General features: G+C 41.5%; 6 protein-coding genes across 22 annotated transcripts; 3 read left to right on the top strand and 3 right to left on the bottom strand.

Annotated features, from left to right (window-relative positions):
- Nucleotides 1-5,968: 5,968 nt before the first annotated feature.
- LOC143420375 (uncharacterized) lies at nucleotides 5,969-15,632 on the bottom strand. Of its 3 annotated transcripts, none has more exons than XM_076888422.1 (4): nucleotides 15,280-15,632; nucleotides 13,839-13,944; nucleotides 9,135-9,731; nucleotides 5,969-8,582 (listed from the first exon to the last, which is right to left on the bottom strand). In XM_076888422.1, the coding sequence occupies exons 2-4, from the start codon at nucleotides 13,854-13,856 to the stop codon at nucleotides 8,004-8,006; spliced, it is 1,194 nt and encodes a 397-aa protein (XP_076744537.1). In that variant the 5' UTR covers nucleotides 13,857-13,944; nucleotides 15,280-15,632; the 3' UTR covers nucleotides 5,969-8,003. The 3 variants fall into 3 exon arrangements, with proteins under 3 accessions (XP_076744537.1, XP_076744538.1, XP_076744536.1); XM_076888423.1 differs by lacking the exon at nucleotides 15,280-15,632 and adding an exon at nucleotides 14,838-14,922; XM_076888421.1 differs by lacking the exon at nucleotides 15,280-15,632 and having other exon boundaries at nucleotides 13,839-14,427.
- Nucleotides 15,633-26,134: 10,502 nt separating this feature from the next.
- LOC143420374 (uncharacterized) lies at nucleotides 26,135-35,024 on the bottom strand. 3 transcript variants are annotated; one of them, XM_076888419.1, is made up of 4 exons: nucleotides 34,771-35,024; nucleotides 31,167-31,272; nucleotides 29,018-29,446; nucleotides 26,135-27,400 (listed from the first exon to the last, which is right to left on the bottom strand). In XM_076888419.1, the coding sequence occupies exons 2-4, from the start codon at nucleotides 31,182-31,184 to the stop codon at nucleotides 26,822-26,824; spliced, it is 1,026 nt and encodes a 341-aa protein (XP_076744534.1). In that variant the 5' UTR covers nucleotides 31,185-31,272; nucleotides 34,771-35,024; the 3' UTR covers nucleotides 26,135-26,821. The 3 variants fall into 3 exon arrangements, with proteins under 3 accessions (XP_076744534.1, XP_076744533.1, XP_076744535.1); XM_076888418.1 differs by lacking the exon at nucleotides 34,771-35,024 and having other exon boundaries at nucleotides 31,167-31,621; XM_076888420.1 differs by lacking the exon at nucleotides 34,771-35,024 and having other exon boundaries at nucleotides 26,135-27,397; nucleotides 31,167-31,621.
- A 25,227-nt stretch (nucleotides 35,025-60,251) lies between these two features.
- Nucleotides 60,252-70,992, top strand: LOC143420373 (CD276 antigen-like). 2 transcript variants are annotated; one of them, XM_076888417.1, is made up of 6 exons: nucleotides 60,252-60,598; nucleotides 65,608-65,922; nucleotides 65,997-66,263; nucleotides 66,604-66,900; nucleotides 67,927-68,027; nucleotides 68,639-70,992. In XM_076888417.1, the coding sequence occupies exons 1-6, from the start codon at nucleotides 60,541-60,543 to the stop codon at nucleotides 68,717-68,719; spliced, it is 1,119 nt and encodes a 372-aa protein (XP_076744532.1). In that variant the 5' UTR covers nucleotides 60,252-60,540; the 3' UTR covers nucleotides 68,720-70,992. The 2 variants fall into 2 exon arrangements, with proteins under 2 accessions (XP_076744532.1, XP_076744531.1); XM_076888416.1 differs by having other exon boundaries at nucleotides 68,591-70,992.
- Nucleotides 70,993-71,855: 863 nt separating this feature from the next.
- LOC143420370 (uncharacterized) lies at nucleotides 71,856-127,644 on the top strand. 10 transcript variants are annotated; one of them, XM_076888404.1, is made up of 6 exons: nucleotides 71,856-72,138; nucleotides 74,654-74,759; nucleotides 120,813-120,899; nucleotides 122,743-123,339; nucleotides 124,974-125,567; nucleotides 127,123-127,644. In XM_076888404.1, the coding sequence occupies exons 2-6, from the start codon at nucleotides 74,742-74,744 to the stop codon at nucleotides 127,642-127,644; spliced, it is 1,818 nt and encodes a 605-aa protein (XP_076744519.1). In that variant the 5' UTR covers nucleotides 71,856-72,138; nucleotides 74,654-74,741. The 10 variants fall into 10 exon arrangements, with proteins under 10 accessions (XP_076744519.1, XP_076744518.1, XP_076744517.1 ...); XM_076888403.1 differs by having other exon boundaries at nucleotides 71,856-72,743; XM_076888402.1 differs by lacking the exons at nucleotides 71,856-72,138; nucleotides 74,654-74,759 and adding exons at nucleotides 110,487-110,764; nucleotides 113,472-113,577.
- LOC143420371 (uncharacterized) lies at nucleotides 92,889-106,309 on the top strand. Of its 2 annotated transcripts, XM_076888413.1 has the most exons (4): nucleotides 92,889-93,121; nucleotides 94,811-94,916; nucleotides 103,504-104,100; nucleotides 104,420-106,309. In XM_076888413.1, exons 2-4 carry the CDS (start codon nucleotides 94,899-94,901, stop codon nucleotides 105,083-105,085), a joined length of 1,281 nt encoding a protein of 426 aa, XP_076744528.1. In that variant the 5' UTR covers nucleotides 92,889-93,121; nucleotides 94,811-94,898; the 3' UTR covers nucleotides 105,086-106,309. The 2 variants fall into 2 exon arrangements, with proteins under 2 accessions (XP_076744528.1, XP_076744526.1); XM_076888411.1 differs by lacking the exon at nucleotides 92,889-93,121 and having other exon boundaries at nucleotides 93,837-94,916.
- Nucleotides 127,645-127,819: 175 nt separating the features above from the next.
- On the bottom strand, nucleotides 127,820-141,459 carry LOC143420372 (uncharacterized). Of its 2 annotated transcripts, XM_076888415.1 has the most exons (6): nucleotides 141,173-141,459; nucleotides 139,520-139,625; nucleotides 135,900-136,496; nucleotides 135,308-135,578; nucleotides 131,477-131,672; nucleotides 127,820-127,950 (listed from the first exon to the last, which is right to left on the bottom strand). In XM_076888415.1, the coding sequence occupies exons 2-5, from the start codon at nucleotides 139,535-139,537 to the stop codon at nucleotides 131,608-131,610; spliced, it is 951 nt and encodes a 316-aa protein (XP_076744530.1). In that variant the 5' UTR covers nucleotides 139,538-139,625; nucleotides 141,173-141,459; the 3' UTR covers nucleotides 127,820-127,950; nucleotides 131,477-131,607. The 2 variants fall into 2 exon arrangements, with proteins under 2 accessions (XP_076744530.1, XP_076744529.1); XM_076888414.1 differs by lacking the exons at nucleotides 127,820-127,950; nucleotides 131,477-131,672 and having other exon boundaries at nucleotides 133,822-135,578.
- Between the last annotated feature and the right edge of the window lie 1,180 nt (nucleotides 141,460-142,639).

The following is a 142,639-nucleotide window of genomic DNA, read 5'->3' as shown; positions in this document are numbered from 1 at the left end:
GAACAGCTAGGATGCACAGGACCCTCAAGCCCCCAGGCCTCTTTTAGAGGACCTGAGCTTGAATGATAAACCACCTGCATGGGCAAGAGGGGAATTTATCATCTTTCTGTCTGGTTGTTTTTTTTTAACATCTATTTTTTATTATTTGTTAAGAGTGAGTACAAGAAAAAAATTATTATAATATGATGTGTTAAACTTGTTTAGATTATAGGAATAAGGAAGGATTTGTCTGTGTTTTAGTTTGGCTTAGCTGTAGCCTGAGAGTGTGTAATTGTTTAGAGAGAAAGGAATGTATGGACACTGGGGGTCTGCTGTCATAAATGGAGGCAGGAAGCTACAGTGTGGGGTTGCTGATGCTGATGCTTGTACCTTTAATAAAAACTCATAATTGTTATAAGTTAGAAGTAGGTTTGAAGGAGACTCTCCACATGCTTATCTGTAAATGTAAGACAACAAGAGGCCACTGGCCCAGTGGATGCAGAGTGGGGGTCTCAGTGTTTGTAATATGTTAACTCTGTTTTGTGTGTTGTCTAAAGTAATCTGATGTAGCTTGGTGAGGAGATTACTTTTGACCGGAAGGAAGTCACAGAGACACACACACACAGTGCTTTAACTGTTACGCAGTGAAAGAGTGAATTCTGGTCCACACTAGTTAGTGGTGGCAATGCCCCACCTCCTTATTTGCAAACCACGAAAAAAAAGTGAGCATGCACCAGGAGAGGAAGACTGTGTCCAAATTCAGGGGATTGATACTTCAAATGCCGTATTTGTAGGCAATTATGTCACAGTGATGCGATGAAGGCTTTTCAAAGTCGAAGAGTCCTCCAAATGTGGTGACGAACGTATCCTACTTTTCCACAGATTTCAAGGATTGGTTGGGTGTGGGGCGGAAGGGGCTTGAGCACCCGTCCCTTTCCTGATGGGAGCCCAAAGTGCCCGTTTGTTGAGGCATTTTTTTTATGTGTGTGTACTTGTGGAGTCCTGTCTGTGCCCCTCAAAAATAATATTTAACTATCAATCCTAGTTTTTGCTAAATAAAAGGAAATGACTTGCATCAGTCACATGATCGCCATTAACCAATGGGTATTTTTGAAAATGCAGATTTTTCTATGTGTTTGGACCTTTCGTCCACACGAAAACGGCGTTTTTGGTCACTGAAAACGGAGATTTTTAAAAACTCCGGCCAGAGTGGATATTTTTGAAAACTCAGTTTTTGCATTTACGTGTGGACGAGAAAAACGGAGAAAACGCAGCGTCAAAGGTGTGCGCCTTTTTTGACGTCACACTGTGCGCCACGTTATTTTTTCGGTGAAATGAATTTCTACAATACTGTTACTGTTAATTGTACTCTCTGCAGTGTTTAAATGCTTACATATACACACAGTTACTGTCCCTCCACACATACGACTCGGTTCTGCTTCTATGCCCCAGCTTTGTTTACTTTTTCCCACTGAGGCTTCCAGACTTCTGATTGGCCAACATTTCTGCACGGTTAGGAATATTTTTGCACTGTTGCTTTGGCATGTTCATAGCAGCGTTTTCCTTCATTTCTGCCTTTACGTCTGGACGGGATTATTTTTTAAAACGAAAATGGAAAATCTCCGTTTTCAAAAATACCCGTATACGTGTGGACGTAGCCACAGACTGATGCGACAAAACCAGTAAGTAGGTGTACAGTGCACACTGTAGTCTACAGCACACAGTATTAGCTTATTACGTACACGTTGGTAAGTTGTCTTGTGGCAACTGACGAATTGAAACAATTGAGCGTGCTGTGTGTGCAACAGCGCGACACACATTACCTGTCCTTTTATTAACTGTACAAGTAGTGCTGGTCATAGCTGCTGGCTAACTGGGTAAGGCTGTCATGGGTCTGTAGCTCTGTCACCGTTTTATGGAACATATTTAGTTTTAAAGTAAGTTACAGGGCTTCTCCTGCCTTTCCGCGAGGGCTTGTATTTCACTAAAAGCTATCTAATATTCATGTCCACATAATTATGGATGATTATAATTAATATTATATATAATTAATATTTAAAAATCACACGCTGTATTTTAAAGAACATACATTAAGAAGCAGATCATATTAGATTTATATTTTAAATAAGACAAAATGCTGATTTTACAGCAGTAAAATGATTGTATCTCTACAGTTTAAACATGTAATAAGCTTTCTGCCTGCACAGAGTGAATAGTGAAACGAATACATCATGAATACAATATTTCATATTTATTACTTTCCCCTCCTCATTGCCTTATTATTGTAGCTCTAGTAATAAATAATAAGGGAAGGATTCTGGATCAGCACCATGATGCCCAAAGTATATCCAGTATTCTGAAGAAGGTCTAAAATGTCACTGTGTGTGTTTTATGTATATAGATTTTTAAAATTATTATTCATGATATAACATTGTCCAGACATGGCTGGTAAGGACATGGGGAGGAAACAGAGCTGTGTGAGGCTACTAAAGGCAGAGGATTCCTCAGCAGCTGGATTACAAAGAGCACAGGTAACATTAACACATGGACCAGTTGTTGGAGAGGTATTCCAGTATAAGAATAATAATAAGCACAATTGGAATGTTTTGCTGCTGTCACAATTTTTATTATAGATTAAGTGCAGGAGTTGTTAGGTGTGGATAATTACATAATAGTTTATTGCAATAGCAAGTTGTGCCTTGTTCTCAGATGGACACCAAGTGGAGAGTGATAGATGAGATGAGGGGATGTCATATACTGGCATGAATTCAAAATTCTGCTCCTCACATACAAGGTCTTAAATAATCAGGCTCCATCTTATCTTAATGACCTTGTAGTACCATATCACCTTATTAGAGCACTTCGCTCTCGCACTGCAGGCTTACTTGTTGTTCCTAGAGTATTTAAAAGTAGAATGGGAGGGAGAGCCTTCAGTTTTCAGGTCCCTCTTCTGTGGAACCAGCTTCCAGGTTGGATTTGGGAGACAGACACTATCTCTACTTTCAGTTCTGTTCTAGGATGCCCTCTGGACCTAGAGGTGGTGAGTGACAGGAGAATGGTGGCTAAGCTGTCATCCCTGTTGGACAACATCTCCCACCCCATGCAGGAGACTCTGACAGCTCTGAGCAGCTCCTTCAGTGGCTGCGGCACCTATGATGTGGGACGGAGAGATTTCGCAGGTCTTTCCTCCCCACTGCCATCAGACTCCACAGCACAAGAAAGACTTCAACTGACTAAGCACACACATCCACACATGTGCAATACTCTTTCTGGCATCGTTGTATTATACTCAATTCTATATAGCATTTGTAGTCTATTTTATTCGATTGTATGTAGTATTTTATTTCATTCTATTCTGATCCGTGTTAAGGACAGAATGAATGGGGCCATGTATCGTGAGATTTTGAGCCAAAACCTCCTTCCATCAGTGAGAACTTTGAAGATGAAACGCGGCTGGGTCTTCCAACATGACAATGATCCAAAACACACCGCCCGGGCAACAAAGGAGTGGCTCCGTAAGAAGCATTTGAAAGTCCTGGAGTGGCCTAGCCAGTCTCCAGACCTCAACCCCATAGAAAATCTGTGGCGGGAGTTGAAAGTCCGTGTTGCTCGGCGACAGCCCCAAAACATCACTGCTCTCGAGAAGATCTGCATGGAGGAATGGGCCAAAATACCAGCTACTGTGTGTGCAAACCTGGTAAAGACCTATAGTAAACATTTGACCTCTGTTATTGCCAACAAAGGTTATGTTACAAAGTATTGAGTTGTATTTTTGTTATTGACCAAATACTTATTTTCCACCCTGATTTACGAATAAATTCTTTACAAATCCTACCATGTGGATTCATGGTTTTTTTTTTCACATTCTGTCTCTCACAGTTGAAGTGTACCTCTGGTGCAAATTACTGACCTCTGTCATCATTTTAAGTGGGGGTACCTGCACAATCGGTGGCTGACTAAATACTTTTTTGCCCCACTGTATTATTCCAGTGTTTTTTCTCAAAATTTTCTATGCAACTTTGCACTGTCTATTACTGTAACAAAAATTTCCCACACGAAGGATTAATAAAGGTTATCTTTTTTTATGCAACCAAGACTACATATCTCCCGTACTGGCATCCTTACAGTGGCTGCCAGTTAGGTTTTGAATTAATTTTAACGTTTTATTATGTGTTTTTAAGGCGTTGCATGGGTTAGCACCCTCAAACCTTTCTGATCTTTTAAATTGGTTCGCTCCTGTAAGATCACTGAAGTCTGTGGATCAGATGCTCTTAGCTGTCCCAAGGTCCAGATTAAACACAGAGGATAAGAAAGGTCTGGCCTCTCTTATCTGGAAACAAAATTAACAAAATTCATTGAAAAACCTGTGGCAAAAATTCCTTTTAGTTTTGTTTTGTGAAGCTACAAACTGATGAACTAGATTACTGGTAGAATGATGTATAGAATGATGTTTTTTTCTACAGTTGACAGGCTAACAAACCCTCCTGTGTCAGTGGCAGCTGAACTTCATTCGACCATGACCTGCAATGACTTTGCCAAATTCTTCACAGAAAAAATCCAAAAAATTAGACAAGCAATTGGTACATCAACAGCAGATCCAGGATATGTACTGTGTCCACCAAAAAACTGTTTAAACACCATGAAACAGTTTCACCCGATTAACAGCAAAGACCTGGAGGACATCTTAGGTCAACTGAACTCCTCCTCTTGCTGTTTAGATGTCCTGCCAACAGGTTTTTTCAAAAAGGTCTCAAAGACTTTAGAGTCAGACCTGTTACAGATCGTCAACTTTTTTTTAATATCAGGTGTGTTTCCAGAACCACTAAAAACTGCTGTAATCAAACCTATACTAAAAAAGGACAATCTTGACAAGACACAAATGAACAACTACAGCCCGATCTCAAATCTCCCATTTTTAAGTAAGATCATTGAAAAGCAGTTTCTCAACAGCTCAATTACTTCTTAAAACAGAATAACTGCTATGATGCCTTCCAGTCAGGTTTTAGACAGAACCACAGCACTGAAACTGCTCTGACCAAAGTGTTCAATGACATATGTCTGAATACAGACAGTGGAAAAATGTCAGTCTTAGTTTTACTGGATCTCAGTGCAGCATTTGATACAGTTGACCACAACATATTACTCAAACGACTGGAGAACTGGACAGGTCTTTCAGGAACTGTACTAAACTGGTTCAAAACATACGTAGAAAACAGGAAATACTTTGTATCAATAGGTAACTTCACATCTGAGCAGACAAGTATCACATGTGGAGTTCCCCAAGGTTCCATCTTGGGACCCCTTCTGTTTAACATTTACATGCTCCCACTGGCACAGATTATAAAGCACAACAAAATAAACTATCATAGCTATGCAGATGACACACAAATATATATCACAATGTCACCAGGAGACCGAGGCCCTGTACAGGCTCTTGGCAAATGCATTGAGGAAATTAATGACTGGTTGTGCCACAATTTTCTCCAGCTAAACAGAAACAAAACTGAAGTAATAGTCTTTGGTGCCAAAGAAAAATGATTACAGGTCACCAGAGAACTTCAATCTATACACCTAAAAACCACCAACCAGGCGAGAAATTTGGGTGTAGTGATGGATGCAGACCTACACTTAGAAAAACACATTAAGACAATAACAAAGTCAGCTTACTATCACCTCAAGAATATTTCAAGGATAAAAGATCTGATGTCTCAATAGGACCTGGAAAAACTAGTCCATGCATTCATCTTTAGTAGGCTTGATTACTGTAACAGCATCTTTACAGGTCTACCTAAAAAATCAGTCAGACAACTACAGCTCATTCAGAACTCTGCTGCTCGAGTCCTCACTAAGACCAAAAAAGTGGACCACATCAGTCCAGCTCTGAGGTCCTTACACTGGCTGCCTGTCCGTCAGAGGATAGACTTTAAAGTCCTGATGCTGGTCTATAAAGCTCTGAATGGTTTAGTACCAAAATACATCAGTGACCCAGTATGAACCTTCCAGATCCCTCAGGTCATCTGGATCCATTTTTCTTTAAATCAGTTCCCAGAGTCAGAACCAGACACGGAGAAGCTGCATTCAGCTTTTATGCTCCTTATATCTGGAACAAACTCCCAGAAAGCCTCAGATCAGCTGAAACACTCAGTTTATTTAAATCCAGGTTGAAGACTCACCTGTTCTCAGCTGCATTTGAATAAAGCACCAAATCCACACTTTTAAGCTTAAATTTCAAAACTTACATTTTAACTACTGATTTTATCGACTGTTTTTTAATCAATTTTAAATCGTGCTTTTTATTTGTTTTTGTTTTTGAATGTCTCTGTAAAGCACTTTGAATGACCTTGTTGTGGAATTGGGCTATATAAATAAACTTGCCTTGCCTATAAATGAAACATGGTTTGCCCTCTTATGCATATTGTAAAGATGTATCATGACTAGTAATGTGGGATACCACTGATTTCATTTCTGATTCGATACCAAGTAAAATTCAGGCTGGTATCGATGATACTGAACCGATACTGATACTTTGTACAAAAAATTATTTTATTTATTGTATCTTTTATTGTATCTCCAATTTTAGCGTCATCATGATTACAGGATATCAGACTACTTGTTCTTATCACTTAATAATGCAGAAGTCATCATATAATAAAAAAACTGAAGTGGTGCGCTATTTGAACACCTTGCTGGTTATAACAGAGGTAGGTACGGGGTTATTTAAGGTCAAGGGTAATTCTGTCCAGGTGTTGCTGATGAGAAGGGGCAAACCATTTCCTACTGTGCTTAGCCTAGTTACTTGTTGTCTGTGTTTAAATGGAAATTTAAATGGACGTTGCAAAGGAAATAAATGCACCTTTAAGCCCCCTCCTTGATTCAGAGTCTTTCCCTTGTCATGTAAATGGTCTCCTTGACTCTGGTCTCAAACAGGCGTTCCTCCCTGTCCAGGATGTGTACCTGTGTTCCTGGAGGACAGGCGGGTCCATGGACCAGTCCACAGCTGAACACCGTACTTGGGTTCAACTTCCAGTGAAACTGAGGCCACAGCTTAGGACAATAGAAGATTGAAAAATGCTGCCTGGTCTAATGGGTCTCAATCTCTGCAACGTTCAGCTTTCAGAATTTGTCTTAAACAGCATAAAAGCATGGATCCATCCCACCTTGTATCAGGAAAACATTGATGAACTCTGAGCAAATGAAACCACAACTTTAAAAAATCAATTCCCAAAATTAATTGTTTCGACATCTTAAACACAAAATCATAAGTTTTAATACCTACAGCAAGTTTAAGGAAAAATAAAAGATTTTAAAGATCTTTCAACCTTTTCTTCTCAAATATAAAACAGCAGATGGAACTTACATGCATCTTTTATGGAATTGTCTAAAAATATCTAAATTCTGGCTCTGCATCAACAAGGAAATGAACTTGATACTAAACTGTAAGATCTGTAAAGATCCGGGTCAATTCTTACCACAGTTGCTGCCTCTGAATAAAAATCTGGACAAAAAGAGATCCACATTATTAAATAAGCTTATGTTTAATGTCAGGAGATGTGTTATTGAACAGGATTACGGAGCAGCCCCCTACTGTAACTCAGTGTTACAAGGAAATTTTTCATAACTTTCAGGTCAGATTTTTAATAAGCTGCAGGAACCCTGTTCAGTGTGAGTGGAGAGCAGCCAAGTCTCCTCCTCTGATAAACCTCCATCTGTGCCACTGAAAACAGTTCATCTGACTGACTGTAAACATGTTTCCATTTGTCACTTCAGCCTTTACTCTGAAATACAGGAAATGAAATCACAGCTCAAAATTCTTCATCCAACTGCTGGAACAAAGCGAACCACTCGACATGAACACTGAAGCAGAACAGTTTAGAAAGCTTAAAATGAGACTAGAGAACCATTTTCATTCATAGTTGCCTCATCAGATCTTTACAGGAGATTCACTCTGAACTCTGTGGAGCCTGATCTCAAGGGTTTTGAGTCTGACCCTGAAAGCAGAAGAGGATCTTTCTGTCTCTTCAGATTTACTGTGATGGGAGTGATTCCAGCCCCGAGTGATGACACTGATGTTTGCACAGAGCAGATAATTTAGTGAATGTTTGGGCACATTGGTAACAGTGAAACAGTTTATTAGTAACGTGGGATCGTTTGTGTCTGGAGTATGAACTGAGATTCCTGAAGCTCTTGTCACACTGGTCACAGCTGTAGTTTCCTTCCATGTGTGCACGTTCATGATAGTTACGATTAGCTGATTGTGAGAAGCTTTTGTCACAGTGTCTGCACTTGTATGGTTTCTCTCCTGTGTGGACTCGTTTGTGTGTTTTAAGCCCACCTGCAGCAATGAAAGATGACCCACACTGATCACAGATGTGCTTTTTTGTCCCGCTGTGAATGAGTTCATGTCGTTTTAATCCATTTGATGTGCTGAAGCTTCTCCCACATTCATTGCAGTATTTCAGTTTGTCTCCAGTGTGTTTACGTTGATGTATTTTCAGGGTTTCTTGCCGACTGAAAGCTTTGTGACAAAGGTCACAATGAAAGTCTTTCCCACCACCACAGTGATGACAGGGTTGAGAACTGGATCCATCTGTGTCGCTCTGCTTCTAAACAAAGACACAACGACAGTGTAAGTCAGTCCTTCAACATTTTTATCCTGAACGTCGCCTGAAATAAAGAGCAAATAAAAAACAAACAAAAATCATAACTGAAATGAAAATCTGAATAATCACTCAGAGCTGCTTTTTCATGCAGTAGAATTGCCGAAACATCAGAATCAGTGAGCTGCAAGCTTTCAGCCCCGACCATGTCCGTGCCGTCAGGGGAGAAAGGCGACATCTCACTGATTCTGATCTGCGAGTCGGCGCTTTGTGTTTACGTCTTTGTGCAGAATCCGTGTTCCTGCTCTCATTTACTGTTTGGTGGTTGTCGAAATTGTATGAGGTTTTACCAGAGATTCGGGCGTTTCGGGAAAAAATAAAATTATAATAAAAAATCGATTCAGGATTTTAATGAATCGATATCACGTTATCCATGCCAGACTCGATTTTAATCAGTAAATCGATTATCAAAACCCAACCCTAGCTAAGACAGTTTAATGAGCAGAGTTGTTCCAAACAGTCAGGCTAAAATGACAAGATAAAAATATAAATACATACCTCACAGTAACTGCACTTGGAGAGTCTCTTTCTGGTGTGGATCTTTTGGTGTAGTCTCAGGTCATGTGGAGATTTAAAAGTCTTCTCACACAGGTCACATTTATAAGGTCTCTCCTCAGAGTGGGTAAACATGTGTTGTTGGAACTGCGTGTTGGTTGTAAACTGTTTGCCACACTTTTCACAGCAGTACACATCATGTCCGGTGTGAATGCGTAGGTGTATATTTCGGTACCCTATCTGACTGAAGGTTTTCCCACAAATGTCACAGCTGTATGCCTTAATTCCAGAGTGGGTAACTAGATGCCTCTGTAAGCTGCTACTGTGAGTAAAAGCTCTGCCACACTGATCACAGCTGTACGCTTTAACTCCACTGTGGATGACTTGGTGCTGTTTCAGAGCATCCTTCCAGGAAAAAGTCTTTCCACACAAGTCACAGCTGTACGGTCTCTCTCCAGTGTGGATGACCTGATGATGTTTTAGTGAACCCTTCCCAGTAAAATCCTTCCCACACTCGTCACAGGTGTATGTTTTCTCTCTCTTTCTTCTGTGAGGTTTGTCGGCCTCCTGAGAGTGCTGACTTCTCGCTCCATGTTGGTCCTGCAGTGACAGAGATACAAACAGAGGCAGTGAGTGAAATGCAGTCGTAGAACAAACTCAACCTTCAAACTCCCTCCATTAACACTAGTTTTAAACCTGAAGGTGGAGTGTGGCACCAAACACCTTAAAGGTCTCTTATCCCCACCTGCTGGTAGTTCTAACACATTACATCCAACCTGGTGTTAAAAATAATTCATGACTGTTCAAACACTCTAAAATCATTTTTCCTTATTTTCCTTACTTTTACTCCCCACATTAAAAAAAGGACTTTCTACTCATTACATTTTCAAAACAGACTTTTTACTTTTGGTTTGAGGAATTTGAGGGGAGTTATTTCATCACTAAGGGCATCAAACTGATTTGAGCCTGAAAAGTAACACATGAAAGACAATCCTGATCGTGTACTAATCACCAGGGTTTGAAACATAAAAAGAAATGAAAGAGGCAAAACTGTGAGTCATAGTCAGGAGTTAAAGTGAGACGTTGTTCTTCTTTCTTTTTTGCACAGCACCTGAACAAACAGGTAATTTCAAATGCAGCGTTTCTATCAACAAACATCAGCAAACACACAAACCGTTTGTGTGCAGTTTGTCTCACAGTGTGTTGCTGGCTAAAGGTCCAGCTGCTGTACATCACAGGGAGAGAAAAGAAAGAGAGCTAACTTCACTCAGAGATGGAGAAAGATAAGACACACAGGACAGGAGAGGAAGAAGAGAGGTTAGATTTAATCAATCAATCAAAGCTTTATTCACCACATGCAGGTTGCCTTGCAGTGAAATGGGACCCCCCCCGACCTTACACACACAACACAGACATTACATGGGGTTACAAGTTGGAGATCGGTAGCGTTACAGAAAAACACTTAAATGTACACTACAATGGGAAAGTACAAGAGGAAAAAAAGAGACCTCTACTCGTGCTGTGCTTCCATGGTAGGACAGCATGAGAACAGGAAACAAAAAACTTCTCTGTACAAAAAGCACATAAATGTCCACAGCACAACTTTGTGAAAGACATGACAAGCCACAGGATTGGGTGAGGAGTGAGGAGTAATCCGAAGCGAACACAGCAGCCGCCCTGCACAGCGCTACCATTCCAGCACACAGACCCGCCGTGTTCCCCCGCAGGAAGCAGGAAACAGGAAACAAGCATCGAAGGCGTTTGGAAAGGGAGGGGGATGAGTGTGTGCTTATCAGTGTAAGTGTATGTGTGTGTTCAGCTGAGACAGTGTCCTCCGCCCTATCAGGCTAAGTAAACAGTCTTCCAGCTAACCCAGGTGGCCTTGCATGGAATGGGAAGGAACAGACTAAACACAGTCGTTATCAGGGTGTTTTGTTCGGCTCCAGCCTTGAGGCCGCAGCTGGCGCCGAAGGGGTAGCCGCATGAAGTGATGATGGTTTTTACTTTAGTGCGAACAACTCATATGTATTTCAAAGCTGTTCCAACGCTGGTCTCTCAATCTCCCGTTGGAGAGCCGTGAGCTTCTCCATGATGTTATCCAAACTTACGCTCCGTGATGTTGTCATTCTTGTGGTCAAAGAGCAGGTTCTGAGAACTCACGACCGCAGTGCACTTCCCAAGATTTGATCCAATTTGCGCTCAAAGGTGTTATTGGAGCTAGCCCCTCCAGATGTAATCCAGTTTTTCACTCAGAGGTCTTGTTCTGAGTATTCACGGCAGCCATGCGTTCTCCAAGATCTTCTCCGTGCTGCACTCAATGAGCCCATTTTGAGAAACTCACGCCTCGTCCCATCATTTCAATCCCAGCGGGCAGCCTTGTGGGGGTTTGAACAGTCAGTTCCACTTCCTTAATTCTGCGATAAGCCAGGGCCAAGCCAGCTCCGATCAGCAAGAACCCTGTTATCATGGTTCCGAATAGGTAGATATCTTAAGCACTCAGGCTCACCCGAGCCCAGACTTCTTGTTGAGAAGGGGTGTCAATTGCATTCACAGACCAGTTGATCAAATCCATAATTCCTCAAAGGGAAGGACTGCTCAGTCGGATTTGATCAACTGGACATTAAAGCTTACATGTAAGTCCTCATGTGTTGAAATCAGATATTGGGTCTGTACATGTGACATTGTGTTTTTTCAGGTTGTGAAAGATGCTGCAAAACAATCTGAGGCAGATTAACTGTGTTATTTAAAGACTGCATGAAGATCCTCTGCAGGTTAGTGCAGGATAAACAGGTTCGTTTGCTGAACTGTGATGGATTTAAAGTAAAGGACAGTGTGTGACTGGTGCACAGTGACTGTGGTGCTCATGTCACAGTTAGATTACATCAAGTGTAGCAGAGATTCATTTAAACTGAAGCTCATGATGCTGACATTCATTCACTGAGTTCCACCTTCATACCAACAGTATAGTGTCTAATATAAAGACAGTGTACTGTCAGTGTAGAGGATGGAAATCAGCCAGGACAGCTCATGAAACATCTGCTGACATCTGGTTGAATTCAGTTGTGTACATCCACAGAGAGCAGCAGGTCAGCTGATCACAGCCTGTAATTTAAGAAAATCTACTGGAGCTCTCAACAGAAATTATTGTGAGCTGTGATTCTTTTCCCCACGCTGAGCCACTACAGCTGATTTTAGGGTTCCCACCTGCTCAATCCCACTTTAACCTCTTCCCTGCTCATGTTCCTGTTTAGAGGCAAAGTCACCCTCTACAGTGTAGGTAACAGAAAATACACATATGTTTTATTTTCCTTCATTTTCTAATTAACTGATTCAAACATCCATCCATCCATTCGCTTCCGCTTATCCTTTTCAGGGTCGCGGGGGGCGCTGGAGCCTATCCCAGCTGTCATAGGGCGAGAGGCGGGGTACACCCTGGACAGGTCGCCAGTCTGTCGCAGGGCCAACACACAGGGACAGACAACCATTCACTCGCACATTCACACCTGATTCAAACAGAGAACCTTTATTAGAAATAAATAGTTTTTACTTCATTTACTAATCTTATTTTATTATTACATTAACAAAGCACAAGGTTCAGTTAACTTTGGATAAAAACATGTGGTTAAAATGTTCTTCAAGGAGCTACTTTTACTTGTTTACTCTGATTACATTTCAGAGCCTGTACTTTTTCACTGGTACTTAAATAAAGAAGGTGAATGAATACTTTTACTGAAGTATTTATAACACTAATATCTGTACTTCCACTTAAGTATAGAGTAAATGTACTTTTGCCTCCTCTGATCATTTCTATAATATTATTTATATCAGTGATGGCCAAATGAAGCTTTCTGAAACACTGAAGCTTGTATTGAAAAAGGTTCATTACTCAAAGCTTTTCAACACAGTCCTCTTTGGTGACATCTGCTGGCCAAAAATGTGAAGAGCAGCTTGAATCTACAAATTATAATATAGAGCTTCATTATAATTGCCCACTCTACAGAGCTCAGCTGACAGCTTCTGTCTGATATCGGGCTGCTGTTGTGGTGCTTTGAACGTGTATTTTTTGGGGTCATGAAAAAACTGTTAGGTTTAATGTATGTGTTGTAGGTTGCCATTTAAAAAGCTACACAATGCCATTTAGAAAGCTAGAATGCTTCTGTTTGCTATCTAGGTAACCTACGCATATGACTACATGCATGACATTGATAAGGGGAACAAGCAGCCTTGAGAAGAACAGATTCTACCAACAACAATCTGGGACAGCTGCACTCTCATCATATAACCACACACAATGTATAATCACACTTGCACAGCACAATCACTTTATAACCAGTTATAGTAGTTTCTCATAGGTAATACAGCAACAAGCTTTATGCTTCATGTGTGTAACCAATAAAAACAGCCTGCAGGGGGAAAGCAAGTTGAAGTGGGTTGGAGACAACTGCTTCCCCCTCGCGAGTGAAAACTTGAGCTCTGTGTGACCTCGTTCCTGAGTGAGTTTCTGTTTATCCAGCAGTATCAGGGGTAAAACTCTGACAAATGTCCATTTGATTATTAATAATGTTGATGAATAAACCTTCTTGATTTTAACATGTGCTGTGGTCTCTAAAAAACAACATAATATACAACACAGTGACATAACAGTTTGGGAGGATGAGAGTTTTAGACGTGACTGAGTATTTGGTGAAACTGTGATATTTTCCTCACCTCCTGTGTTGAGCTCATTGTTTCCTCTGTAGTGACTCAGCTGAGTCCAGATGGCTGAAAATGTTCCTCTGCTGCTCCGTCAGACTCTTCTCCTCCTGCTGATCAGCTGGGACACAAAACAGATCTTTGTTAGGCTCCACACTGCACTGAAGAGTCAAAGTGTCTCATATGTTCATCTGACAACACAAAGTACAAATTTCACTCTGATTGCTTGTAGAAATCTTGTGAGACGTGTTGTGCTGCAAAGTGAGGAAACTCTCTCACTCACTTATACTTCAGGAGGAACTTTGTGACATTGGCTCTAATATTCTAAGCAGCCCTTTACTATGACAGGGCCAGAAAGTCCTATTTGAAGGTTTGGGAGAAGGACCATGTTAAAGGTGGATTGGGGTTTATACACTTTGTTATGATACAGGTAAGGCTGTAAGAGCCTGAGAAGGTGTCCTGAATGAACCTCTAAAACCAGTTTTCAGCTAACGACTCTGCTTCAGTCTGGAAAACAGCAACTACAAGTTTAAAGACTCCATCAACAATTCACACCCAGCAACAGCCTGAACAGCTCCTCCTGTGGTTTCCACAAACAGGGACAGACCTGTCACTCCCCCACCCCACACTTTCAACTGCTTCAGCCCCCCAGTCCCACCACCTCCACCACTCCTAAAAGTTTGATTCTGTGCAGCCATTCCCCAACTCTCTGAACGGTACTGTCCTGATTCTTTGATGTTGGGCTGAGAACAAAAAAACATTACTCAGATCTTGTCCAGTCAACAACAATTATTTATTAAGCACATATGTGGGAGATGTACACGACACCACCCTCAGCGTAGTCCAGTAGATCTCAAAGAGGAAGCACTTCGATACACAGTTTTACATGTCAGGGTTCACGCCCCTTCATGCCTAAGCAGATAACATAACATGCGCCAGTGAGTTACAGTTGTCTGCAACTCCTTTTATAGTATTGGTGTTTGTTCCTCACTAACGGTTTCAGCACTCTCTCACCTCCATCTGTTTCCTGTTTCTCGTTGTGAGGCCCCATGATCGTATATGACACATCCTGAGTCCATCCTGTTCATCCACAGCAGCTGACTAAAGACTAAATAATATTTTTTATGTTCTTGACATATCTGTTAATTCAGTCGAAGCTGGTCTCTATTTTGAAATCAGGTGTCCGCGCATCCTGCCGTAATACTTAGAATACAAAGAAACACAAAGCATGGTGGAGGCTGACTTGACTTTAATTCCCAAACTGGAGGCTGGGTTGACACCAGTAGCATGCTGAGCTAATGATTAGTTGGTGTTTTTCTCCAAACACTCTCTCACTCTTCTCTCAACGTGTTCACAATGAACTGTGAACAGACACCGAGGAGAGCAGCAGAAGACCTCATTCAGGAGCTAAACTCAACATGAACTGAACTCATAGTAAAGTTAGCTCGGTGCTTACCTTTAGATGAGCCCACAAACCGAGAGAAACTCCGCGATGAAGCTGCAATTCTTTCCAAACACAGGAAACAGATCAGGGAGCAGAGACCCACGTGGTTCACGCTGATCTCAGCTACGATCCAGGAGACAAGGGTGGGCAGATCGATGCAGATATCGATCCAAACGGTGGTTTAGTTTGTTTTATCATCCAAATTCACTATTTTACTCACTTTGGATCAAGGGCGTAGATTTGGCATGAACGGAAGGGACATGTCCCCACCAATAATTTGATCTCTTCGAGTAAAGAAAAACAAAACCGATAGAAATTTAAAAAAACAAACAAAAAACGATCTGTCAGCGTCTCGTTTCACTCACCCAGCGGTGCAGAAAGAGTTAAATTACGTTCTTTACTGGAGTCCTACGTCATGTGACAAATATGGCCAATGTGATTGGCTGAGCCTTTCAGGGAGGTCTGTTTAGTTTTAGCAGCGGCAAGCCTGCGCTGTGAGGAGGAGAGGAGGATGGCAGCAAAAAGATCCTGGATATAAGAAAATATTTTTTTAATGATGGGTAGATGAGGCCTCATGAAGCGTTTTAGCACAAACTGTATCCATGCTGTGTCGACACAGTTTTGCTGTTTTGCTCCATGCTGACACCTGCTGGACCTTAAATACCATTGCAGGCAACTTGAGACTCACAACAGACACTGATTCAATGACCTAGTCATACTTATATACACTGTATACACTGTAAGGTATTGTACTTTTCATGGAATCATTTTACATCTATATTACAAATATTGTAGACATCTTTAAAATATATTATGAATGACATTAAGTGAAAATTAAAATGAAAGTATTGTGAATTTGGATCTAATGCACAGCCCACAAAGCAGTCTACCTGCCATGCAGAGCGTGCACAAGTCATTGTTAGTCAAATGGCTGTGAAATTTGCATATTATTTTTAATCACATCGGAACTAGAGAAAAGTTTGAAACCAAGCAATTCATATACACCTTTCCTGTGTTTTTGATAATTGGAGAGTCATGTAAATTTAAATATTTTGTGACACAATTAAAAAGTCACACCAATAACCACCTTATTGAACACACACTGAACTTTTCAGGCAAAACTGCCTGGCGGTTTTATCAGGTGTTGTCTGCGTTCCATCGCTGATCCCTCATCAGTGACACAGAGCCTCAACCTGCACGTCACTAAGTTGGTGATTGGCACACTCTTGTTGGAGGAGGGCGCTTTTTCACCCCTCACTCTCTCGTTCTAACACAGCTGTGGGTTGAAAGGGCAGAGCACGTCGTACACCCTTGTTGTCTTCCTCAGCGTCTTAACGCAGGGATCTTTCTTAACCTTTGCGGTTTTTTCTGTGTGCTCTGGAATCTTCTTGTGATGAGCAGCAGGACCCCAAATGACATGACTCGGGCCCTTGACCGCTGTCTGGGCTGTCGGCTGTGCCTGGACTGGTCCCTGCTTCCCGCTCTCTAAAGATTTCTGATCAGCACCCAGTTTCAGTCTGGAGCTTCCACCCTTGGGATGATTTCTCCCAGCAATACTCTGGATACTGCACCTGTATTTCCTTACTTGAAGGAAAAACTTCTAACCGTTTTGAAAATATATCAATCATCATCAATCAGCATTCCACTTTCTGTTCAGTGAACTTGTAGGTTATCAACAACTTATCTAATAGCACCTGTAGGGGTTTAATACCTGTACATTAACTGTTAGTCACACAAATCATAGAAAAATCACTGAAAATTGTAGAAAACTGTAGAAAAATCACCAGATAGTTATAGAGTAAACCTGAAATCCCTCCTTTTGATACATTGTCCTTCCCATGTGGCAATTTACCATAATTTCTCATGGTTAGCGCTGGCCAACTGTGGGGAAGAAGGACCCAAATGCTGGACTCTTTGATGAGTGCATTTTATATACAGTGGAGCAAATACCAAGAACACAAATCCCTGTGAGCTCACTAGACTCCCATGTCATGTCTTCACCCAAATGTTCGTGCTCTCTGCTCTCGTCTTCCCAAACTCCCTGTGTGTTCTTTCCTTTTTCGTCCCCGCTCCTCCTACAGGGAAACACTAACTCCCGCGGGCATACATGACCAGCATGACACTACACTTAGACACACACTAACTATGGAGTGTAACTCAACGATCCAGCGTCGAGGAGCTCTAAGCTACACTCCTATGTTACTCCCCTGACAAGTCAGATCAGCTGCAGGTGTGTAAGGTCCTTAGTTGTGGCCAAAAAACAAAACAAAAGCAAAAACAAAGAAACCCTGGTGTATTGGCTCCATTTTTTGATAAATAATTGTATATATTTACACAATGTGTGGATAAGTTTTCAAAATACACAATTTATATTTGCATGGCTGTAGGTGGCTGTAGGTTTGCATGTGAGTGGCTGTAGTTCAGGTGGTAGAGCAGGTCATCTACTGATCGGAAGGTTGGTGGTTCGATTCCTGGCTTTCCCCAGTCTGCATGCCAAATATCCTTGTGTGTGAATGTTACTTAGAAAGCAACTAGAACAATGTGCTTGTGCGAATGGGTGTGAATGGGTGAATGCACAAGTTGTGTAAAGTGCTTTGAGTGCTCAGAAGAGTAGAAAAGCACTATATAAGAACCAGTCCATTTACCATTTCAAATTATAAAATAATTTATTTAACATGTCTGTGGTTTTTACAGTAAAAAAATACTACTAGGGTAGTCTTTTGTATGATTTCAGGAATCTTGTGTTAATACAGTGTGTCAATGAAAAAACAAATAAATTCAGACACGTGAGGTTGAGCTACAAACAATGATACCAAACAAGGCAGGAAAAAACAACCTTTCTGATCTTCTAAATTGGTACACTCCTGTAAGATCACTGAGGTCTGTGGATGCTCTCAGCTGTCCCGAGGTCCAGGTTAAACACAGAGGAGACCGGGCCTTTGCTGTGACTGCTCTTAAATTGTGGAACAAACTGTCACACAAAGACCTCTCCAACATTGGACACTTTCAAAACCCGTCTAAAAAATCCACTTATATTCCTTGGCTTTTAAATCAGGATGAGTTTGTACTACTTTTATCTTACTTCTTACTCAAATCTTCTAATTTTATGATTCTTTCATGTCTTCTTATGTTTTATCTCTTTTATCTCTTTTTATGATCTTAAATGTCCATCACCTTGGTCAACAGTTGCTGTTTTCCATGTGCTATATAAATAAATTTGACTTGACTGGACTTGACTATATATTCAGGAGTGTTGCAATGCTATGGAGGAACTGCAGTATTTGCAGGAGTTAATAATGCCAGCTAACATTAAACTTCTGATTCAAACTTTTTCATTTAAACTGAGAGAAAAATAGAGAACAAAGGCAAATGAGATTCTCGAGAAGACTGGCCAAAGAGCATGTTTCCCAGATATTGTTTTAGAAAGAAAGTTTCGGATAACAAATGGAGTTTAAGCTGTGCAAAATGTTTATTCTGTAAACTGAATGGAGGAAAACCCAGCCAACAACAGATGGCAGACCTGCCAGAGGAAAGAGTGGTTCCAGATCTGCAACCTTTCAGAAACGTTGGTCTAGATTATTTTGGTCCACTTGTTGTGAAAAGAGGGCGCAGTATTGTAAAACGGTATGTAGTAGCGTTCACTTGCATAACAAGCAGAGCCGTGCACCTCGAAGGGGATTACTTTTTAGATACTGACTCATGCATTAATGCACCATCAGAAAAGCTATCACAGGACACAAATGACCTCCAAGCATTAACACCGAACCACTTCCTCGTCATGAAGTGAAAACCAGCTCTTAAGGGCCCCTGAATGATTTTCTCCATCTGGAAAGAACAGGCCTGTTGCAACCTGTAATATGTCCTTTTTCTTGGCATCCTTGCAAATGTCTATTTTTCTTGTTCCTCCTCCTCATCTAGCTCTAACCTGCTTGAAAACCTCAGTGTCTTCATCATAATGCATCCATCCTATTTCTATTTTTCTATTTCTCTTCAGAGCATTTCTTTTATGGGTTGTTTGGAAATGTTCTTTTTGCCGTGTGCTACTGCCATCCTCTTCAGATAATTTTCTTTTGGACAGTTTGGATTTCAGCCATTCAAAAAGCGCTGACTTGCGGCTGCTGCCCCTCCGTCTGTAAAATCCAAATACTGCTAGACAATCACCGTATGATGGCAAATTGTTAGGGTCCCTGGGTCGTTGACCCAGTGTTTTGTGTTTTTGGTTCTTTGATGTAGGTTATTTCATTATTTTCTAGCTTTGCTTTATGGGTTTTAGGATCATTCTTAGTTTAGGTTCTCTGGGTGGGGTTTGGTTAGAGTTTTAGTGTTCTGGTTTTCTGTCTGTGTTCCATAGTTGCTGTCTCCCCTGTCTGCTGTATCCCCACATCCAGTCAGTGTCTGTGTCTACCCTAGTCCCACGTCTTTGTTCCCTTTGTTATAGTGCCTGCCTGTGAGTCTGTGTTATGTTTCCTGTTTTACTTTGAAAGTCCATGTCTGATGTTAATGTGTCTGGTTTTGCTTCCCCTTGGCTCGTTAGGCCTGATTTGCCCCAGCTGTGTTTCCCTCCTGTTACCCATTCCCTGATTGCTCCCTTTGTGTATTTAAGCCCCGTGTTTCTTTGTGTCTGTGTCGTGATCTACTCTCATTTATGCTGTGTGTTCCGTTTGCCTGGTCATGTAAGTTTATTTGGATTTTGGATTTCTGTTACTTTTTGCTAGTGATGGCCAAATGAAGCTTTCCGAAGCACTGAAGCTTGTATTGAAAAATGGTTCATTACTCGAAGCTTTTCAACACAGTCCTCTCCGGTGACATCTGGTGGTGAAAATTTTGAAGAGCAGCTTGAATCTGCAAAATAAAACGGACTGCTCAATTATCACTGCTCACTCAAGAGTGGAGTTCTCTCTGATATTGGGCCACCGTTCCGTTGCTTTGAACATGTAATTGGTTTTGTTTTCTCGATTGGGGGGCTGAAAAAAATGTAATGCGTATCTGCGTAATACATTTTGATCAATAAACTTTCCCTATTTAAACATGCACTATGGTGTGGCCTTTCTTTGCTCATAACTCCTTGATGTTGGTAAATACAATAAGTGAGCAATATATATAATATACATATGATAATGCACAGCACATTATGGAGTATGCCCCTGCTGTGAAGTCCTGCCTCCATCTACTTGTCGTTTAATCACTGGACAGCTGGACAGGTTCATACAAAATATTAGATGAGGCCAATTCCTATACATATTTTTGACCTAGGGGTGGGATTGATTGTGAACTGGAAAGGGAAAATGCTTAGGGGGCTGAGTACGGCTGCATCGTCACTGATTTGTAGAATCATTTTGATTCGATACAGGATCCGATTCAATTTGATTGGAATCTGGAAAGTTTTGCCTCAGTCAGAAATATTACAATTCTGATCATTTAACAGTATATATCCATAATTTCGTATCTATTAAAAGAAAGCTGACACATGTGAGACTTAATTAGAGATGTAAACAGAGAGTTATGAAACCTGCAGCTGCAGAAGCCAGCGGGAAAAAAAGAGGCAAACACAGCGCAGACCCAACGACACACCAAAATCTGATTCTGACGCGTCGGGTCCGCGCTCTGTGTTCACGTTTGTATGCAGAATCCGTAAACCTGCTCCCAGTTACTGTTTTAGCTGCATGGTGTTTGACGACATGTTGTGAGGTTTAACCTGAGATGCTGGCGTTTCAGGCATAATAACGTTAATTTACAAATCGACACGGGATTTTAATGAATCAATATCACTTTATTCAATTTAGCATGGATTGTAATCAGAAAAGCGATAATCAAAACCCACCCCTAATCAAGAACTTGCAAAGTAAAAACATGATCTATGTAAGGTAGCCCTTTTGTTATTTACATTTAAAAAGAGGATTAGTGTTACTGTGCGCTGGCTGAGTCTGTTTCTTTTCTTAGAAATAGTTTCTCCTGCCCTGGAGAAAATCCACTTGCATGGAACAGAAGAGGCTGTGGAGTGCAGGAACCACACTGCAAGCTGGTAGATATGCAGGTATTCCTGGGTCCTGCAGACTATCACCTAAAAACAATAAACAAAATGATTTTCTAAACTGTGTAGCAATGTAATGTACGTATAGTGTCAAATACATTTTTGTAGTCTTCATTAGCTTTAATTCACATGGAAGTGTTCCTAAAGTCATATGCTGTAATGATATTTACATTATGAAAACATGATTTTGGACATTTCAAGTTTTTCACTTCGGCAGATAAAATGAATTGAGCAAAATCAACTCAAAATATTCCCACACGCCAGAACGTCCTCTCTTCCTCGCTGGCTCCATATCTGTCAGTGGAATGATCACCTCGTCGCTATCTGTCACCATCAACACACTCCACGAATCCCGTGGATGATTCACTTCCTTATATCCGTTTGAATCAGGTACCGAAGCAGTTACGTGCGTAATGAAGCTTCAGACGTCACTGGTCACGTGACTTTTGCCAAACGAAGCAAGCCTCGACACAGTGCTTCTGAACCAGTGTGTTGTTTTTTTCGACACACGCTCCGGAGCGTCAGCTTCAAGCGGGCCATCACTACTTTTTGCCATCCAGCAATAAAAGCTGAGTTTTGAGCCATTTTCTGCCTCCGAGTGTCTGCACTTTGGGTCCTTCTACTTCCACTCCTACCTGCACACAGCCTTAACCTGACAGAAGATCACGACCAGAACATGGACCCCGCAGACTCTTTAGCTTTTGGATTAAACGCTGAGATGGAGCGGATGATTAAGCTCCTTGACCGCATTGCTCAGGCCAATGATTTGAGGACCATGGCAGTTGGGCTAAGCGCTGTAGATGCCATCATTCGGAGCAACCCTTGGCTTACTCAGCTTTCTATGGACACTGTGCTGGGCAGCTCCATAGCTGCCTGGAGGGAGCAAGTCAGGGCTGGCGAGCTTGCTCTCTCTACCTCCACCTCCACTTCTTTACCGCCGCTCCAGGACAACACACACTCACCACCTGCCTCGTCGCTACCTCAGACTGCCTCTCCTTCCTCACACCAGCCGGGACCTTGTTCGCCTGCCCATTCGCCTGCCTTTTTCCTGGTGGCCATGTGGTCGGAGGATGAGGAGGAGGTCTCCGTTTCTCCGCCAGTTTCAGTTCCCTCCTTCAGAAGGAAACGACGCCACCGTCGCTCCTCTCCTCAATCTTCTGGTCAGCCACCTGTCTCCGCTGGAGGGTCCGAGGGGCCCATTCAGCCTCTTGCCTCGTCAGCTGGGGGTCCGGGAGGACCCAGCCAGCACGTCCCAGTGTCTGCTGATGGTTCTGGCGAGGCCGTTCAGCCACCACCGGCTCCTCCGCCTGGTCCGGCCTCCGAGTCTGCAGCTCCGCCTGGTCCGGTCAAAATGCACGGACAATTCTGCATTCCCATATACAGTGGAAAAATGTTCCACGGGCTTCTCCACATTTAAAACATGTATCTGGAATTCTGTTATTATATTTATTCAATTTCACCGGTGTTACATACAGTGGGGCAAAAAAGTATTTAGTCAGCCACCGATTGTGCAAATTCCCCCACTTAAAATGATGACAGAGGTCAGTAATTTGCACCAGAGGTACACTTCAACTGTGAGAGACAGAATGTGAAAAAAAAATCCATGAATTCACATGGTAGGATTTGTAAAGAACTTATTCGTAAATTAGGGTGGAAAATAAGTATTTGGTCACCTCAAACAAGGAAAATCTCTGGCTCTCACAGACCTGTAACGTCTTCTGTAAGAAGCTTTTCTGTCCCCCACTCGTTACCTGTATGAATGGCACCTGTTTGAACTCATCATCTGTATAAAAGACACCTGTCCACAGCCTCAAACAGTCAGACTCCAAACTCCGCCATGGCCAAGAACAAAGAGCTTTCGAAGGACACCAGGAAAAGTATTGTAGACCTGCACCAGACTGGGAAGAGTGAATCTACAATAGGCAAGCAGCTTGGTGTGAAAAAATCAACTGTGGGAGCAATCATCAGAAAATGGAAGACATACAAGACCACTGATAATCTCCCTCGATCTGGGGCTCCACGCAAGATCTCATCCCGTGGGGTCAAAATGATCATGAGAACGGTGAGCAAAGATCCCAGAACCACACGGGGGGACCTGGTGAATGACCTGCAGAGAGCTGGGACCAAAGTAACAAAGGTCACCATCAGTAACACACTACAACGGCAGGGAATCAAATCCCGCAGTGCCAGACGTGTTCCGCTGCTGAAGCCAGTGCATGTCCAGGCCCGTCTGAAGTTTGCCAGAGAGCACATGGATGATACAGCAGAGGATTGGGAGAATGTCATGTGGTCAGATGAAACCAAAGTAGAACTTTTTGGTATAAACTCAACTCGTCGTGTTTGGAGGAAGAAGAATACTGAGTTGCATCCCAAGAACACCATACCTACTGTGAAGCATGGGGGTGGAAACATCATGCTATGGGGCTGTTTTTCTGCCAAGGGGACAGGACGACTGATCCGTGTTAAGGACAGAATGAAGGTGGCCGTGTATCGTGAGATTTTGAGCCAAAACCTCCTTCCATCAGTGAGAACTTTGAAGATGAAACGAGGCTGGGTCTTCCAACATGACAATGATCCAAAACACACCGCCCGGGCAACAAAGGAGTGGCTCCGTAAGAAGCATTTGAAAGTCCTGGAGTGGCCTAGCCAGTCTCCAGACCTCAACCCCATAGAAAATCTGTGGCGGGAGTTGAAAGTCCGTGTTGCTCGGCGACAGCCCCAAAACATCACTGCTCTCGAGAAGATCTGCATGGAGGAATGGGCCAAAATACCAGCTACTGTGTGTGCAAACCTGGTAAAGACCTATAGTAAACGTTTGACCTCTGTTATTGCCAACAAAGGTTATGTTACAAAGTATTGAGTTGTATTTTTGTTATTGACCAAATACTTATTTTCCACCCTGATTTACCAATAAATTCTTTACAAATCCTACCATGTGGATTCATGGATTTTTTTTTTTATTTATTTATTTTTTTTCACATTCTGTCTCTCACAGTTGAAGTGTACCTCTGGTGCAAATTACTGACCTCTGTCATCATTTTAAGTGGGGGAACTTGCACAATCGGTGGCTGACTAAATACTTTTTTGCCCCACTGTAGATACACAAAAGAAAAGTATTGTACCATGTTGAGAATTTACCGATTTGAGAGAGCAACCCTTCCCACACCCCAGCCTGTGTAAGAACATACAGGCATCCCTTAACCCCAAAACTACTTCCGCCCTCTTCTTGGAACATGTCCACCCTAAACCGAGGAACTATTCACCTGCATTTAGCAACAGTTGTTAAAGTAATTACAATTGATTAAAAGAATTTAACTAAAGAAAAAAAAAGATAATAACAATAGAAATAAATCCACCTTGTCAAGTTTTTACTCTCACACATTTGACACAATAAGTGAAATTACTAGTAACTCTTATTAAGAGAACAAAACAACCAATGTCTAACCCAGCATTGTATAACAACCCTTTGGCAATATAATAAATTGTTCTGTCCATTATGGTTCATAAATACACTTAGTGTATTTACGAGTTAGTGATCTACCATCATATACCTTATCAAACATCTTGTACTTGATTGAGGCTCTTAATGTAGGCGTCCACGTCCGCTGGTGTATCGAATACATGCGTACGTTCCTCGTTGGTCAAAAGCAGCCTCGCTGGATAAATGATCCGATGTTTCCACGATCCAATCTCCCGCAGCTTCTTCCTCATACCATCATACTGACGCTGCTGTCTATATGTCTCTGCAGGCAGGTCCAGCAGGAAGGCTATCTTATTGTCCTTATACGTCAGTTCTTTTGTCGTCCTAGCGGCTTTCATGATGCCTTCTCGATCTCTGTAACTTAAGCACTTAATTATAAAAGTTCTCGATCGGTTTGCAATGGAGCTTTGCCTTGTGATTATCCTGTGCGCTCTCTCCAGGACAGGAGGGGGAATTTTCAAAATGTCCGATATAAACTTCTCCATGAAAGTACGTGGATCTGTACCTTCTTCTTTCTCAGGGATGCCGAGGATTCGGATGTTATTACGCCGACTTCTTCCTTCCAAATCCTCCACCTTTTTAGATAGAAATTTGGCCTGTCTTTCAAGGCATTCCATATCATTTTTCAATAAGGTGATTTCGTCCTCCGCGTTGGAGATTCTTTTTTCAGCCTCGTCAATTCGCCCTCCACATTTTTGTATATCAGCTTGAACAGCTCCTATTGCTGACATAATACCACCCATTTCAGTATGGAACTCTTGCTTGAACAATCGAATAGCGTTTAAAAGGTCCAAGGTAGAAGGCATTTCTGGGTTTGCAGGTTGCTTTTCTTGCTCGTGTTCATGCATAGCGTCCATCTGCCCTTCCTCCACCCCGCTTTCGTCTTGTGCCTCAGACGTAGTTTTTTGTTTGTCCTTGTTCAGTTTTTTAGGCATGTTAGCGTTCTCATATGTTCCCAAACGAACTATGTCAAAACATAAGTTCTATTTTGGATTTACAGAGAGTATTTAACGAAAAAGACAACTGAGCTCGCGAAGCACGGGTCTCCTCACTTTGCCGCCATTACCGGAAGTCAGGTTTTGAATATTTTATTTTTCTTACATTTCAGGTTCTTACATTTCAGATTTTTAATAGGCTGCAGGAACCCTGTTCAGTGTGAGTGGAGAACAGCCAAGTCTCCTCCTCTGATGAACCTCCATCTGTGCCACTGAAAACAGTTCATCTGACTGTGACTGTAAACATGTTTCCATTTGTCACTTCAGTCTTTACTCTGAAAAACAGGAAGCGAAATCACAGCTCAAACTATTTCTTTGTTTAACATTTTAAATGTTTATTTAACATTTTCAAGACTTCACGTTCAAAATACATTCAATAAAAACTTGATAAGGTAAGATTATTTATATAGCACAATTCAACAACAAGGTGATTCAAAGTGCTTTACAGAGACATTAAAAAAATAAAATAAAATGAAAAGCACGATTTAAAATGGATTAAAAAAAACAGTAGATAAAATCAGAACAGTAGATAAAATCAGTAGTTAAAATGTAAGTTTTGAAATTTAAGCTTAAAAGTGTGGATTTGGTGTTTTATTCAAATGCAGCTGAGAACAGGTGAATCTTCAACCTGGATTTAAATAAACTCAGTGTTTCAGCTGATGTGAGGCTTTCTGGGAGTTTGTTCCAGATATATGGAGCATAAAAGCTGAATGCAGCTTCTCCGTGTCTGGTTCTGACTCTGGGAACTGATAAAAGACCGGATCCAGATGACCTGAGGGATCTGGAAGGTTCATACTGGGTCAGGAGGTCACTGATAACATGAAAACAGATTTTTTCATCCAACTGCTGAAGCAAAGCAAACCACTTGACATGAACACTGAAGTAGAACAGTTTAGAAAGCTTAAAATGGAACTAGGGAACCATTTTCATTCATAGTTGCCTCATCAGATCTTTACAGGAGATTCCATCTGAACTCTGTGGAGCCTGATCTCAGGAGTTTTGAGTCTCACCCTGAAAGCAGAAGAGGATCTTTCTGTCTCTGCAGATTCACTGTGATGGGAGCGATTTCAGCCCTGAGTGATCAAGGTGATGTTTGCACAGAGCAGATAATTTAGTGAATGTTTTGGGACATTGGTAACAGTGAAACAGTTTTTTAGTAACGTGGGATCGTTTGTGTGTGGTGTATGAACTGAGATTCCTGAAGCTCTTGTCACACTGGTCACAGCTGTAGTTTCCTTCCATGTGTGTACGTTCATGCTTGTTACAATGACTTGAGCGTGAAAAGCTTTTGTCACAGTGCCTGCACTTGTATGGTTTCTCTCCTGTGTGGACACGTTTGTGTTCTTTAAGGTTGACTGCAGTGGTGAAAGATGACCCACACTGATCACAGAGGTGCTCTTTAACCCCACTGTGAATCAGTTCATGGCGTTTTAATCTACTTGGTGTGGTGAAACTTCTCCCACATTCTTTGCAGTGTTTCAGTTTGTCTCCAGTGTGTTTACGTTGATGTGTTTTTAGGTTTTTTCTATGGCTGAAAGTTTTTCCACAAAGGTCACAGAGGAAGTTTTTCCCACCACCACAGTGATGACAGGGTTGAGAACTGGATCCATCTGTGTCGCTCTGCTTCTAAACAAAGACACAGTGTAAGTTAGTCCTTCATCATTTTTATCCTGAACGTCGCCTGAAATAAAGAGCATCTCTGCAGACGTCCAATTACATTTTACTGTTTCAGTTAACACACTCAGTTTAGTGGGCTGTAAAAACTACAATACTACCATCATAATACTACATTAATACTGTCCATCCATCCATTCACTTCCGCTTATCCTTTTCAGGGTCGCAGGGGGCGCTGGAGCCTATCCCAGCTGTCATAGGGCGAGAGGCGGGGTACACCCTGGACAGGTCGCCAGTCTGTCACAGGGCCAACACACAGGGACAGACAACCATTCGCACTCACTTTCACTCGCACATTCACACCTAGTGGCAATTTGGATTATCCAATTAACCTATCCCCACAAGTTGCATGTCTTTGGACGGTGGGAGGAAGCCGGAGTACCCGGGGGGAACCCACGCAAACACGGGGAGAACATGCCAACTCCACACAGAAAGACCCCGGCCTGATGGTGGAATTGAACTCAGGACCTTCTTGCTGTGCGGCAACAGTGCTAACCACCGTGCCACCGTGCTGCATTAATACTGATACTACTAATATGTTACAATAACATCTGACTTGCACTAAAGTACTACTATCCTAATATCTGCAGGGTACCAACACAGTGCAAAACTACTAATGTAACACTGCAATAATACTAATTTAATGCTGCATTAATAACACTAACTGTGTAGTTATAACACTCAGCTGAATGGGACACAAGAAAAACACTACTACCCCCATGACACTGCAATTATAATATTAAATGAGTATTTTAACACTACTACTATACTAAAATACTATTACGTAACAACACAACTTTGTTAACCATAATAGAAGATTACTGAATGTTTGGTTTTGTACTTATTTTCATTTGTGTTTTATTTTATTCCATGTACTCCTAACAGAGGAATCAGGCTCTGTAAACAAAAGGCCTTTTATGTGGAAATAATAAAAATGTCATTATATACCAGGAAACTGCCTGAACATTAAATAACACCATCATATTAATTTTCAGCACTTTTAGTTTTTCATGATCCTGTAAACAAAAATCACAACTGAAATCACTTCATTACTTAAATCACGCTGCTGTTATTGTGTATATATTTATTTATATTTCTTCATACATTCTTATATAGTTCTATATTGTGTATTTTGTTGTACAGTTATTTTATTTTCAACTTTAATTTATATATTTTATCTTATTCTCCCAGTTAAATTTACCCTTCATTCTAATTTGTGTTGTACAGTTATTTCATTTTTAACCTTAATTTATATTTTATTCCTTCCTAGTTAAATTTACCCTTTTTAATTTTTCATATTTATTTCCTATCTTATTCATAGCCTTTTCCTATTTTGTTTTCTTTAGGTCACGAGCAGTTGTCCAAGCATTTCACTACATATCGTACTGTGTATGACTGTGTACGTGACAAATAAAATTTGAATTAGAATTTTTGAATTTGAAATGAAAATCTGAATAATGACTCAGAGCTGCTTTTCCATGCAGTAGAATTGCTAACATGCTAACACAGTTTAATGAGCAGAGTTGTTCCAAACAGTCAGGCTAAAATGACAACAATATAAATACATACCTCACAGTAACTGCACTTGTAGAGTCTCTTTCTGGTGTGGATCTGTTGGTGTTCTCTCAGGTAACGTGGAGCTTTAAAAGTCTTCTCACACAGGACGCATTTGTAAGGTCTCCCCTCAGTGTGGGTAAACATGTGGCGTTGTAACAATGTGTTGTTTGTAAACTGTTTGCCACACTGATCACAGCAGTACACTTTAACTCCAGTGTGGATGAGTTGGTGTCTTTTTAGAGCACTCTTCCAGGAAAAAGTCTTTCCACACAAGTCACAGCTGAACGGTCTCTCTCCAGTGTGGATGACCTGATGACGTTTTAGTTTAGCCTTCCCAGTAAAACCCATCCCACACTCGTCACAGGTGTGTTTTTTCTCTCCCTTTCTTCTGTGAGGTTTGTCAGCCTCCTGAGAGCGCTGACTTCTCGCTCCATGTTGGTCCTGCAGTGACAGAGATACAAACAGAGGCAGTGAGTGAAATGCAGTCGTGGAACAAACTCAACCTTCAAACTCCCTCCATTAACACTAGTTTTAAACCTGAAGGTGTAGTGTGGCACCAAACACCTTAAAGGTCTCTTATCACCACCTACTGGTAGTTCTAACACATTACATCCAACCTGGTGTTAAAAATAATTCATGACTTTTCAAACACTCTAAAATATTTTTCCTTTTTTTCTTTACTTTTACTCCCCACAGAAAAAAAGACTTTCTACTCATTGTATTTACAAAACAGATTTTTTACTTTTGGTTTGAGAAATTTGAGAGGAGTCATTTCATCACTAAGGGCATCAAACATCAAACCAATTAGAGCCTGAAAAGAAACACATGAAAGACAATCCTGATCGTGTACTAATCACCAGGGTGTGAAATATAAAAAGAGATGAAAGAGGCAAAACTGTGAGTCATAGTCAGGAGTTAAAGTGAGACGTTGTTCTTCTTTCTTTTTTGCACAGCACCTGAACAAACAGGTAATTTCAAATGCAGCGTTTCTATCAACAAACATCAGCAAACACACAAACTGTTTGTGTGCAGTTTGTCTCACAGTGTGTTGTTGGCTAAAGGTCCAGCTGCTGCACATCACAGGGAGAGAAAAGAAAGAGAGCTAACTTCACTCAGAGATGGAGAAAGATAAGACACACAGGACAGGAGAGGAAGAAGAGAGGTTAGATTTAAAGGGAAGGACTGCTCAGTGGGATTTGATCAACTGGAGATTAAAGCTTACATGTAAGTCCTCATGTGTTGACATCAGATATTGGGTCTGTACATGTGACATTATGTTTTTTCAGGTTGTGAAAGATGCTGCAAAACAATCTGAGGCAGATTAACTGTGTTATTTAAAGACTGCATGAAGATCCTCTGCAGGTTAGTGCAGGATAAACAGGTTCGTTTGCTGAACTGTGATTTAAAGTAAAGAACAGTGTGTGACTGGTGCACAGTGACTGTGGTGCTCATGTCACAGTTAGATTAAGTGTAGCAGAGATTCATTTAAACTGAAGCTCATGATGCTGACATTCATTCACTGAGTTCCACCTTCATACCAACAGTATAGTGTCTAATATAACGACAGTGTACTGTCAGTGTAGAGGATGGAAACCAGCCAGGACAGCTCATGAAACATCTGCTGACATCTGGTTGAATTCAGTTGTGTACATCCACAGAGAGGAGCAGGTCAGCTGATCACAGCCTGTACTTTAAGAAAATCTACTGGAGCTCTCAACAGAAATTATTGTGAGCTGTGATTCTTTTCCCCACGCTGAGCCACTACAGCTGATTTTAGGGTTCCCACCTGCTCAATCCCACTTTAACCTCTTCCCTGCTCATGTTCCTGTTTAGAGGCAAAGTCACCCTCTACAATGTAGGCAACAGAAAATACACACATGTTTTATTTTCCTTCATTCGGGCTGCTGTTGTGATGCTTTGAATGTGTATTTTTGGGGTGAAGAACAAAATGTTATGTCCATTTGATTATTAAATAATTTCGATGAATAAGCCTTACACATGTGCTGTGGTGTAGTCTTTCTTTGCTTGTGACTTAATAATGTTTGTAAACATAATAGTCTAAAAAAACAACATAATATGCAACACAGTCATATAACAGGTTTGGAGGATGAGAGTTTTAGACGTGACTGATTATTTGGTGAAACTGTGATACTTTCCTCACCTCCTGTGTTGAGCTCATTGTTTCCTCTGTAGTGACTCAGCTGAGTCCAGATGGCTGAAAATGTTCCTCTGCTGCTCCGTCAGACTCTTCTCCTCCTGCTGATCAGCTGGGACACAAAACAGATCTTTGTTAGGCTCCACACTGCACTGAAGAGTCAAAGTGTCTCATATGTTCATCTGACAACACAAAGTACAAATTTCACTCTGATTGCTTGTAGAAATCTTGTGAGACGTGTTGTGCTGCAAAGTGAGGAAACTCTCTCACTCACTTATACTTCAGGAGGAACTTTGTGACATTGGCTCTAATATTCTAAGCAGCCCTTTACTATGACAGGGCCAGAAAGTCCTATTTGAAGGTTTGGGAGAAGGACCATGTTAAAGGTGGATTGGGGTTTATACACTTTGTTATGATACAGGTAAGGCTGTAAGAGCCTGAGAAAATGAAAAACAACTATTTTTATAGAGCCAAAAAAAGAAAAGATTTCTAAAGGGAACATTCATTTTATTTATTGTTATTTTATTATTATTTTCCTAAAATGTGTCAAATATATATTTTCTCATCTAAATGTCCACTGAGATGTGTGCCAGGGGGCGGTAATGCTCCTTAACATTGGCTGCCAACCAGCCAATGTCACGACCACAACAACCGTGAAAATAGTTGGATTTACACTGCTGCTCAATCACAGCTGCCTGATTAATGGTTTTCATTAGCAATTTAGCAAAGTTGATGGTGGTGGTGTGTCTGTGTGAGTGAAAGACAGAGAGGGAGCGAGCGACAGATTTTCTGTTATAACCTTCATTTTATGGAGGCACAGTGTGAGCACTCGGGTCGCATCAGAGCATCGGGTGAGACCCTGCATCGTGACCTACCAACTTCTAACCCCTGCGAGTCAATCGTGCAGTTTGAAAATCGCACAGTGTATGTCCAGCTTTAGATGTACTGTCGTCCGAGACTTGCACCGCAGTGTTGGCGTTTGTTTCCCTGTTGGCCATGCTTCTTGTTGTGGTCATCTGTTGTCTTCCGGTATTTTCTCCGTAAGCGACCTTTCCTCGACCAATGAGATAAGCGGTAATCTGACTTGTCATACTCGAATTGTCATAAGTGTGCTGTCAGCTCATTGGTCACAAAGCAGGAGAGGGGCTGGGAATTATGTTTTCAAACAAAGCGTTAATTCCATTAAAAGTTATAGACTACTTTTGATTATCACTGTATTACGGGACAAAGTGCGTCCCTTATTAGCTCAATACGGGACGTGTACTTTTGTTTCTAAATACGGGACGTTTTTATTTTTTAAGGGACGGTTGGCAACCCTAGGGGTGAGTAACTCTGCTTTTAGCATGTTAGCACCCTAGCACCACTGAAGGAACAATGGACAGTTATTGAGCATTAATATGCAAATCCTCATGAACATTGAACAACAACCACTGATTAAAGCTCACTGATCAAATGCTGTGATTGCAGCGACTCCCCAACTCTCTGTGAATAGTACTCATGGAAATTGATCAGTGATCTTTGAGTAACGAGTTTTAATCAGCGGTTTCAGTGCTTTCCTTCCTGCTTTGACTGCAGCTGTGTTTGACACAGGAAGACATTTTTACATTCTTCATGATTATACTTTATTCTCTTTGGAGGAAGTGCAGCTTTAAACCTTCACATGATTCAAGTCAACCCAACAAATCAATCTGAACGATCACAGGTGGGAAAAACTTCTGTAGATAAAATAAAACCCAACATTCAATCCACAACATGATTAAAAATATGATTTCTCCAAATCACCAAGAGCTGCACATTAACCACCACAATATATTTTATTCTCTGTGCTTTCAAATATGAACACTGTTTACTTTCATCTCTGTTTCATTAGTTTTTGTTAACATCTTCCTGTGCATCACTTTACAGCAGCCAGACTCATTAAAATGAGACTTTGTAGGAGTTCACTTCCTCTCATGTGTTCATCCACAGCAGCTGGACAATAAAGTTTATTGGCTGTGTCCCAATTCACGCTTGAAGTACGCATTTTAAGTGCGGTTACGTCACCGCCACGCGACGACGGCTGTCCCAATTCGAAGTGTACTTCAAATGCATACTCCAAATGCGCCGTCGATTTCCCCAAATATCAAGCGTGGTCCGGAGCACGCTTCGTGGTCCCATATATCCCACAATTCATAGCGCGGTGGTGAGTGTGGATAATTTTGCCGCAAAATACGGCAGAAGGGAGCGGCCGAAGAGGTTTCTTTTTTATTTCCAAACTTTATTGAAATTATAAAGTGAACAGTCAGTCATTCCATCTCAGTTTGTACAGTAGACATACAAGGCAAATAAGCGTAACAATATACAGTACAATGAAATAGGAAGGATGAATAAATAAAGGACAAAAAAAAAGAAAAAAAGGGGGGGATATGTGACAGACTTCATAACAACTTTGTACTTGAAAGTTGTGACAGCTCATTCGTTAAACATTTCTGAATGAATTTCAATCAATGATAAACCTTTTTTATTGGAAGTTAATTTAAGAGAGTTTAAGTAATATTCAATTTCAATCCAAAACAAATTAAATGATGGGGTTGAGTTTTGAAACTTACATTTATGTATGTGGAATTTCCCTAATAAGATGGAGCGGCCGAAGAGTGAACTGTCAAAAGTACTGAATATGACGTCACTTATTTATGTGCGAATGTTTAATAATTAAAGTCAGTCATATATGCACAAACACAACAAGCTGAAAGTCAGTGATATATATATATATATATATATATATATATATATATATATATATATATATATATATATAATCTGACAATACTATAATATTGGCCATATTATATTTACATTACCGCAGTGAGATGACTTTAGTCTCATGAACAACATTAACTAATTGTTATTTACTAACTAATCTTAAATGACTGTTCAGCACAGAAATGAAGCCCAACAATCATGTTTTACAGTCCCGTGGTCTCAGCCTCAGATACTCAACTAATCAAAGTGATGTCATAACAAAAATGAATGACTAACAAAACATTTTTCTCCTTCATTTCTGTCAAAAAAAAGCTGTATGTAACGTGTCTCGCGGTTAGTATCATGGTTGCTAGGCAACCTGAACAGCGCGACGAAGCGTATACCGTCCCATTTCACAAGCCTCTCACTTCCGCACTTCTCGTACTTATAGTACGCACCGTACGTAGTGCGCGTACTTCAAGCGTGCAGACCCTGAATTGGGACACAGCCATTGTGACAAATACAGGCCATTTCACTTCCTCTCATGTGTTCATCCAGAGCAGCTGGACAAACTTATTGTGACCCTGATACTGCAGCAGATCGCTCTCATCCATTTCCTGTTATCACTTCAAATAGAAACGAGGCTGTAGAGGTTTGGTGCAGGCAGAAAAACAGCTGCAGGGACAATGAAAAGACTTTTCTGCTCCAACTTCTCCCAGCATGCTGAGCTAATGATTAGCTGGTGTTTTTCTCCAAACACTCTCTCACTCTTCTCTCAACGTGTTCACAATAAACTGTGAACAGACACCGAGGAGAGCAGCAGAAGACCTCATTCAGGAGCTAAACTCAACATGAACTGAACTCACAGTAAAGTTAGCTCGGTGCTTACCTTTAGATGAGCCCACAAACCGAGAGAAACTCCGCGATGAAGCTGCAACTCTTTCCAAACACAGGAAACAGATCAGGGAGCAGAGACCCACGTGGTTCACGCTGATCTCAGCCACGATCCAGGAGACAAGGGTGGGCAGATCGATGCAGATATCGATCCAAACGTTGGTACTACTTTATTCTCTTTGAATGGAAAAGCAGCTCTCTGTGCAAACACCTCCTCTCATGGAACATTCTTACTTTGTTTCGCAACCCTTCTTCTTCGTCTTCCTACAAATTGTATTTGTCGTTGTCAAACAACAAAATGGTGAATTACCGCCACCAACTGGTGTGGAGTGTGAACTGGAACGTCGACCAGCAACAATTTACTTTACTTTTAAAAACTGGAATAAGGCCTGATAACTTTCACTTCTTGAGTCCTTTTGCAGTAAATCAATAAGATTCAGTTTCATTTTTATGTTACTGAGGTTTTGGATCAGTTACCTTCTCACAGTGTAATATAACATGCTCTACAGTTTCCTCTTCTCTTTTTTGAATGCTTTGAATGGAGGTTATAATCCACCATCACTGAACTAAAATGAAACTCATATGTCGTGTCCAAATTCATGGGCTGCATCCTCCTGAGGTCGCATTTGTAGACCGATTACGTCACAGCGACGCGCCGAAGGCTGTCCAAATTCGTAGACTCCTCCGAATGCAGCCGACAAATGCGTCCTCCTTTTCCCCGAATTTGAAGGATGGGTCGGGTGTGTCCTTCGTGGCCTGCCATATCCCAGAATTCATAGCGCAGCCCAGCCAAACTCCAGTTTCCAACAATGGCGGCCGCTACTAAGTTTTAAAATTACTCATACTAATCTTTCTGGGTCACAAAATAAACTTTTAACATTTAAAGTAGTTGTGTAAACATCAAATATCTGCTCGGTTTATCAAGATATCGCATATTTGCAAAAGTGCTTCGACGTTTTCGGAGGCTTCTGCTACCCACCAGCTCGATAGCTAGCCGGGAGCTCGAGGGTTACTGATGCGGCCGAGAACGGCACAACTCCCGGCACATCATTTTCAGATCACCGCGGACTTTCGCTGCTCAGGTTAAACGTAATATATAAGTCCCTTAGACAACCTAAAAATGTTATTGTTGGGCTTTTTTCAGTGTTTTGTTTGTTCGTGAGTAAATCGGTGTGGCTGAGATTAAAGTTATTAGATTAGATTAGATAAAATAAATGTATTAATCCCCCTGGGTGGGTTCCTCCTTGGTTTTTACACAGGTGACTAAACGTCAAACAGAAAACTGATTAAACAGAAGTATGAGACAGTCGAGAATTTACGCCAGTGTCTGGTTATATTTTAGATAGCAAGGAGCAGACGGCTGAGTTTATTAAACTCCACCGAGACAGCGGTGACGCTAATCAGAAGGCTAGACCGTTCAATTTCACGGCCATTTACTTCCAGCCTACCCGACCTTCTGAGGACCCGGCCCAAGTATACCGCGAAGGCCGGGTCCTCAGGAGGATGCAGCCCATGAATTTGGACACGACCTTAATAGGAGGTAATTTTTTCTTAATGGATATTGTCATGGTCCGGGGTCCTTAGACCCAGAGTTTTGTGTTTAATATTGGTATCATCTTGTGTTTTGGGTTAATTCTTGTTTTCTTGTTCTTGGGGGTTTTGTGTTTAGTGTTTTCTATACCTACCCATGTCCTCCCCCAGTGCTCTGTTCATGTCCCTGAGTTTGTTTTTGAATTTTTCTGTTTTACTTTGAAGGTCTCAGTCTAGGTTTGTGTTCTTTTCCTGATTACCTTGTGTATTTATAGTGTGTCTATCTCTGCTTGTCGTTGGTTTGTCTGTGTATCGCTGTGTCTCTAACCCCAACATTCTCCGTGCGGTTTTCCCGTGTTCGTATGATTTCAGGTTTGTTTACTACTTTTCCCCAGTTTAGGTTATTTTGTGGTGGACCACTAGAGGGCTCCACTCACACCCAGTGTATAGGAAGCGTCTTCCGTGGGTTTTGCTGGGATTGTGTAGCGCGGTTAAAGAAGACCTCGGGGTTTCCCCGGCTGAACTGGTCCTCGGCCAGCCTCTCCGGGTCCCTGGGGAATTCTTACCTGAGAGCCCTCCCCCATGTTTCGATACCTCTTTGTTGCCTTTTCGCCCCCCAAGAGACTCATTTCCTGTTCCTGGTCCTGTGCACCACTGCCTGCCTGACACTTTTGTTCCGAGTTTGTTGGACTCTGCTCGTTTCGTTTTCGTCAGGCACGATGCCCATAGGACTCCGCTGCGTCCACCATATGACGGGCCATACAGGGTTCTTAAACCAGGCAACAAACATTTCATTTTGGACTTTGGCGGTCGGCAGGAAGTTGTCTCTGTTGACAGACTTAAGCCTGAACATGTTATGCAAGAGGATCAGGTGGTCCCGGCCCAGGCCCCTCGCCGCGGCCGCCCACCTGCCACCGGGCTGATGGATTCTGTTTTTTCCCCCAGGAGTGACCCAAAATCAACGGAGTCCAAGTCGTCTGAAGCTTTTTCTGACCGCCAGTGCCAGCCTCGCTCCTGGGCTGGGTTGCCCTCTGTCAGTTCCCCACCCCCCCAGTTCAGCCGTTCCGGCCGTTTGCTTAAGCCCCGGGTCCTGGACTAGTTCTGCTGGGTGTTCGGGGGGGGGACATGTGTGGTGGACCACTAGAGGGCTCCACTCACACCCAGTGTATAGGAAGTGTGTTCCTGTGTTTTGTGGCGCGATATGCGCAGTTGATGTTGGAGACGAATAAAGAAGGAGTGAGAACTGAGAGCTCTGTGTCGTTGTGTTTACCTCCACAATGTTTCAGTTTTCCTATCCTGCACTAAAACTCACTCGCATCTCTGCGTTGATCTGCATCTTGGGTCTTTCCTTACAACACCACACGACTGCTGCCACAGCCGTGACAATTATATTCATTTCACTTCAATTTTGATTTTATTTTTTATTAATGCATGTATGCATTTCCTTTTATATATAGCACTTATTTACAATAGCAGTTTCCAAGGTGTGTTATTGCAAGGTAAAGGTCATTTTAAACTTTGTAAAAATATTCTACTAATATCTTATATTTTAACAGGAGTGACTGGTTTTAAAAAAGGGATTTTTTACGTCTGTGTAATATTTCTTTAGTCTCTGTTACTCTGTTGTTTCTCTCCATATGTCACGGGGTAGAAAGGGACAAGTCATCTAAGTTTTTCTACTGTGCATGTTTTGCTGCGTTTTACCTTTTTAATATTTTAATATTGTACACTGGTTTATTTTTATGAGTTTTACTGCATGTTTTAATGGTATTTATTTGATGACTTGTCCTGGAAAGACTCCGCCCCTACCTGATAATAAACTGATCACACCTGCGAGAGATCCCAGAGAGGCCAATAAGAGGGCCTGGCAGACCAAAGGAAGGGGTTCGACCGAGAGGCTAGAATGACGGCCAGGAGTAAGTGGTGCCAGGCGGCGGCGGCGCCTGCAAGCCGAAGGGGCTGGTGGAGCTGGGCGTTAGGAGAGAACGGACAGTACCAGCGCACAGGGCACCAGCGCACAGGGCACCAGTGCAGAGAGTGACAGTACCAGCGGGGAGAGCGGAGACAGCACCAGCGGAAGGCACGGGACGGCTGTGTGGTTTTGCAGTTTTTAAGAAGCGGCGGGCGGAGTTGAGAGCTCTGCCCACCCGGGGTAAGTCTTTGACTTATCCCCTTTTATTGAATAAAAACTGCCGGAAGAATAGTGACTGCCGCTCCTCCCTTTCTCTAGCATATCAAGACGCGAATGCGGAAAGGAAGGAGAGGACTCCGCTGCGTTTCCCTTTTACTTCGCTGGATTTCTTAACTCCCTGGGACTTTTATGCTGTGGTGGATTCCACTGGACTTTTAATGTTGTGTTTTATTGATTTTTATTGTGTTATCCCTTGGCCAAGGTTGTTTTAATTTATCTTACATTTTTAACTATTTAAATATAATAAATTATATTTTTAATCTTACAGTTTAAATTGTGTTTCCCTTGGCGGCTCCACTGCTCTGCCCGTTTTTAGGAAGGTCTCCTTCCTTTTAAAAACTCAAAACATCTTGGAAATAAATCAGCCTTTCCGCTCCGTTACACATACTCAACCTTGTTTTTGTTTTTCCCCTATAACACACAGTTATGCATCACATATTATAAATCTGACTTTGATAAATATTTAGATCTTCACACATTTCAGGGTCCAAGTGTGGGTTGACTGAAGTGTTTGCTTTTATCCCCACAACATCCTAAACTTTTACTGTTATGTATGAGCAGAAACGAAAAACCAAAAACAACATGATATATGCAGTACTGTCTTCAGCCTCTAGGCGACATTGTTGTTCAGGAAGTATATTCTCCTCTGAATAGTTGCTAAAAGCGCTTGTCTAACCAAAGACTGTAAACAGAAGACAAAAGTTTATGAACTGTAAAACAGAACAGATACACTGAAGCCACAGTGATATTAAACATACAGCACTGACAGTGATGACAGACAACACAGGGCACTAGAGTGCGAACAATTTGGTCACAAATGCGACCAAATTTTTCAGTGGTGTGACTGTTCGGGTAACAAAAATAAAATAAAAATCTCTGCAACTCTCTGTGTGGTCAGCAACAGACACACATTATGCCCCTATCGTGGACTAAACCAATCAGAGATAGTCAGGGGCGGGACCTCTCTGATTGGCCGTGGTCCAGTTGAAAGTGCAGTTGGAAGAGAGAGGTGAGTAGCTTGAATAAAGCGATATCGATTCATTAAATCCTGAATCGACTTTTAAATATAACTGTGTTTTACCAGAAACACCAGATTCTCAGATTAAAGCTCACAAAACCATTTCAACAACCACCAACCAGCAAATGAGAGCAGGTACACGGATTCCACACAAAGACGTAAACACAGACCCGACGCATCAGAATCAGCTTCGTCTTTCTCGGCTTTCTCACCCGACGGCTCGTAGACGGACACGCTGTCGGAGCTCTGTGTTTACGTCTTTTTGCGCTGATTCTGAGCTGCAGGTTTTGTCTCTCCAACCAAAATTCACCGAGCCAGCAGCAAAAGAAGCAGCAAACTGCGCTTCACATTTGATAAATGTCATCATGAATTCCCTCTGAGCTTTGCTGTTTTGCTTCCACCACGATAAAAATCATACTTCATGCAGAGCTCTCTCTCTCTCTCTCTCTCTCTGTACTTCAAGAACAGTTTCCCGTCTCAAATCTGTTTTCTGCATTTTTCATTCGCTTATTACCCATCAGTCTACCGTTGTTTACAGCGCTGTCTTTTTCTTTTCTTTCTTTTTTTTCACTTAAATGACCTCGGACAAGAAAGCCTATTTTTTCTGCTGTTGTTCAATACAGAAGAAATTAAAACTTTTTAAAATTATGCAGAATATTGCAGAATATTTTTAAGGTTATCTGCTATAAAAAGCCAGACCAGGAAAATCTCTTTCATGTTTTTCTGTGTTTTATTCTCAGTTGCTTTGACACAAAGGCATCTGCTGTGATGTTCACAATTCTGATGAAGTCTCACATGTATCAGTACTGATAAATGATCAGAATTATAATATTTCTGACTGTCTGAGGCTAAATTGAATCGAATCAGGACTTTGAGAACCAGAATCGAATGGATTATAGAAATCAGTGATGATACCCAGCCCTAGTGAGCAGCCTAGGCACGACAGAAGTGGATGTAGCTGTAATAGGAAAAGAACTATTGATAACTTTTCTGTTAAGTTAAGGCCTGATCCTTCTGAAATTCATACCCAGTGCTCTGACACGGTGTCATCAATCTTTGAATAATGCTGAAAAAGCACAGTGTATCCAGAAAAACACATTATATGCTGCAATAAATGCACTGCCCAAGTGTCCCCTCTCCCCACTGCCTTTCAGCAGCATGCAACAGCAAACAGGTCGTCAGAGGAGCCGAGATGATGATTAAGTTTAACATTTTCTACAATATTGACAAAGCACTTTAAGCACAAGATTGTTAGTTAATAATTTAGAAATGAATATTGTCTGTATGGACTGCAATTCCCCCCCCCCCCCCCCCCCCCCCAAAAAAAAGTGCACATGTAAAACTGCGGTGTTAAGTGATGCGGTTGAAAAATTTAAGTGCGCCTTTTGTGCCGGTGCACCCATGGCAAACAGTTAGTCTAGAGCCCTGCAACATTACAGGTCAGTTTAGGTCAGTTCCAAAAACAATAATAAAACAATAACGCTATCAGGATAACTGGTGACATAAATCCAGTATGCCTCTGATGACTGGACATGAGCAGTGTTACAATTTATAAACTGATGAAAGATTTTATTACTAAAAAAATTAAGGAGTGTTTTTAAAATAAAATCTTTGTGGAAAATGAAGGTGTGGCAACAAAAATAAATATATTTGAGCAATAACTCAAGTTGTTCAAATTTGGAAGGAAGCATGATCTCTGGGTGAAGACTGTAGTAACCGGAGGATGAGAAACAATGATGGTTTAATGAGCACTGAATAACAGAGAATTCATTTGTCTTCCATACAGTTACTGGATGTAGTGTTTGTACAGCACGTTTTAAAAAATGCAAAGATAATGACTTTAAATGATCATATTAAATGGTTAATCAGTGACTTTTAAATTATAAGTTTTATTTTCATATTTAGTTGATGGAATTTGTCTTCATGTTGCAACAATCAGGAACAGCTGACAGTGAAATCTCCTTTTGAGCGGGCAGTTTGTTTAAAACCAGAGTTTATTTCAAAAATATCATTAAATGGTGGACATTTTACAGTCTGCAAACCCACCTGTAGCTCCAACCCCTCACAAAGTAAAGTGGCTTCACATAGTGGTGAAACCACATACTACAATAACACCACATCTACAGTAAAAACCTGTTAACAATGCTCAAGGGTTACTTGAGCATCCCTCAAAATTTATACCCATCCTTTGCCCTTGGGACCCAAACGGGCCCCATTTTTCACTAGGGTCACACGAGGGTTAACCTGATTGTGAAATGGTTCATACTCTGATCACATCTATATGGTTTAAGTCCAGCGTGAATAATTTATGTCTCATTACAGCTCACAATGTTGTATATGAAGAATCTGAAAAGTAATAAACTGTCAATTAGTGCAATAAAAAGTGTACAGTGATAAAAATGAATATAAAAGAAAATGCTCAAGTAAAGTATTAATCCAAACTGGAAGCTGGTTCCACAGAAGAGGGGCCTGAAAACTGAAGGCTCTGCCTCCCATTCTACTTTTAAATACTCTAGGAACAACAAGTAGGCCTGCAGAGCGAGAGCGAAGTGCTCTAATAGGCTGATATGGTACTACAAGGTCATTAAGATAAGATGGAACCTGATTATTTAAGACCTTGTATGTGAGGAGCAGGATTTTGAATTCAATTCTGGATTTAACAGGAAGCCAATGAAGGGAAGCCAAAACAGGAGAAATCTGCTCTCTCTTTCTAGTCCCTGTCAGGACTCTTGTTGCAGCATTTTGGATTAGCTGAAGGCTTTTCAGTGAGTTTTTTGGACATCCTGATAATAATGAATTACAGTAGTCCAGCCTGGAAGTAATGAATGCATGAACTATCCTTATGAGGAGCAGCTTCCTGTGCTGCTCCTCATAAGGACGCATCTTATGACATCTCAGTTTAATGTGAGAACTCATTATCGCAATTTATTCATTAAATGTTTACAATTCACCTAGACTTCACCAATTATTGTACTGAGCCTTGCAATTGGATTTTTTTTCATCAGCCTCAGCTTATAGATAAGGTAGAAAAAGCTCCTCCTCCTGCCCCTCCCTTATCTCTGGTAGGTTCCTAGCAGGTGTTTGTTTTTCCAGCTAAGCAAACAAAGAAAGAGGCGACCTTGTTTCAGTCACTCTACTCTCTCTTCCACCCTCCTCTCTACCACACCTGAAACGGTCAACTTCAACTTTTTATCATCTGCTGATCAGTTGGAAACTGTTTATGCTGGGAGCAAACATTCAGTCTTTGCCTGAGTGCTGAATCAGCCACGTCAGTGAAACCATCTCCCATCAGTAAGTCTGTGTTCCTGTAGCTGCCTCGATGATGACTTACCTGTTTCTCTCCTCTGTGCAGCAGTCCTGCCATTTTCCCATGTGAGGGAGAAATGTGTGAGAGAGCTGTGGAGGAGATTCTGTTCCTGTTTGTGAAATTAAAACTCTGGATTCATTGACAAACTTTCCAAGGACCTTGTTAATAAAGTCTGTGGATTTATCCCTGCCTGAAGATTGTGTAAATAGTTTCCATTTCATGACTCCTGCATCTGAGTCCATCCTGCCTCACTGGATATAAAAATACAACTTGTTTCAGTATCAGTTCTTCTTTTAGTGACTGTTTATGCGGATGTGTGACTTGCAGTCGGAGCATGACCCGTAACAACTGTGCCGTGTTTTTGAGGGTCTTTTCTTTTCTGTGGATGATCATTCCTGGCAGAGCAGGTGAGTTTGTTCCTGCCTTGTTTTTCATTTAAATAATGATTAAGACAATAATGTACAGTAAATGTTGCAGCACAGAGGAAAATGTGTCAAGATACAAACTTTACATTTTAAAGCTTCACAATAAGGATGATAATACATCAGTGACCAACAATGTCCAGTGACTTTTGTCACTGTGCTGTAAATATGATCACTAACATCTAACAGCTGTTACTCATGTTGACTTTGAATGAGGAAGTAAAAGGCCTGTGGATGGAGCAGGAGGGGGAGGGGAACTATTGAAAAGATGCTTCCTGTCAGTAGGTTAGGTTCAGAGTCTGTTATTCCAGTGACTTGCTCAGAGGTTAAATGAGCTTTCTGTCTGAATTTTCCAAACTCCAGGATGGACAAATTTAGTTTTCAGTAAATCTGCTTTCTGGAGCAGAGCTCTGGCCACTCTTGGACTTACTGAGACTGTGGAGTTAGTGAGAGAGGTGTGGGTGCAGGGCTTTTCTGATTTTGCATATAATTTGCATACCAGTTCATGTGGAGAAGAGAAAAAAGAACTTTTACTTTCATCACATTTTTATCTGTCCGGCCGGGGTATTCCCATGATTAGGGATGGGTATTGTTTAGGTTTTATCCGATACCAGTACCAAACCGGTACTTTTGAAACGGTGCTCGAACCGGTGGTTAAAGAATGGAGAACACACACTTTGTCAAAAAACCTCTTATGTTTAGCTGTTTTTTTTTTGTAAAAAGATAACAATGTTAGCCTTTTCTGCAGCTAGAGGGCATACAGTATATGGTATCACTCTTGGCTGGAAGCAGTGCTTAATCAATGGAAAAAAACACAAACTTTATCCAAAAACCTCTCATGTTTAGCTGTTTCCCTCTTTTTCTTTGGTCATTTTAGCCTTTTTGGCCAGGGTGAAGGGAGTATCTGCCATCAAACAAGAAGACAGCTGCATGTAGCTATGATGATGTTTGCTAGTTCACATTACATGCATTAACCCTTTAAGACCTACCATAGTACCAAGTCCTCCAGAGCTTATATTATATTTTTACATGTTGTAGTGCCATTTTTGGGAGCATTTCAAGTTGCTATACATCAATACAACCATTACAGCCCAAACTTTAATAATATGTCTGCATTAAGTGCATAGTAATTACATAAAATGCAAAAAAGTGCAATAAACTACAAAAAAATTGAAAATCATTTTTGTTTTTTAACATATATTTCTAGTTAGAGAAATTTAAGAGGCTTATCCCTCAAAACTGTGAATACAAAAAAGTTGCACAAAATAGTTTCCCACCACAGGAAATTTATTTTGAGTGTCTTCAAAGTTTTATTTTTGAAATACACCAATTTCTATACACTGCAGGAAAAACGAAAATAAATATTACAGTGCAAATTTGCAAAAAAGCAGCATATGCATCAAAATAAACTATTTCCAGCAGTGCAATATGAGTCCTAAGCATCCCAGAAACGACACAGAAAGTCATAAAGTCAAACATAACTTTTAAAAACACCAGTATAAGCTCATGAGGCCTTGGTGGTAAAAAAAAACTACATTTCCGCGAAAATGATGTCACTTCCGGTTTCGGGCAGGTCATGGCGGACATGCGATAGTTCGTGCTTTTTATGCAGTTTTTGCAAAGCTATATGTGGAAGGAAACTGTGACCTAGGACAAGCTGATGGCATAAGATGTAAGTACAACTCCTCCGGTTTCATATGCAAAAAAAATTATTGCGCTAGCTCACGTGGTTGCAGTGCTACCGGGATTTAAAAATAGTTACGCAAAACGGAGCGTGCCCGCTCTGACCGGTTTTAAAGGGTTAATGTAATAACGTGGTTAGCCTACTCAACGTAAATTACACACGAACAACATTAAGCTACTCACTCAGAGAAGAATGGCTGCTGCTGCCATCATCATCCTCATCATTTCTGCTACACTGGCAGGGCTAGGGGCCAGGACTCTCCTCTTCGGGTTTTTGGGGTATGTTGCTAACTCCGGGTTCGATAACAGGCACCACACCTGCAGTAGATGTGCACGGTGTGAGGTCTCGCAGCAAGCTATCAAATACGGTGAATTTCTCGGCTTTTTAAAAAAACGCTGAGGTGTTACCTCCTTTGCACAGTATCACCTTAAAGCACTTGTTGCAGGCTGCTGAGTTTGCATCTTTTGCTGTGAAGTACAGCCAGACTTTTGACCGCTTCACCTTGGGCATTTTTAACCTGTAGCTCTGCTCTAAAAGAACGTAGGTACCTGGGCCCGCCTACTATCCTCGGAAAGGTAAAATGATTGGCTAGAATTCAAAGTGTATGACATCTCAGGGGAAAAGAAGCACCGAAATAAAGCACCAAAATGTGCGCTGCTTTTCGGTCTGGTTACTACCGTTTATGTCAGAACCGGTACCCATCCCTACCCATGATGCATTGAGTTTTTCCTTACCAGTCACCTTTCTCACTCACTATGTGTTAATAGACCTCTCTGCATTGAGTCATATCTGTTTTTAATCTCTGTCTCTCTTCCACAGCATGTCTTTATCCTGTTTTCCTTCTCTCACCCCAACCGTTCACAGCAGATGCCCCGCCCCTCCCTGAGCGTGGTTCTGCCGGAGGTTTCTTCCTGTTAAAAGGGAGTTTTTCCTTCCCACTGTCGCCAAAGTGCTTGCTCATACGGGGTCACATGATTGTTGGGTTTATCTATTATTGTACAATCTACTGTACAATATAAAGCGCCTTGAGGCGACTGCTGTTGTGATTTGGTGCTATATAAATAAAATTGAACTGTATTAAGAGGTTGATGTGGGCTTGTGTCCTCTTACCAGATGTTTCAGATCCTGAGGCGTCCTGTGTTTTTTTGGAGAGATGTGTCTTACCGTGCAGTTTCCAGAGTGGTTCTGATGTTTTCATCCACTGGGTTCAGGGGACAGCACAAATCCGTGTCCACTCCTTCTACCACAACAAAGACCAACTTGGAGATCAGGACCAGCGTTTCAGAAACAGGACTTCTCTGTTCAAGGATCAGATCTCAGTTGGAAATGCCTCACTCCAAGTGACAGGGGTTACAATCCAGGACCAGGGCAGATACAAGTGCCACATAAGCACCATCAAAGGAAACCAGGAGTCATTTGTTAACCTGAAAGTGAATGGTATGAAAAATATGCAGTATAACTTAAAACTATAGAGTCAAGAAGGTCTCTTGTAGGCATACAGACGTTTTTAGATCTAGTCAGGTATTACACAAAAGGCTCCCTCAGACCAATATATACTCAGGACTTACATTTTGTGGATATATAATAATGGGTGGATAGTGCAGTGGGGCCACATGATGGGTGTGCATTCCGTTGAAGCCTACCTCGGAATAAGAAGAGATATGTAACTGAAACAATACTAGTTATGTCCCCTAGATTAACAAGGTCCATGTCAGTTGACATGGACAGGACACACTGAGAAAAGCTCCTGGAACATAAGGGATGAGAATACAGGGCTAGAAACAGCTCACTGATCCAGACCACACCACCAGGATCTACAGCAATGACATCAGTAACAGCTCCCTGAGGAGGCTGACGTTTAAATGTAATATGCAATAGAAGAAAAAGCTGATCACGAACAACATGCGTTGGCTATACTGAAGCATTAGTTAACTGCAAAATGGAGTCTAATTACAGCTGTGCATCATTTTATTCTGTGCAGTGACAGAATTAAAGAATCGTTCTTTTTCTTTACAGTTCACCTTTTAAGTCTGGGAAGAGTAGATAGTGGGCCTAACTTTGGCCTTCTAATAACTAAAAACAACAACTGTTATTGAATGGTGCATACACCCTTGTCCTCAAACCCCAGTTATTGGCGAATCAAGTTTCTCTTTTGTTTTACAGCTCTGGTGCGTCAAATCATTATCCAGCAGGTAGGAAACAGACTCACCTGCAGCTCAGAGGGGATCTACCCTGAACCTCAGCTCACCTGGTCCACCAGGCCTCCATCCAACATCACCACCGAGAACACAAAAGTCCAACAGATTGAACAGCAGCTTTACAACATCAGCAGTTTCCTGATATTTCCACACACTGATACAGATCTGGTCTACATCTGCACAGTCAGCACACACAGGAACAACAGGAGGGCAACTTGGAGGCAGCTGAGTAAGTATTGAGTCCAAATCCACAAACTATTTACTTCTGAAATTTTCTTTCGAGAATGCAAAAAGAACAGATTATATTTCATTATTTGGAATAACCCGTCGCAAACCAGATGGGAGCAACTATGAACCAAGATTAATGGGTTAGTTAACTGAGTTTAGCTCAAGGTCAGAGTTTACAGCACTATTGAGGTGGTTAGCACGGCTGGACACACAACATGCTATGTTCACAAATTTAATTTAACATCAGCTGGAAGGTGAGTATTTTCAAACATTGTGTTCATTTTTCCAACACATTCGGCATGTTATAAATTTTCTGCTGAAGGAAAACTTTTTATATACTCTGGTCCCTCATTTATCGCGGTAGTTACATTTTTTACAATTACTATTGATGTTTTATGGCTGTAAAACCTCTCACTGCACAAGGACACGGACCTTCAGAATAAAACAGGAAACTGTCACAGTTCTGGGTCAGTTTGACCCAGTATTTTGAGTTGTTATGTTTTGGTGTGTTTTTGCATTTTGGATTCTTTTCTTATGGTGATGATGATGATGATTATGAATCTATGTTTCAGTTATTCTTGTTTAGGGAGTTGTTCGTAGGTTTTGTGTTCTCATGTTTTTTGCACGTTTAGTTCTAGTTCCATGTGTCATTTTCTGTCTGTCTCTCAGTGTCGAGTCTGCGTCTTTGTGTGATGGTTTCTTGTTCCTGTTTTATTGTGAAGGTCTGCGTCTCATGTGAGTGTGTTCAGTTTTACCTCTGTCTCGTCTCGTTGATTACTCCCAGCTGTGTCTCCCACCTGTGTGTAATCTCCCTGTGTTTCTCTGTGTGCATTTAAGTCGCGTCTTCTGTCGTTGTAGTTGCTGGTCCGTCTGTGTATCCACCCTGCTTCATCTGTGTGTTTCCCTGCTGTCAACTGCCAGCTGTTTCTGCTCGCTCTCATTCATATTCAGGTTCGTGTTCTGTAGTCAGTTTGTTCCCAGTATAGTTTAGTCTTTGTTCCGTTCGCCTTTTGTCCATTTTTATTTTGTGTTTAATAAACCACCCTCACACCTTTACAAGTGCCTGCGTTTGGATCCTCCTTTATTTTCCACATGGCTCATCTCACTCGCCGTGACAGAAACTAACAGACACAGAGAACCAGAGAAGACACTGAACTGAACAGACAGACTCACAAGCAGACACAGTGACACCATAGACAGAGGGAACTCAGAGCAGTGGGAGCAGGCAGGCACAAAACAAAACCCTAACGAATGGCAAACGGAACCCAAAGACATAACAGAATAAACAAGAACACAGAATATTATAAAGAAACACAAAACACTGAGTCGTCAGACTCCGGACCATGACAGAACCATGTTATAGCAAGGGACCACTGTATGTAACATGCAGAACTAATGTTATGGAAGTCACACAGGAAAGTTAGGGTTTCTTTAGGATTTATTTAGTTTATAGGATAGTGTCAGATCTTAATTAACTGAAAAGCTAAATCTTTAAACTAATAAAGTTGAAAGTTTCAGAGTTTTAGTGTGCTACTGAGATCACAAAGGCTACAATAATCATCTGATGAAGAACTGCTACACTGATTGCGTCTTCAGTACTGCGCCTTGATGAGGAGAGATCAGAAACAGCTGAGCGAAACACTTTGAGGACACCTGCTCGCAGAGGAATACAAACAATGGAGGCGTTTGACCCTCATGTCAGGCTCGCTCCTCCATTACAAACTGTCAGCACTTTCTTTGGATACGTCATCAGAGCTTTGTGCACCTATATCCACACATTCCTGCTCCTAGTTTATTCCGTGTATTTATATTTCTCTTTCTCATAATGTGTTTTTTCTGTCTCTTCTCCTTGTCCTTTATGCGTTTCATGTGCTTTTCTGAATTCCTGTTTTCTTTGACTCATCCCTCTGGACTTTATGTAAGTTTTCATCAACTTTGCTAAAGGTCTAAGGAGCTTGGAAAGAAAAGCACCTGAACCTCTTTAAGTTGCTTGAACACATTTCATCTCTCATCTGAGAGGCTTCTTCAGTTCTAGGGTCAAATGTTCTAGGGTCAAACTGTGAACTGCCCTCTCTGTCCACTGTGAACGAGCATCTTTGAACAGAGGCGGTGACATAGATGTCCACTTCTTGATGCATGCTCAATCATCCAGGTAAGTAAAGCTCCAGAAGTTGATTCTGTTCATCTGGACGTAGCGTTTTATGGGAGAAACATTTCGTCACTCATACGAGTGACTTCTTAAGTCTCAGCTGACTGTGGGTTTCCCCAATCTTATAAACAGTACATTTGCATATGTACTGGAAGGAGGTGGAACATTTGGAGGACTGGTCCAGGAAAAACAATCTCTGCTTAAATGAGAAGAAGACGAAGGAGATGATCGTGGACTTCAGGAGGGGAAGACGTGCACACACACAAACCCATGCACATTGGAGGATCTGCAGTCGAAGTAGTATCCAGCTACAAGTTCCTGGGTATATACTTAGATAGCAACCTCACCCGGGAAAAAAAGGTGATCAGGAAGGCTCACCAGAGGCTCTACTTCCTGAGGAGGCTGAAGCGCTCAGTCCTCATGTCCATTTACAGATGTGTGGTGGAGAGTATTCTGTGCTCTGGCATCAACGTGTGGCATGGACACTGCACTGTGGCAGAGAGGAAAGCTCTACAGAGGGTGGTGAACGCTACACAGAGAGTTGTCAGAGGCAGCCTCGACATACACACATCCAAATGCAGGAAGAGGGCCACCTGTATGATTAAGTACCCCACTCACCCAGCAGACACACTCTTTGTCCCGCTCCCCTCAGGCAGGAGGCTGAGGAGCATCAAATGCAAAACTACCAGACTAAGAAACGGCTTCATTCCAGAAGCTGTGAGACTTCTGAATGCATAAATGGACAAGAACTGCTATTATAGCACCTTAATCACTACTGACACTTACTGACACCGTCACTTTATCAGTGCTGGTCATCATGCCCATTTGGTGCTAAAGTATTTATCTACACCTTTAATTATACATACATGCTATACCCATACTCCATACTAGTATTATGGTTGTTGCACTCTAGTTATAGTAGTATTTATAGTAATATTTATTGTATTGTTTTGTTACTTGTCATTTCATTTTATTTATTACTTATTACTTTAGATTTAATAATGAAGAAACAGAAATTTTTTTGCGTCTTTTCACTCCGGGACCGTGTGTCCATAATTTCGTTCCACCTCATATTAACATGTGATGCAAATGACAGTAAAGCTCCTTGAATCCCTGATTTCTTCCAGTTAATTTGCTTTGTTTTTGTCTTTGCTTGTGTTTTTCAGTTTCAGTTAAGGGTACCTACTCTGAAACAACAACAATTCCCTGCTCCAACTTAAACTCTTCACTAACCGATCTTGTCTGGAGATTCAACCACAGTCAAATAATCCTGAGTCGGACTGGGTCTGATGCCAGCTACACAGTCTCAGAGGAGTGGAAGCAGCATGTAAAGGATGTGTCAGAGTCAGGCAGCCTCACACTGCAGGACTTATCCTCAGATCAGGAGGGAACATACACGTGTGAAATCGGTGACGCTGTGGAGACACACATTACAAACACCTTTCTCAAGTTAGACAGTATTAAAGGTAAGTATTAAAGTTATTAACTGTAAAATCTGTGGAAAATAAAAACATTAGCAAACAAGCATCATGTGGGCTCTAGGTACTGTTGTTTTAAATGTATTTTTGTCTTCCAATCTTCAGACAACAGAGTCATTCCAGTGTGGCTTATCATTACTATAGTAGTAGTAGTACTACTAGTAGTGCTTCTAATCTGGTACTATAAAACGAAAGGTAAAATAATCTTCTCCCTTCACTTTATTAAGAATTAACTTTTGATGTATAAGCCGTGTGTACTGATGGTTTTTCTCCTTTTTCAGATCAGAAGACAGGCAAGGAGGCGAGAAATGCAAAGAGGTGAGAAGTGACTCGGATGTAAGCCGGCAGTTTTCCTTTTTCTTTTTGTATTGGAATGCACTGAAGCAAGTCAATATATACTGTCTAATTAGTCATTTGGCAGCCTTTTTCATCACTTGAATTGAAACTTCAAAAACATATAGAGTATTATTATTTTCTGCAGAATCATTTTTAAATGTAAGTGTTAAATATTTTTAAATGTTTAAAGATCTATTTCAAAACTTGGTAAGTTGCTTACAGATGCTGACTCAAAACTAATGTTGGTGTCATAAAACCTCTTGCAATGTGCTGAGTTTCACTAAATGAAGTTGAAATTTTTTCGGAAGCAGGGCTTCTGAAAAATTGTATGGCAAAGTCAAGATAAGATCAGAACAACTGTTACGAAAGATCCATTGAGTTTTTTTGATTAGTGAACAACAATACACATGAAAGGAAAAAGTTTGAGTTTGCTAAACGTTAGCACCTTTTTGCTTGCAGAGAAAATTCTGAACCAGACAGAGAAGGCCAAGGCAAAGAGATGACCACAGCAATGCTGTGAAGGCGAAACCCCCAGGAAAGGTCCAGTTCTCTAAGGACAAATTACATTTTTTTAATTAAGATAATATTGTGAAACAGTCATGTGACATGTGACTTTCTTATCATGGAGACAAGAATCTGCCAAAAGTAAAGCACTGTTGCCTGAATGCACCAGTGTTCAGTTTTTTTCCCCTCTCGTATGTCTGAAAGCATCGTCGTTCTTTCCTGTAAATTTCAAGAAGTAACAAAGCAAGACATTCACTTCTGAACCAACTGATGTCGGGCTGTTCACACTGAAAAAAAAGAGTCAGTTCCTCACTTTAGTCCAAAATGATTAATAATGGATAAAAACATTTCACTGGAATATGATGCACACACAATGTCTACAATAGTCCAGGAGGCAAAACATCTTCACAAAGCAAAAGTAAAAGTCCAGTTCAATTCAAATGATTAGTACTAGCATACCTGGACAATGAGGAGTGTTTGTACATGCTCCTGGGTCTTTTGACCCACCGTTGTTTTCTATTATTGTGATGTATTTTGGTTGTGGTTTTCTAACGCTTTGGTTTTTGGCTCTGTTCTTGTCACGCTGGGGCAGCAGTCGTGTGGTGAAGTGAGAAAAGGATCCAAAATGCAACAACACAGTACAAAACAGGAAATGAGGAACAGGGAGCAACTAAAGCCTATACTGGGTAAACTAGTAAACAAACCTGAAACTAGTGATGGCCCACTTGAAGCTGATGCTCCGGTGCCTGTGTCAAAAAAATCGACACACTGCTTCAGAAGCTCTGTGTTGAAGCTTGATTCGTTTGGCCAGAGTCACGTGATCAGTGACGTCCGAAGCTTCATTTAGAACGTGACTGCTTCGGTATCTGATTCAGTGGTTTATAAGCAGGTGAACCATTCGCGGGATTTGTGGAGTGTTTTGATGGTTACAGATAGCAAACCACTGATATTTCTATTGAGAGATTTGGAGCCAGCGAGGAAGAGAGGAGTTTCTGTTGTGTGAGAGTATTTTGAGTTCATTTTGGTCAATAGGGTGGGTTTTCCAGCTTTGTGTTCTTGTTGTTTGCTTTTGTTTTCTGTGTGTTTATTTTATCTGACAACGGGAAAAACTTCAAATGTCAAAAATCTGCTTTTCATAATATAAATATCATTAAATAACTTTAGAAAGACTTCTATTTGACTCTTTACATTTAATGTTATAAAAATATATATTTTATGTTTTAAATAATTTTAAAATGTTAGTCTGCAAAATGTGCAGCAATTGAATTTATTTATTCTCTTTAGCTGATAGTTTGTGGGGCCCAGTTAGAATGTATAACTGCATCTATACCAGTTTCTCTGCACTCCAGCCTCTTCTGTTCCATGTGAAGGGATTTTCCTTAAGGAAGGAGAAATTATCTCCATGAAAAGGAACAGGTTCGGCCATCGCACAGTGGAACAAATTCTCTTCTTAAATACAAATGGAAAAGGGTTACCTTAAATGCATCATGTTTTTAATTTGCAAGTTTATAAGCACTTTCCCTTTCCAGTTCACAATCAATTCTACCCCCAGGTCAAAAATATGTATAGGAAAATTTCCCTAATGTAATATTATTTATAAATACACCCGTCTAGCGATTAACTGCATAAGTACATGGAGGCAGGACCTCACAGCAGAAGCATACTCCATAATGTGTTGTACATTATTATATGTATATTATATGTAACGTGGTATTTTTCAATTATTGTATTTACCAACATCAAGAAGTCACAAGCAAAGAAAGACCAAACCACGGTGCATACTTAAACAAGGAAAGTTTACTGGTCAAAATTATTTATTAAAGTAATAAACAACATTTTTGTCACCCCAAAAAATACATGTATAAAGCAACACAACGGTGGCCCAATATCAGACAGAATTCCACTCTGTAGAGTGGGCAATCATAATGAAGCAGTTGGTTTTATTTTGTAGATTCAAGCTGCTCTTCATATTTTTGGCCACCAGATAAGATAAGAGATAAGATAAGATAAGATAAGATAAGATAAGATAAGATAAGATAAGATAAGATAGAACTTTATTAATCCCTCGGGTGGGTTCCTCTGGGAAATTCGACTTCCAAAAAAAGCACAGCAACGACCGAAGTTACAGTTACAGAACTGTTATATATATATATATATACACACACACACACACACACACACACACACACACACACACACACACACACACACACACATATAAATACAGAGACAAATATAAATAAAATATACAAAGGGGATAAATAGAATAAATAGGAATAAAAAATAAAAATACAAGTGAATTGCACATTTCAAGTATTGAGTCTATTGCACTGTTGACTATTTACAAAAAGTATTGCACAAGGTATTGTACAGTGAGGTGCAGAGGCACTACAGCTTAGTTGTTCCCCCCTCCTTTGTCCTCCTGTCTCCCCTCCCTCTCCCCTCCAGAGAGGAGTTAAACAGTTTGATGGCGTGTGGGACAAAGGAGTTTTTAAGTCTGTTAGTTCTTGTCTTGGGGAGAAGCAACCTGTCACTGAACAGACTCTTCTGGTTGTTTATGGCCGTGTGCAGAGGATGCCCAGCATTGTTCATAATGTCCATCAGTTTCTTTAATGTCCTTTTCTCTGCCACTGTCACCAGAGTGTCCAGCTTCATGCCGACCACAGAGCTAGCCCTCCTGATCAGTTTCTCCAGCCTGGATGAGTCCCTCTTTGCTGTGCTGCTCCCCCAGCACACCACAGCATAAAAAAGTACTCCAGCAACCACCGACTGGTAAAACATCCTCAGGAGCTTCCTGCAGATGTTAAAAGACCTCAGCCTCCTGAGGAAGTACAGTCGGCTTTGGGCTTTTTTATACAGGTGCTCTGTGTTGCATGACCAGTCCAGTCTATTGTCCACCCACAGCCCGAGGTACTTGTACTTGTTGACCACCTCCACCTCCTCCCCCTCTATCTGAACTGGCAGTGGACCTTCTCTGGACCTCCCGAAGTCCACAACCAGTTCCTTAGTCTTTGAGGTGTTGAGTTGCAGGTGGTTTGTGTGACTCCATGCGACAAAGTTCCTCACCAGACTTCTGTACTCCTCTTCCTGATCATCCCAGATACACCCCATGATGGCCGTGTCGTCTGCAAACTTCTGAATGTGGCATAATTCAGAGTTGTAGCAGAAGTCAGAGGTGTACAGGGTGAAGAGAAGAGGGGACAGCACAGTTCCCTGTGGTGCTCCTGTGCTGCTGACCACTGTGTCAGACGTGATGTCCTTCAGCCTGACGTACTGTGGTCTGTCGGTGAGGTAGTCGGAGATCCAAGCCACCAGGCAGGGGTCCACCTCCATCCTGTTCAGTTTTTCCTGAAGCATACAGGGCCGGATGGTATTAAAGGCACTGGAAAAGTCAAGAAACAGGATCCTGACCGTGCCTTTTCCCCCATCCAGGTGTGAGTGGGCTCTGTGTAGGAGGTACAGGATGGCATCCTCCACTCCGACACCCGCCTTGTATGCAAACTGTAGTGGGTCCTGGGCATGTTGTACCTGTGGTCGGAGGAGGTTGAGGAAGAGCCGCTCTAGAGTCTTCATAAGATGTGACGTCAGTGCCACCGGTCGGAAGTCATTCAGCTCATTGGGCCGGTTCTTTTTGGGGACCAGGACGATGCAGGATGTCTTCCATAGGGCGGGCACTCTCCCCAGTCGCAGACTGAGGTTGAAGACTCGTTGTAGCGGCTCCCCAAGTTCAGCAGCACACGCCTTAAGCATCCTAGGACACACCTTGTCTGGGCCTGCTGCCTTTCTGGGGCGAAGCTTCCTCAGTTGCCTCCTGACCTGATCCACTGTGACACTGGGAGATGTTTGGGAGGAGGGGAGGGGGGGAGATGTCTTGCTGCTGAGAGAGGGATTGGAGGAGGGGGGTGTCATGGTGTCAGGAAGGGGGGGAAGCGAGGGAGGCAGGAGAGTGGGGGGAGGACTCTGTAGTGAAGGTGAGGGTGGGGGGGTTGTGGGCTGGTCAAACCTGTTGAAGAAGTTGTTGAGTTCGTTTGCCTTCTCCACAGTCCCCCCCACTGTGCTTTTCTTGGTGTTGTGGCCATGTCACCAGAGAGGACTGTGTTGAAAAGCTTTGAGTTAATGAACCGTTTTTCAATACAAGCTTCAGAAAGCTTCATTTGGCCATCACTACCTGAAACCATAAGGACGCGGGGAGTCATGCAGGAAAGACACGGAGAAAGGAAAGTAGATAGAAATGGGGAATACCAAATCACACAGAGTGACGAGGAACACAGGCAGGCACACACTATAAATACACACAAGGTAATGAAGGAATGACACACCAGAGGGGAACACAGCTGAACCTAATTAGACACGACGAAACACAGAACTTCAAAGTAAAACAGAAAACTCACAAACTGTTTTACAAACACAAACTCAGGGACACGGACAAGGCACAAGGGGGAAGAACACAGATAGGGATAATAAAACACTGAACACCAGAACCAAATCCTAACAACTAATACAAAATCAGAAGAAAATAGAAAATAACAACAAACTCACCGACCCAGGACCATTCCTCAGTTTAGTCATTCCTGCCTGTGTTCCTCTGTGTCAACTCCATATTTCTTAGTCTGTGTCTTTGAATGTGTGAGTTTCTGTTATATTTTGAAGGTCAGTGTCTCAGATTATTGTATTCTTTACTTCTCTACTTAGTCTTGTGTTAGGAGACAATGCTGGTCTCTCTCTGATTCAGAGATCAGCACACTGCAGTCCTATTCTAAAGGCTGATCTAAAGAATTCCACACAACAGTTAGTTATAACCTCTGGTCTCCTCCCCCTACAGTAAACACCCCCACAATGGAAATACACTGGTACAGTGGCCAGGGGTGCTGACACCCTGACCCCCATCTCCTTTTAAGGTAGTGTCCACTGGGAATTGTCGGCCCTCGCCCTCAGTAACTCGTGCTACTCGTGGGGGTTGGTTGTCCTCCTGCCCTGCACCACAGTTCTTTGTTCCCAATCCAGGCCTATTTTCTATTTTTTATTCTTACACCCATTAACTGCCATGTTATAATGTTGCAAGCAATCACAAACTACAGTGTCTCTAACTCCAATGTATACCAAGCAGTCTATTATTCTCAACACCCGTCAGCTCTGTCTCCCATTCCCTGATTGCCCTGTGTGTATTTCAGCCCTGTTTTCTGGTGTGTGTTGCTGGTTCGTCTGTGTGGTTTCCCTGCATCCTCTCTACGTCTCCCTGCATCTCCATTTAATGTCTCAAGGTTTAATCTCACTCACTTCAGAAGCTGCCTGCATCTCTGGTCCCTTGTGTGGAGAGCAGGGAAATTATTTTGCTGCTATTGTTAATAATCATCATTACCATTGCATTAATAATATAATCTACAGTATTGATATTGTAGTTAGATGTTTAAACATATTGGCACCCAATTAGCCTTTATTACAGGTGCAGTTATAACCACTTTAAACTATTGAGTTGAATCTACACTGGGAAGTAATCAGGGAATGGGCAACAGGAGGGAGACACAGCTGGGGGAAATTAGGCTAACGAGACGAGACAAGGGAGGTAAAACTGAATACACTCAAATGAGACGCAGACCTTCACAATAAAACAGGAAACAAGAAAACATCACACAAGGACGCAGACACAAAGAGGCAGACAGAATATAACACATGGAACTCAAACTATGTTAAACATGAGACAAACCCCTAAACCAGAATCACTGAAAATAGGTTAATAATAATAATAATAATAATAATAATCAACAAGGCACCAGGGAAACGATACGATCCATCATTCAAAAATAAACCAAAATATAAGAACTTAAAATGCTGGGTCAAACCAACCCAGAACCGTGACAATCTCTGAAATATAAATCATGTTTAACTCAAAGTCTCTTTCACATTCTCAACTAATACTGAAACTTTTTTTTTTTTACAGTTTTTACTAAATTTAGTAAATTGATTACATTCTGTTTTTGCATTGTTAATTTTCAATCATGCTTTTTCATTGTATATTATGTGCATCTTTTTTATAAACATAAATAACGTTTTAATTTCACATTGGTGTTTACCTCATTGTTCTTGTTTCATCATTGTTTCTAATTTACCTTGAATGACTTCAGAGCTTGAATCCTATAGAAGGCCAGGGACAAAGTACCCACCTACTCAAAACATGCACATCCAGTCATATTATTGTAACCTTAGCGGTCCAATACAACAATCTGAGTTAAAAATATTTTTACATCTTTCTGTGCATTTCACAGGTGGGAAGAAATGCAGTACAAATACTTTGTTACTCACCTAAGTAGATCTTTCAAATATCTCTGCTTGAGTAAAGAAGTTGAATCAGTACTTGACCTTTTATCAGCGTATTTTAAACAGAATTATCTGTGCTTTTAAGTGCAGAATGTCTGTACTTTTGCCACCCTTGGTCTATATTAATTAGTCTATTAAAAAGTAATCCTTTATTATTTCAGCTAAAAAAAAACAACCATTTTTTTACTTTCTGTAGGCCCATCCGGACCGGGGCCCAGTTCAGCAGCGCTGCCCGGCCCCACAGAGCCCGGGACAGCCGTCGGTCATTCAAGTGACTTGAATGACCGCCAAAATGTTTCTCCCACTGAAAATGTTACATCCGGATGAACAGAATCAACTTTTGGGGGTTCATTTTACCTTTGTTAGCCACTTGGCTATGGTAGTAAGCAGTAGACAGATGGTTGACACTGATGTGGCTTATTGCAGGGGTCCCCAACCTTTTTTGCGCCACAGACCTGTTTATGCCCGACAATATTTTCATTGACTGGCTTTTTTGGTGTCGCGGATAAATACAACAAAATAAAACCAGTACTGGTACCGAAAAAAGAAGATTTGTTCATAACACACGTGAAAAGACCCAGGAAAACCGAGTTAACAATTAAAAACGATAACAAAATAACGCTGAAAACTGATAAAAACCCTGAAAACTACACATTTCACACCCAAGCCTCAACTCTTGTGGCCCGGTGCCAAACAACCGGTCCGGGGATTGGGGACCGCTGGCTTATTGAATGTTTTGGACCATGTTTAACATAATAATAATAATAATTAGCCATTAATTGGAAGAGATGTATTGTTGATTTGTCTGCTATTTGCATACTGTCTCTCACTATATAAAATATATAGTGTATTATTTTACTTATTTTGTATCTGTTGTATTTTATTTGTATTTTTTGTATTGTCCTTCTGCTATCTCTACCTGAGCTGAGGTAACGCACAAATTTCCCCGCGGTGGGATCAATAAAGTTTTATCTTTATGGGCAGAGGAAGGGTTCGCCAGGCCACCCAACAGACCAGGACAGGCCCTGTCTGAGCCACTCACATTCATAAATCCACTCGCGCTCACACGCTCTGCTCAGTCACACTGGCTCTGATTACTAATCACTAACTAACTACTGTAAACTACTGGAACAACTATCTCCTCAAAAATGTTTGTTAAATTAACCAAGCTTATACAGACTGTATATAACTACCAACTCTTGCCAGCTGTGACAATCAGTTATCTATTTTGGCCTCAAGTGTTCCTGACAAACAGCACAGTTTAGGTAAATGGCCTGTATTTGTATAGCGCTTTACACATTCACTCATCCACCCAGTCACACACTGACTGTAAGCTACATAGTAGCCACAGCTGCCCTGGGGCGCACTGACAGAGGCGAGGCTGCCGGACACTGGCGCCACCAGGCCTTCTGACCACCACCAGTAGTCAACGGGTCTTGCCCAAGGATACAACGACAGAGACTGTCCAAGCCAGGGCTCAAACCGGCAACCTTCCGATTACAAGACGAACTGCCAACTCTTGAGCCGCAATCGCCCCAGTAACACAAATGTAATATCCAAACTCACTATGTCATCATTTCAGAGGATTTTTAATTTGATTTATTTTCAGATAAAAGCAAAACTGAATCTGCATTAGCTGTGACTGTACTGCATTTGACCAGACATGTCAAAAACTGCACTAACTGACATTTTAGTCTTAATATATGAAAGTCATCTATTTTTATGTATGAATGACCGTCGAAATGTTCCTGCTGTCATGAGATAAAATGCTTTCTGAAAGGAAAAACATCTGCAACTAACACCAGCAAGTAAGAGCTTATAACGTGGTGTAACCTTCCTATTAGTTTAGACAGATGGCATCGTCATATCCTCTGTGTCTGCGTGTTTGTGTGCGTGCAGAGATCAAGGCGATTGTGGGGTGAAGAGGTTACATTAAAGTGCAGTAAGAAAATCACAGTGGACACAATCTGCACACTGCATATGCAAATCCACATTTCTCCCGATACTGGCATAAATATTTTCTGTTTTATCAGTGCTGTTCAATCAAATATGCAAATAAAATGACCTTTGACCAGGATGCTGTCGTCAGGGGAGAACTACAGGAGCAGTCTGCCGCTCCCCGTCAGTCCAATGACCTTCTGCACCGTAATGGCTTGCATGGTTTCAAGAAATCCACGGGACTGCTGGGAGTGCGGGTGATGGGTCATATTTATAGGCCTGGACGTGCTTGTATCCATATGATATATTGTTAACGGAGTTGATTGAAGTCGTTTTTATTGGATACTGGATGGTTACTTTACAGGGCACCTCTTGTGAGAGCTGCGATGCATGCATGGAGAAACGTGAACATTCCTCTTATTTTAATAAAGTTTTGAACGATTTTAAGCTTTAACGCGGAGGGCACGATGAAGCGGTGTCTGCTTGCCCTGTCCCTCCTGAGCTTGTGGACTCTCGCAATGGAAGGTAAGAAATTTCTGCTTGTTTTTGTTTTATGGCCCAGGTCCATTCGCTTTGACTTCGTACACGATCTCTGTCGCCTTTCACAGACAATGCGGGTGGCTCCACTCCGCGGTCTACCGGTTGTCCCGGTAATTTATCCGGTGTCCAGTCTAGGAGTTTTAACACTGCCGGTGTTTCAAATTATCTGACAAAACGAAAAGCCTCGCTGAAGGAAAGAGAAATGGTTTTTCTACAGCTCATGCAGATGCGTGTCAATGTTATCTGTAAATAATGCAGAGTAACATTAATACATGTAAAAATAAATAAATAAAGGCCATCTGCCTGGATTCATTCCAGCGTGTTTCTGTGGCATAACCTATCAGCTCCCGTGGAAACTCCGGGTTCTCTGCGTACATGGTCACCCTGTCAGCTTTTTGACATTTGCTGCTGATTCTGAAAAAACCGCCCACGTTAACTAATGGTGCTGATAATTTAACCTGAATAACTGCCGCTGGACTCCGTGTCAGCTGCTATCAGAACGGGTTGTTTTTATTCCACTTCTTATGTCTCAGTGTTTCTGGGTGCAAAGAATTCCTTTATGATACGATGAATTGATGATTTTCAGCAGTTCAAAATCACACCTGTGTGTCTGACAGGGTTTCTATGAGACACACTGACTTGATGTTGATGATGAGTATGCCTCAGAGAAAGAAATCCCTTGTTTCTTTTGTCTTCTCCAGCTTCACCACAGAGATATGTGTTCTTGTTCTTCTAGTTTTAAAAAATGTTAGTGTGTAAAACTGATGAAGGAAAAAATGCATATTTGAAATAAAATGGTTGAACATATTTTCAGAGGAAGAAGTCATAAATAAACGTTTGAGCGAATTTCTGAAGTCTCGTCATGTTGCAGTATCTCTGTCAGAGAACGAGCTCGTTCAGCTAAAAGCTGTTTTTCCTGAGTTGGACCTTTTCAAGTGTTACGGTTTTAAACTTTCAGATTCTGAGGAGTCCTGTAAATTTAAAACGGTGTTTATGCGTCATACAAACTCTCCAACAATCACAAATCTCTTAACCAAAATAACACTTGCTTTTTTCATCGTAACATTTAACACTAAACTGCGTGCAGCAACCCTTTTGTGCGGCTTGTTCTCATAATATTCTGTCGCCAAACCTTTGCGTTGTGAAAGAGTAAGTCTGACAAACACATGCTGCATGTCTCATTTAAACTCTGACAGAAGCTTGTTAACATCTAAATAAGGTTTTGTTGTGGTGCAGAGCATCAGTAAATCTGGCCCATGGGCACAGTTATCTCTGCCATTAACCTAATTAAAAATATATTTGCATTCCCTTTCAGAGCGCCTCAGGGGAACCACAAGATGAAGTGAATATGTAACCTAATGTGATTTCCCCCCCCCCAAGTATTCTCAGTCTCTGACATTGTTAGCCACAAATCAGTCCGTGTCGAGCACAAATGCAGTCCTACAGCTCTTCAACACCGCTCAGATCCATGATGCATAAAACTGTGTCAAAATACAGCAAGTAATTTGATTCTGGAAGATCAGCAGTGTTTTAGATCAATGTCTGAATCTTGCAGTATACAATAAAGAATCCGGGAGCAGCAGTGTGGCTTCATGCTGAGGGAGCACAACAGATGTGATTTTTGCTTTGTGTAGAGAAGGCCAGAAAGACTTGCATTGTGTTTTGTGGATCTAGACAAAGTGTGTAATAGGGTGTTAAGTAAGGAAGTGCAGCACTGCATGAGGAAGTCAGGAGTGACAGAAATGTGAGGCTGGTGTAAGACATGTATGAGGACGGAGAGACAGTGGTTAGGTGTGCAGTAGGCGTGACAGACTGGTTCAAGGTGGGGTGTTAGATTATTTTGGTGAAAGAAGAGAGCACAGGCAGGGTGTAGTGAGTAGAGATGAGTGTGAGGAGGGGTGACTTGTGACAGAAAGAGATCTCCCAATGAGATTTTCAGTGAGAGTGATGAGGATGGACAGGATTAGAATCAAGGATATCAGGTAATAGAGGACAAAGCTAGGATAAGATGGAGGCAGGTGAGCTGCTGTGGTGATCCTTAAAGAAAGAGGTCAAAATAAAAAGACAGGTTATTATATTTCAGTGTATTGATGAGTCAGGATCTGACAGTAAATTATATATTTTATGTATATCTTGTGTAGTTCTGCACACCGTACAAGTGAGCTATGTCAGAGATTTCAGGTTTAGAAGGTGGACTAGTCGTAATAAAGAAGCCCTCAGATATATCGATAACACTAAAGAAAGCCTTCATACATATTTAATGAGGTCAGCTGCACAAAGAGCTTAGTCCTTGGACCAAATTTCCTAGCACTCTGCACCACAGCAAAACTATCTTTAGACGTCTGTCTAACACTAAAAGGCGGAAAGTAATGGTTGATGTTACATCATACAGGTCAGCTGTTACACACAGACTTCAGTTTTCAGGATATCACAGCTGTGCTTTGGATAAATGCCTCAGCAACACAATTTCTAACAGATAAGCTCACCCTTACTAAAAGAAACATATTGATCTTCAGTCTCCTCTGCTTTAGCTTGTATGCCACACTGTTTTCAGAGAAAAGCATGTGCAAAACGCTGCAAGTTTTCAGACTCATTAGTCTGCTCAAATGATTCCCAACAGTTCAGCAACTAAAATGGCAGTTTGCTTACTCGGCAAACCACGGCAGCAGCTTTTTGACACGGTGACACTGACTGTTTCTAAATTAGGTCCTCGCACTGAAGTCAGATAAAACTGAGGCTGTTGTATTTCAGAAACACTTTGTCTAACCAGATGCTTACTCTGGATGGCATTATCTTGGCCTCCAGCAAAATTGTTGCAGTCTTTGAGTTCTTTTTGAGGAGAATATGTAATTCATGCGCACATTTAACAAATACATGGGACTCTTTTTCTTGCGTTTGTCAAAGAGAGCAGTCCCACATCTATCTTTAAAGTTACAAACATCCTGTCTTAGAGTAATGCTAAAAACTAGTTTATGCATTTATTACTTCTATGCAGGACTAATTCATTGTCACGTTCTTCTAAAAGTTCATCTGGAATACTGTAGCAAGAGCACTGACAGCGACTAGGAAAAAGAATGCATATTTAGCTTGTTTTCATTGGCTCCCTGTCAATCAGGAATCACATGTAAAATTTCTCCTCACCTATAAGGTCTTGAATCAGGCCCCATCTTATCTTAAAGATCTTATAGTACCATATTACCCAATTAGAGCACTTTGTACTAACACTGCAGGCTTACATGTTGTTCGTTGAGTATCTAAAAGTAGAAGACAGGAGTAGAAGGCTAGTTTGAATCAAGGAGACAGACACTATCTCTGTCTCCTTGATCCTTGATTAAGATTAGCAAAAAGTAAAGTTTTAAGTCTAAAGCATATAGTTGGGGCTGGATCAGGTGACTCCGAATCCTCCCTCAGTTAGGCTGCAATAGGTCCAGGCTGCTAAGACATTACAATGATGCACTGAGTTTTTTTTCTTCACTCTCTTCTCTTTATTCACTGTGTGTTTCTACATCATTTTGCTTTTAAACATTAGTCATTATTAATCCATGGCTCTCTTGCACAGTCTTTGTCCTGTCTTCCTCCATCAGTCACTGCAGATGGCTTCCCATCCCTGAGCCTGGTTCTGCTGGAGGCTTCTTTCTGTTAAAAGGGGAGTTTTTGCTCATGGGGGAGGGTCATCTGATTGTGGAGGTTTTCTCATATAAATAAGACTAAAACTAAATTGAACCCATTTTGTTTCCTCTTTTGACAGTGCAGAGAAAAAGAGGTCTTTAACACTGCCTTCCACCAGAACTACACTTGTGGTTGTGTGTTCACAGATTGTCTTCTATCTTGGATGTAAAAAAAAGTGGTTATTTGAGTTGCTGTTGGTGTCCTATGAGCTCAAAGCAGTCTGGTCGTTTTCCTCTGGCGTCTGGCATCAACAACAACAATGCATTTTCGCCCAGAGACTGTGCACTCACTGATATGTCCTCATTTTCAGACAGGTCTCTGTAAATCCTCGTAATGGCTGTGTGGGAAGATCCCAGTAGATCCGCTCTGTATGAATCACTCAGACCAGCCTGTCTAGCACCTTTCTCCCTGAATGCTGTTGCTCATTTAAAGTAGCCATCATGTGATTTGATTGGCTGAGTAATATTTGCTTCAGGTAATTCAACAGGTGTGCAAAATCACAAAGTGCAAAATGTGTTAGGTTAGTTTAGTTCACTTTACATTTGTTTTTGTTTTGTTTTGTTTTATAGCAGAAGAGACAATGAGTTCAGGCTTTTGCCTTTTAAAGAAAGATTTTAAAGAAATGTCTCCCAAACCAGGAAAGGATTTCCTTTGTCAGTGTGAAGATCTGAACATATTTGTGAAATTTTACCAGCAATACTATTAGATTCAGAAAGCTGATTTCATTTAAACATTTAAATGTATTTTCTAATTGGTGTGTTAATTCTGCTTGCAAAATAATACAAAATAGCTTGGATGTTGTTTCTGCATTTTAAATTTGAAGCTACAGACCCTTTTGACGTTGCTCTGCCAGTTTGTCTCATTTAGCACCTTTTTCCTGTAGTTCTACATGTTTTTGTTGCTGTCTGACTGCAATAAGCTATGTTAGCAGTCAGGGATCTCACCTTCTTCAGGCATCCTGGTTGTGCATCCCCTTCAGTTCTTGTACATTATCTGTGTGCCAACCCTCAAGTGCCTTGCACAGAAATGTAAGATTTATTCATCTTCTCCTGTTTAGTTTACTGACGTTTATCAAACTGATTTAGAATTTGGTTCGAATTTCCCAGAGGAACCCACCCGAGGGATTAATAAAGTTCTATCTTATCTTATCTTAGAAAGATGCTTATTTGAAATAAAACGGGCAGATCTATTTTTAGATGAAGTCATAAATAAATGCTTGGTCTCATTTCTTAAGACGCATCATGCCAATATATTTGCTCAGAGCAGAAGCTCTTCTAGCATGCTTTTTCCCCAAATTGAACCTTTCTTGTGTTTGTCTGTTTCAGATACTGAGGAATCCTGTAATTTTATGGAGAGATGCATCTTACCATGCAGTTCCCAGATTGGGAAAGAAATCGTCATCCACTGGTTTAAGACACCAAGAGACCTTCGTGTCCACTCGTACTACCACAGCAAAAACCAGTTTGGACACCAAGACCAGTGCTTCAGAAACAGGACTTCAGTGTTCAAGGACCAGATCTCCAGTGGAAATTCCTCACTCCAGCTGACAAGTGTGGAGGTTCAGGATGAGGGCAGATATAAGTGCCACACCAGCACCATCATGGGAAACCAGGAGTCATTTGTCAACCTAAAAGTAGATGGTATGAGAAAATTGCAGTAAACATCAGCTCATTTATAAAGATTGCTCACTGCTTGTAATCTTCATTTATTTCAGCTCCAGTTAAAGAAGTCAGTCTTGATCAGGTTGAAAACTGGATCAGCTGCCGTTCAGAGGGGATCTACCCTGAACCTCAGCTCTCCTGGTCCACCAGCCCTCCATCCAACATCACCTTCACTAACACCACCACAGTTGAGAGGACTGAGCAGCTGCTTTACAACATCAGCAGTTCTCTGATGCTTTCAGCCGGTGTTTATGACCTGCTCTTTATCTGCACCATCAGCACTCGCAGGAACAGGAGGAGAGCCACTCTGCAGAGACTATGTGAGTATTTCAACCAACTGAGATTCTCAAACTTTGGTGCAGAGCAACTGTAGGTGGATCAGCTACTCAGGCCCAGTACGACATACACACAAGACGTCACTTGTGCTTTCGGTTTAAAATAACAAACTCGAGTATTGCCTGAGAAGAGCTGTGTAGTTAAGGACATGGCATCACTTGTAATAAATTCACTGTGATTATATGCATGCAGATGTTTACCTTGGATACATGTAACTGGGTCTGAATTGTGTGGGAATGTTCGGGTTAAAGTATTGGTGGGGACCCGATTGCTTAGGGCTTCCTTGTAGTTGGAGTATCTACTGTGGTTTTCGTTGTCTTTCAGCTCATATCAGTGGTCCCAGTACTGGTGTAACAATCACCTGCACCTCGCCAAACGCTTCACTCACCAACTTCAGCCTCGTCTGGAAATTCAACCAGACTCAGACCATCGTGAACCAGACTGGGACCAACTTTACCTACTCTGTGTCAGACGAGTGGAGGGAGAAGGTGAAGAATGTGTCCAAGTCAGGCAGTCTCATGCTAAAGGACTTATCTACAAAACAGGAGGGGATGTACACCTGTAAGCTCAGTAATGCTGAGGGGACTCACATTACCCACATCCACCTGAGAATAATCAAAGGTGAGATTAAGTTAACCTAAAAAGTCAGAAAATAAGTGCTGGGGGTTCTTTTTGTTTGTTTGTTTTTGCCTGTCCCGTGTGGTACTTTACCAATCAGAATTGTTGTCTGAAGGCCAGGAAAGATGCCCAACAGATTTAGTTTTTCAAGTGGAGAAAATATGGCAATGTCATATTGGTCCACTTGATTCATCTGTATTATTATTATTATTATTATTATTATTATTATTATTATTTCTTAAGTGAGTTTTTTGGAAGTTCCCACTGCAGGGAAAACCTTTTAATGAAAAGATATCACCTTCAAACTTCTATTTGACTATTAACAATAAAAAAAAATTTTTGCATTAATATTAATAGTTTTTTTTGAAATGATGTTTCAATATTCAAAATAGGAAATCTGATCATTGATAAAGAGAAATTCAAGATTATTAAAAATAGAGCTGTCTTTCGCAATTCTTTTTGGATTGAACCTCTTTATGCTTCTGAGTATTTCAGTTAAACAATGTAATAGGGCCCTATGAGCATCTCAACCATTCTTTTTTGTGCAGCAAATGTCACATTTTTACTGATATTGTCTGTTCAATCAAAAACAACACTCAACATTTAAGTGCATACATACAAATGTATACAAGCTTTTTAACAAAACTAATTAATGAACAAAGGTAGTTTGTGTCAGGGTCGATAGCAGGGACTCAAGCGCAGAGCAGGTTGACGTTTCCAAAGTTTATTTACAACATCAGTGCAGAATATATACAGTGAAAGGGGAAATCCAGGCAGAGAGGAGGGAGAGAGAATACAAAACGCACAGGGACCATGACCGTTTGAGGGCATTTTACAGTTCTGTTGATTTTAAAATGTCTTCTGCACTGGAAACTGTAGAATATCAGCATCATTACTGGATTGTATTTACAAAGTTTTAAAGAAAGAGGAAAAAATATAGAAACTGTATTTTAAATGCGAAGTTTTATACTGGATTTGAACTGGATTCCTTGAGGAATTTATTAGTAGAAATTGACTCTTCTGTTTCAGGACGTCACATTAACCTTGTAGCCATTGTCACAGCTTTGGGGTCTGGAATTGTACTGATCGGCCTATTGACAACTGCTGCAATCTGCAGCACACAGAGAAGGGTAAGAGGCCTGTATTGCACTTTTCATAATTTATTAGCTTGCACCATCGAAACTGAAAAGGTAAAGCTGAATGGGCTGACTGAGTAGTTGGAGTGGGGCTCAAACACAGGACTCGGAAACACAGGCGAATAAAATAAAAAGGTGTCTCTATTAAACTGAAACAAAGTACAATATAACATGAGTAACAAAACGAGGAAAATTAAAACTTCAGCTCAGCAGGGAAAATGTACTTTGATGGAGAACACAACTGTGAGGGACAATGAGACAAAGGAGAGTGAGAAACTTACACAATATTTACACATTAGGTAACTGGGGAGATGGGAAACGCTGAGCTAGTCTGTCTGCATCATTCTGCCATCATGAGGGAAACTTTGCTGTTCATGTTGGAGTTGATGATTATTGAACTACTGTTACTAAACACATTTAAGTTAGATTCACAGAGTGAAAGGTAAATTTCAGCAGTACAACAATGATTGTGACCATGCTATAATCTAACAGCTATTTTATGTTTGTCATTGATTTGTTATTCATTACTGCAGCTCTGCTCCTGTTTGTCGTTGCAGCAACTCAATACCTGTTTTCACTGCAGCGATTTTGCTTCTTTTCATCAGTCAACGCAGAGTGTTACCAACACCAGGACCATGTCTGAGACTGCAAATCCTGAGCCTGAACCTTTGCAGCCAGAGCTATAGTGTCCTTATCCAACTGATCCAGGGGCTCAGTATCCAGAGGTCCCCAAACCAGCTGATCCAGAACCCAGGAGTCTCATGTTCCCTGTGTCAAAAGAACCAAAGACCTGCACTAAGAAGATGATCTCTAGTCATGATGGTGCCACACTGTAAATTTGGCTTTTTCTTCAACCATGTCATGAAAGTCTTACACTTTGGTGTCCTCAGAAGCTCATCTTTGGTTTTTGTAGATGATGAGGTTATGTTGGTTACATCAGGTGGACACAGCAGAATGATAATTAACATCTCCTCCAGGTCTGAAACTGTGGTCCTCAGCTGGAAAGAGGTGACAAGTCCACTCAGGGTCAAGAACAAGTTGCTGCACCAAGTGGAGAAGTTTAGGTATCTCGGGGTGTTTTTCACTCGTGAGGGCAGCAGGAGATTGTGGACATGGATGAAGTGATGCAGACGCTGCATCTGTCGGTTTAGTGAAGAGAGGGTCAAGCATGAAAGTGAAGTCATGATTCACCTGTCCATCTATGTCCCTACCCTCGCCTATGGTCATAGCTCTGAATAGTGACTCAAAGACGGAGACAAGTAGCATAAATGAACTTTCTCTGAAGGCTGGCTGGCCTCTCCCTTACAGACATGGTGAGGACTTCAGCCATCCGAAAAAAATAATAATAATAATGGATACTTTATTGATCCCCATGGGGAAATTACTTGTTTTTCTCTGCATTTGACCCATTCACTCAGTGAAGCAGTGGGCAGCCCACTAAGCAGGCGCCCAGGGAGCAGTGTGTAGGGACGGTACCTTGCTCAGGGGTACCTCAGGGTAGCCGTTAAGTGGATTCGAACCGCCGACCTTCCGATCATAGGGCGACCACTTTACCTACTGAGCTATCCCTGCCCCCTGCCCCCCTCTGAGCCCTGAAACGGGCTCAGAGTAAACTTCTACACTGAAAGGAACCAGTTCAGGTGATTCGGGAAACTGGCAAAGACAAAGGATAACGAGAGGATGGGCAACAGGTGGGAACACAGTTGGAATGAATTACTCCCTAAAGAGACAGGAAGAAAAACAGAACACAGGATGAAAGACTCACTGATTTAACGAAGCAGAATATGGATCCATGTCTGTCTAATGTAATATTTTTAAGGCTGTCATGGTTTGCAAATTTAAAGTGCTGGGGTCCAAAGTGATATTTTTTATGGGGCCTCAAATTCCTCGTGGCAGAATATTTGCTGCTTTTCTTATTATTGCAGGGTTGGCAACCAAAGTAAAACTTTCTGGAACAGCGCTGCCCCCTGGTGGGTAAGGTTTTAATTACAAAATAGTTTTTCAGTTATTGAATGAGAAAGAAAGGATGGACACAGTATATCCTGTCATTTCAGTGCTGTTATAAGACATTGTGAGTTTAATTGCATTACACATTAAAACAAGTATCTCTGTGCTTCTAAGGCACTTAATGCATTTCAGCTCCACCAAAGCGCAAACTAAAATGGTAAATGATAAATGGTCTGTATTTGTATAGCTCTTTACTTGGTCCTAAGGACCCCAAAGCGCTTTACACTATACACAATCATCCACCCATTCACACACTGGTGATGGCAGCTACAGTGTAGCCACAGCCGCCCTGGGGCGCACTGACAGAGGCGAGGCTGCCGGACACTGGCGCCACCGAGCCCTCTGACCACCACCACCAAACTACTGCACAGTTTGCAGCTTTAACAGCAGCCATCTGACAGTAGGGCGCTTCAACTGTGACTAACAGTTTCTTCCTTTAAAGGGAGTTTTTCCTTCCCACTATTGCCATGTACATGCTCATAGCACAACATAGTCCCTAAAATGAAGACATTTATGTGCATAAATCTAGTTGTAGTGGCCTCCTAAGATCCTACATCCTCATATGAGGACTTTACGTTTATTTTCTCACTGCACAAATTATGTATAAAGCAATAAACAACCTACTTCCTGCCAATATTCTAAAAAAAAAAAAAAAAAAAATTCTAAAAAAGAACAGGGATACAATTTGAAGGGGGAATTAAATTTAAAGCTTCCCTGTATCTGTATAACACTAAAGTGTGTGTGTGTGTGTGTGTGTGTGTGTGTGTGTGTGTGAATAAAAATACATGTTAATTACTAAACAGTGGAAAGGGGGTGGGATTAAATGAGTTTATGCTTCTAAGTTGTTTATGATTATTATTGCTTTGTTTTTCTTTTGTTTTGCTTTGTTTGTTTGTCCCTTTCTTCTCTGTTGTCGTACTATTTTAATACGTGTTATACACATGTTCAAAATAAAGAGTCAATGCAAATACATTCTGACTTTTCTGCACAGTATTGTTTATTCTGCTAATATTTTGCTAAACAATGACAAGGACTTTGTTTTATGCTGTAAAATGCAGCTATTGTCTCTATATTGTCCTTCAGACTTTTAGATAGTTGAAGCAAATGTTTATTACCCTTGTTTCTGGAATAAGAAAATAATTATAATGAAGGTATTAATTCTTTAATGACACTGAAAATTATGTTTTGGTTACTTTGGTATCTAATTTTTATCGTCTCTATTTTAGTATAATCTCTGTTATTTTTTCCTGTGTATTTGGATGTTCGCCTATGTGAGTGTGTTTATGCAGCTCCATTGATTATTTTGCTGTTGTTATTGGCCAGGATATCCTTGTAAGAAAGTCTCATGTACACGCATTGTTACTTGCAGTGTTTTAATTTAAAGCCGTAAGATCTCTCCATACGCTCCCCTTTACTACGGAAGCGTAGAGCTGCCACCCAGGCAAAAGAAAAATACAAGTGTATCACGTTATAACGTGAAAAGTTTATTGTTCTAACAATATATCATCATGTTTGTACAATATACTTTTCACGTTTGAACAACATAATATCACGTTATTACAATATACATAATTATCACGTTTGTACAATATAAATATTATATTGTACAAACGTGATGGTATATTGTTAGAACAATAAACGTTTCACGTTATAACGTGATACACTTGTGTTTTTCTTTTGCCTGCGTGGCAGCTCTACGCTTCCGTACATTTCTCACTCTCGGCAACTCACGTTATGTTTTTTTTAAAGGAAGCCTAGTCACGTGACCGCGCAGCAACAAACCAATGTGGAGCAGGAAGAAGGGGGCGGAGCAAAGTGTCGCTGCAGGAGGGGAAGTGTTTGCACTGACAGAGCAGCTTTTTCGTGAAACGGGGGCAAAGTACTGAACCTAGAGGAAAGAAATTATAAAAAACGTCGATTCAATATCATACCTACGTTAACGTCTACATTTGGATCGATCCTCTTACCCTTGTCTCCTGGATCGTAGCCGAGATCAGCGTTAATCACGTGGGTCTCTGCTCCCTGATCTGTTTCCTGTGTTTGGAAAGAGTTGCAGCTTCATCGCGGAGTTTCTCTCGGTTTGTGGGCTCATCTAAAGGTAAGCACCGAGCTAACTTTACTGTGAGTTCAGTTCATGTTGAGTTTAGCTCCTGAATGAGGTCTTCTGCTGCTCTCCTCGGTGTCTGTTCACAGTTTATTGTGAACACGTTGAGAGAAGAGTGAGAGAGTGTTTGGAGAAAAACACCAACTAATCATTAGCTCAGCATGCTGGGAGAAGTTGGAGCAGAAAAGTCTTTTCATTGTCCCTGCAGCTGTTTTTCTGCCTGCACCAAACCTCTACAGCCTCGTTTCTATTTGAAGTGATAACAGGAAATGGATGAGAGCGATCTGCTGCAGTATCAGGGTCACTATAAACTTTATTATCCAGCTGCTGTGGATGAACACATGAGAGGAAGTGAACTCCTAAAATGATCTGCAGACAGCAGCTGGGCAGTAAAAGGATTGCAAAAGAGAAAAGAGGAGCATGGAGATACCAACAAGAACACACAGGACAAAAAGATAAAGACATGCAGCAGTGACTCGGTCACTGCAACATCCTTATTTACTGTTCAAGTGGGCACAAGTAAGGAATCCATGGTGCCTTTAGGTGCATCTCGTATACCCAGCAGTCTACACTCCAAAAGCCACAGGGGTTCACTCCAGGTATTTATTAAAACCACTTATTCTTATGATCTGAATATTTAACCACGTGTTAATCAGCAAGCTCCACCAGATTGTTGTTAACCCTTTCTCTGATCACATTAATGAAACCTTTTGTAATAATTATATAACAAAGACTTGTGCATTATACATGCCCTGTACTTTGGGTATGATTACTAAACCTCCACGATATTTGTGTGTTTTTATATGATTAGCTGGTTTAACTGAAGACATGTAGTTATTAAATCCTAAAGTCAGCATGTGCCATTCACTTCTACATTAACAGATGTTACAAATTTAAAAATAAATAAATGAAAGCTCCTCAAGTACCTGTGTAATCACTTTAATAGTGGTTACATGCTCAGGTCATTTCTTTACTACAGTTCTAATTAAAAATCTCTGTCTGTGTGACATGTTGATGAAAAGGTGCTGCTGGAATCTAAATGATTCCATGTAGATATCATAATGGGCATGACTTATCTGATAATTAAAGAAATTCACAAGGTTAAATTAGTTTGTCTTTTTCACAGAGACATTTGGAGCAAGCATATGATGAAGTATACTGGTTACAACGTAATATTTTTGAGGTAGAATATAATAAGTAGAAACCTATTAAAAAATGCCTGTAAAGCAATGCATATGTTTTGTGTCACCTTAGTTTTGGCCCTGTTTAACAAACACTTTGTTGAATTAGTAATAAAAATGAGGTTGTTTTGATAACTTTAATATTGATATAATGTTAGCGCTTAATTACTTAAAATAATACAAAAAATTATAAGAAAGTAATGAGAATGTTTTTATGTCAACCAGGAAACCTGAAACTGTTTTAAAAAAACTTTTCTGGCTTGAGTTTCCGATGCACCTAAAGGCACCGTGGCTTCTCTACTGGGTCCACACATGCCTCTTTTCCAATAGTTCCTAGTCAAGTCGACTCAATTCTTAACTCATTACAGTCGAGTACCAACTCAGTGTACTTAGGACCGTTACAGTAACACGGAGAAAAGTCCCATGACATAATTCGTATACATCAAAAACAACAGAACAATGGAGAACATTGAGACGGTGGTACTTGCTGCTGAACTGAGGGTAAGCATCTGCACCTCTGGACCACAGTGTTCGCATCGACTAGGTAAAAAATTAACTACCTGGTACCAGCTAATACCCGAATGCTGAAGGTTGAACCGAGCTGAGCCAAGTAGGTGGTAGTGGAAGGGGCTAATATTGGTCAGCAACAGCAATCTATTGTCAAGAGTAGATGCTGTAGCTGCAGTCAAGGGGAGGAAGATCTTTTCAAGCAGGATTTGTAAAAAGCATTTTGACAGTCACACAAAGATGGACAGCTTTTGTTCTGAGGGTTTGGAAAGAGTTTGTCTCTGTCAGTGTCTGCATTCACTTTGTTCCTCTAATAGAAAATCAATGTGCAGATGTTTATTCATGCACTGACTGCTTCTATTCATCCTGCAGCTGCTAGAACAAATTAATGGTCTAAAAGTTGCTTTGCTCAGGTCTTTGTTTGCTCTGCTTCCTTTTTCTTCTTCCAGGGATCAAATACAGACATTCATATAATAAATGTTGTTTTTATTCAAAAATACATATTTTAGTGCACATTAGAATGAGAGTTTTAGATGCCTACCCTAGCATAATAGGCCAGAACTAGTCATATCCCACAAAAGTGTATAAACCCAAATCCATCCTTTGAGACATGAGTTTAAGGCCCTGTCATAGTAAAAAGGCTGCTTAGAACCAATGTCACAGTTACTCCTGAAGTGTTACTTAATAAGAGAGTTACCCCACTTTGCAGTACAATGATTTCTACAAAGAGTCACAGAGTAAAATTTGTACTTTTAACATGTGAGACACTTTGACTCTTCAGTGCAGTGTGGAGCCTAACGAATATCTGCTTTGTGTCCCAGCTGATCAGCAGGAGGAGAAGAGTCTGACGGAGCAGCAGAGGAACATTTTCAGCCGTCTGGACTCAGCTGAGTCACTACAGAGGAAACAATGAGCTCAACACAGAAGGTGAGGAAAATATTGCTGTTACATTTTTTTTAAACTGATGTTAAAAGACAAAATAAAAGGTCACAGGACACTGAAACAAAGTCTTTAAAAATCAAGATTAAAATTAAAACCACACATTTTCATACATTGAATAATTTTTTTCAGTGAGCAGTATTCAGGACATTTCGTTTTGATAACAAGAACTGAGAGAGTTCTGAAGGCAGGAGGAATCTAACCCTGTATTATCAACGTATACCTAAGAAAGTGTAATTCCTTATCAGGATGTTCAAATAATGCTTTGAAATTATGTTTAGGATGACCAGATAAAGTAATTAAATCATGAACTGTCACGCTGTGCTAATAAATGTTACAAACAAATAAAAGAAAACATGGAAAGTAGGAGTTCAAGCAGAGCAGCCTCCTCCTGTTCACTGAGACATGGCTCACGGACCACACACCGGACTCTGTCATAAGTCTGGATGGCTTTCAACTGGTTAGAGCGGACCGGAATGCAATGGAGAGTGGTAAGAGGAGAGGTGGGGGACTAGCAATGTATGTCAATGAGAGATGGTGTAACTCGGAGCACATCACTGTGAAGGAACAGAGCTGTACCAAAGACATTGAACTGTTGGCAGTTAGCGTCCGGCCATACCACCTGGCCAGGGAATTTTCACACGTTATTGTGCTGACTGTTTACATCCCACCCTCGGCCGACGCTACAGCAGCCTGTGATTACATTCACTCCACTGTCTCTCAGCTACAGATGGCACATCCGCAGTCCCTCATTATTATTTCTGGGGACTTCAATCATGCCTCACTATCTGTCACTCTCCCAAACTTCTTCCAGTACGTTGACTGCCATGGGACTCTCCACCATTTGACCTTAGAACTGAAGAAGCTTCTCGGATGAGAGGTGAAACGTCTTCAAGTAACTTAAAGAAGTCCAGACACTTTTCTTTGCAAGCTCCTTTGACATTTGAATATGGCCCACTTATCACCTCTCCCACCCCCCAGGTTCCATTAACCCCCCTCCATTTGCCACCCCCCCCTCCGGGTGCAATGCCATTGTCACCTGAGCTCTCCTCTCACCACAACCCTGCTTCACCCCTATCCACACATCTATCCACAACAAAGCAAGCCCCACCCCCCCACTCCAGCCCAGCCTCACATCTACTTCACAGCTGATCAGGTGAGAAATCAGCTCAAGAGGACGAAGGCAAGGAAGTTCGCCTACCGTTCTCGAATTGGGGTGGATGACGCTGTCATCTACCTGGTACACCGATCCCTCTCTCACCTAGAGCAGGCGGGGAGCACTGTGAGGATCATGTTTTTTGACTTCTCCAGTGCTTTCAACACCATCCAACCCGCACTACTGAGAGGGAAGCTGGAGGGAGCCGGAGTAGGCAAACAGCTGACTGCATGGACCATCGACTACCTTACCAACAGACCACAGTATGTGAGGCTCCATGACTGTGTGTCCGAGGTGGTAATCTGCAGCACGGGGGCACCACAGGGCACGGTTCTCTCACCTTTCCTGTTCAGCCTTTACACTTCAGACTTCTGTTATAATTCGGACGATTGCCATATACAGAAGTTCTCAGATGATACAGCCATCATTGGATGCGTATCAGACGGGAATAATCAGGAATACAGGGGGGTCATCAGTGACTTTGTTGGCTGGTGTGAGACCAACGTACTCCAAATCAACGCCAGCAAGACAAAGGAGATGATCATAGACTTCAGGAGGAAGTCCCCCCCCTGCAACACCGGTGAACATCCAAGGGAAAGACATTGAGATAGTGGACTCTTATAAGTAACTGGGTGTTCACCTCAACAATAAACTGGACTGGACTACAAATACAGACGTCCTGTATAAGAAGGGCCAGAGTCGACTCCACCTGTTGAGGAGACTGAGGTCCTTCGCAGTCTGCAGGACTCTGTTATTCTATGACACTGTGGTAGCATCTGCCCTTTTCTATGCAGTGGCCTGCTGGGGGAGTGGATGCATGGACAGGGACAGAAGCAGGATTGACAAACTGGTGCGGAGGTCTAGCTCCATGCTGGGATGTCCCCTGGAGTCTGTGGAGATGGTCGGTGAGGGGAGGATGTTAGTAAAGCTGACATCCATCATGAACAACCCACATCACCCACTGCATGAGTATGTGAGTGGGCTGAGCAGCTCCTTTAGTCAGAGACTGAAACACCCTTGCTGCAGGAAGGAGCGCTTTCGCAGATCATTCATCCCAACAGCAGTTAGACTCTATAACTCCTCAATCACGATGTCATGAGTCAGTGGACACTGTGAACATCCACGGTCACCACTTCATGCATAATGGACCTTCCATGACCTTCCAAGCTATATAGTTTGTCTTCCATATTTCCAACTATATCCATAATTACATACTGTGTATGCTACCATTGTATATAGTGTATTATCTTAGTTTTTTTCATTGATTGTACTCAATTGTATTTTTGTATTTCCTTCTGATATCTGTACCTGAGCTGAGGTGACGCAAAAATTTCCCCATTGTGGGATCAATAATAATAATAATAATAATAATAACAATAATAATGGAGTGGATTGATATAGCGCTTTTCAAGGCACCCAAAGCGCTTTACAATACCACTATTCATTCACTCTCACATTCACGCACTGGTGGAGGCAGCTACAGTTGTAGCCACAGCTGCCCTGGGGCAGACTGACAGAAGTGAGGCTGCCATATCGCGCCATCGGCCCCTCTGGCCAACACCAGTAGGCAAGTAGGGTAAAGTGTCTTGCCCAAGGACACAACGACCAGGACAGAGAGCCCAGGGATCGAACCGGCAACCTTCCGGTTACAGATACGATTCCCAACCCCCTGAGCCACGGTCGCCAAGTCTTATCTTATCTCTTAAAAGTATAGACCTGCTACATATTTAGTGCCATTCTGAGTTAATATTAACATTTGTGTATAAGGACTCATTGAGTTACTTTTAAAAAAATCAAATGGCTTATTGGCTATTTTTGATCTAAGATATATATTTTCAATTTTTTGAGCAATATAAAAGATGGACTAATCCATTGTGATGCGACCCTTTGAATTTGACCTCCACATTTTGAAGCATCAGCCACAATTATCTCCAAGTAAGGAAATGGGATGTTTACACTGAGCATACTTGTCATAATTACTGAAATATTTGATGATGTCATGTTCAGAATTTGTATATGCAGATATTTTGAAGAACATCTGCTTGCTTTACTTCTGAGAAACTCTGCCTATCTAAGATGCCCTTTTTATATTCAGTCATGTTAAGATAATTGTCTAAGACCCCTCGAGTGGCCTCTAGAAGAACTGCAGGATTTGGCACTTCTGTGCCAGCTTCAATTTTCAGCCCATTAAGTTTTGTCTTGGTTTGCACTCGCACTTGGTGGGATTTCATGTGCTACTACCACATACTAAACATTTCTACATATTAAACAAATATCTAGGACTGCCTTCTTCCACTTGTACAATATTCCTAAAATTAGAAATATGTTGTCTCAGAGTGAGACTGAAAAACTAGTACATGCATTTGTTACTTCTTTGTTGCACTTTTGTAATTCATTATTATCAGGATGTCCTTAAAACTCCCTTAAAAGCCTTCAGTTAATCCAAAATGCTGCAGCAAGAGTCCTGACAGGGACTAGAAAGAGAGAGCATATTTCTCCTGTTTTGGCTTCCCTTTATTGGCTTCCTGTTAAATCCAGAATTGAATTCAAAATCCTGCTCCTCACATACAAGGTCTTAAATAATCAGGCCCCATCTTATGTTAATGACCTTGTAGTACCATATCACCCTATTAGAGCACTTCGCTCTCGCTCTGCAGGCCGTCAGGTTCTCATGTTTACTTGTCATGTTCTCATGTTGTTGCTAAGGATTGTCTTATTGCACTGGAGTCACACTGGGTTAAATATTTACACTTGGGTTTTAAGGGGTATTTATTATTTTCTTCATTATTTTATTTACGGGTTGTACGGAAGCCCCAAATGCAATTTCATTGTTCTCTGACAATGACAATAAATAAATAAATACTAAAATACTAAAAATACTACTTGTTGTTCCTAGAGTATTTAAAAGTAGAATGGGAGGCAGAGCCTTCAGTTTTCAGGCCCCTCTTCTGTGGAACCAGCTTCCAGTTTGGATTCGGGAGACAGACACTATCTCTACTTTCAAGATTAGGCTTCAAACTTTCCTAGTTATGCTGCAATAGACGTAGGCTGCCGGGGATTCCCATGATGCATCAAGTTTTTCTTCTTCAGTCACCTTTTTCATTCACTATGTGTTAATAGACCTCTCTGCATTGAGTCATATTCCAATAAATAAATTATTATCAATCTCTGTCTCTCTTTCACAGCATGCATTTCGTCCTGTCTCTCACAGGTGGTTCTCCTGGAGGTTTCTTCCTGTTTAAAGACAGTTTTTCCTTCACCTGTCACCAACGTGCTTGCCCATAGGGAGTCATATGATTGTTAGGTTTTCGGGGGGGGGGGGTTGTATTACTGCAGGGTCTACCTTACAATATAAAGCACCTTGAGGTGGCTGTTGTTGTGATTTGGCGCTGTGTAAATAAAATTGAAATAAATGGAACTAAAAATTGATCTGCTTGAAATTCTCTTTTCTATTAAGCAGCCTTGTTGCTAACATGACTGCATATTGTTGTTGTTGTTACTATATTTCAAACATGTAAACAATATATAGGTACATTTAGTAAAGAAAATAAGAGAGAGAAAAAATACTACATAAAAGTCAATATATTTCAATATAGCTACCATTCTGATTCCTTTACATGTTCAAAGGGAGTGGGAAGAAGTACACACTTATTTAATCCCACCCCTTTGCCATAAGTTATCAGTTAATATTTAGTCAGCTTAAATAGTGAACAGATTTCTGATATAATATATACTCTAATATCACATCATGACATTTTTTTAAATAGAGACATTCACTTAATTTCAATATTTTTCCCTTTCTTTATAGTTCGAGAAGATCATATTTTTATAACTCTTTTTGAACTGGTTTATGTTCGGACATGGCTTTAATTCCATATTCAAACTGTTCCACAGTTTCACTCCATGCACGGAAACACAAAAGCTTTTTCTTGTAGTGCGTACCTTCCCTGTTTCGAAGTTACAAAAAACCCTTAAATAATAACTTCCTTCTTTCAAAAAAAACATGCTCTGAATATTATGTGGCAGTTCTTTATTTTTTGCTTTGAATAGACTTTGTGCTGTTTGGAATTTCACTAGATCGTCAACTTTCAATATTTCAGACTGCAAGAATAGTGAGTTTGTATGTTCCTGTAACCTGCATTGTGGATGATTTGAGCTGCTTTTTTTTTTTCTTTTTTTTTTTTAAGAGTAAAAAGTGAATGTAGTGTGGTTATATAGTTGTTGCCCCAGGCCTCTGCACAATAGCTTAAGTATGGTGAAACCGGTGAACAGTAGCGAATATGAAGTGATGTTCTGTCTAATACCTGCTTTAGCTTGTTTATTATTGCAATGCTTTGTGATACTTTGTAATGAATATATCTTACGTGAGCTCTCCAGTTAAGTTTTTCATCTATTATTACCCCCAGAAATTTATTCGCACTGACTCTTTCAATATCAACACCCTTTATATGAATCTTAGCATTTGTATTTAAACTACTATTTCCAAATAACATATGTTTAGATTTATTCAAATGTAATTATAATTTCTTTTTATCAAGCCTTCGTGCTGTTTCATCCTCGGATTTTAAACTAGTATTAATTTACGGCTCATTTTGTTCCACGACTGCATTTCACTCATTGCCTCTGTTTGTATCTCTGTCATTGCAGGACCAACATGGAGCAGGAGGTCCGAGCACTCAGGAGGCCGACAAGCCTCAAAGAAGAAAGGGAGAGAAAAAATACACCTGTGACGAGTGTGGGAAGGCTTTTACTCGGCCTGGAAACTTAAAAACACACCAACTCATCCACAGTGGTGTTAAAGCATTCAATTGTGACTTGTGTGGAAAGTCTTTTACTCAAAAGAGTGCCCTAAAAACTCATCAAAGCCTCCACAGTGGAATTAAAGCACACACCTGTGATCAGTGTGGGAAAAGTTTCACATGGAAACAAGGCTTAGAAAGGCATAAGCTCATCCACAGTGGAGTTAAAGCATACACTTGTGATCAGTGTGATAGAAGTTTTACTCAAGGTAGCCACTTAAGGATTCATCAAGTTTCCCACTCAGGAATTAAAGCATACAGCTGTGACATCTGTGGGAGAACCTTCAGCCATATAGAGAATCGAAACAAACACCAGCGGATTCACACGGGACAGGATGTGTACTGCTGTGATCAGTGTGGCAAACGATTTGTAGCATACAAACATTTACAAATCCACAAATTTTCTCACACTGATGAGAGACCCTATAAGTGTGACCTGTGTGATAAAGCTTTTAACGCTCCATATTCCCTGAAAGCACACCAACAGATCCACACCAGAAAGAGACTCTTCAAGTGCAGTTACTGTGAGGTATGTATTTGTATTCTCCTCTCCTCCTCTCCTTTCGATGCGACAGAGTATCTAATCAATTCAGGTTATTTTTTTGTCACCAATGTATCATCCACAGTTTTCATGATGTCGTTTTCAAAGTTTGTGTGATGGTAGACACTGATAACTGCTTGAAAAGTTTTAGTTTTGTAAAAATTGGGTCATGGTCACAACGAACATGAAAACCAGTGAAAACTTTAAATTGTGCACAATTTGTATTATCCACAATACTAGGCCTTGGAGGACATGAGCGTCTAGGTTGGCTAAGCATTTGAACTTGACCTTCATTCTTTGTGCCTAGGGTTAAAGTTTCAAGAAACTATATTGAGTATTATATCACATGCTAGGGCATGGAGAGAGCTGTACATCACACTTTCTTTTCTTTTTTTTTATATGAAAAGCCTTCGCTATGATTTGCTACCTTATCATGGTGAAGGGTTTTGTGTGTCCTGGAGATCCCAGGTGCTATGTTGGTAGAGTCTCCCATGGCAAATTGGTCCTTGACTGAGGGACAGGCAAAGAGTGATTCAAAAAACCTGTGTGAAAGAAAAATCTAGGGAACAGTTCACCTTGCCCTGGGATAGGGTTACCGGGGCATCACCCTGGCCGAGGCCTGGGGAGGGTACCTGAGGGTTAGCACCTGGCGTCCAAGCCTTAGTTCAGGGGTGGCCAACTCCAGGTCTTGAGAGCTGGTGTCCTGCAGGTTTTAGATAACACCCTGGGTCAACACACCTAAATCAAATGATTAGTTCATTACCAGGCCTCTGGAGAACTTCAAGAAATGTTGAGGAGGTAATTTAGCCATTTAAATCAGCTGTGATGGATCAAGGACACGTCTAAAACCTGCAGGACACCGGCTCTCGAGGCCTTGAGTTGGCCACCCCTGCCTTAGTTGCTGGGACCCAACAGGCCACAGCTCAAAGAACGGCCCACCACCTGCAGGAGGCACCACACTGCATTTGGGTTTAGTGCACTCTGGTGGACTGATCCCCGGCTACCCAGGCTAGTGATTGGGACACTGAACAACACCTCTCTGGTTATAAAGGAGCCTTAGTTATTGCATTTGGTTCAGAGGTACCAGCTACATACAGTCAGGCTCATCTGAACGTGAGGCTTGGGCTTGGAACCAGTCTGGATTTGCCCTTTGTGTGAGGTGTCGGCCTTGGCTGGGTACCTTAGTATCCCTTCGGGTTGCTGCCGGTATGGTGGCGTTTCTCCAGAATGAGAGGGTTTGTTCCCTATTCCTTTGTCACTGAATAGGTCCCGACAGTCGTCTGTGCTTATGGGCCGATTGGCAGCTTCAAGCATGGGTGTCGAACTCCAGGGTTTGAGGGCTGGTGCCCTGCAGGTTTTCCATAACATGAATTATGTGATTACCGTATTTTCTGCACTATAAGTCAGACTTACAATTCTTTTTAATTTTCTCAAAAATCGCCAGTGCGTCTTATAATCCGGTGTACTTTATGTATGAATTCCGGCTGTGTTTACTGTTACGGTAAACACTTCAAGACATGTTGAAGTAATTTAGCCATTGAAATCAGCTGTCTTGTATCAAGAACACATCTAAAACCTGCAGGACACCACCCATCGAGCCCTGGATTTCGACAACTGTGGTTTAAAGTGTTCAGCCTTCTTGGAGTCCGTGGTTGGGGTGCTTGAGGGTGCTCCCCCTGTGGTAGGGCTGAACGATTATGGAAAATAATCTAATTGCGATTTTTTGCCCCAATATTGCGATTGCGATGCGATATGCGATTATTTTTTAAGGTATTTGTCTTCTGTATTATTAAACAAAGACAAGCAATACATCATATAGTATGGCCAATACTATATTACATTAATTTTAAACTGTTCTTTCCTGGAAGACAGACCTCTGTTATGATGACATGAGGTGATGCATGAATTGATGACTGACATTTTTATTTAACTTCTTCAATCACAACAGTATATTTGAACATACACAATAGTTTATTTTTAGCTTACAAACATCTGAGCATAAAGTGCTGACAAGGAACCCTGGTGTAAACATTAAAATGAAAGTCAGTACAATGTGCAGATTGCAGAAATATACATAAACAAAATCAGTGGCTTTACCACACTCAGTTTTTCGACATCTGTGAACTACTAGACAGTCATTCAATTAAAAAATAATATTAAATAAATAAAACTAATAAATAAAAAATACACACATCTTACTGATCTCTGCAGTCAGTAACATTACACATAAAGTGCAAACATAATAGCAATTGTATAAACACACACACAAACACGCCTTTAAAGTTTAAAGGCGTGAAATTGGACGGTCTAGTTCTGATTAGCGTCACCGCTGTCTCGGTGGAGTTTAATAAACTCGGCCGTCTGCTTCTTGCTATCTAAAATATAACCAGACACTGGTGTAAATTCTCGACTGTCTCATACTTCTGTTTAATAAGTTTTCTGTTTGACGTTTAGTCAGCTGTGTGAAAACCAAGGAGGAACCCACCCGGGGGATTAATAAAGTTTTATTTTATCTAATCTAATAACTTTAATCTCAGCCAAACCGATTTACTCACGAACAAACAAAACACTGAAAAAAGCCCAACAATAACATTTTTAGGTTGTCTAAGTGACTTATATATTACGTTTAACCCGAGCAGCGAAACTCCGCGGTGATCTGAAAATGATGTGCCGGGAGTTGTGCCGTTCTCGGCCGCATCAGTAACCCTCGAGCTCCCGGCTAGCTGTCGAGCTGGTGGGTAGCAGACGCCTCTGAAAACGTCGAAGCACTTTTGCAAATATGGGATATCTTGATAAACCGAGCAGATATTTGATGTTTACACAGCTACTTTCTCGCCTGAAAATATGTTAAAAGTTTATTTTGTGACCCAGAAAGATTAGTATGAGTAATTTTAAAACTTAGTAGCGGCCGCCATTGTTGGAAACTGGAGTTTGGCTGGGCCGCGCTATGAATTCTGGGATATGGTAGTAATTTGGACAGCCTTCGGCGCGTCGCTGTGACGTAATCGGTCTACAAATGCGGCCTCAGGAGGATGCAGCCCATGAATTGTATAATATAATCGCAGTATAATCGCAGCCTTTGCGGTTAGAAAATTGCACTTGATCATGTCGCGATATTATCGCAAATGCGATATATCGTTCAGCCCTACCCTGTGGACTCATCCTATTGGGAGACTGGAAGTTTTTACAGCTTGGCAAAAGTCTTGAGCCAATACTTCTCCAATTATATGGTAAAGATAATAAAATACACAATTTTAGTATGTAATGCATCAAGGTCCTAGGTCAAAGGTCAAGGTGACACAAAATAGTAAGAAGCTTTTGCTTTAGTTTCCAATGTGTCATCTGCAGTGATGGGAATAACGGCGTTACAAGCAGAAAAAGAGAGAGTGAGTTTTGAGTCGTGAGAGATTTGTGATGTTTAGCGTGTTTGGAGTGTGTAGTTAATGTGTTGAATTGTGTAGTTAGTGTGTAGTGTTGTGGATAGTTTTGTGTTGTGTGTCAGAACAATGAGGTGACTACTGTCTCCAGGTAGAAACAGGAGTGATACACCTGCTGTCAGACCTGCAGGTATCAGGCTGTGATGTTTCCTTTATAGTGGACAGAAATTTTTGGAGTGGCACAAATAATTTGTGTGGCATCTTATTGAAGAACAGCTGATTGTTCTGTAAATAGTTTGAAGTGGTTATTTAGAAAATCAAGATAAAAGGTAAATGGATGCAAATAACTTTGTTGTTTGCAAAACTTGTGCGTATGATTTTAAAATTGACAATTTATATTTGCATTTAAAGTTATGAAATATGATTCATTAAACATGTTTGTGGTTGTTACAGTAAAAAATCACTTTTTGTCTGATTTTTGATCAGTTGTGTTAATACAGTATGTCAAAATGAAAACATAACTGTAAATTCAGACACGTGAGGTTGTGCTGAAAAGGATGATACCAAACAAGGCAAAGTTTTTCAAGGTGAAATGTGGAGGTAAAATCAAAAGTTAGAAAAAATGGCCAATTATACCCTGGACCCCAGAGGGTTAAACGTTTTTTTGTTTGTTTGTTTAAGTAATGCAATAGTTACTTTTCAAGTAATTAATTACTTTTAGAATATTGTAACTCAGTTACTAACGCAGTTACTTTTTTGAAGAAGTAACTAGTAACTATAATTAATTACTTTTTCAAAGTAATTTGCCCAACACTGTTCATCTGCCAGCTTTAAAGCACTATATTAGTCTTCATTCTTTATTTAGTGAGTCAAACAAAATTCTGTTCTGGATACAAATTTGGGGTAACATTAAGTTAAGCGCGTGTGCCTCTTGAATATGACGTGCTTATACTTTTTTGTATAATTTTAGTTATAGTAGTTCAGTAAGGTAAGTGCTATGATCCAAATCAGGGGTGTCAAACTCCCCTGATTTGGATCAAGGACACATCTAAGGCCTGGAGTTCGACACCTGCGCTCTAAACAGTAAAATGTAATTGGACATCTGCAGAGATGCTCTTTATTTCAGGCAACGTTGAGGATAAAAATGTTGAAGTGACTGACTTACACTGTGTTTGTGTCTTTGTTTAGAAGCAGAGCGACACAGATGGATGCAGTTCTCAACTCTGTCGTTGCTGTGGTGGCGGGAAAGAATTTTTTTGTGACTTTTGTGGAAAAATGTTCAGTCAGCAAACAAGCCTCAAAACACACCAGCGAAGACACACTAGACACAAACTGAACTACTGCAACAAATGTGGGAAAGGCTTCCCCACTCCAAGTACATTAAAACGCCATGAACTCATTCACAGTGGGGTTAAAAAGCACCTCTGTGATCAGTGTGGGTCATCGTTCATCAGTACAAGTCAGCTTAAAAGGCACAAGCGAGTCCACACAGGAGAGAAACCATACAAGTGCAGACACTGTGACAAAAGCTTCTCACATTCAGGTAATCGTAACCTTCATGAAGCTACACATTAAAAAAAGAACTATAGCTGTGACCAGTGTGACAAGAGCTTCAGGAATCTCATGTGGCAAATGAACGGTTTCACTGTTACCAGTGTGCTAAAACATTCACTTCATATTCTGCTCTCTGCAAACATCTGCAGGATCATGAAGGGCTGAAATCATTCCCATCACTGGATCACAGTGAATCAGAAGAGAGAGAAAGAACAGAGACTGAGAACCCTTGAGATCAGGCTCCACAGAGTTCAGATAGAATCTCCTCCTCCCCCTTTTGTGAGTGTGGACGCTTCCTGTCTTTGCTCTTTAAATGCTTTGCTTCTTTTATTGATTTTTATTGATTTTTATGCTGGTTTTTCCCTTTTTTCCGTATGAGCTTACCTGCGATAGCTTCTGGAAACTTATAGATCATTAGGACTAAAGCGTTCTTAACAGAAACAGCAACATTTTTATAGTTACCGTATCTTCAGCGCTCCGTGTGTCTGTGGCCTAGACACAGCTAAAGCCTGATTACAGCGTCTGGGCACCGAACAGCCTCAATAGCCTGGAAAGGTGCTAACCGCATTATAATAAATCCTCAAGCGATAATCCCCCCCCTTATGCGCGTCTTAAAACCAAGACACAAATCATGTCTCAAGAAAGGGGGAGGACGTATCACAGGCAGGGCACAGCGAGCTGAAATCTCTGAAACCGACTGGCCTTCACTTCCTACGAGACAGAGAAGCTCTTCTACCCCTGTATACGGGAGGAAACAGGACTGGACAACCGTGAATAGGATGGTTAACAACAAACCTCCAAAACAACTGAATGTGAAACTGCAGAACAGATTTGCTCCACTATCAAAGGACCCTGGATCTATATCGGACAACCATCCATCTAAAAGCAGCGAAGTAAGGTCTGAAAATCTGTTGAAAAGTAGAAGACCACAGGGAAAGCTAAAGGCTAGGCCTGAAACTCTGATTGTGGGTGACTCTGCCGTAAAGGATGTACAAAGCATGTGCAGTAAGAACTCTTAAGTCCTCTGCTTTCCTAAGGATATGGTCAACAACCTGAAGGAGAGAATTCTTCAAATTGCAGTTGAATATCCAACTGTGACAAACATTGTTCTGATGAGGCAGCTATGAATGAAAATGTTCTGCTCGTCACATTTTACGCTTTCTAAACTGTTCTGCTTCAGTGTTCATGTCGAGTGGTTCGCTTTGTTCTAGCAGTTGAATGAAGAAATCTTTTGTCGTGTTATCAAGTTTTTATTGAATGTATTTAAAAACGTGTTCTGCAGATGTTTTCTTGTTAAGGTTGTTGGTGTTGTGAAATTCTACAACAATTAAATAAAAGTTTAAAATGTTAAATTAAGAAACAGTTTGAGCCTTGATTTCACTTCCTGTATTTCAGAGTAAAGACTGAAGTGACAGTCAACCTGATGTAACAGCCAAGAAAGATTTAGTTTGTCTATGAACAGTGAACACCTGTGTGGATCAACGCGCTTGTTTTCAAAAGGTTTCTCCAGGCATGGAGAAGATCCAGGCCCCAGACATCCAGAGGCCCCAGAGTGTGAGAGCCCAAGGAGGACCACTGGAGGGGCATCCGTGCCACCCTCTGGGAAGAGCTGAGGATTCCCAGACGAGGGGTCACCCAGCGGCCACAGAAGCCAGAAGGGGCTGCAGTAGCATGCCCGCCAGCTCTGCCGGCATCCAGCTGTGCCAGAGTAAACCTTTTTTTTTTTTTTTTTTTTTTTTTGGCCTGTCCCGTTTGGCTCTTTTGCCATCAGAATTGTTGTCTAAAGGCAAAGAAAGATGCCCAACGGATTTACTTTACCAAACTGACCATCCCAGCCTTGCCGTAATGGTCCATTTGATTCACCTTTTATTGTTTATTTTATTTTCACTTACTGAATACGGGACAGACTTGACTGGGGGAAAGAAGGGGAGAAAGAAAGAAGGAAAGAGAAACAGCTGAGAAGAGGGACGGGGGAGAAGGGCAAAAGACAAAAACCAACAGAACGGGCAGAGAAAAAAAAATGCATATATCAATCACCTGGATCACCTGCTGAGAAAGAAAAAAGAAAGCAAGCAGAAGAGAACAAGAGTAATAGAATAAACAACATCACAATGATATATGGGAATATGACAGTAAATACTAAATGTTAAACATTATTGTGCAGCACATAAGATCAACAGAACACAGTGTGCTTTGAGGTAGGAGCCAAAAAGGGTGTAGTTTGTGGGTGTGATCACCCGTGTGTACACCTGTGAGCATGGACGCGCTTGTTTTTTGTTTTTTAAAAGGTTCCTTCATGTAATAATCTGCTAGAGGGTGTGGGGGGGCCACAGCCCCGTCCTCCAGGGCGTGAAGCAGGTGTGGAGGAGATCAAAACTCCAGACATCCAGAGGCCCCCAGAACACAAGAGACCAAGGAAGACCAACAGAGGGGCAGCTGCGCCACTGTTCCAGTAAGAGCTGAGGAGAGTCCCAGATGAGGGCTCACTCAGCAGCTGCGGAGCAGAAGCCAGGGGGAGTTGCAGTGACGCGCCCATGAGCTCCGCCGGCAGCCAGCTGCGCCTGAGTGACCGAGCCCCAGGCCGAGAGGCCGGGGGCACCCCACCTCCGAAGTGGCCCGAGCGAGCCCCAGGCTCCAGGCTCCGATAAGCGGCCGCCAAGGAGTGAGCCGGTGTGTACCTGGACGCCCATCCCCGGACACAAAGAACCACCAACGCACCGATGTCTGAGGGGGTCCGCCACTGGCAGGGGAAGTGGTGGTAGGGGGAGATAGGCCTCCAAACCTTGGAGGGCCTGAGATGTCCCCAGAGAGGTGGCGCCTGACACCCAACCTGACATATAGACACAGACATACAGGCACACACAGATACAAACATCCATTCCCGCCCTCATGCTCTCATATGCACTTACTCCACACTCAACCAATGTGGAGACAGACATAAAGAGACGCTGTACACACGATCACGCTCCCCAAGCGTACTCTACAAACCGGGTCTAGGTGCCCCCGCCCCTGGAGGGGGGAACTGCACCCAGACCCAGGTGGTGTTTCCCTTTTCCCTGCGGTGGGGGGAGGCAGACCGCCCCGACTCCGCAGCAGCAGGGAGGCTCCACACTCCAGACCGCAGTCGGACGGCCAACTCCTCCTCCTAGTCCTAGCCCCCCTGCTCCAGCAGGTCGCAGAGAACGGGGGTGAGAGAAGACTCCAAACCTCCCTCCACCCGCTCATTGTAGTGTTGATGCATGTGTGTTCTAAGGTGCATTTAAAACCCAGGAGGGCATGGAGCTACCTGCCAGAGAGCAGCAGGTAAGCGCATGGTCCCTCCTGCTAGCCCTCAATGTCTACGTGTATTTAAAATTGAGAGGTGGGCAACGATGCCAGGGGTGGGGTGTACACCCTGATGGTACTTTGGACTCCGTGTATCGTGCCCACCCCCAAGATCCTATATGTATGTGTAATGAGAGTGTGAGTAATGTGAATGTCTAAGTTGTGGGATAAAATTGAGGCAGAGGCAGCCAGAAGGGGACGGGGGGGGTAGCCTCCTCTGCACCCTGGTGACATACCCCTACTCCAAGGCCCTGCATGTGTGGGTGGTTGTGGTGGAGCGGGAAGAGGGAGGCAGCTGGAGATGGGGAGGGAAGGAAGGGAGGGGCAAGTGACCCCTCCCTGGGGCCAGCTCCCCCGCTGACCCCAGTAGGCACCCCCATACTCCGCGACCCGCCAGGGAAAGGGGGCCCAGGCCCCCGCAGTGGAATAGAACCCCCCCCCCCCCAAACTTACACACACAACATAGACATCACATGGGAATACAGGTCGGAGATCGGCAGCGTTACAGAAAAACACGGAAAAAGTACACGACAATGGGAAAGTAGAAGAGGAAAAAGAGACCTCTACTCGTGCTGGGCTCCTATAGAGGACAGCATGAGAACAGGAAACAAAAAAACTCCTCTGCACAGAGAGCACATAAATGTCCACAGTACAACATTATGGAACACATGACAAGCCACAGGGTTGGGTAGAGGGTGAGGACTAATCCGAAGGAAACACAGCAGTCATCCTGCCCTGCGCTATTATTCCAGCGTGGACCCAGACCCGCCGTGTTCTCCAGGAGAGGACAAGCATCGAAGGCATTTGGAAAGGGAATGAGTGAGTGCTTATTAGTGTTAGTGTATGTGTGTCCAGAGTTCAGCTGAGACAGTGTCCTCTGCCCTATCAGGCTAAGTAAACAGTCTGCCAGCCAACCCAGGTGGCCTTGCATGGAGTGGGAAGAACAGTCAACACACAGTCGTTATCAGGGTGTTTTTGTTCGGCTCCAGCCTTGAGCCCACAGCTGGCGCCGAGGAGGTAGCCGCATTATGATGTTGATTTTTCTTTTATGCGAAAAGCTCAGGAGAATTTCAAAGCTGTTCTTTAACACTCCAACACTGGTCTCTCAATCTCCCGTTGGAGAGCCTCCCCATGATGGTATCAAACTTCCGTTCCGTGGTGTTGTCATTCTTTTGCTCAGATAGCCGATTCTGAGAACTCACAACTGCAGTGTGAGTGAGCTGTTCTGCGATGTGATCCAACTTTTGCTAGAAGGTGTCATTTTGAGCACGCCTCTCCTTGATGTAACCCAATATACACTCGGAGGTGTTATTCTGAGTCTTCAGGGCAGCTGTAAGCGTCTCCAAGGTCTTAACCATGCTGCTTTCAATGAGCCCGTTCTAAGAAGTCGCTCCTAGCATATCTGCAATAGAGCGTTTTCAATGCGTACTAAAAACCGTCCTGGGACTCACCTGAGTAGCTCACTAAAAAGTTATGTGCACCCCTGGTTAGAGTCTGACAGCTGCTGGTAAGAATGACCTGCAGTAACGCTCCTTCCTACACTGTGGGTGTAAAAGTACTGCTGAACGAGCTGCTCAGTGCTTGTACCGTCTCATGCAGAGGTGGGAGGTGTTCTATTTGACAGAAAAGAAGGTGGGAACAAATCCAGTACATTACAGACCTCTAAGGAAACTGTGGATTTGAGAATATTTACCATTGCTACAAGAATGACAGAAATGGATAAAAAGTTGTTTTGTGCCTGAAGATGTTGTCATGGTTAGATCCCAATGTAAAAACCTCGAAGGTCTTGGGTATTCTGAAAAATCATAACAACCTTTGCAGATAAGAAAGGTCTGGTACGTGTAGTTCGTCTTCACACAAAAACAAACGTGATTGAAAAACCTGTAACGAAAATTACTTTTGTTATGTGAAGCTACAAACTGATGAACTAGGTTACTGGTAGAAGGATGTATGAATGAAACATGGTCTGCCCTCTTATGCATATTGTATGAATGTATCATGACTTATTATGGCTCCTTTAAGTTAAAAACCACTCCTGCATGTTTTAGTAATAAAATCTTTCATCAGTTTCATAAATTGTAACACTGCTCATTTTAAGTGTTTTTCATTTAGTGCAACAGCTGGATATTAACCTCATAATCAACATAAGCAGCTGTTTGTTTTCATTAGTGTGTTTTCACTATCTTGACAAAACAGAACATAAAAAACTTAATATAGCCATGAGATGTGATTTGAGAAGTATTTTGTATATTGTGTAGGAAAAGCTGCTCTGTACCGTAAACGCTGAGCATCAAAGTTCGTGTCCAGCCAGAGACGTCTACCTCAGATAAAACTGACATATTAGATATCAAATAACTGAAACTTTAATCCCAATGTAAAACAAAACAAGTGTGCGTATGGAGAGAAATAACAGAGTAACAGAGACTGATGAAACATTGCACAGACATACAGAATCCCATTTTTAAAATCAGTCACTCCTGTTAAAAGATGAGATATTATTAGAATACTTTCAAAAAGCTGAAAATGACCTTTACCTTGCAATAACACACCTTGGAAACTCCTATTGCAGCGGTCCCCAACCCCCGGGCCTCGGACCGGTACCGGTCCGTGAGTCGTTTGGTACCGGACTGCGAGAGTTGAGGCTCAGATCTGAAATGTATGGTTTTCAGGGTTTTTATCGGTTTTCAGCGTTATTTTGTTATCGTTTTTATCGTTTTTTCCTGGATCTTTTCACGTGTGTTATGAATAAATCTTCTTTTTTTCGGTACCGGTACTAGTTTTATTTTGTTGTATTTATCCGCGACACCTTAAAGGCCGGTCCGTGAAAATATTGTCAGGCATTAACCGGTCCGTGGCACAAAAAAAGTTGGGGACCTCTGTCCTATTGTGATTAAGTGCTATATATAAAAGGAAATACATTAATAAAAAATCATCTAAAATCAACTAATCAAACTCAGCCAGCACAATAAAATGCACTTAAATTGATCAAAAACTGAATTGATAAATTCTTATTTAGAGATCTCTTCAGTTCAGTGATGGTGGATTATAATCTCTTTTCAAATCATTCAAAAAAGAGAAAACTGTAGAACATGTTATATTACACTATGAGAAGGTAACTGATCCAAAACCTCAGTAACATAAAAATGAAACTGGATCTTATTGATTTACTGCAAAAGGGCTCAAGAAGTGAAAGTTATCAGGCCTTATTCCAGTTTTTAAAAGAGAAAATAGTTGCTGGTCGACGTTCACACTCCACACTCCACACCAGTTGGTGGCGGTAATTCACCATTTTGTTGTTTGACAACCACAAATACAATTTCTAAGGAGAAGAAGAAGAAGAAGAAGAAGGGGCGGAGCAAAGTGAGGACGCTCCACGAGAGGAGGCGTTTGCAGAGAGAGCTGCTTTTTCATTCAAAGAGAATAAAGTAATACCAACGTTTGGATCGATATCTGCATCGATCTGCCCACCCTTGTCTCCTGGATCGTAGCTGAGATCAGCGTGAACCACGTGGGTCTCTGCTCCCTGATATGTTTCCTGTGTTTGGAAAGAGTTGCAGCTTCATCGCGGAGTTTCTCTCGGTTTGTGGGCTCATCTAAAGGTAAGCACCGAGCTAACTTTACTGTGAGTTCAGTTCATGTTGAGTTTAGCTCCTGAATGAGGTCTTCTGCTGCTCTCCTCGGTGTCTGTTCACAGTTTATTGTGAACACGTTGAGAGAAGAGTGAGAGAGTGTTTGGAGAAAAACACCAACTAATCATTAGCTCAGCATGCTGGGAGACGTTGGAGCAGAAAAGTCTTTTCATTGTCCCTGCAGCTGTTTTTCTGCCTGCACCAAACCTCTACAGCCTCGTTTCTATTTGAAGTGATAACAGGAAATGGATGAGAGCGATCTGCTGCAGTATCAGGGTCACAATAAACTTTATTGTCCAGGATGTGGATGAACACATGAGAGGAAGTGAACTCCTACAAAGTCTCATTTTAATGAGTGTGGCTGCTGTAAAGTGATGCACAGGAAGATGTTAACAAAAACTAATGAAACAGAGATGAAAGTAAACAGTGTTCATATTTGAAAGCACAGAGAATAAAATATATTGTGGTGGTTAATGTGCAGCTCTTGGTGATTTGGAGAAATCATGTTTTTAATCATGTTGTGGATTGAATTTTTATTTTATTTTATCTACAGAAGTTTTTCCCACTTGTGATTGTTCAAATTGATTTGTTGGGTTGACTTGAATCATGTGAAGGTTTAAAGCTGCACTTCCCCCAAAAAGAATAAAGTATAATCAAGAAAAATGTAAAAATGTCTTCCTGTGTCAAACACAGCTGCAGTCAAAGCAGGAAGGAAAGCACTGAAACCACTGATCAAAGCTCATTAATCAAAGACTGCTGATCAATGGCAATGAGTACCATTCCCGCTGCAAGGGATCAGTGGTTGTTGATCAATGATCATGAGAATTTGCATATTAATGCTCAATAACTGACCTCCCAGCCCATTGTTCCTTCAGTGGTTCTAGTTTCAGTCATTATGCAAATGCACTGTTGAAGATTGAGGAAACCTGCAGTCGGCTGAGACTGAAGAATTCACTTGGATGAGTCACGAAATGTTTCTCCCACAAAAAGCTACGTCCAGATGAACAGAATCAAAGTTTGGGGAATGGTGGAGTTTGGAGAGCGGCACCATGGGGGCTGGAGAGACTTGTGAAGTGCTGATCAGGTGTGGGCCTCTGTTATTATGAATGGTGGGGGTGGTGGGTGGAACTGGGGGGCTGAAGGAGTTGAAAGTGTGGGGTGGGGGAGTAACAGGTCTGTCCCTGTTTGTGGAAACCACAGGAGGAGCTGTTCAGGCTGTTGCTGGGTGTGAATTGTTGATGGAGTCTTTAAACTTGTAGTTGCTGTTTTCCAGACTGAAGCAGAGTCGTTAGCTGAAAACTGGTTTTAGAGGTTCATTCAGGACACCTTCTCAGGCTCTTACAGCCTTACCTGTATCATAACAAAGTGTATAAACCCCAATCCACCTTTAACATGGTCCTTCTCCCAAACCTTCAAATAGGACTTTCTGGCCCTGTCATAGTAAAGGGCTGCTTAGAATATTAGAGCCAATGTCACAAAGTTCCTCCTGAAGTATAAGTGAGTGAGAGAGTTTCCTCACTTTGCAGCACAACACGTCTCACAAGATTTCTACAAGCAATCAGAGTGAAATTTGTACTTTGTGTTGTCAGATGAACATATGAGACACTTTGACTCTTCAGTGCAGTGTGGAGCCTAACAAAGATCTGTTTTGTGTCCCAGCTGATCAGCAGGAGGAGAAGAGTCTGACGGAGCAGCAGAGGAACATTTTCAGCCATCTGGACTCAGCTGAGTCACTACAGAGGAAACAATGAGCTCAACACAGGAGGTGAGGAAAATATCACAGTTTCACCAAATAATCAGTCACGTCTAAAACTCTCATCCTCCCAACCTGTTATATCACTGTGTTGTATATTATTGTGTATTTTTAAATTATGTTTACAAACACAAAGAAATCACAATCAATTATCCTTCTTTAATATTAGTAGTATTATTATCAATTCAATTCTCAATACAATGTTATTTATACAGTGCCAAATCACAACAATAGTTGCCTGAACGTGGTTTATATTGTAGGCAGACCCTACAATAATACATACAGAGGGGGGGGGGGGGGGGGGAATCCAACAATCATATGACCTCCTATGAGCAAGCACTTTGGCGACAGTGGGAAGGAAAAACTCCCTTTTAACAGGAAGGAACCTCCAGCAGAACCAGGCTCACTGAGCCTTCTTTTCTCAATTAACAGTGAAAAAGTACAGGCTCTGGAATGTAATCAGAGTAAGAAAGTAAAAGTAGCTCCTTGAAGAACTTTTTAACCACATGTTTTTATCCAAAGTTAACTGAACCTTGTGCTTTATTAATGTAATAATAAAATAAGATTAGTAAATGAAGTACAAACTATTTATTTTTAATAAAGGTTCTCTGTTTGAATCAGTTAAGTAGAAAATGAAGGAAAATAAAACACGTGTGTATTTTCTGTTGCCTACACTGTAGAGGGTGACTTTGCCTCTAAACAGGAACATGAGCAGGGAAGAGGTTAAAGTGGGATTGAGCAGGTGGGAACCCTAAAATCAGCTGTAGTGGCTCAGCGTGGGGAAAAGAATCACAGCTCACAATAATTTCTGTTGAGAGCTCCAGTAGATTTTCTTAAAGTACAGGCTGTGATCAGCTGACCTGCTGCTCTCTGTGGATGTACACAACTGAATTCAACCAGATGTCAGCAGATGTTTCATGAGCTGTCCTGGCTGATTTCCATCCTCTACACTGACAGTACACTGTCTTTATATTAGACACTATACTGTTGGTATGAAGGTGGAACTCAGTGAATGAATGTCAGCATCATGAGCTTCAGTTTAAATGAATCTCTGCTACACTTGATGTAATCTAACTGTGACATGAGCACCACAGTCACTGTGCACCAGTCACACACTGTCCTTTACTTTAAATCCATCACAGTTCAGCAAACGTATGGAACGCCAGGACTGCCATAATGAATTAATTAAACACACCATTAAATAATTAATTAAATGTGGCAATAATTAATTAAAATTGGAATTAATTAATTAAATAAATAGTTATGACACATGTAATTAATTAATTATTGACACATTTAATTAATTATTGACACATTTAATTAATTGTTTAATGATATATTTATTTATTTCATTTTGGCAGTCCTGACGCCTGGCTCTCATCATGAAATAATTTTATCTGTCAGCCTCACCCATCAAACTCAGGGGGCGGGGTTAACGCTGATCGAGTCAAAACCATTGCTTTGGCCTGGTGGCCATTGTTTCTAGCACACAACAACCGGCATGTGGAAGCTAACAGAACTGAACTTTGAAAAACCCTGTGTGTGTTACCAAATACCGTTTTAATATTTTTTTTAGCTGAGAATGTAGTGGTTTAATCTTCATGTGTCTGGTCGGTTTGTCAAGATACAGCCTCTTTGCAAAAGTGCTTCGATGATTTCGGAGATGTCTGCACAGTCTCACGGCAAAGCGTGGGATAGACCCGCTTGCCTCGCAAGCAATCCCACCGACAAAGCGCAGGCCCCGGTACACAGCTGTAGTAACCCCCGCTGACTTCTTTTACTGAGGTTATATTTATCGGTGTTTTATTTCCTGATGTTCTTATGTGTCCTACGTGTTTCACTCGCCAATTCTGAATTATAACTAACATTAAAAACATGTTTAAGGAGGAGAGAGAGCAAATAAATCTGTTTAACATCTGATCTTTGGGTTTTTGTTCAGTAATCAGCGTGACCTGTGTATAAACACATAAAAGAGATAACGTTGGTGTTTCTGTCATGTAGTAACTGCTGGCTTTAACTGTACAAAGGTTGTTTGACACTATGAAACACATACAGACTTCATGATGTTCGGCTAATATTTTTATTGTGAATATTAATCATGCTGACCTCGCTCTGTACACCACGCAGCGAGGTCAGCATATCCACGATATCCTCAGCTCCATGAGTTAACACAAAGTTTCCCAGCTGACTATCTAACTCCCAACTATTCCAGAGACGTGAAAATATACAGCATAAAGAAAAGTGTAAGAGACTCAGCAGCAGATTAGAATAACAGTTATACATTTAATAAATCACCAAATGAATCCAAGAAACGAGCAAACCTGTTCCGACAATTTGAATTTGTATTCCCTCAGCTGCAGACTCGCTGCTGTTTAAATGTTTGAAAAGGAAGATTAGATATAAAAAACGTCAAACATAGACTCAGTCTGCCTTCACATTTGATATGAGGCCAGCACGTATAGTGGCCTCAGCAGGCTATTACTGAAATACACGTGCTATATCATAAACTATGATATAAACAGGGAGGTCCTATTAACATGTTTAGTTTTAAAGGACACCTTCCTGCCTTTAGTCTCATTCATGAGCAGTATTAGTTTTCTTCTAACATCCAGAAGTCTGCACGATGTGTTTCATAGTTTGTAACAAGCCTTTGACAGGTAAACATAACATGACCGAAAAAGCAAAAAAAAAGCAAAAAAAAAAGAGAGAGAGAGTTGACATAAGAAGAGAAAATTCTCTCAATTATGGAGACAGACAAATGGTTCATTTATGTTTGATGTGTGTTTATTCCTCCCTAAATATCGTCGCTGAAGTTTGCCATGCACGTCAGATTTTCCTGCGCATTTTTATACGTCTGCCAACAGAGAGAGAAAAAAAATCACATTCTAACAGACAGCTGGTGCTTAGAATACAGTTGAATAACTATTAACCCTTGGTAGCACCTAAAAAACGTACCCCTTATGAGGTCCTAGAGCCAAAAATCGACCACGCCATAAAAAGTGCTATAAAAAGATTATACATTAATATTTTATTCCACTTTAAATTAGCCAATCTTTCAGACCTACTTCTCCTTGAAATATTCATGTCAAGTTTTAATTACATTTCGCGGATTTTAACCCTTTATATCCCGGTTTTGTCACATGAGCGCACGGCCGTTTTTGGCGAAAAAAATGAAAAAATGAAATATTTTCCATAAAATACATTTGAAAGTTATATTTTATTGTACTTTTAATTAGGCCTTTGGGTGGACCAAAGATTGATACCAACAGTCATTTCGATCGCCTTTTATTTTTTTTGCAGGAGCGCATTTCATAAAATGCACACACTATCGGTCCCAATCGACCACGCCCAAAAAAGTGCTATAAAAAATTTATATATTAATATTTTATTCCACTTTAAATTAGCCAATCTTTTAGACCTACTTCTCCTTGAAATATTCATGTCAAGTTTTAATTACATTTCGCGGATTTTAACCCTTTATATCCCGGTTTCGTCACATGAGCGCACTGCTTTTTTGCCCCAAAAAACATAAAACTTGAATATTTTCCAAAAAAAACATTTGAGGTAATATTCAATTGTTATTATAATTAGGCCTTTAGATGGACTAAAGATCAGCACCAAAATTAATTTCGATCAACTTACAATTTTCTTTTCCGAAGCGAATTATGTCCTCCAGGCGGTCCCTCGTCGTTGTCTAACCCGGGATCCATGCCTCCTCCCGGGTAACGTGCAGACAATTGCTCCGGTCATGTTTCGTCGGACGCCTTTCACCAGCACACACGTCGATACCACGTGACAACAAATACGTCATTTCCGGTTGAGTCAAAAAAAAAAATTCCCGCTTGAGTGACCCTGGGACTGAGACATCGCTCCAGACGATCGGCGGGGGAATCCTGTTTTCCAAGCCGCGATCGAATCCTGATTTCCGGGTAGTGTTTTACGGCGGCTCGCTGATTTCGAGCAAGCGTCAAATGTGAAGCAAGGGAGCCACCCGGTGGCCAAATAAAAAAATTACAATTCTAAGGCCTTGAGTCCAGAATGAAAACGAAACCTAAGCCATCACACAGATATTAACGGTAATAATTGTGCAGTGAAAAATAGCGTTTATAAAGGGTTTCAATGGGGCGATTTATGGCTCTAGGACCTCATGTGGATGGCGGTTTTTAGCTTAGCCACCTTAAGCTAATCGAATAAACGGAGACGGCAATTCTAAAGAAAAATGAAAAAAAAAAAGGGTTGGAAGGTTTGGCTATATTCTATTCAACACAGTGAAAATGGCCTAATATTAAAAAACGCTGTGGATGATAAATGGCCGTAGGTACTACAGAGGGTTAAAAAACAGATGATATTTAGATGATAGTTCAGTCTAACACATGTGCCAGTGAACCATTAAACGTCTGTGAAACTATGCAGTTATGAAACGTAACTTTAACCTCAGCCAAACCGATTTGCTCAGTTGTAAATAAAACAGCGAAGTAAACGTGACCCGACAGACAGAACCTGAGTGAATGAAGTCCAGCGTTTAACCACTGAGAGCTAAAACTCAGCTGAGGTTTCAAAGCTGTGTGCCGGTGATTGGACATCAGCCGCTGATGAAGCTGTTCGCCTATAAAGTGCTCTGTAAGGAAACAAGCTCCAGCAGCTCTGCGCTCGGGGAAAACACTATATTTACTTATCTTGTGCAGAAAAATGCGCTGACATTGCTTTATATCGAGCACCGGCTGCCCAGTTAAACTGTGACTATCACCAGGTAACGTAGGCGTGTTTCTTGAATTAGCAGCAGGTGTTAAACAGCTGACAGATGAGGAGGAGGATGCATGCAGGTAAACTGAGGGTCTGTTGAGCTGATCGCTGGTTTCGTGAGAAAAATGTCAGCTCGTTCTTTATGTTACAGAAGCACAGAGACACAAGACCAGGCGGAAAGAGACGATCGTTCGTTGAAAATGAGAATCTGCGAATGCAACATGTGGAACACGGAGAGTGGAATATGTAAACAAACCGGTTAATGTACCCCCTCGGTGCACTCTGCATGCTAACTGTTAGCAGAGCTAGTGAAATCTCTGAAAACATCTGAGCACTTTTGCAAACATGTTCTATGTTGACAACCTGACCAGACATACGGCGCGACATTCGCGGCTAAAACACTGTTAAAAGTGTAGCTGGTGACAGAAAAACGGGGTATTTTAAAACTACACCACCACCATTGCTGCTTGTGATTTGATCTGCATTCTGGGATACCTGGCTGCCCCAAGTCTACACAAGCAATCGATTATCTATGTGATGGCCAAACCCATGCCCACACTCTAAAGTCGGTAACTTTTGTATTTTCATTCTTCATTTGAACATAGTAATACATTTTAGTTTCCAATAACTTTATTGATTGGTTTGGATACATTTGTTCTATTTGTAAGCGCGCACATTTAGTTTACTTATGTATTCATACTACTTCATTTCTTTGCTTTCTGACTAACCTTTGTCTTTTTATTTCTTACCTGCCATCATCCCTGGGAGTTGCCGGACAAAAGATGGTAGCCAGGGTTTGAATCCATTAAATACAAAGGAAGATAATTGGACCACACCACCACTTCCTGCTGAAGGGGGGAATGTGTGTTTTCTTTACTTTAAAAACAAAGTATTTGTATTTAATTAAATATTTGAGTTTAGGGTTTAATGGGGTTTTTTGATTTTCTTCTTTAGTGTTTAGTTTATTAACAAACTAGATTGTACTGCATCGTTTGTGATTTATGATTGTGTTTTGTTTGTTACCCCTCATGTGTCACAATGGTCTGATCAGCCATTATATATACCCTTGTATGTCATTTCATGTTTAGGTCAATTATGTACGTTTGGGCAGTCATTTGGTTTGTTAAGGTTGCAGTCGTTGCATGAGTTCAGTTTTGTTTCTTTGACCTCTTTTATGAGCTCAACATTTATTAGTCTTGTAAATATAATTTTTGGGGGTTAAATAAATGGAAACTATATTTTTCTAATAATTCCTGGGCTCCTCCTGTTCTTCAACGCGGTCCATCACAATCTAGGATCGACCTGTTTTGACTTACTTTGCACGGCAACCAATCAAATGTTAGAGAAGCTGCATGGGCAGCGTTAACCCCGCCCCCTGAGTTTGATGGGTGAGGCTGACAGATAAAATTATTTCATGATGAGAGCCAGGCGCCAGGACTGCCAAAATGAAATAAATAAATATATCATTAAATAATTAATTAAATGTGTCAATAATTAATTAATTACATGTGTCATAACTATTTATTTAATTAATTAATTCCAATTTTAATTAATTATTGCCACATTTAATTAATTATTTAATGGTGTATTTAATTAATTCATTATGGCAGTCCTGGCGTTCCATACAAACGAACCTGTTTATCCTGCACTAACCTGCAGAGGATCTTCATGCAGTCTTTAAATAACACAGTTAATCTGCCTCAGATTGTTTTGCAGCATCTTTCACTATCTGAAAAAACACAATGTCACACGTACAGACCCAATATCTGATTTCAACACATGAGGACTTACATGTAAGCTTTAATCTCCAGTTGATCAAATCCCACTGAGCAGTCCTTCCCTTTAAATCTAACCTCTCTTCTTCCTCTCCTGTCCTGTGTGTCTTATCTTTCTCCATCTGAGTGAAGTTAGCTCTCTTTCTTTTCTCTCCCTGTGATGTACAGCAGCTGGACCTTTAGCCAGCAACACACTGTGAGACAAACTGCACACGAACAGTTTGTGTGTTTGCTGATGTTTGTTGATAGAAACGCTGCATTTGAAATTACCTGTTTGTTCAGGTGCTGTGCAAAAAAGAAAGAAGAACAACGTCTCACTTTAACTCCTGACTATGACTCACAGTTTTGCCTCTTTCATCTCTTTTTATGTTTCAAACCCTGGTGATTAGTACACGATCAGGATTGTCTTTCATGTGTTACTGTTTAGGTTCATATTGGTTTGATGTTTGATGCCTGCAGTGATGAAATAACTCTCCTTAAATTCCTCAGACCAAAAGTAACTCATCTGTTTTTTAAATGTAAGGAGTAAAAGTAAAAACCCTCAGGTTACAAACAGATATTTTACTTCATTAATCCAAAATAGTAACTGTTACATTGAGTTTATTATCATTGAAGAAATTAGAAATTTATGGAAATATATAAAAGGAAACATAAAGAATAAATGAATCCACAGTAACCCTGTGATGAATATGATTAAACATTTTAATTGTTTGACAGCACTCATATATATTATATATTAATGTATACTTACATATTAGTAAATAGGCTTTTTAAAAAGTTGTATTTCACAGGAGAGAACCTGTGTTAAAAGATTGACGCAAATATTCTTTATTTATTTCATTATATTGCATGAATGTCTGTTACATGCTTAACTATAAAGTTCAAAAAGTGTAATTGCATTCTGGCATATTGATCAATGATTGCAATTAAATACAGAAAATTGAGTGATTTATTAGATTATCTATTAGGTTATTATTTTTAATCTATTGACAGCACTACTTGTATCAATAAAAGAGCTGCAGCTTTCACTGACAGCACATCATGTGGTACTTTAACCTTTGTACTGTTTTCATCAATTAATTTTGCAGTTAACATGTGAACATGTTGGATGATCTGTCTGCTGTCACTGGGTGGTGCTGAGGTCTGAATCTGAGGGCAGCTCCTGGAATCACAAAGACAACAGAACCATCACAAACTGAAAAATAAAGTTTATCCCTCAAATCTGAAATAAAGCTGATCCTCTCTGTCCTCACACACTCGGGATCTGAAGTTCTTCTCTTACATATTTTCCTTTCTACAGCTCTGCTGACAGCTGACATATGAGCTGTTTATTAGATAAGGACAAAGCCTTATATACTAACAGATTTTGCAATATGTTTACCTTTGAGTTGTAGGTGCTATGTAAATTGATAAAAATGAGATGGAGCAGGTTTCAGTCCTTGTTCAGTCTGCAGCTGCATTGTGGTCACCAACATACGCAGGCATTATAACTGGTGTTTCAGCGGTTGCCTGGGTATTGGACAAGAAATATTAAAGCTTCAAATTATTTCTCTCAGAGCATGTAAGCTGTACAGAGTAATGTCCATGTAACTGAACAATAACTTATTAAGAATCATCCAGACTGTTTCTTTTAACCAGAATATTTGAAACAAACTTTATTTTAACGTAAGCTACCAAACAGCTGTAGCTGGTTTCATGCATAAATATTGGGCTTTACTATTTTAATCTATAGTTAATGATTGAAAAGTTATCTGAGCAGATTTCTTTATTTTTTGTCTGACCCCACTCCCGTCTGCTAACATAGAGGAGGCGGGGCTTATGATCTAGCCAGACACTAGTGAGCGATAGAGACAACGTTTTCTACAGTCATTGGTTTGAACAGTCATGAATTATTTTTAACAGCAGGTTGGATGTAATGTGTTAGAACTACCAGCAGGTGGGGATAAGAGACCTTTAAGGTGTTTGGTGCCACACTCCACCTTCAGGTTTAAAACTAGTGTTAATGGAGGAAGTTTGAAGGTTGAGTTTGTTCCACGACTGCATTTCACTCACTGCCTCTGTTTGTATCTCTGTCATTGCAGGACCAACATGGAGCGAGAAGTCAGCGCTCTCAGGAGGCCGACAAACCTCACAGAAGAAAGAGAGAGAAAAAACACACCTGTGACAAGTGTGGGAAGGAGTTTGCTAGGAAGTCTACACTAAAACAGCATCAGGTCATCCACACTGGAGAGAGACCGTTCAGCTGTGACTTGTGTGGAAAGTCTTTTTCCTGGAAGCGTTCCCTAAAACAACACCAACTCATCCACAGTGGAGTTAAAGCACACAGCTGTGATCAGTGTGGCAGAGCTTTTACTCACAGTAGCAGCTTACAGAAGCATCTAGTTACCCACTCTGGAATTAAGGCATACAGCTGTGACATCTGTGGCAAAACTTTCAGCCAGATACGGAATCGAAATAGACACGTACGCATTCACACCGGACATGATGTGTACAGCTGTGAACAGTGTGGCAAACCGTTTATAACACATACAAAGTTACAACAACACATGTTTACCCACACTGAGGAGAGACCTTATAAATGTGACCTGTGTGAGAAGACTTTTAAATCTCCACATGACCTGAGACGACACCAACAGATCCACACCAGAAAGAGACTCTACAAGTGCAGTTACTGTGAGGTATGTATTTATATTGTTATCTTGTCATTTTAGCCTGACTGTTTGGAACAACTCTGCTCATTAAACTGTGTTAGCATGTTAGCAATTCTACTGCATGGAAAAGCAGCTCTGAGTGATTATTCAGATTTTCATTTCAGTTATGATTTTAGTATTACTGTAGTATTATGGTGGTAGTATTGTAGTTATTGCAGCCCAGTAAACTGTTAACTGAAACAGTAAAATGTAGTTGGACGTCTGCAGAAATGCTCTTTATTTCAGGCGACGTTCAGGATAAAAATGTTGAAGGACTGACTTACACTGTCTTTGTGTCTTTGTTTAGAAGCAGAGCGACACAGATGGATCCAGTTCTCAACCCTGTCATCAATGTGGGAAAGGGTTTCATTGTGACCTTTGTGGAAAAACTTTCAGTCAACGATGCGCCCTAAAAAGACATCAACGTAGACACACTGGAGAAGAACTGAAAAACTGCAAAGAATGTGGGAGAAGCTTCCCTACATCACATCACTTAAAAGAACATGAACTGATTCACAGTGGGGTTAAAAAGCACCTCTGTGATCAGTGTGGGTCATCTTTCATTACTGCAGGTCAGCTTAAAAAACACAAACGTGTCCACACAGGAGAGAAACCATACAAGTGCAGACACTGTGACAAAAGCTTCACACATTCAGGTAATCGTAACATTCATGAACGTACACACATGGAAGGAAACTACAGCTGTGACCAGTGTGACAAGAGCTTCAGGAATCTCAGTTCATACTCCGAACACAAACGATCCCACGTTACTAATAAACTGTTTCACTGTTACCAATGTGCCAAAACATTCAATTCATTATCTGCTCTGTGCAAACATCAACGTGATCACTCAGGGCTGAAATCACTCCCATCACAGGATCACAGTAACTCTGAAGAGACAGAAAGATCCTTTTCTAGTTTGAGGGTCAAACTTAAAATCCTTGAGATCGGGCTCCACAGAGTTCAGATGTAAAAATCTGATGAGACAGCTGTGAACAAAAATGTTCCTCTAGTAACATTTTAACCCTCAGGGGTCACCGGCATGTCAAAATCACATGACCAATTTAAAAGCAACAAGATGCAGTAACCCAGAGTCTCCATTTCAACTGGAGTCGAAAGTGTGGACTTCAAACTATGTACCAGTTTTTAAATTGTGTTGACAGGCCATGTAAAACCAGATTTATGTTTAAAAAAAAAATACACGCAATTTAAAAAAAAAAAAAAGAAATAAAACAGCATTGTATTTAGAGCACGAAGAAAGGGTATAAGCGGCATGTTCTAAGGAAGGCACTAGCAAACACTCTCCGCTTGCAGGCAAAGAAATGAATAAATAAAAAGAACACCCCTTCCCTATTTGTGTTAAAGTGAACCACGTCAATCAATAAAAAACTATATGGCAACATGTGGCATTTGGTTGTTTAGGAAGATGGGGAAGTTGTAGGAGTGACGCCAGCAGTCACTGTCAGAAGAATGAGGCAACTGCTGAATGCAAAAAAGCCATCAATGACAGTGTTGTGGACTTTTTATGACATATTAGAGCTGGGCGATATAAGATTTTTTTCATATCACGATATGTTTTTTTCATTTCAGGCGATAACGATATCTATCACGATATAAGCCAAATAACTAATTTGTAAGATTTAAATGTGCCGTTGCTCACAAGTAAAATGTGAAATAATCAGCAGCTTGTTTTTATTTAAATATTTATTTCCCATAATAAGTTCAACAGGGTAGATGTACTTAAGGAACATGAGACGTTTTCAGATAAATAAAGGCAAATATTGCAAACTACACAAAAGGCAGCCGCTAAAGAGTTTAAGTTTCAAAATAGAACAAACGAAACAGACTACTAAATTGTCAATTCCACTTAGAAACAAAATATTAATTCTAAAAATAAATCTTAGTTTGTTTTACAGAAGAACAGACTAAACTGACTAACTTTTGTCAATATCAAATAAACTGAGAACTAAAAGGAAATTCTCAATCTGTCCTTGTTGTATAGCTTAGCTTTTCAAACAGTTTTAACAGTTACTTTAGTCTGACAAAAGCCGAATGACGAATTAGCGCTTCCAGTCAGAGACTGAGGCTACGTCCACACGTACACGGGTATTTTTGAAAACGGAGATTTTCCGTTTTCGTTTTAAAAAATAATCCCGTCCACACATAAAGGGAGAAATGAAGGAAAACGCTGCTATGAACATGCCAAAGCAACAGTGCAAAAATATTCCTAACCGTGCAGAAATGTTGGCCAATCAGAAGTCTAGAAGCCTCGGTGGGAAAAAGTAAACAAAGCTGGGTCATAGAAGCAGAACCAAGTCGTATGTGTGGACGGACAGTAACTGTGTGTATATGTAAGCATTTAAACACTGCAGAGAGTAGAATTAACAGTAACAGTATTGTAGAAATTCACAATAACGTGGCGCACAGTGTGACGTCAAAAAATGCGCACACCTTTCACGCTGCGTTTTCTCCGTTTTTCTAGTCCAACACGTAAATGCAAAAACGGAGTTTTTAAAAATCTTCGTTTTCAGTGACCAAAAACGCCGTTTACGTGTGGACGAAAGGTGCAAACGCATAGAAAAATCTGCGTTTTCAAAAATACCCGGGTACGTGTGGACGTAGTGCATGCACCAGTTTATTGTATTTCCAGACTTGCTTTCGGCACAATTTACAGTGCGCGCTACTCTGTTTTTTGTCAGACTTGAAATAGCCGAAATACCTTCACACTACGGAACTTCTATGGCTCTTCCGTTCGACAATCTCTCCGGCATTGGAACCATCATCGGTTTTCTCTTCGGTCACACTCGGTTGATTTTTGTAGTCGGCACACTCATTTCCTCCATTACCCGGGCGGTACGGTGGCTGGCTGCTTCCCAAACAAATACACATGTGCGGCTTGGCACTTGTGCTGTACGTAACAAGTCACGTGACGTGACGCTGCGGCTGTGATTGGTTCGGCTCTGCGCTACTTAATTTGGATTGGCTGTTTGTTTTTTGTTTTTTTTGTTTTTTTTTTAAGAGGACAAGAGCGGCGAGGTCTATCGCGATAGTTTAATTTTTCTATCGAGAAAAAGTTATATCGCGATACATATCGTTATCGTTCTATCGCCCAGCTCTATCATATCACATTAGTTATAGTAATATCACTTTCTCACTTTACCATAGTAAGAGCACTCCTGTCACTAGTTTACATGCATGTGGAAAGTTAACACAGTGAGGCCAACGTAATGGGAGACATTAAACAGATAGAGAGACTCCTTCTGCTTATCAGGGATGTAAATTCTTAGGTGAAGGCTAAGCAGAAAACAAGGTCATAATTCTCTCTGTGAGGAGGAGGTATAGCCCCCCCCCCCCCCCCCCCCCCCGTGAGAGGGGCCAACATGTAAGAGTTTGTGGAATGTTCTTTGTCTGTGTCTCTGTATATAAGATGTAAGGACGGTGGCCACAATTCAGAGGTGGTCCTGATGTTTCACTGGGATGCTCTCTCCACATTGCAATGTGTTTATTAAACCCACTTCAAATCAAGCTCACTGGGTGTGTTGAAGGTTATTGTTAAATTTTCCACAACAAACAATTCAGGGAACTGACATGTACATCCTCTACCTAATCACCCAAAACCTCGGCTGATTGTGACCCACACCCGTTTTCACACCTTGGCTCATGTGATTAGGTAGAGGATCATCAGGGGGTCCTTTTGACACTCTTTGGGATGCTGTGCAAGACATAAAGCTAAAATACAAAGGTTTGGACACCGTTTTGCATGTTTCCCTACTGTAGGGGTCTCTGCAAGCATACAGAGCTCTGAGAGGGTACAAGTTGACAACTTTGGAATTCTACTAGAAACAGTCGATCATATTTGTTGTCAAAGCTGAATTCAGGGCAAACTACGCTAAATTAGCGTTTTTAGCTAACAGCTACAATAAGCATAAAAGTTACCTTACGGCTATCATTTGTTAACATGACGCTTGTTCTTATACATGTAATACATTTATTACCAACCTGAGAGTTTATCCGCTGGTCATTCGACATGACGAATGACTTCTGAAGTCTTAATTCAGCTCAAGATGCTGTAGATTCCCGTCAGTAACACTTTCGGTCCGCTAGTAAAACGTTGTTCTATTAATCTGCGCTTGAACCGGAACCGGATGTAAGTTCCAAAAAACTGAATTTTGGAACTGAAATTGAATTGTAGAACTGAAACTGAATGGTGAGAAACGAAACTGAAATTATTCGAGAGCTGAATTTTTAAAGGATAAAATGCAGTTTCAAAGCAAATCAATTCATTTTCAAAATATAAAATGCAATTTCAATTTAGTGATGATCATTTTCAAACCATAAATTCAATTTCAAATTAGACTAATTCAAATTCAGTTTTCAAAAGCATTTATTCAAGTTACAATTCAGATTCAATCTGAGGAATTCAAATTCAAATTTAACTTATTCAAATTCAGTTTCTGATGGCACAGATTTCTGCCCATAGGCCCTGGTCACATAACCTCAGAGACCTGCTGGGATGATAAGGAAGAAGATCAAATTCAAATTTTATTTGTCACATACACAGTCGTACGCAGTACAATATGCAGTGAAATGCTTAGACAACTGCTCATGACCTAAAGAAAAAAAGACTATGAATAGGATAGGAAATAAATATGAAAATTAAAATGAAGGGTAAATTTAACTAGTAAGGAATAAAATAAAATATAAAAATTAAAACCCAAAATCCTACAGGGAGCACACTTAATTCAAACTGAAAGTCCAGTAAATATTCAGGAAATTTATGTTAAATTACACTTAAAATCTAAATTTACATGTGATATTATGTAAAATTAACACTGAATTGTAATTTTAAAGCAGAAAGTGCTACTGCTGTAAGTAAGCCTAACAGCTTCCAGATCACTTATAGTTCTGGAAAGATGGCAGAAGGGCATCACTGCTCATTTCTACAATCTCTCAAATGTTGGAATACAAGCCTTTGTCCCATAAAAATGTCTACTAAAACCTACAAATGAAGAGTTATCCTGGAAAAATAGGGCGCACACTAGTTACCTCAACAATTGCAAGACAGCCTTGTCCCAGATGGTCATATGAAAAAAAAGGATGCCATTAGGACTTAATCACCATTTTATCTGAAAAGTTATATATAGCCTAACTGGCATCTAAAAAGTAAAAAAAAAAAAAAAATGTAGATAAAATGTTGGTTTTGATGAAAAAGGCTGGTGCTAATTTAAAGAGTCAAGTCGGTAAAAGTAGATAAATGTTTTAATAAATATACATTTTACAGCATTTTGTGAACATACACAAAAGTGGCCATTTTTGGCAACAAACAAGCTGAGAGAGAGTTTTATATTTTTTTCCTCTCCATGAACAAAAATAATAGTGCATGATAATGTTGATGTTAATCAATTAGATGTGCCAGACTCTACTATTAATAATACAGCAGTCCCTCGTTTATCGCGGGAGTGACTTTCTAAAAATAACCCGTGATAGGTGAAAGCTGTGAAGTAGCACACTGTATTTTTTTACTATTATTATAGATGTTTTAAGACTGTAAAACCTCTCACTACACACTTTATACACTTTTCTCAGACAGGCACGAACCTTTTCACACATTTCTCTTTTGTTTAAACACTCTTAAAGTTCAAACCTTCACAGAAACATAAGTCCAGTATTACCAAATGAAACCATGCAAAACGTTTCATCGGCATTGTTGTGTTGAGGAGAAAACTTACAAACATACAGTAGGCCACAGCACTTCAGGGTTACACTGCTCGCGATCCAAGATTTATATGAATTCGACAACCTGAACGCATTTTGTACTGTACAGCAGCGGTCTCCAACCTTTTTTGCACCACGGACCGGTTTAATGTCACAAAAAATTTTCACGGACCGGCCTTTAAGATGTCGCGGATAAATACAACAAAATAAAATGATACAGACATAGAAAAAAACTGTGGTATTTTGTAAAGATAATAATAAACGCACATTCACTGTGTAATTGTGTAACTTTATTAGCAGCGTACTCCTGTATTGTATGCACTTGTATTCAAACAAGTGCATTGTACTAGAAAGAGGCTTTTGAAGGATAAAAAATGTAAAAAGTAATGACTATTTTAAATTTATGAAAAAGCCTTTATGTAGAAAAAGTAACAAAAAAACGAAAAGATAAAAAATAACACATGGACACTTTTGGCCATGAACAAGCTGAAGGGATGGTGATGTTTTTTAAATAAACTCAGAGTATTAAAAACACTTAGAGCCAAATTTATTTATCAGCAGCATCACTAGTAAAAAAAAAAAAACACAATTTAGTTTTCGCTGTAAAAATCGATTAAACTGAATTTACGTGTTTCCTGTTACTGTGGAAGTCACGTGTTTCCAGTTAGTGTGGAGGTCGCAATATGGCGCTCCCCGGTGGTTGCAGCCAGGTGCTCCTGTGGTTTGCGCAGACAAAGCTGGATTTTCATTCAAAGAGAATAAAGTAGTAGCGACTTTTGGATCGATATCTGCATCGATCTGCCCACCCTTGTCTCCTGGATCGTAGCTGAGATCAGCGTGAACCACGTGGGTCTCTGCTCCCTGATCTGTTTCCTGTGTTTGGAAAGAGTTGCAGCTTCATCGCGGAGTTTCTCTCGGTTTGTGGGCTCATCTAAAGGTAAGCACCGAGCTAACTTTACTGTGAGTTCAGTTCATGTTGAGTTTAGCTCCTGAATGAGGTCTTCTGCTGCTCTCCTCGGTGTCTGTTCACAGTTTATTGTGAACACGTTGAGAGAAGAGTGAGAGAGTGTTTGGAGAAAAACACCAACTAATCATTAGCTCAGCATGCTGGGAGAAGTTGGAGCAGAAAAGTCTTTTCATTGTCCCTGCAGCTGTTTTTCTGCCTGCACCAAACCTCTACAGCCTCGTTTCTATTTGAAGTGATAACAGGAAATGGATGAGAGCGATCTGCTGCAGTATCAGGGTCACAATAAACTTTATTGTCCAGCTGCTGTGGATGAACACATGAGAGGAAGTGAACTCCTACAAAGTCTCATTTTAATGAGTGTGGCTGCTGTAAAGTGATGCACAGGAAGATGTTAACAAAAACTAATGAAACAGAGATGAAAGTAAACAGTGTTCATATTTGAAAGCACAGAGAATAAAATATATTGTGGTGGTTAATGTGCAGGAGAGTGTGAAGAATGTAATAATGTCTTCCTGTGTCAAACACAGCTGCAGTCAAAGCAGGAAGGAAAGCACTGAAACCACTGATCAAAGCTCATTAATCAAAGACCGCTGATCAATGGCCATGAGTACCATTCAGAGAGTTGGGGAGTCGCTGCAATCACAGCATTTGATCAGTGGTTGTTGATCAATGTTCATAAGAATTTCCATATTAATGCTCAATAACTGACCTCCCAGCCCATTGTTCCTTCAGTGGAGCTCGTTTCAGTCATTATGCAAATGCACTGTTGAAGATTGAGGAAACCTGCAGTCAGCTGAAACTGAAGAAGTCACGTAGATGAGGGCTGAAACGTTTTTCCTACTGCAAAAGCTACGTCAAGATGAACAGAATCAAAGTTTGGGGAATGGTGGAGGTGGTGGGACTGGGGGGCTGAAGGTGTGGAAAGTGTGGGGTGGGGGAGTAACAGGTCTGTCCCTGTTTGTGGAAACCACAGGAGGAGCTGTTCAGGCTGTTGCTGGATGTGAATAGAGATTGAAAATGTGACGTCACTCAGGGGTAAAACCGCAAAGAATTCTGGGAACTCATGGCAAGAGGTACTAGCGCACGCAGGCTTTCAATTGAAATCAGTTATACAGCGATAAAAAGAAACACAAAAAATGGCAAGAAGCTGTTGTATTATTAACTGCTATAACCGGTCGCATGACAGCCACGGAAAGCCGACGGGTAAAGAGATCGGTTGTTATCGGATTACGTCGTTGAAGAGAAATTGTTCGAGCCATGTTTCCGAAGTAACAAATAGGCGACTGGATTGCAGCCATTCAAAGACCAAATATAACGTCCCAGAACACTCCAGCTCACAGGTTAGTCTGCTCCAAGCATTCCCACAAAGGTCAGTCTGCTGTTGTAGTTAATGCGTCATTTTTCTTAACATAATTGGTGATATAGGTTACAAGCAAGTCTGGCGTTGAACAGAAATTGTCGCACTCTGCTCCTTTGTTTATTGTGCATAAATAGTGAATTGTCCTGACACAATATTGTGTTTCGCTTCTGTTATTATGGTACATTGACAAAAACATATACTTTTATTCACAGGATAAAACAGTTGTTTTGTATCACTAATTGCCCAGTACGATTACAGCATACAATATTATTGTCACTGCTACATTTCTGTGATGCGTACCAGAAATTATTTGTACTACTAATTAATTACCATTGAGCCCAAAGGTCCTATTAATAAATGGTTAACGAATGTGTATTTATGACGACGATTTGTGAGACTGGTAAACTTATAATATGTACGATGGTCTTTACTTTCTACACGGTGCATTTCAAGGTCCTGCACCCATCCGTCGGTAAACTGTTCCTGGGCTTGTTGCAGTGACCTGAAGTTACTAAACTTCACGAGTGTATGCACTCACTCCAAGAACCGTATAATTATAAATATGAGCGTGGTGAAAGTTGGGCAGCACGCTAACGTATTTTGTCCCTCTGTGTGCTCATAAGGGTCTGACCCTTTCACTGGTTTGATTTTTTTCCTCGTATCTTTTCTTTGACTTTTCATCAAGTCTGTCTTTGTACGGACCGGCATTGTTCTCCTTCGTTTTGTACATACCTTTTTGGGGGGCAAAGAAAAAGCAAGAATTTATTGGAACCGAAGAATGAACGTTTTGCGGTGCTGCAAATGCTTGCATTTGATGCAGGTACTTGGATTGTTTTGCCACGAGTTACCGGCATGCAATGCGCGAAAGTCACATGGTCTGTCAATCTCTATTGTTGATGGAGTCTTTAAACTTGTAGTTGCTGTTTTCCAGTCTGAAGCAGAGTCGTTAGCTGAAAACTGGTTTTAGAGGTTCATTCAGGACACCTTCTCAGGCTCTTACAGCCTTACCTGTATCATAACAAAGTGTATAAACCCCAATCCACCTTTAACACGGTCCTTCTCCCAAACCTTCAAGTAGGACTTTCTGGCCCTGTCATAGTAAAGGGCTGCTTAGAATATTAGAGCCAATGTCACAAAGTTCCTCCTGAAGTATAAGTGAGTGAGAGAGTTTCCTCACTTTGCAGCACAACACGTCTCACAAGATTTCTACAAGCAATCAGAGTGAAATTTGTACTTTGTGTTGTCAGATGAACATATGAGACACTTTGACTCTTCAGTGCAGTGTGGAGCCTAACAAAGATCTGTTTTGTGTCCCAGCTGATCAGCAGGAGGAGAAGAGTCTGACGGAGCAGCAGAGGAACATTTTCAGCCATCTGGACTCAGCTGAGTCACTACAGAGGAAACAATGAGCTCAACACAGGAGGTGAGGAAAATATCACAGTTTCACCAAATAATCAGTCACGTCTAAAACTCTCATCCTCCAAACCTGTTATATGACTGTGTTGTATATTATTATATATTATGTATTTTTAAATTATGTTTACAAACACAAAGAAATCACAATCAATTATCCTTCGTTAATATTAGTAGTATTATTATCAATTCAATTCTCAATACAATGTTATTTATACAGTGCCAAATCACAACAATAGGTGCCTGAACGTGGTTTATATTGTAGGCAGACCCTACAATAATACATACAGGGGGGGGGGGGATACAACAATCATATGACCTCCTATGAGCAAGCACTTTGGTTACAGTGGGAAGGAAAAACTCCCTTATAACAGGAAGAACCTTATAACAGCAGAACCAGGCTCACAGAGCCTTCTTTTCTCAAGTAACAGGGAAAAAGTACAGGCTAGTAAATGTAATCAGAGTAAGAAAGTAAAAGTAGCTCCTTGAAGAACTTTTTAACCACATGTTTTTATCCAAAGTTAACTGAACCTTGTGCTTTATTAATGTAATAATAAAATAAGATTAGTAGATGAAATACAAACTATTTATTTCTAATAAAGGTTCTCTGTTTTATCAGTTAAGTAGAAAATGAAGGAAAATAAAACATATGTGTATTTTCTGTTGCCTACACTGTAGAGGGTGACTTTGCCTCTAAACAGGAACATGAGCAGGGAAGAGGTTAAAGTGGGATTGAGCAGGTGGGAACCCTAAAATCAGCTGTAGTGGCTCAGCGTGGGGAAAAGAATCACAGCTCACAATAATTTCTGTTGAGAGCTCCAGTAGATTTTCTTAAAGTACAGGCTGTGATCAGCTGACCTGCTGCTCTCTGTGGATGTACACAACTGAATTCAACCAGATGTCAGCAGATGTTTCATGAGCTGTCCTGGCTGGTTTCCATCCTCTACACTGACAGTACACTGTCTTTATATTAGACACTATACTGTTGGTATGAAGGTGGAACTCGGTGAATGAATGTCAGCATCATGAGCTTCAGTTTAAATGAATCTCTGCTACACTTGATGTAATCTAACTGTGACATGAGCACCACAGTCACTGTGCACCAGTCACACACTGTTCTTTACTTTAAATCCATCACAGTTCAGCAAACGAACCTGTTTATCCTGCACTAACCTGCAGAGGATCTTCATGTAGTCTTTAAATAACACAGTTAATCTGCCTCAGATTATTTTGCAGCATCTTTCACAACCTGAAAAAACATAATGTCCATGTACAGACTAGGGCTGCCACGATTAGTCGACTAGTCACGATTACGTCAACTATCAAAATCGTTGACGACCAATTTAATAGTCGACGTGTCGTTTGAAGCTTTGTAAGATCACAAAAGACGCAGGAATAAGTAGTAGGATTTAAGAGTGTAATAACGGACTGAAACAGAATATGGCAGCACTGCATGTAAAAGGATGCCAGCTGCAGATTTCATTAAACTTTAATAAACTATCATGTCTTTATTTTTAGTTAGCACATACCTGAAACGCTTAAAGCTGTAAGCTAATGATAGTTATATAAGAGCAGATGCTGCTGGTGCAATAAGCTGTACGTTTTATGTCCAATGGATGATGATCTGATTAGTCGACTAATCACAAAAATAATCGGTGACTAGTCGACTATCAAAATAATCGTTTGGCAGCCCTAGTACAGACCCAATGTCTGATTTCAACACATGAGGACTTAGAGTGGCTTGCAAAAGTTTTTGGCTCCCTTTGACTTTTTTTTCACATCTTGTTACATTACAGCCACAAACATGAATCAATTTCATTGGAATACCACGTTTTCCATGTATTCGAAGACATTTCTTCAGCTGAGAATCAGAGAGGAGAAACACACAGTTTTACTTGCAGCAAGGGCAGTCACAGAGCACTCGCACGGGAGTGAGGGCTCTGAGACTGCCCTGGTGTGTGCGTGTGTGTGTGTCGAAGGAACGACTCCTCTGCCTGGTGGGAAGAAAATTTATAACAAGTCTTGTAGTGAACAACAAGTCATCAAAAGGTCAACATGCAGTACTCTACCATATGCAAACTTATATCATTAAAAGATTACACTGACTACTAAGTACAATTTTCTGTTGACACATGTGAAAGACCAATACAAAGTGGTGTAGATGTTAGAAGTGGAACGCAATCATATATGATTCCAAACTTCTTTTTTTTTTTTTTTTTTTTTACAAATAAATCATCTGTTTTGTAAATTAAGCAGATGTTTGTTTGTTTTTTTCTTTTTTCTATGTCGTCAGTATGTTTTATAAAAAAAAATCCCTCTGGTTGCAATCAGACTCTGACATTTTCCTTCACTAAACCAAGCTAGTAACTGTTACATTGGATTTATTATTTTTTTAAAAATGAGAAAATTATATAAATATCTAATAGGAAACAACAACAGGAAATATAAAAATAAGTATAGAGCTGATAAGCATTCATTACTTTTCTGAGTGTGTTAGCATGCTAGTATTAATATTTGTGTACAGCAGGAGGGATGGGCATGATATAAGTGTTTGAACAGTCATGAATTATTTTTTTAAACAATGTCTTTTTTATTAAGAGGTTTCCTTTTATACACATAAACATCAATGTATACATTATACATATAAACAGAAAGAAAAAAGGATTACAGATGATCTGTACATTAGGGTTAAGTAGTACATTTAAGCTGTGAAATGAGTTCAAAAATGTATCTTCGGCTGTGAAATAAAAGAAAAAGAAAAAAGGGAAAGAAAGAGGGGGAAAAAAGATAATATAAACAAATGTATAATATATCCCAAAGTAACAAAATCCCTGCAAAACAATCCCATTCATTCCCACCCAGGTCACTGCCTGCACCCGCACACTGTATTTCCACACCTGACTTAAGAGAGTTTGCTGAAAAATTCTTATAGATTTTGAAAAGCATCAAGGAAGGGTCCCCACATGTCTTGAAATTTCCCAGTGGAGTTCTGAAGTGAGTGTCTTATCTTTTCCAGTTTTAGACAGGCCATGAGGTCATATAACCACTGTTTGTGAGTGGGAGGGGCAGCATCCCGCCACCTCAGTAGAATTGCCCTCCTGGCCAACAGGGAACAGAATGATAATGCCTGTTTTTTTAGAGGCCGGTAGAAGCACCTCATTCCCACTGATGCCAAACAGAGCAAGAAGGTGGCCGGGGGCCAGCGTCACACTGAGAATTCTGGACAGGGTACGAAAAACCTCTGACCAGAACTGAGTGAGATTGGGACAAGACCAGTACATGTGGACCAGTGAAGCTTCAGCAGTTTTGCATCTGTCACAATATGGAGAGATTTCAGGGTAGATACGGGATAATCTGGATTTTGAGAAATGGGCTCTATGCACCACTTTGAACTGGATTAAACAATGGCGGGCACATAGTGATGTAGTGTTGACATGTTTGAGTATAGAGGCCCATGTTTCGTCAGAGATTGTCATGTTGAAGTCTTCTTCCCACAGTGTCTTGAGCTTGGATGAAGAGGTATGTGTCAAATTTAACATTTTATTGTGAAGCAAGGAAATCAGCCCTCTATTGGTTGGATTGAGTTGCAGGATAGTTTCTAGTAGTGTAGGCTCTGGTGGAGGGCTTGAGCCTGAAATCTGGGAACAAATAAAGTGCCTGACTTGCAAGTATCTGAAAAAGTGTGATGGTGGAAGAATATATTTATTAGCAAGTTGTTCAAATGATGCTAGTTTGTTGGCTATGAATAGGTCCTTGAAGCAAGTTATTCCACTTCTGTGCCACTCCGCAAACCCACCATCCTGGGTAGAAGGTTTAAAGAAATGGTTAGATGCAATGGGGCTGAGAAGGGAGAAGTCACAAAGTTTAAAATATTTCCTAAACTGGCCCCATATTTTTAATGAGTGCACCACTACAGGGTTGGGAATGAAGTTGAATGAAGAGGATGAGAGTGGAGAACAAAGTGCAGCTGCTAAGGATATACTGTTGTCACTATGCAATGCCATAGTGACCCTGTCAGGACAACCACTCCGATTATGGTAAAAATACCAAAACACCAAACATCGTATGTTAGCAGCCCAATAATAAAAACGAAAGTTGGGAAGTGCAAACCCACCCTCAATTTTAGATTTTTGAAGATGCATCTTATTAAGCCTTGGGCGTTTACCCTGCCATAGATAAGATGAGATGACAGAGTCCAGCTTATTGAAAAAAGTGTTGGGAATGAAAATGGGTACAGCCTGGAAAAGGTATAGAAATTTCGGTAGACTGGTCATTTTAATCGAAGTGATACGTCCTACCAGAGACATAGAGAGTGGTGTCCAGTGGGTAAGGGACCGCTTCACTTGGTTCAGCAATGCACTCACATTTTCTGTGAAAAGGTTTTTATGTTTTGTTTTGTTTTTTTTGTCACTGTGATTCCCAAATATGTAATTTTTGTCCTTTCAACTCTGAAGGGCAAGCAGGTGAAGTCTAACATACTGGCTTTGCTACTTAGCGGGAAGAGCTCACTTTTATTCAGTTCATAGTTCAGTTTATACCCTGAAATCTGACCAAATTGACTAAGCAGATTCAATGCAGATGGTAGTGAGGCTAAGGGCTTAGAAATAAAGAGCAGGAGATCATCTGCATAGAGCGAGACCTTATGTTCTGTATTGTTTCTCCAAATGCCGTGTACCTCTTTGCAACTGCGGAACGCAATGGCAAGGGGTTCTATGGCCAGATCAAAAAGCAGGGGGCTGAGGGGACATCCCTGGCGTGTGCCTCTGTGAAGTTTGAAAGGTTTTGACAATTGGAGGTTAGTTCGTATTGTAGCAGATGGTTGAGAATAGAGTAATTTAATCCATGAAGTAAATTTCGCTCCAAAGCCAAATCTATCAAGGACTGCAAAGAGATAATCGAACTCAACTCGATCAAAGGCCTTTTCAGCGTCAAGCGAGACCATACATTCATCAGAGTCTGTAGAGCTGGAGTAGACTATGTTAAATAGCCTCCTTATGTTAAAATATGAATGACGACCTTTATTGAAGCCTGTCTGGTCTTTCGAAATAATTTTTGGAAGAACTATTTCTAGTCTACGGGCAAGTATCTTGGCTAATATTTTAGCATCTGTGTTCAGTAGAGAAATGGGTCTATAGGAGGCACATTCCAACGGATCTTTTCCTTTCTTTTTAATAAGTGTAATACAGGCTTCATAGAATGATCGAGGAAGAGATCCTTGTTCCTTGCAGTCTGTGAGGGTTGCACTAAGCTGCGTGGACAGTAATGAAGAGAAGTGTTTGAAAAATTCTGACGGAAAACCATCCGGACCCGGACACCTACCAGAGTGCATCGAAGCTATAGCCAAGGAAACTTCTAACTGGGAGATGGGTTCATCCAGCCTTGTTTTAAGTTCTGGTGGAATTTCAGGAATGTCAAGTTTAGCTAAGAACTCATTAATTGCATTACAGTCAGTTTGGGACTCTGAGGTGTAAAGCTGTGAGAAAAAATCCCTGAACACTTCATTGATTTTTTTCGTGATCTGTGACTATGTCGCCATCTTGTTGTCGAATTTTAAGAATACTTTGCCTTGCCCGAGAACCTTTTAGAAGGCTCGCCAGTAATTTTTCAGGTTTGTCACCATGCATATAAAATTTGGATTTGTCATGTAAGAGTAAACGTTCAGTCGAGTACGTTGTGAGTAGGTCAAGTATTGTTTTAAGTTCTACACGCTTTTTAAATATTTCATGACTCTGTTTGAGAGCATACTGTTGATCAGTCTCCTTAATTTGTTGCATTAACTTATTCCTTTCATGGGTGGACTGTTTTTTAATTCTTGCCGAATAAGCAATAATCTGGCCTCTGATATACGCCTTAAAGGCATCCCATACGACAAGGCTGGAAGTCTCTGGGGAAGAGTTGGTGGCAAAGTAAAAGCGTATCTCATCCTGGATAAACTTTACAAAATTTTCATCCGACAGGAGGGTCGAGTTGAAACACCATTGTGCAGCTTTAACAGGAGGATGTGGAAGAGACAGAGACAAAGTAAGAGGGGCGTGATCTGAAATAACTATGCTATGGTAGGCACAGGAATGGACCTGCTGCAGACAATTAGTGTCAATGATAAAGTAATCAATTCTTGAATATGTATGGTGCAAATGTGAAAAATAGGAGTAATCTCTTTTATGAGGATTTAGAGTACGCCAAACATCACACATTCCATATTCTGATAGAAAGGCATGAATGACAGATGCAGATTTGCTTAAAACATTACTCTTAGTGGATGAGCGATCCAGGGCTGGGTCTAACCAGCAGTTAAAATCACCCCCCAGAAAAAGAGAGTAGACATTTAAGTCGTGTAAAGAGGAGAATAGTTGTTTAAAGAAATTTTCGTCATCTGTATTAGGAGCATACACATTTACTAGAGCAACAAGACTGTTATACAGTTTCCCACTGACTATGACATATCTACCATATTTGTCTGCTATGACATTGTGGGCCTCAAAGGGAATGTTCTGCCTGACTAATATAGAGACCCCACGTGCCCTAGCTTGGAAAAGTGAGTGAAAACACTGGCCCCTCCAACGGGAGAAGAGATGGACATTATCAGAGGCCCTGACGTGGGTCTCCTGCAGGAAAGCCACGTCAGTGTTATGGTGTTTAACATGTGACAAAACCCTCCTTCTCTTGACTGGATGATTTAGACCTTTAACATTCCAGCTTAGAAAGTTCAATTGCAGACTCATCTGATTTGTAGAGCAAAGAAAATATGCACAGTGGCCTTAGATGATAAGAACAGAATAACTTTACAATGGGTGGAAATTAGTTCAGAACAAGTTAAAAAAAAAAAAAAAAAGAACAGTGTATGAGGTTCATAGCAGTGACCCTTACCCTCCCCAAGCCCTCCCCACAACAGAAAATGGCTGCCAAAAAAAAAGAACAAGAACAAGCAGCGAGCTCTTCAAACTTAGCATATTTAGAGTGTTACTCCTCCTGTCTATGATACCAATAACCTAGGCATTGAAGCAGTCGAATCACTGCTCCGGTGGCCATAGCATAGTAAGCTGAAACCCCTTATAATACTGTTAAGTTTTGAAACTGTATCAGCCACCAAGTCCAAATGTAATTGCTGGAGTGTTTCAAAGCAGAGTCCAAGTACGTAAACAAACAACCAAACACAAAAAAGATGTAGTGTTATGACCCAGGGTCATTATTTGCGGTATGGTGTTGTTATTGTTTGTATTTGTATTCAGTGACGCTTGTTTCCAGGTGGAGGCCGCCCATTGGTGGAGGAAGGAAAGAGGCCAGCTACAAAAGGGGTTGGACTGGGCCGGCGAGCAGACTTCCTGGTTTCCCGTGAGCTGTGTGTCTGGGGACCGTCGTGGTGTGTGACTGCACGGGGCTGCAATATAAATGTTGAAAAAGGATGTACCTGAGCTTGGTAGCTGTAGGGGTGGGAAGCCGTTTTCTTTCATTCCCCTCTTTTCTCCTGTTTCGGGTAGGGAGACAGGTTAGAGAATTGTATTTTGTTTTGGAATCGTGGGAGGTAAGTTAGCTCTGTTTTTCTTTCTAGTGTGTTTTGTTTGTTGTTTTGGCATCGCCCACCCTGAAGCTCGCTACCTGTTCAGTAAATAAATTAACTAATTCTCGTCAATCTGCCGCAGTGTGATTTATTTTGTCGTTACTATGTGTAGGGTTTATCTTTTTGTTGTGTTGCACCCCGGCCTCGGGCCGGTGTGTAACAGTAGTTCAATAAGTACTACTGGTATAACTGAATTATTGAATAAGAACAGACAGAAGGCTACGAGTAGATAACAAAACTCCCCGTCTCCGTGCAACAGGTATTACGTCATTAGCCAACGGGTAGAAGTCAATGAGGTTGTCTCCTTATTTTTCAAAGAAAAAAAAGAAAAAGATTATCGAGTTAAATGAAAGTAATAATCAGCATTTCAGTACTATAGCATTCAGACTATATCGCTACACTCGGAGGGGAAAAGCGACGTCTTACGTGGATCCCGACTGCGCCTCCATACCTATATGGAATGTTTGGTACCTGCATTTAGTGCCATTGTTTTATTGGTAATAATTCTTCACGGGGCTTCCGGAGCCTTTGGGAGCCTCTCAATGTACTGTTGAGCCTTGTCCACGGAGCTGAAAAACTTTCTGGCGCCGCTGGCCTGCGTTATGCGAAGCCGTGCTGGGAAGAGGAGAGCCGGCCTCAGGCCTCGCCCGTAGAGCTCCGACATAATGTCCTTGTACTGCGCCCGCTGATTGAGGACCTCGGGGCTGTAGTCCTCCACAATTCGGATAGGCACGCCTCGGTAGTCGAATTTCCCTCTCCTCCTAGCTTCTCGGATGATGAGGTCCTTGATCTGGTATCGGTGCAGGCGGATGATCACCAGGCGAGGTGGGCGTCCCACGGGCGGCTTCGCTGCCAGGGAGCGGTGCGCTCTATCGAGCTCCGGTGGAGACTGAAGTATTTCTTTGCCCAACAACTCATAGAGAAGGTTGGAAAAGAAGTGAGTGGGGCGCCCACATGTTCTGACGCCTGCTACGGCTCTCCAGGTCGGTGACTTTGTTCTTTAGCTGGTTGTTGTCTTCGCGAAGAGCGGCACACGTGTTTTCAAGGTCAGCGACACGTTGGCTCAGGTCTTCAATTGCAAGCTCCAAGGATGAAACTCTCGGCCTGTTCCTCTTGGGATTGTCGTACCTGGTCCAGTTTTGAATCGAGGGCGTTAAATGAGGTCTTAAATTCAGATGCCAACTCATCTCGGTGCTGCTGGAGCAGCGTGGTGATAGCCTCCAGTGTTAAGCTAGCGTCCTCCTTTTTGTTCGCTTTTGCACTCTTAGAAGCCATTGGAAAGGGTTAAAAGTGTTCAGAACACTAGAAAAGTAGTTACGAGTGAAAGCGAGTTGAAGGGGTGAAACTGGTCAAAGCGGAGTTAGGTTCACCGGAGCAGCTCGTTCCTGCGTCTATTCGGGTCGCATGCTGACCGGAAGTCATGAATTATTTTTAAGACCAGGTTGGATGTAATGTGTCAGAAATACCAGTAGGTGGGGATAAGAGACCTTTTAGGTGTTTGGTGCCACACTCCACCTTCAGGTTTAAAACTAGTGTTAATGGAGGGAGTTTGAAGGTTGAGTTTGTTCCACGACTGCATTTCACTCACTGCCTCTGTTTGTATCTCTGTCACTGCAGGACCAACATGGAGCGAGAAGTCAGCGCTCTCAGGAGGCCGACAAACCTCACAGAAGAAAGGGAGAGGAGAAACACACCTGTGACGAGTGTGGGATGGGTTTTAATAGGAGGGATTCACTAAAACATCATCAGTTCATCCACACTGGAGAGAGACCGTTCAGCTGTGACTTGTGTGGAAAGACTTTTTCCTGGAAGAGTGGCCTAAAATCACACCAACTCACCCACAGTGGAGTTAAACCGCACAGCTGTGATCAGTGTGGCAGAGCTTTTACTCACAGTAGCAGCTTACAGAGCCATCTAGTTACCCACTCTGGAATTAAGGCATACAGCTGTGACATTTGTGGAAAAACTTTCAGCCACAAAGGGAACCGAAATACACACCTACGCATTCACACCAGACATGATGTGTACTGCTGTGATCAGTGTGGCAAAGAGTTTGCTAAACACACACACTTACAACGCCACATGTTTACCCACACTGAGGAACGACCTTATAAATGTGACCTGTGTGAGAAGACTTTTAAATCTCCACATTACCTGAGAGAACACCAACAGATCCACACCAGAAAGAGACTCCACAAGCACGGTTACTGTGAGGTATGTATTTATATTGTTATCTTGTCATTTTAGCCTGACTGTTTGGAACAACTCTGCTCATTAAACTGTGTTAGCATGTTAGCAATTCTACTGCATGGAAAAGCAGCTCTGAGTGATTATTACGTCCCGTATTAATTACTGTAATTCCCTCCTATTTGGTCTCCCTAAAAGGTCCCTTCATAAACTCCAACTTCTTCAAAATTCTGCAGCTCGGGTCATAACTTGCACTCTGTCAAGAGCTCATATTACCCCAGTTCTTCAGCACCTTTACTGGTTGCCCATAGAAGCCAGGATACATTTTAAAATGTTACTTCTTACATACAGGTGTATCCATAAATCTGCTCCTTCATATTTATGTGACCTGCTCCATATCACCACTGTTTCCTGCCTTCTCAGATCATCATCTGCTATTCATCTTACTGTTCCATCCTCACACCTTAGTACTATGGGGAACAGAGCTTTCAGTCGCTCTGCATTCAGTTATGATTTTAGTATTAATGTAGTATTATGGTGGTGGTATTGTAGTTTTTACAGCCCTGTTCAAAAAAAGCGCCCGTCCGACAGCCAAACCCATCTGTTCTCTGATTGGATTGTTACATTTCTGATTGACATGACATTGACCAATCAGACGAAAGGAAGAAAAATAGGGTCAAAATTCGTACTTGTAACGTTTTTTGGTTGTTTTGTTTTTTGCTAAGTCTACACACAAATTCTTTTTACACATACAAAACTGATTTACAAGTACAGAATATTAATGACTACACTTTGAGCCCATAGATATTAATTAAATTTTCAGTTCAATTCAGTGTTATTTATACAGCACCAAGTCACAACAATAGTCGCCTCAAGGTGCTTTTTATTGTAATGTGGATCCTACAATAATACATACAGAGAAAAACCCAACAATTATATGACCCCCTTTCAGCAAGCATGTTGGCAACAGTGGGAAGGAAAAACTCCCTTTTAACAGGAAGAAACCTCCAGCAGAATAAGGCTCACAGAGGGGCGGGGCCATCTGCAGAGAGCGGTTTGGATAAAAGACATGCTGTGGAAGTACATTATCATTATTATTATTATTATTATTGTTTTTTTTATTATTATTATTATTATTATTATTATTATTATTATTATTATTATTATTATTGTTGTTGTTGTTATTATTCTGATTACTATTAATAATAATATTATTATTATTGGTATTATTGTTGTTCGAACAGACTTAATATTGGTTTATCACTGCAAAAAAAACACGTTCAAAGCACCACAACGGTAGCCCGATATCAGGCAGTAAACACATTAAGTGTGTATATTTTCCTTTTTTTTTTTTTTGCTCATACAAATAAAATGTGATTAATATAGATTGAAAATGAATGGCACTTAATTGCCTTTAATCAAAAATTAATCCAATGTTTTCTACAGTGAAACGTTTGAACAGTCATTAATTATTTTTAACACCGGGTTGGATGTAATGTGTTCCTACTACCAGCAGGTGGGGATAAGAGACCTTTAAGGTGTTTGGTGCCACACTCCACCCTCAGGTTTAAAACTAGTGTTAATGGAGGGAGTTTGAAGGTTGAGTTTGTTCCACGACTGCATTTCACTCACTGCCTCTGTTTGTATCTCTGTCACTGCAGGACCAACATGGAGCGAGAAGTCAGCGCTCTCAGGAGGCCGACAAACCTCACAGAAGAAAGGGAGAGAAAAAACACACCTGTGACGAGTGTGGGAAGGAGTTTACTCTGTATGACCTAAAACATCATCAGGTCATCCACACTGGAGAGAGACCGTTCAGCTGTGACTTGTGTGGAAAGTCTTTTTCCTGGAAGGATGCTCTAAAAAAACACCAACTCATCCACAGTGGAGTTAAAGCGTACAGCTGTGATCAGTGTGGCAGAGCTTTTACTCAAAGTGGCCACTTACACAGTCATCTAGTTACCCACTCTGGAATTAAGGCATACAGCTGTGACATTTGCGGAAAAACCTTCAGTCGGATAGACAGCCGAAATACACACGTACGCATTCACACCAGACATGATGTGTGCTGCTGTGATCAGTGTGGCAAACAGTTTACAGGAGACGCACAGTTACAACAACACATGTTTACCCACACTGAGGAGAGACCTTACAAATGTGACCTGTGTGAGAAGACTTTTAAAGCTCCACATTCCCTAAGACGACACCAACAGATCCACACCAGAAAGAGACTCAACAAGTGCAGTTACTGTGAGGTATGTATAGAGCAGGGCGATATGGCCAAAAATATTTATCACGATATATATTTGAAAATTTGCGATAACGATATAACTGACGATATAATTGATGCGAGACAAAATACAACTCCACAACATTACTAGCGCAAAAAGACAACCTATCATTTATTTTCACTTAAACAAGAAGCTGGTTTTTATGTACATTAAAGCTTTATAAAAATGTAACAGTGCAAATGCAAATTCCTTGCTGAAAGTTTAACCAAAAGGCATTTCCAGTAGAAATGGGCTGACATATCCTGAGCATAACCATGTATAATATCCACTGAAGTTAAAAAGATTAAACTGCAGTGTGCAGTACGTATTTTTCGGACCATAAGGTGCACGGGATTATAAGGCACATTAAGCGAAACAAAGCAGTCAGATAAATCAAACTTTATTAAACTCATTCTTCTTGCTTCCTCCACTTCTGTACCATTGATTCATTAATGTTGAATTCTCTGGCAGCTGCTCTATTCCCATGTTGTTGCAGTATATTAATGACTAACCTCGTATTGTGGATGGATTATCTCAGTTGTTCTCCTGACTGAAGTTTGGTCCTTTTACAGCATCCTGCCATGCGATTGCATTTGTCTCTAACCATGAGGAACCTTAACGTTAACTTTTATAAGTGGAAAAGTGTTAGTGTTTGTCCTCCAGCTTCACTGTTTATGTTATGCTAACATAGCTGTGTCGCTAGCGATCACGTAGCACATAATTATATACCAGCTAGCCCAACTTCAGTAACCCTACAAACGTCACTGCTGTTTAGTTTCCTGTCTTCATTTATGTTGGAAGTGATAGCAGAGCTGTACGTTTGATTTTTTTCCGAAATCTCTCAGTCAGAACATGCAATATCATGCTTGGGTAACTAGCGAAACTAGCGAGCTAACTTCCGCTAGCTTCCTGCTAGCTTCTAACTCCGTTAAATGTAATACATTTTGTTTTCATGGATGCCTGGAAGTTAAACTTCATAGTTACACCTGGTAAAGCAGCAATGCTGATCGTTTTATTAAAGATGAAAGAATTAAGACAGTTTTTAACTCTTAGTGATGCTGCAGTGTTCGTTTGACCTGAAGCATACGGAGTTTAGGACCCAGATTACTCCCAGATTTAAGGGCATCTTAGTCCGACGGCCGCTTGCATGTTCTGCAAAAAAATGTGCTTTGTCGTGTATCTGACGGACAAACACCAAACCAGTTCCACATCACTGAAGTTGCACCATTTTTACAAACCAATTCTGGTTCATCTGTTTCACTCAACAATCGGCCATGTGCGTATGAAAACAAAGGCACTGCGCGTTTTACTCCCATTCTATCGCGATATTTCATTTTCCTATCGTTGCCTAACATTATACCAGTATTACCGTGAACGGTATAATATGGCCCAGCCCTAGGTATGTATTTATATTTTTATCCGTGTTAACTGAAACAGTAAAATGTAATTGGACGTCTGCAGAGATGCTCTTTATTTCAGGCGACGTTCAGGATAAAAATGTTGAAGGACTGACTTACACTGTCTTTGTGTCTTTGTTTAGAAGCAGAGCGACACAGATGGATCCAGTTCTCAACCCTGTCATCACTGTGGTGGTGGGAAAGAGTTTCGTTGTGACCTTTGTGGAAAAACTTTCAGTCGAAAACGCACCCTAAAAGTACATCAATGTAAACACACTGGAGACAAACTGAAATACTGCAAAGAATGTGGGAGAAGCTTCACCACATCAAGTTACTTAAAACAACATGAACTGATTCACAGTGGGGTTAAAAAGCACGTCTGTGATCAGTGTGGGTCATCCTTCACCACTGCAAGTCAGCTTAAATCACACAAACGATCCCACGTTACTAATAAACTGTTTCACTGTTACCAATGTGCCAAAACATTCACTAAATTATCTGCTCTGTGCAAACATCAGTGTGATCACTCAGGGCTGAAATCACTCCCATCACTGGATCACAGTGAATCTGAAGAGACAGAAAGATCCTCTGGTTTCAGTGTCAGACTTAAAACCCTTGAGATCAGGCTCCACAGAGTTCAGATCGAATCTCCTGTAAAGATCTGATGAAAATGTTCCACTGGATGGATGGATTGATGTAAAATCTCTTTTTCTGAAGGTTGCTCTCTTCCTGTTTCTGCCAGTGCTGACTGCACAGATGTAATATAGATCCATGTCACTGTTTGGAAGTATCAGAGAACTGCTGATGCTGTAAAGCTGCTGCTCAGTCTGATGGGCTGTTGTGTTGTTGTTAGTGATGCTGGATGAAGGGCTGGTGGACCAGGTGAGCTCAGGTTGAGGGTAGATCCCGTCTGAGCTGCAGGTGATCCTTTGTCCTATTTGTTGGAGACACAGACTGGAGCTCGAAAAAATCTAAGAATAAAAAAAACAAAAGAAAAATATATTTCTTTTTTTTTTTTTTTTTTTTTTAAATGACATCAGAAACAGCAGTATGCGACATTACGTGATGGAGGAGCTTCAGTTCATCCTTTGTCATTTTTTTTTTTTTTTTTTTTTTTTTTTAATAAATAGGACAGGGGGAATGAATGAGAGAAAGAGGGGGAGAGAAAGAATGAAAACCAAAGGGGAGAAGAGACGGTGAGAAGGGGGGGGGAAGAGAGAGAAAAAAAAAAAAAAGAACTCCTGGGTCACCTGTATGGAGAAAAAAAAACAAACAAACAAAAAAAAACAGAGGAGACAGCAAACAACAAAGAGCAACATAATAATAGAGAAAACAAAGCACCATCACAATAAACTAGCTAGTCATAGATATCAATATTTACTAAATAATAAACGATATTGTGCAGCACGCAAGATAGACAGCGCACAGTGTGCTTTGAGGCAGCAGCCAAGAAAGCTTTAGTCCGCGTCTGTGAATACCCATGTGTGCATACCTGTGTGGATCAGCATGCTTGCATTCCAAAGGTTTCTCCATGTAATGATCTGCTAGGGAGTGTGGGGGGGCCACAGCCCCGTCCTCCAGGGTGTGAAGCGGGTATGGAGGAGATCAAAACTCCAGACATCCAGAGGCCCCCAGAACACAAGAGACCATGGAAGACCAACAGAGGGGCAGCCGCGCCACTGTTCCAGTAAGAGCTGAGGAGAGTCCCAGATGAGGGCTCGCCCAGCAGCCGCGGAGCAGAAGTCAGGGGGAGTTGCAGTGACGCGCCCGTGAGCTCCGCCGGCCCCCAGCTGTGCCTGAGTGACCGAGCCCCAGGCCGAGAGGCCGGGGGCACCCCACCTCCAAAGGGGCCCGAGCGAGCCCCAGGCCCCGACAAGCGGCCGCCAAGGAGTGAGCCGGTGTGTACCTGGACGCCCATCCCCAGACACAAAGAACCACCAACACACCGATGTCTGAGGGGGTCCGCCACTGGCAGGGGAAGTGGTGGTAGGGGGAGATAGGCCTCCAAACCTTGGAGGGCCTGAGGTGTCCTCAGAGAGGTGGCGTCTGATACCCAACCTGACATATAGACACAGACATACAGGCACACACAGACACAAACATCCATTCCCACCCTCATGCTCTCATATGCACTCACTCCACACTCAACCAACGTGGAGACAGACATAAAGAGACGCTGTACACACAATCACACTCCCCAAGCGTACTCTACAAACCGGGTCTAGGTACCCTTGCCCCTGGAGGGGGGAATTGCACCCAGACCCAGGTGGTGTTACCCTTTTCCCTGCGGTGGGGAGAGGCAGACCACCCCGACTCCGCAGCAGCAGGGAGGCCCCACACCCCAGACCGCAGTCGGACGGCCAACTCCTCCTACTAGCCCTCCCGCTCCAGCAGGCCGCAGAGAATGGGGGTGGGAGAAGACTCCAAACCTCCCTCCACCCGCTCATTGTAGTGTTGATGCATATGTGTTCTAAGGTGCAATTAAAACCCAGGAGGGCATGGAGCTACCTGCCAAGGAGCAGCAGGTAAGCGCATAGTCCCTCCTGCTAGCCCTCAATGTCTACGTGTATTTAAAATTGAGAGGTGGGCAACGACGTCAGGGGTGAGGTATACACCCTGATGGTGATTTGGACTCCGTGATTGTGCCCACCCCCAAGATCCTATATGTATGTGTAATGAGAGTGTGAATAATGTGAATGTCTAAGAAAAATATATTTCTAAACAAGTCAGAACACAATTTTCCTTTTCTGTTTATTTCATGTTAACATGATTTAATTTAACAAAAATCATGTAAACATGGTGAATTGACTGCTGAGGACTGGGGCAAAGTCATTGTTGGGTTTAGATTTTATTATTGTCATTTGTATATAGGAAATATTTAACCATATATGCTTAGAGGTGTATAATCAATTGTGTAGTGATAGGATGTGTGATCTTTAGCAGGCTGTAAAGGGAGCATGGGAAGAGGTCGTACCTTGTTTTATTGTTTTACGGTAGGATTAACGTAGCTATGTCTGTTTTAGTCTAAGTGCTTTTTTACATATAGATGAACTGTTGGATTTTCCAGACCAGCAGGTTAAGGGAAGTCATTTATGGACACACACACACACACACACACACACACACACACACACAGTATTCTTTGTTCACATGTATACCTATGTAAGATGTTATATGTTAATGACCCTATGCATATTCATGTGACCACAATAAAATGAGTGCTATGGGGAACCTGGCTGAGAGTCTGACGAAGATCAAGTGGTGGAACGACACTTGGCTCCAGGCAGGTCTCCCTCATGCATGAGTAACACGAAGAACTTTGGTCCCTTGTGTCTTGCTTTTTGCTGTGTAGCAAGTTGTCCTTAACGTTCCAGCGAATAGGTTTATGCTGCAAACCTATCAGTCATATTCTCAGATGAAGCCTCTTTCCGATTGTTAGAAGCATCTGGGGAAGAGGCTTGTGCGGAGAAGAAAAGGTGAGCGCTACCATCAGTCCTGTGTCATGCCAACAGTAAAGCATCCTGAGACCATTCATGTTAGGGCAGGGATAGCTCAGTAGGTAGAGTGGTGGCCCCATGATCGGAAGGTCGGGGGTTCGACTCCACTGAACGGCTACCCTGAGGTACCCCTGAGCAAGGTACCGTCCCTACACACTGCTCCCCGGGCGCTGCACTGGCGGCTGCCCACTGCTTCACTGGGTGAATGGGTTAAATGCAGAGGAACTATTTCCCTATGGGGACTAACACGCACACTTTACTTTACTTTTACTTTACTTTGGGGTTGCTTCTCATCCAAGGGAGTCTGCTCACAATTTTGCCGCAAAACACAGCCATGAATAAAGAATGGTACCAAAACACCCTGCAACAGAGCTACAGATTAAAAATGCCCAAGGCGAAGCACTCAAAAGTCTGGCTGTACTTCACAGCATCTGATGAAGCACCTGGTGATTGATAGCTTGCCGCAAGACCTCACACTGAGCACATCTACTGCGGATGTGGTGCCTGTTATCGGACCCAGAGTTAGCAATATCCCCCAAGAACCCGAAGAGTGGAGTCCTGGCCTCTAGCCCTGCCAGTGTAGCACCGGTTCCAACCAAAGGAGGTATGTTGTATTGTTACGCCCCTAGTCTAGGCGTGTAGGGACGCACATAAGGTTGGAGGAGAGAGAGACAAATCCCCGCCCTGGTTCCCAAGCCAAACATCCAAACCAGTTGTGAGTAAAAAAAGGTGATTTTATTTAAGGACAAGAAGCATAGCTCCAGGGTGAGCCCAGGCCAAAATAATAAACAAAACCAACTAAGTCCCACCAGAAAAGACTAACTAAACCCTAGGAAAGAAATAGAACAAACAAATGACAGAGCTATCCCTCACTCCCTGACCCAGAAAACAGGAGAAAACGATTCCAAAAGAAAAGGCAGCTCACCCCTTCCGCTTCAGCCCACGAGTGCCTAAGCTCTCAGCTAATGCACTAGGAGCGGCTTTCACAATTCACACTCACACAAATACACAATATAAGCACAGGCTGGGAAAACCAGGGTCAGGACCGTGACGACTGTCAGGCTACTCGCTCGTTCCACTCTCTCTCTCTCTCTCTTCCTCAGAGCTGTCAGAGCGGCTTTTTGAAGGTGGTCAACCGCTCCATGGTCCAATCAGTTGCTCACGACTCCTCATTAGGGGAGTGTCGGGAGAAAACTCTGCAAAAAACCCAGGAGAAATAAAGACACAATGAGACAAAGTTACTTTCTTTGCTAAACGTGTACACGGGTGAGCTGCTGAGAACAACTCACACCATGGACAGTGGCTTGGCATTTTTTATAGGCACAGAGCACAGAGACAGTAAGAACAGGATAAGAAAATAATAAACAGATAAAATAAAACAACTCCATATATGGTGCTAGTCTCGTCAGTAGAGAGCTGGGAGAGATAAAACAATCTAAAACAATATGTCCCAGAAACAATATGTCTTTGCTGGGAAAGTCTAAAACGACACTTCTAAACCAATCTAACCACAGACAAAGGGCATCTTTGTACATTTAAAAGAAGGTAAAGAAACATAGAATCATTTTTCCTCTAACAGGGAGGGACCTGGAAAAAGTCTTAAGCACAGTACAGAAAACACAGACAGAAAACAGCCCACACAGTCCTCATGGCCACAGCCGTAACACCCTCCTTCCCAAAATCAAAGACATCTCCTTGATAAATGGCCTGTGTTTATATAGCGCTTTACTAGTCCCTAAGGACCCCAAAGCGCTTTACATATCCAGTCATCCACCCATTCACACACTCACACACTGGTGATGGCAAGCTACATTGTAGCTACAGCCACCCTGGGGCGCACTGATTGATAGATGTTTTGAACAGTTACTTTTAAAGGAAAACACGGGATAAGGCATCCGCTAGCACGTTCTCAGTGCCCTTTTTATGACGGATTTCCAAATTGAAGTCCTGCACCAGGAGGGACCACCTCATCAGCCTTTGGTTCGAGTTCTGCATCCGCATTAGGAATACCAAGGGATTGTGGTCGGTATAAACAATTACAGGCCAGGGACTGCCACCGACATACACCTCGAAATGCTGCAATGCGAACAGCAGAGAGAGAGCCTCTTTCTCAATCGTACTGTACCCCCGCTGATGGACATTAAATTTCTTTGAGAAATAGCCGATCGGGTGATCCACACCATGACGGTCCTCCTGTAGCAACACGGCACCTGCCCCGTTTGCACTGGCGTCCACTTCCAACTTAAAAGGGCGTGCAAAATCAGGGGCAGCCAGCACTGGCGCACTGCACAGGAGAGTCTTAACTGCTAGAAACGCACTCTGACACGTAGAGGACCACACAAAAGGTTTCAACACACTAGTGAGGCTAGTGAGGGGTGCGACCACTTCCGCGAAGTTTTGACAGAAACCCCGGTAGTAGCCCACCATGCCGAGGAAACGGCGAAGCTCACGCCTAGTCTGAGGGGCAGGAAAGTCCAGGATGGCCTGGATTTTGGCCGAGATAGGGCGCACTTGCCCCCGACCCACCTGCTTTCCTAAGTACGTCACCATGGCTTTACCAAAATCACACTTGGCGAGGTTGAGGGATGCCTTTTCCAAGTGATGGAACACATCAGTGAGTGTCTCCATATGCTCTGACCAGGTGTCGGAATAGACGACAATGTCATCTAAATACACTTCACACTTGCAGACGCCGCCCAGCACGATATTCATGAGCCGTTGAAATGTGGCGGGAGCGTTGCGCAACCCGAAAGGCATGACAGTGTACTGGAGAAAATGGTCAGGAGTAACAAAAGCAGAGATTTCGGCCGCACGTGATGTTAGGGGAACTTGCCAATAGCCCTTTAACAAGTCCAGCTTAGTAACGAACGTCGCAGAACCGACCCTATCGACACAATCCTCCATTCTGGGAAGAGGATTGGAGTCAGGTTTGGTCACGCTGTTCACCTTCCGAAAATCCGTACAAAACCGTGGGGTCTTATCCGCTTTAGGCACTAGGAGACACGGGGAACTCCACGCACTAGAGCTAGGGACAGCAAGAGAATTTTCCAACAGATAAAAGACTTCTGTCTGGAAAAGAGCACGCTTAGTTGGATTCACCCGGTAGGCATGCTGTTTGATTGGAGGATGGTCCCCCACATCGATATCATGCTCCAACACGGTGGTACAGGATGGAGTGTCCGAGAAAAGATTAGGATGATTTTCAATCAACCGACACACGTCATTTCGGACATCATCGTCTACCCCAGTGAAATGTGACCTTAAATCACGTAGGATTTCAGAATTCCTAAGTCGTGCGCAGCCCACGGCACAACCGAAAACCAAATCGTCATCCACTGGGTCATACCGAGTTTCAAAAACTGGCACCACAGTCGCAACTGTAGAATTTTTTATTAATATCTTTAAAACGATAGCAGCACAAACGTTTGATAACACTTTTGTTGGATTTGAAGAAGGTGGGGGGGCCAACTTCACTCACATGAATAGGGAGGATGGAGTAGGTTGAAGTTTATTATATTGATCATTTTTGCTGAACTATGAAATATTTTGGGTGCAGTGTATTTTTTGCATACAGGTATAACAATAATAATAACTTTACTGTTTTTTTTTAACTTGAGTATGAAGTTATACAAAAAGCAGCAAGATATTTAAAAAACAGTTTTATTGATTAAAAAGCACACTATCGGATTCATATCGGTATTAGCAGATATCCAAATTTATGATATCGGTATCGCACATAAAAAAGTGGTCGACCCCTCAGGGTTAAAATGTAACTAGGTGGATATTTTCATTGACATCATGTGTTTACATCACATAAGGTTTCTCCTCAGTGTGGGTGATAGGGTTGTAGCTTGAACCTACTCGCTGGAACGTTGAAGACAATATAATTACACAGCAAGCAAGACACGAAGTAGGCAAAGTTCTTCATGTTTCTCGTGCACGGGAGAGAACTGGACAAACGCCGTTCCTTCGCTTGACCCCAGTTGCTCTCGACCGCTCCCCCGTAACACTGCTCTTTTATTGAGGTTACATGAATATGCATAGGTTCATTAACATACGACGTCTACATACAAACAAAGAGTACTGTGTGTGTGTGTGTGTGTGTGTGTGTGTGTGTGTGTGTGTGTGTGGGGTCAGAGTGTGACCCCATAAATGACTTCCCTAAACCTGCTGGTCTGGAAGTCCAGCAGTTCATCTAAACAAAAGGCACTTAGCCTAAAACAAACATAGCCACGTTTATCCTACCATAAAACAATAAAACAAGGTACGACCTCTTCTCATGCTCCCAGGATGTAGGTGTGCATTCCAGTGTGGAATACACACCAAGTCTTTACAGCCTGCTAAAGATCACACATCCTATCACTACACAATCGATTATACACCTCAAAGCATATATGGTTAAATATTTCTAAGCATAAATGACAATCAACAATACAAAACCTAACAGTGGGTAAACGTGTTGTTGCAAGCTTGAGTCTGTTGTAAACTGTTTGCCACAGTAGTACACAAGATGTCTGGTGTGAATGCGTAGGTGTCTATTTTCTCTATGTGGCTGTATCACACTGATGTTTGCACAGAGCAGACAATGACGTGAATGTTTTGGCACATTGGTAACAGTGAAACAGTTTTTTAGTAACGTGGGATCGTTTGTGTTTGGAGTATGAAATGAGATTCCTGAAGCTCTTGTCACACTGGTCACAGCTGTAGTTTCCTTCCATGTGTGTATGTTCATGATTGTTACGACTACCTGAATGTGAGAAGCTTTTGTCACAGTGTCTGCACTTGTATGGTTTCTCTCCTGTGTGGACTCGTTTGTGTGTTTTAAGCCCACCTGCAGTAATGAAAGATGACCCACACTGATCACAGAGGTGCTTTTTAACCCCGCTGTGAATCAGTTCATGTCGCTTTAAGACAGTTATTGTGTGGAAGCTTCTACCACATTCTTTGCAGTTTTTCAGTTTGTCTCCAGTGTGTTTACGCTGATGTACTTTTAGACTGTCTTTTCGACTGAAAGCTTTTCCACAAAGGTCACAACGAAAGTCTTTCCCGCCACCACAGCGATGACAGGGTTGAGAACTGGATCCATCTGTGTCGCTCTGCTTCTAAACAAAGACACAAAGACAGTGTAAGTCAGTCCTTCAACATTTTTATCATGAACGTCGCCTGAAATAAAGAGCATCTCTGCAGACGTCCAATTACATTTTACTGTTTCAGTTAACACAGTTTACTGGGCTGCAATAACTACAATACTACCACCATAATACTACAGTAATACTAAAATCATAACTGAAGTGAAAATCTGAATAATCACTCAGAGCTGCTTTTCCATGCAGTAGAATTGCTAACATGCTAACACAGTTTAATGACCAGAGTTGTTCCAAACAGTCAGGCTAAAATGACAAGATAAAAATATAAATACATACCTCACAGTAACTGCACTTGTAGAGTCTCTTTCTGGTGTGGATCTGTTGGTGTCGTCTCAGGTAACCTGGAGCTTTAAAAGTCTTTTCACACAGGTCACATTTATAAGGTCTCTCCTCAGTGTGGGTAAACATGTGGCGTTGTAAGTGTGTGTCTTTAGCAAAGTGTTTGCCACACTGACCACAGCAGTACACATCTTCTCTGGTGTGAATGCGTAGATGTGCATTTCGGCTTCCACTCTGGCTGAAAGTTTTTCCACAGATGTCACAGCTGTATGCCTTAATTCCAGAGTGGGTAACTAGATGCCTCTGTAAGCTACCACTGTGAGTGAAAGCTCTGCCACACTGATCACAGCTGTACGCTTTAACTCCACTGTGGATGAGTTGGTGTTTTTTTAGAACATCCTTCCAAGAAAAAGTCTTTCCACACAACTCACAGCTGTACGCTTTAACTCCACTGTGGATGAGTTGGTGCGATTTTAGTGAAGCCTTCAAAGTAAAACCCTTCCCACACTCGTCACAGGTGTGTTTTTCCTCTCTCTTTCTTCTGTGAGGTTTGTCGGCCTCCTGAGAGCGCTGACTTCTCGCTCCATGTTGGTCCTGCAGTGACAGAGATACAAACAGAGGCAGTGAGTGAAATGCAGTCGTGGAACAAACTCAACCTTCAAACTCCCTCCATTAACACTAGTTTTAAACCTGAAGGTGGAGTGTGGCACCAAACACCTTAAAGGTCTCTTATCCCCACCTACTGGTAGTTCTAACACATTACATCCAACCTGCTGTTAAAAATAATTCATGACTGTTCAAACACTAAAATCAAGCCCATCCCTCCTGCTGTACACAGTTATTAATGCTAGCATGCTAACACACTCAGAAAAGTATAAATGTTTACCAAGTCTATACTTTTATGTTTCCTGTTATATATTTCTATCATTTTGTCATTTTTCAATATTAATAATTACAATGTAACATTTAAAAGTTGATTCAGTGAAGGAAAATATTTTACTTTTGCTCCCTACATTAGAAAAAGAAAATTGTATTTTGTACTCCTTACATTTACAAAACAGAAGTGTTACTTTTAAGGCATCTGAGGGGTTTATTTCATCACTGCAGGCATCAAACATCAAACCAACTTGAGAAACGGGAAAAGAAACACATGAAAGACAATCCTGATCGTGTACTAATCACCAGGGTTTGAAACATAAAAAGAGATGAAAGAGGCAAAACTGTGAGTCATAGTCAGGAGTTAAAGTGAGACGTTGTTCTTCTTTCTTTTTTGCACAGCACCTGAACAAACAGGTAATTTCAAATGCAGCGTTTCTATCAACAAACATCAGCAAACACACAAACTGTTTGTGTGCAGTTTGTCTCACAGTGTGTTGTTGGCTAAAGGTCCAGCTGCTGCACATCACAGGGAGAGAAAAGAAAGAGAGCTAACTTCACTCAGAGATGGAGAAAGATAAGACACACAGGACAGGAGAGGAAGAAGAGAGGTTAGATTTAAAGGGAAGGACTGCTCAGTGGGATTCGATCAACTGGAGATTAAAGCTTACATGTAAGTCCTCATGTGTTGAAATCAGATATTGAGTCTGTACATGTGACATTGTGTTTTTTCAGGTTGTGAAAGATGCTGCAAAACAATCTGAGGCAGACTAACTGTGTTATTTAAAGACTGCATGAAGATCCTCTGCAGGTTAGTGCAGGATAAACAGGTTCGTTTGCTGAACTGTGATGGATTTAAAGTAAAGAACAGTGTGTGACTGGTGCACAGTGACTGTGGTGCTCATGTCACAGTTAGATCACATCAAGTGTAGCAGAGATTCATTTAAACTGAAGCTCATGATGCTGACATTCATTCACTGAGTTCCACCTTCATACCAACAGTATAGTGTCTAATATAAAGACAGTGTACTGTCAGTGTAGAGGATGGAAATCAGCCAGGACAGCTCATGAAACATCTGCTGACATCTGGTTGAATTCAGTTGTGTACATCCACAGAGAGCAGCAGGTCAGCTGATCACAGCCTGTACTTTAAGAAAATCTACTGGAGCTCTCAACAGAAATTATTGTGAGCTGTGATTCTTTTCCCCACGCTGAGCCACTACAGCTGATTTTAGGGTTCCCACCTGCTCAATCCCACTTTAACCTCTTCCCTGCTCATGTTCCTGTTTAGAGGCAAAGTCACGCTCTACAGTGTAGGCAACAGAAAATACACATATGTTTTATTTTCCTTCATTTTCTACTTAACTGATAAAACAGAGAACCTTTATTAGAAAGAAATAGTTTGTATTTGATCTACTAATATTATTTTATTATTATATTAATATAGTACAACATTCAGTTAGTTTTGGATAAAAACGTTCTTCGAGGAGCTACTTTTACTACTCTTCCTCCGCCCTCAGCCTTAACACTGGCTCTCCACAAGGCTGTGTACTGAGTCCCCTACTGTACACTCTGTACACACATGACTGTGTTAGTTTCCACCCAGACAACGCAGTCATCAAGTCTGCAGATGATACCACTGTGGTGGGGCTCATCAGAGCTGAAGTTCAGAGGCTTTCAGATTGGTGTGTAGATAACAACCTGGACCTCAATACCACCAAGACAAAAGAACTGGCAGTTGATTTCAGAAGGAGGAAGACTGAGCTGCAGCCTGTCAGCATCAACGGGGAGTGTGTGGAAAGGGTCTCCAGTTTCAAGTTTCTGGGTGTGCACGTAGACACAGACCTCCAATGGAGCTCTTACATCTCTGCAGTTTTAAAGAAGGCCCAACAGCGTCTCCACTTTCTGAGAATCCTCAGAAAAATGGACCCGAAGAAGGAGCTGCTGACCGTCTTCTACCGCTGCTCCATTGAAAGTGTGCTGACATATTGCATCGGTGTGTGGTTCTCCAGCTGCACCACAGCACAGAGAAAGGCACTCCAGAGGGTCATCAATATGGCCCAAAAAATCATTGGACATCCTCTTCCCTCCCTGAAGGACCTGTACAGCACTCGCGTCTCAAGAGGGCACGCAGCATCCTACGGGACGGTACACACCCAGGACACGGGCTGTTTAAGCTGCTACCATCTGGCAGGAGGTTCAGGCTGCTGAGGTCCCGAACAAATGGACCCAAGGACAGCTTTTACAACAGGGCGATAGCCCTAAACAGCGCTAACAGCTGACCTGACTGACTACCTACCTGGACTTTTTTTTTTTTGGAAAGGGGGGGGGGGGGGGGGGGGGTTACAACGGTAAAATCAGTATCATATATATTATTATATTTATAACAAGGTGCAATAATAACAGTGTGCAATACAAATACACTTGTTCTTCTTTATTATACTGTGTTGTGTTGTTTGTGCTGCGTTGTGATGTGTCAAATCTTGTCGTGTTGTGTTACATGTAGTGCAGATGTAGGACAGTTTTCCAATTTCATTGTACTATTGTACTATGTATGACTGTGCAATGACAGTAAAGAGTTAACTTAATAATAAAGAAAAACAATTGCTTGTGACTTCTTAATGTTTGTAAACACAATTTAAAAATATATAATAATATACAACACAGTCATATAACAGGTTGGGAGGATGAGAGTTTGAGACGTGACTGATTATTTGGTGAAACTGTGATATTTTCCTCACCTTCTGTGTTGAGCTCATTGTTTCCTCTGTAGTGACTCAGCTGAGTCCAGATGGCTGAAAATGTTCCTCTGCTGCTCCGTCAGACTCTTCTCCTCCTGCTGATCAGCTGGGACACAAAACAGATCTTTGTTAGGCTCCACACTGCACTGAAGAATCAAAGTGTCTCATATGTTCATCTGACAACACAAAGTACAAATTTCACTCTGATTGCTTGTAGAAATCTTGTGAGACATGTTGTGCTGCAAAGTGAGGAAACTCTCTCACTCACTTATACTTCAGGAGGAACTTTGTGACATTGGCTCTAATATTCTAAGCAGCCCTTTACTATGACAGGGCCAGAAAGTCCTATTTGAAGGTTTGGGAGAAGGACCATGTTAAAGGTGGATTGGGGTTTATACACTTTGTTATGATACAGGTAAGGCTGTAAGAGCCTGAGAAGGTGTCCTGAATGAACCTCTAAAACCAGTTTTCAGCTAACGACTCTGCTTCAGTCTGGAAAACAGCAACTACAAGTTTAAAGACTCCATCAACAATTCACACCCAGCAACAGCCTGAACAGCTCCTCCTGTGGTTTCCACAAACAGGGACAGACCTGTTACTCCCCCACCCCACACTTTCCACACCTTCAGCCCCCCAGTTCCACCCCCCACCCCAACCATTCATAATAACAGAGGCCCACACCTGATCACCACTTCACAAGTCTCTCCAGCCCCCATGGTGCCGCTCTCCAAACTCCACCATTCCCCAAACTTTGCATCTTTTCATCTGGACGTAGCTTTTTGTGGGAGAAACATTTCCTCACTCATCTACGTGACTTCTTCAGTTTCAGTTGACTGCAGGTTTCCTCAATCTTCAACAGAACATTTACATAATGACTGAAACGAGCACCACTGAAGGAACAATGGGCTGGGAGGTCAGTTATTGAGCATTAATATGCAAATTCTCATGATCATTGATCAACAACCACTGATCAAATGCTGTGATTGCAGCGATTCCCCAACTCTCTGAATGGTACTCATGGCCATTGATCAGCGGTCTTTGATTAATGAGCTTTGATCAGTGGTTTCAGCGCTTCCCTTCCTGCTTTGACTGCAGCTGTGTTTGACACAGGAAGACATTATTACATTCTTCACACTCTCCTGCACATTAACCACCACAATATATTTTTATTCTCTGTGCTTTCAAATATGAACACTGTTTACTTTCATCTCTGTTTCATTAGTTTTTGTTAACATCTTCCTGTGCATCACTTTACAGCAGCCACACTCATTAAAATGAGACTTTGTAGGAGTTCACTTCCTCTCATGTGTTCATCCACAGCAGCTGGACAATAAAGTTTATTGTGACCCTGATACTGCAGCAGATCGCTCTCATCCATTTCCTGTTATCACTTCAAATAGAAACGAGGCTGTAGAGGTTTGGTGCAGGCAGAAAAACAGCTGCAGGGACAATGAAAAGACTTTTCTGCTCCAACTTCTCCCAGCATGCTGAGCTAATGATTAGTTGGTGTTTTTCTCCAAACACTCTCTCACTCTTCTCTCAACGTGTTCACAATAAACTGTGAACAGACACCGAGGAGAGCAGCAGAAGACCTCATTCAGGAGCTAAACTCAACATGAACTGAACTCACAGTAAAGTTAGCTCGGTGCTTACCTTTAGATGAGCCCACAAACCGAGAGAAACTCCGCGATGAAGCTGCAACTCTTTCCAAACACAGGAAACAGATCAGGGAGCAGAGACCCACGTGGTTCACGCTGATCTCAGCTACGATCCAGGAGACAAGGGTGGGCAGATCGATGCAGATATCGATCCAAGCGTTGGTGCTACTTTATTCTCTTTGAATGAAAAAACAGCTCTCTGTGCAAACGCCTCTCGTGGAGCATTCTTACTTTGTTCCGCCCAATGACTGTAGAAAACATGGACGACGCGACAGCGCCTTCTTCTTATTCTTCTGTATAGGGTTTATTGGCGGTTGGCAAACAGCAAAATGGTGCATTACCGCCACCAACTGGTGTGGAGTGTGACAAAATAAAATAAAATAAAACATTCAAATTCTCCCGAATTCTTCCCCTGGAGCATCTTGCTTGGAGGGTTCAACCCGGGGTTGTGGTCATGGCATATTAAGAGCTCTGTTGGCTCTCAGGTGACTGTTTCCTCGTGGCTGCGTGCAACGGGGCTGGGGGAAGGTCTGTGCTGACGGACGTGGGTTACTGACCTGGTAGCCTGGCTGCCCCTGGTTGGGTCCGGGAGGGGCGTGGGATTCTGGGGGTGCTCCGTCTCTGGGCTGGGGCCCTTGCTGGGCCTTGGGGGCTTGCGTCCTGGTTGGTGTGTTGCCAGGGTTGTGGGCGGGTGGATGTATGGGGGCCCAGCCCTGGCGCAGGGTCCACTAGTGCATCAATTCAACTGGTGGGGGAGGTTGTTACACCTTGCAGGAGCTCTCCTCTCTTCAGGAACTCATTATGCAGGAGGGGGAGATACAGGAGAGGTGGAGGAAGATCTCAGCCTGGGCGTCGATTGTCTTGTGTAGTCTGGAAGATGAGTGGATGATGGGGTGGGTGCAGTTTTCTCTGTGGTGGGGTTAGGTGGACTGTCCCGGGCTCTGTGGGGCCAAGCGACGTTGTTGAACTGGGCCCCGGTCCGGATGGGCCTGGGCCCCCTTTCCCTGGCGGGTTGCAGAGTATGGGGGTGCCTACTGGGGTCAGCGGGGGAGCTGGCCCCAGGGAGGGGTCACGTGCCCCTCCCTTCCTTCCCTCCCCATACCCAGCTGCCTCCATCTTCCTGCTCCACCACAATCACCCACACATGCAGGGCCTTGGGGTAAAGGTGTGTCACCAGGGTGCAGGGGAGGCATCCCCCCTCTGTCCCCTTCTGGCTGCCTGTGCCTCAATTTTATCCCACAACTTAGACATTCACATTACTCACACTCTCATTACACATACATATAGGATCTTGGGGGTGGGCACGATACACGGACTCCAAAAGACCATCAGGGTGTACAACCTCCCCCCTGGCGTCGTGTCCCACCTCTCAATTTTAAATACACGTAGACATTGAGGGCTAGCAGGAGGGACCATGCGCTTACCTGCTGCTCTCTGGCAGGTAGCTCCATGCCCTCCTGGG

This window comes from Maylandia zebra, linkage group LG9, assembly GCF_041146795.1.
Source record: "Maylandia zebra isolate NMK-2024a linkage group LG9, Mzebra_GT3a, whole genome shotgun sequence".
Taxonomy (NCBI): domain Eukaryota; kingdom Metazoa; phylum Chordata; class Actinopteri; order Cichliformes; family Cichlidae; genus Maylandia; species Maylandia zebra.
Note: the sequence above shows the minus strand (reverse complement) of the source record. Positions and strands in the feature narration are given on the sequence as shown.

Excerpts from the sequence above, each read along its gene's own strand:
- LOC143420375 (XM_076888422.1), bottom strand. Across the intron at positions 8,583-9,134 it reads CCAAGTGCAGTTACTGTGAG|AAGCAGAGCGACACAGATGG; the intron begins GTATGTATTTAT and ends GTCTTTGTTTAG.
- LOC143420374 (XM_076888419.1), bottom strand. Across the intron at positions 27,401-29,017 it reads ACAAGTGCAGTTACTGTGAG|AAGCAGAGCGACACAGATGG; the intron begins GTATGTATTTAT and ends GTCTTTGTTTAG.
- LOC143420373 (XM_076888416.1), top strand. The coding sequence starts at position 60,541 with ATGAAGCGGTGTCTGCTTGCCCTGTCCCTCCTGAGCTTGTGGACTCTC. Across the intron at positions 65,923-65,996 it reads TGTCAACCTAAAAGTAGATG|CTCCAGTTAAAGAAGTCAGT; the intron begins GTATGAGAAAAT and ends CATTTATTTCAG. Across the intron at positions 66,264-66,603 it reads AGCCACTCTGCAGAGACTAT|CTCATATCAGTGGTCCCAGT; the intron begins GTGAGTATTTCA and ends GTTGTCTTTCAG.
- LOC143420370 (XM_076888404.1), top strand. Across the intron at positions 120,900-122,742 it reads AGCAGACTTCCTGGTTTCCC|GACCAACATGGAGCGAGAAG; the intron begins GTGAGCTGTGTG and ends CTGTCACTGCAG. Across the intron at positions 125,568-127,122 it reads ACAAGTGCAGTTACTGTGAG|AAGCAGAGCGACACAGATGG; the intron begins GTATGTATAGAG and ends GTCTTTGTTTAG.
- LOC143420371 (XM_076888413.1), top strand. Across the intron at positions 104,101-104,419 it reads ACAAGTGCAGTTACTGTGAG|AAGCAGAGCGACACAGATGG; the intron begins GTATGTATTTAT and ends GTCTTTGTTTAG.
- LOC143420372 (XM_076888414.1), bottom strand. Across the intron at positions 135,579-135,899 it reads ACAAGTGCAGTTACTGTGAG|AAGCAGAGCGACACAGATGG; the intron begins GTATGTATTTAT and ends GTCTTTGTTTAG.